This window comes from Chrysemys picta, unplaced genomic scaffold (genome assembly GCF_011386835.1).
Source record: "Chrysemys picta bellii isolate R12L10 unplaced genomic scaffold, ASM1138683v2 scaf83, whole genome shotgun sequence".
Lineage (NCBI taxonomy): Eukaryota > Metazoa > Chordata > Testudines > Emydidae > Chrysemys > Chrysemys picta.
Window position 1 is genome coordinate 1 of NW_027052790.1, and position 142,815 is coordinate 142,815.

The following is a 142,815-nucleotide window of genomic DNA, read 5'->3' on the forward strand; positions in this document are numbered from 1 at the left end:
CCCTAGCACTGCCTAGGACAAATTTAAGCCAGACACTAAAACTGGAGATTTCTTTTTTAAAAGTTTTTAAAAGAAGTGAAACAGCCACTACGTTAAATGTTCCAATAGTATAAAAACAAATTGGGTGTGAATTCTCACAATGATTGTCAATCTCCCTTTAGAGAAAAAACAGGAACATATTCCCCACTGGCAATCCCTTTCATAATGCAACCGAAAATACGGAGTTGCTAATAGGAGCCTCTGAACATTCAAAGTCAACAGATGGCGCCACTGCAGAAGCCTTTGCTTGTCTTTCCTCTGGGGTTCTAAAACAGTTCTGATGTGGGCCTAATCTTACAAAAATTGTTCTATGGACCATTTCCTCACCTCTTCGAGATCAGGTAACGCCTTCGTGGCAGGTACAGCAAATGCTTCCAAAGAAAAGTAGTACTAGGAACATATTGACAGTAATTTCAGTACTAGGAACGTGAGATCTGCCTGCTCACTGAAGACCACCATCAGGTCCTCCATGTGCCACCACCGATACATAAACCTCAACTTGGGACCTGCTGGTTTAGAGGCACGTACAAGGAGTTAACTTTTACAACAAATGCCTATCCTTTCTTATGGTGCAGGTTTTTTTCAGTAGCTGTGCCTATCGGTAGTAGTAGTTCTTTCCTGCTCAAGTCTCTATGCCTTCTTTCATTCCTTAGTGGAGTGGAAACCTACAGGTTATATTGACAAAACACAATTACATTAAAATGAGAGCAGAAAACAAAAACAAAAACAATAGACTGTATAAACAAGTCAAGGATTATAAACAGATTGGTTCACAACCTCCAAGATGTATCCCCCTCTCTGGTGGTACATGGAAGTAACAGAGCATGTGGGAGCCATACACGTTCTTCTTCAAAGTCTAACTAAATCATTACCCCTATGGTGCAGAGGGGAACCTCCCGCCAATCATTCCATCACACTGTTTTTAAGCTGGGCTACATATAACAAATGAATTCATTTCCTTAAGAAGCCATTGGGCGATTTCTATCATCTAGGATTTTAGGCCTTCCTGTGGGAAAGCCAACCTTAGGGGGATAAAAAGGGAGGAATACGCTACTAATAGATCCCCACTTAAGCTCGCCATTATCCTTCCATTGGTAGGCAGGAGGAAATAGTGACAGGTTTGTCTCCAGCTTTCATCATAGAAACAGATGAGGCTCTGGTTTCTGTACAGAACACAAGGTGTTTCCACACAATGTCATTTTTGTGCCACTGATATCGCAAGCTACACCCACTAGAGCTGTACTAGCACTGCCCCAGCCCAATGTGTGCATGCTCGCTAAAGGCCCCCCACGTGGATCACAACTGTACAAGGAACAACCCAAGAGAGAAGTATGTGCAAAAGCATCTTACTCCATGGCACCTCATCTCACTACCATGTGGCACAAGTAAGAGTCCCATGCAGATGGCTCTATCCCTGCACGAATCCTCTGCAGCAGACTCCGAGCAGTTTGTAAGTAACTTTCCTCAAGCAAGAGACTAGCTGTTTGCATATATGCTGCAGGGGAGCTGGAACTAGGGGCAGTGGGGTGCCCAGCATGAAGTAATATTAGCAAGCGAATGCACGGTTTCCATCATACATGGGGTTTACAGTGTTGTTCAATGGCTTTCAGCATCCCCACTATAAAAATTGTTCCAGCACCCCTGAATTGCTGTTACCATAGGTGCCAACCCCCTGGGGGCTCCAGGGCTGGAGCACCCACTGAAAAAAATGCTTAGCACCCACCGGCAGCCAGCTCCCTCCCTCCCTCCTCAGTGCCTCCCATCCACCAGCAGCCCAGCTGATCAATTCCTCCCCCTCCCTCCCAGTGCCTCCCACCCGCCACAATCAGCTGTTCCACGGCGTGCAGGAGGCGCTGGGAGGCAGAAAGAGGAGCAGGGATGAGGCACACTCGGAGGAGGGGACAGAAGGGGGTCAGACGAGGTGAGGAGGGGGTGGGGTGGGGTGGGAAAAGGCAGGGCGGGGGTTGGGGAAGGGGTGAGGGCAGGACCTGGGGAGCAGCGGCGGCGGCAAGAGGCGGGGCGGGGGTGGGAGCTTAGGGGATGGGGGCGGGTGGGGCCGTGGGCAGAGTGGGGGGGGTTGAGTAGCCCTGGAACCCAGAGGAATCCGGCACCTGTGGCTGTTACTGTACAGATTTCCTGAAAAAGATGATTTGGCTCCCCTCCCATTACCCTGTGTTTATTTTGTCACCTTAGCCTGTCCTAGTATTCACACTACTTATTTCCCTCTCTCCTCAACAGCTTCCCCTGAACTTCACCCTGGTGGGGAATACACATCTCCAACACCCACAGAAAGTAACCGGAGAATGGGAAACATTGCAGCCATGGCTATCTGGGGGGTCTGGTAAGTCGGCCACAGTGGTGGAGGTACAGAACGTCACAGCATGAAAACGTTATGTTTCTTCGGGCAGAATTAGACCCTCACTAGCTGAGTACCATCTTTCGGAAACAGGCCATCGGCGGGCGCCCCCCGCTGGCGGCCTGGCGGCCATCGGCGGGCGCCCCCCGCTGGCGGCCTGGCGGCCATCGGCGGGCGCCCCCCGCTGGCGGCCTGGCGGCCATCGGCGGGCGCCCCCCGCTGGCGGCCTGGCGGCCATCGGCGGGCGCCCCCCGCTGGCGGCCTGGCGGCCATCGGCGGGCGCCCCCCGCTGGCGGCCTGGCGGCCATCGGCGGGCGCCCCCCGCTGGCGGCCTGGCGGCCATCGGCGGGCGCCCCCCGCTGGCGGCCTGGCGGCCATCGGCGGGCGCCCCCCGCTGGCGGCCTGGCGGCCATCGGCGGGCGCCCCCCGCTGGCGGCCTGGCGGCCATCGGCGGGCGCCCCCCGCTGGCGGCCTGGCGGCCATCGGCGGGCGCCCCCCGCTGGCGGCCTGGCGGCCATCGGCGGGCGCCCCCCGCTGGCGGCCTGGCGGCCATCGGCGGGCGCCCCCCGCTGGCGGCCTGGCGGCCATCGGCGGGCGCCCCCCGCTGGCCTGGCGGAAAGCCGACCAGAAGCGATATGGCTGCAGCTTTTTAAGGCCCAGTCGCCCTGGCCAGGCGTTCCTTTTCTATGGCTGGAGAGTTCTGCTTCTGGCACAGCAGCTTTCTGCTCACATACCCGATGGGATGTCTCTCCCCCTTTCCGTCAATCTGCATTGGCGCCACACCCAGCCCTCTTCTGAAGCGTCAGTGAACACCAGAAAGAGCTTGTCAAAGTCCTGCTTTACCAGCACCGAGCCCTTGACCAGAGCCTCTTTCAGAGCACAGAGACCCCTCTGCCACTGCGTGGTCCAGACCACCTTATCTGGATTTCCCTTCTTACATACCTTAGTGATTCGGGTGGCTATGAAGCTAAAGTGGGGAACGAATCTCCGGTAGTAGCCCGCCATCCCAATGAAAGCCTGGACTTGCTTTTTCATCTGGGGAACGGGCCCATCTCTGATCACCTCCACCTGAGCCGGCTCTGGCTTTAGGCAGCCGCCCCCCCATTTTGTGGCCCAGGTCTGACATCTCTCACAACTCCCGCCCCCGCCCACCTTTGCACTTCCCAGCTTTTATAGTCAGACCTGTGTTCTGGAGCCAGTTCAGCCCTTGTTTAACCTGGGCCACATGGTCCTCCCAGGTCTGGCTAAAAATGCAGATATCATCACTATATGCCAAGGCAAAATTCTCCCTCTGAATGAGTAACTGGTCCACCAGACGCTGGAAGGTGGCAGGTGCCCCATTTAGGCCCAAAAGGTAGGACCAGGAACTCTTATAACCCCAGAAGGGTGATAAAAGCAGATTTCTGCCCAGCATCCAGATCCAAAAGGTACTTGCCTGTAGCCCTTGGTGAGATCCATAGTAGTGAGATAACGACCCCCACCTCCCCGTCCCGTCTAGAAGATCATCAGGCCTAGGCATGGGGTAGGCATCGAACTTGGTGATGGCATTAAGCCTCCGGTAATCCGCACAAAACCAGATTGACCCGTCCTTCTTGGGGACCAACACTATGGGAGAGGCCCAAGGGCTGGAAGACAGCTGGACCACCCCTATAGCCAGCATGTCCTTGACCTCTCTCTCCAGGTTGGGCTTTTTTCCCAGTGACCTGGAACGGGGAGCATCTTACCGCGGGGTGGGCTCCTGTCGCCACCTGGTGGACAGCCAGGTTACTGAGCCCAGGCTCGTTGGAGAGCAGCGCCTCTCGGATCTCAGCCTACTGGGCAGGGGTTAGCTGATCTGAGAGGGGAATTGATTCCGGCGAAGGGCCGGCCCAGTCTCAGGGAATAGATCCACGAGTGGGTCATCTTCCTGCTCCTCCCGCTGGCCACAGATGGCCAGTACCAAATTCTCCCTGTCAAAGTATGGCTTCAATCACGTTGACATGGTACACCCAGTGGCTGTGAGCCCAGTTAGACAGTTTCACTACATAGTTTACCTCATTCAGCTGTTTGATGACCTTGAAGGACCCATCCCAGGCAGGCTGTAGTTTGTTCTGTGGATATGACGAAGTGGGGTTTTATTTATCTTGTTATGTTGCGTGCGAGTCTTACTGTCCTGTACTAATATTGTGTGTACCTTAGTTTCCCAGTGTAATGCACCAATACTTAGCTGGTGGGAATTGGGAGTGTGATTTTGCGGAGGCCCTCAGGGCAGGTGAGACTGCCCAGCTATTTGCATCTATGTAACCTGAGACCCAGGAGGGGGGTGCGGCCAGGTGACACCTTTGGCCTGCGAAGTGAGACCAAGAAGGAGGAGGGGCATCAAGGGGAGCGTCCCAGGTCAGGTGGCTGGAGGCTGGCAGTCTGCCTCGGGAGACTGGAAAAGGGGAATCCAGGGCGTCTGGCCCAGGATTCCCAAGATGGACTTGGCTGAAAGGCACACATGTTTGTAATAGTTACGTCTGTTCTACGCCGTGTTCCTGTCAACGAATAAACCTTCTGTTGTACGCTGGCTAAGAGTCACCTCTGACTGCAGAGTTGGGGTGCAGGGCCCTCTGGCTTCCTCAGCAGCCTCGCCTGGGCAGACTTGCTGCGGGAAGCGCCTGGTGAGGAAGGGGCTGCTGAATGCTCCAAGGTAAGACCCAGGAAGGTCGAAGCTCTGTAAGCTTCTTGCCCTGGAGACAGTATGCTCAAAGAGAGGAGGCATGCTAGACCAGAGTCCTGCCTGGCTTCGTAGGGAGCAGTTCCAGAGCATCGCCCGGTGACTCCGGGACAGCTGGTGCAGAGGTGGGATCAAACTGCACCCCGTGGACAGAGCATCCTGCAGTAAGTGACTGGGGAGCAATAAAACAAAGGGGGATTAGCGAGAGATGGGCATGCTGGAGGCTCTGAGAGGTGCAATTCCAGGAGGCGGAGGAGCCTCCGGCTTAACCCCCAAGAAAGAGTGGACCCCTGAGAGTGGCTGTCACACTGAAGGGGTTCCTCCCAGGGATTGTGGGGAGCTGAGAGAGTACAGGCCTGTGAGTCCATGACCCCTTGGGAACAGCATGGAGATGGCCTATACCCATGTCCTTAAGAAGGACATTGTAGAGCTGTGCAGAGAGAGAGAGAGGGCCGCGCCTTGGAAAATTCACCAAGACACAGCTGATTGCCCAGTTGGAAGAGAATGATCACTCTAAGGAGCCAGTTCCTGAGAGAGAGGCTGGGAGCAGCCAGGCAGCCCATCTCTCCGACCAGCAGGGGATCTTCCCGACCGAGTTCCCCGTTGGTGGAGCTGAGACAGTTGGAGTTGGAAAAGGGACAGAAACTGAAAGAGCTGGAGGACCATGAGAAGGAATGGGAGGACCGTCAGAGACAGAGGCAGCATGAACTGGCGATGGCAGAGCTGAGAAGCAGAGAGACCCCTACCGTGGTGAGTGCGGACGGGCCCAGGCTAGCTAAGCCCATAGGGAACTCAGATATAAGAGTGCTGCCACAGTTTAAGGAAGGGGATGATAGAGGTGCCTTCTTCACTGCCCTTGAGAAGGTCTGCAATGTGCACCAGGTTGACCCTGCAGACATCTTTGGCATCTCACCCCCTTACTGGGTCCCAAACCCACAGAGATGTTCAGCCAGATGGATGAGGTGGAAGCAAGGGACTATGAACTGTTCAAACAAGTCCTGCTGCGCAAGTTTGAGCTGACCCCCCGAGGCGTACAGGAAAAGGTTCCTGAGTGTGCAGAAGACCCAGGGGGTGACCTATCTGGAACTGGTCACGCTGATTGGGAAATACACCCGCAAGTGGGTGAATGGGGCGGGGCCCAGACCAAGGAGGACGTGATTGAATTATGGAGCTGGAGCAACTGTATGAACTCTGCCCCCCTGACCTGAGGATGTAGTTTGCAGACAAGAGGCCGAAGGACCTGTGCCACGCAGGGCTGCTGGCGGATGAGTTTGTAGTTAGCAGGTCGGGCACTGGAAGGGAATCCCAAGGGGACAGGCCCACGTCAGTGCAGAAGGTGGGGAGGGGGGGGGTCACCCAGGGGCTTCCCTGAAGGAAGTCTTGGAGAAATCCCTCCTGAGAGGCACAGCCAATACCAGAGCTGACCCACCAGCCCCTGGAGACCAACGGGACCTGAGGTGTAATTACTGTGGGCAGGGGGGCCACAGATGGGCCCGGAGCCAAAAGCTCAGGGACAGAATGAGCAAACCGAGCCCTCAAAGGGGCTGGATCCCCAGGCAGGTGGGACTGGCAGTTTAGCAATGGCCCAAGAGGGAGAAGTCTTCCAGGCCAGCTCCTCGGGGAGGCTTGATGCTCAGTGTACAGGGTGGGTGTGGGGCGGCCCCTGAGGAGCGAGTGCCTCATTCCCCTGGAGGTGGATGGGAAGCAGGTCACTGGGACTTGAGGTGACACTGGCCCGGCCCGAGGTGGTGGCCCCAAACCGGCTGGTGTCCAACACCTACCTAACCCTGACGGGTGTCTGCGAGCCCCCATTTAAGGTACCCATGACCAGGGTACATCTGAAATAGGGGGCCAAGGAGGGCCCCAAAGATGTGGGGGTGCATTATCAGTTGCCTACCGAGGTGCTGATGGGGGGGGGGTGACCTGGCAGATTGGCCGGGCAGCTCCCAGAGTGCCCTAGTCATCACCTGTAGCCAGAGCCAGCGAAGGGCATTCTGCCCTGACATGGGGGGCGGTGGCCTGCCGGGGGTGCAGGTTCCTACCCCAGCGGGAAAAGAGTCATTGGGGACAGGACTTGGCGGGGCTGCGGCCTGGGACCCAGCCACTGAGAGGGAGCAGGTCCTCATCCCTTCCCCAGCCGCTGAATTCCAGGCCGAGCTGCGGAAAGATCCCTCTTTAGAGAAACTAAGGGAACTTGCTGGCCACAGCCCGGCAAAACCCCTGGGGGTAGGCTGCCTGGAAAGATTCCTGTGGGAGAAGGGATTCCTGTCTTGGGAATGGGCTCCCCAAGGGGAAGTGGAACTGGGGGAGGGGGGGGGGGAAGGGAGGAGATCAGGAGACAGCCAGTGGTCCCCCAGAAGTACTACCGCAGGCTACTGTACCTGGCCCATGCTGTCCCTCTCTCGGGATACCAGGAAATCCAGCGCACCAGGCAGAAGCTGCTACAGAACTTACACTGGCCTGGGATCTTTGATGCCATCCAGCAGTACTGCAGGTCCTGCAATCCCTGCCAGAGGGTGGGGAAGGCCCAGGACAAGGAGAAAGCAGCTTTGAGGCCCCCGCTCATCATAGAGGAGCCTTTCCAGAAGGTGGCCGTGGACATAGTGGGACCCCTCAGCAAGGCAATTCGGACAGGGGAAAAAAATACATTCTGGGGGTGGTAGATTTCGCTACTCCCTATCTTGAGGAGGTGGCCTTGTCTGTTTTCAGCAGAGTGGGGGGTTCCCCAAGGAGCTCCTTACAGACCAGGGCTCCAATTTCACGTCAACTCTGCTCCGGTGCTTGTGGGAGAAGTGTGGGGTCCGACGCACCTGGGCCTCAGCGTATCACCTTCAGTCCAACGGGCTGGTGAAGAGGTTCAATGGGACCCTAAAGATGCTGCTGAAAACCTTCATGAACCAGCACTCACAGGACTGGGACAAGTTGTGATGTTATTGATATAATCTGGGACCATATAGGTCATTGTTGCAACCAAGGTCCTGTAGTGACACCAAAGCTGGTATAAAGGAGGTCAAATAAGGTCTCTAAGACAAGGTTCTGGTTTGCTGGTTATGTTTATGCTATCTGGATGCATAGATCATTGTTGTATTTAAAGTTAGAAGTATTGGCTCTATACTGTCTGTATTTCATAATTATGCTGTGCTTCTGGGTGACACCCCAGACAGGTTAGTGTCAGCTCTGCCTAGCCTGCTTGATGGCCCCTTAAGGACCACCGGCTATACAACTGACCCATTGAGAGAAGGCAAATATGCCTTGCAACTCAGCAATGTAGGGAGGGACTTGCCCATGTGACTCCAGACTCCATTTTGCTGTAATTTTCCATAGTAAGGACAAAGAGGTGTTCTTACACCTGGAAAAGACTATAAAAGGCTGATGCCTCATCTCCATCTCGTCTTCAATCCTGCTTCTTACCTCTGGAGGGACTTTGTGTAGAGCTGCCGTTTGTAGCAAAGGACTGATGACCCATCCCAGCTGGGGATGTACTCCAGAGACTTGATTTGAACCTGCAGCTTAGTCTATCACGGCTACAAGCCTGAACCAAGAACTTTGCCATTACTGTATGTCATTGATTCCATTTAACCAATTCCCTCTCTCATCTATATCTTTTTTCCTTTTATGAATAAACCTTTAGATTTTAGATTCTGGCAACAGCGTGATTTGTGGGTACGATCTCATTTGTATATTGACATGAGTCTGGGGCTTGGTCCTTTGGGATCCAGAGAACCTTTTTTTCTTTTACTGGGGTATTGGTTTTCATAACGAGTGGCACTGTTGGTGATACTGGGAAACTGGAGTGTTTAAAGGGAACTGCTTGTGTGACTTGTGGTTAGCCAGTGGGGTGAGACCAAAGTCCTGTTTGTGGGGCAGGTTTGGTTTGCCTTAGAGGCGGAAAAACCCCAGCCTTGAGCTGTAACTGCCCTGTTTTAAGCAATTTGTCCTAAATTGGCACTCTCAGTTGGGTCCTGCCAGAACCAGCATCGTTACAGTGGCGTAGTCGTGCTAGGATCCACAGAACCAGGTCAATTAAGCTCTGGGTCAGAACCCCACGCGATCCAAATTTGAATTTTGGGATTGAGAGTTTGGTTGGTTAAAGAGCAGTTGCAACGGGTAAGCAAAGAGCATATGAGGGCCTTGGCAAAGAAGCCCTGGAAGATTTGTGTTCAGAAAAGGGGATAAGCTTTAGAAAGAAAGCTACAAATCAAGAACTGAGAGAGCTGTTAATGGCCAGTGATCCGGGGGCAAGAGCGCAGCCCTTACCGGCGGCTACAGAAGATGCAGAAAAAATGAGAGTACAGAAGGTAACAAATAAACTGTAACTTGAGCATGAAAGGAATCTAGCAGATCTTTGATTGCTGGAAAAAACCAAAAAACAGCTGAATTAGAAAGAGAAGCTGATAAGAGAGAAGAAAGAGCTCGTAAGGGGCGTCTGGAGCTGCTGGCTGCGGAGGAGAAAGCTCCACAGATGGAACAGGAGACGGCCAAACTTCAGCTCCAAGTAATGGAAGAGTGGAGCACCTGGTGCTCCACTTCCCCACCGCCACAAGCAAAACTGGGAAAGGACGTGTCCCATTGACAATGATACTGAGGATAGAGAGGAGTTTTTGTCTACCTTTGAATGCCTCTGCAATCTGTACCAGATCCCTGATGATCAGCGAATGCCTGTCCTGCTGGCCAGACTGACTGGAAAAGCCAGGGAGGTATTTAATGGACTGGGGGAACAAGAAGCCTTGGATTATGAGCGGTTTAAAGATTCTGTGTTAAGGCCGTTCAAGGTTACTCCTGAATCTTACAGAGTTAAGTTTAGAAAGTTTAAAGTGTCTAATGATTGCACTTCTGTAGAATGTGCTCATAAGCCCATGGGCTTTGTTAAAAAGTGGGTTGTGGGAAGCAAAGGCGCATGGGAGTTTTGAAAAACTGCTGGATTTAATAATTTTGGAACAACAGTTCTTGGACATTGTGCCTGACCACGTGAGAGCAGCTGTGTGTGATAGGAACCCTGAGTCAGTCCTACGGGCTGCAGAGATTGCGGGTGCCCATACCCAAAACAGGGCTCGAGGAGGGTATAAACCCCCAGGGAAAACTAATCACCATTCTGCCCAGTTCAAGGGGGTGGGGGGAGGGGAGGAAAAGGATTTAAAAGTAAACCTGGCGCTGACTAGTCTAAAGGAGCTCATGGGGGCCCAGAGGATAGGAACTCTCACCACAAGAATAAACAGGTTAAATGCCATCACTGTGGTGTGCTTGGCCACATGAGACCAGATTGCCCGACCCTGAAGGGCAGCCCAAAACCAGCAACCCCAAATGCCACGGTAAATGCTAATCCTGTTATAAACTCACAGGCAAGCCACACACAGCCCACCGTTGGTGCCCTGTGTGCAAATGCTGTTTCTGTGGTCTCTGAAGAATTTGACCTTAAAACTCATATTAAAGCTAAATATGGGGAAAATAATGCAGAGTTTATTACCAGTGCAGAAGTGAATGGAGTAAGGTGTATGGCATGGAAGGACACCGCAGCCGATATTACTTTGGTTAAAGCAAGTCTTGTCAGGGAGGAAGATTATTGGCCAGATGAAAGTGTAACTGTTGTAGCCTCAGCTGAGTATTTTGTCAGGGCGTCTTTGGCTCAAATCCACCTGAAATGGAAGGGATTTGAGGGCACCATGGTTGCGGGAGTAAAAAACACAATCCCTAAGGATCTTATGATTGGAAATGATATTAGAGCTATGTTCAGTCAAGTTAGCACAAACCAGGCACAGGAGAGGTTGTGTCTAAAGTTGTGTCTTTGGAAGGTTTTTCCAAAGGTTTGTCTTTGGAAAGTAGTAGTTTGGCTGTGAACGAAGTTTCTGAATGTCTGCCTGCCTGCCTAATGTTTCAGAAGTGAATCTGGAATTAGATCAAGCACAGAAAGATCTCATTGGTCAGGAAAATGTTTCTCAGGAGCAGCTTAAAGTGGATGGACAGATGGAAGCCCCAGCTGAGGGAGGAAAGGGTAGATTTTTAAGGGGTAATGAATTGGTGGCTAGTACAGCTTATACAAGTGAACCTGAAAAGGGTAACTCTCATTTGCAGACAGTAGCTCAGGGTAGTGAATAGAGCAGCAGTTTATCTGTTGGGAGTGGAAACGTGTCTGGTAAAGAAAGTTTGGATGAGCCTAGACAGCCTTGTGAGCTGATGGCTTTATCTAGTCAGCAGTTTGGGAAGGCAAGGATAGCGGAAAATGAGGGCCCCTACACCTTACTTGTTTCCTGTGGGGAGAATTGTGACAGTGAAGGAAATGTGCCTGTGTCCGTCAGGGGTATTTTAACTTGCCTACGGAGGAATCTACCTCGGTCTCCAAGCAATTGTCTGTGAACAGCCCTGCGTGCCGGGACAAGGGAAATGAGATCCCAAGCTGCGTGTTTGGAAAAGGAGAATGCGGCTCCGGCTCTTCTTTGTGAAGCAGACAGAAGGTGCCTTTCAGCCTGTGATGGTTGAGGATAGTGCAGTGGTCTCAGAGTTGGTTCTGGATTCAACTAAAGCCCAGGAAGGGAATGGTCCTAAGTTTGTGTCTGCTAGGGAGAATGGCACTGTAACTAGGTTGCATCCAGTTAGCGTCTTAGCAAAATCCCAGAGACCGGACAATTCTGGTGCTTGTATTTTACCTGTTGCTAATGGGTGGTTGGAAAAGGATGTAGCAATTCTGTCTGATCAGGGTGATATCCTAGCCAGGACACCAGGAGAGCAGAAAGGTGATTTGATCATGTTACCTACTGATGGTGTGGAAACTTGTGGCAAGAAGGAAAAACTTCCTGAACTTGTGTGTGGCTAGCTTGTTGGAAAGACACTAGTGTTGGGACAGGAATGTCTCCATGCTAATTCCTTAAATGAGCAGTCTGTGCTTCAGGGTGTGACAGATTTGGTTACTGGTGTTTCAGAGCAGAACAGTTTTATGGCTGAATGCTTGAGGCCGGCCACAGGGGAGAGCAAGCAAACTCTCACCCTCAGCCTCTTGGGATTTGTGTGGTCTCTCTTTAGGACAGAAGTCCAGTCTTAAAATTGGTAGCAGCTAAGAATTTAAAAGCTAGTGTTTGCGTTGATGCAAATTACCTGACTGACTGGGAGAAGACAGACTTGCTAATAGCTGTTAGCACAGACAGCGCACCCAATCAGCCAGGGAATTCTGTTAAGCAAGAGAAATCAGGATTTAAACCTTCAGGACATGGAGGAAAGAGAGTACTTACTTTTGCAAAGGGAAGCCCCACGTTAACCCTAAAATGCCCAAACCCCAATGGTATGGAGCCAAAGGTGTGGCATAACAAACAGGATTGTAAATGGACACTTGCAATGAATTTGTTCTTATTGCTAACGGTAATTTTTGTAACTGATGTGTTGCTATTACCAAGAACTGTAAAAATGTGCAATGTGCCTAATCTGGCGGGGGCGAGAAAAAACAAACAAAACACACCACCTTGAACATGTTAAAAGAATTACATGAGAACATACTTTATGTTAAGGGCCTTGTTAAACTGATAATTCACAGTTGATGCCTGTGAACAGTATTGGAATTTTCAACGGGGGAAAAGACATTCCAAACCTAATGTGCTGTATGAAAAGGGAAACCGAGGCATACTACCACACTGCTGTCACGGCTAAATGCCAGGATTCCTATACTATAGACAACATTAATCTCTACATAGACTTGATGTTAACTGGGTTCCAAACATTGGCCAGAGCTTGTATGGATAAAGTAGCTATGTTCTTTAGCATTTGGCAAAAGAAAATGAAACATACAGAAACCATGCTGCAAGAGCAGATCCAATCCATTATTGTTCTAACCAAGTTTTACCTTGAGTTTGTAAAGAGATTAAATCAGGTTATTGAACGGGACTTGGATAAACCATTTCTGTTTTACACGAATACGGCTTCTAACCCAATACTAGCTGTAGTGAGACGGAACCCAAGGATGGGGGGCTCTTGGGATGTAGTCAGTGATGTTGGTGTCATCCCTTCCTGCATCAGTTTTGCATTGGGGGTGTGACATTATTGATATAATCTGGGACCATACAGATCATTGTTGCAACCACGGTCCTGTAGTGGCACCAAAGCCGGTAGAAAGGAGGTCAAATAAGGGCTCTAAGACAAGGTTTTGGTTATGATTATGCTAGCTGGATGCATATATCATTGTTGTATTTAAAGTATTGGCTCTATACTGTCTGTATTTCAAAATCATGCTGTGCTTCTAGGTGACACCCCAGACAAGTCAGTGTCAGCTCTGCCTAGCCTGCTTGACGGCCCATTAAGGACCATCGGCTATACAACTGACCCATTGAGAGAATGCAAATACGCCTTGTAACTCAGCAAAGTAGGCAGGGACTTGCCCATGTGACTCCAGCCTCCATTTTGCTGTAGTTTTCCATAGTAAGGACAAAGAGGTGTTCTTACACCTGGAAAAGACTATAAAAGGCTGATGCCTCACCTCCATCTTGTCTTCAATCCTGCTTCTTACCTCTGGAGGGACTTTGTGTAGAGCTGCCATTTGTAGCAAAGGACTGATGACCCATCCCAGCTGGGGATGTACTCCAGAGACTTGATTTGAACCTGCAGTTTAGTCTATCACTGCTGAAAGCCTGAACCAATAACCTTGCCCTTACTCCAGTATCAGAGGGGTAGCCGTGGTTGCTGCTTTTTACAGAGTCAGACCGAGGCTCCTGGGGCACCTTTAAGACTAACAGAAGGATTGGGAGCATAAGCTCTCGTGGGTAAGAACCTCACTTCTTCAGATGCAAGATGACTTGCATCTGAAGAAGTGAGGTTCTTACCCACGAAAGCTTACGCTCCCAATCCTTCTGTTAGTCTTAAAGGTGCCCCAGGAGCCTCTGTTGCCATTACTGTATGTCATGGATCCCATTTAACCAATTCTCTCTCATCTATATCTTTTTTCCTTTTATGAAGAAACCTTTAGATTCTAAAGGATTGGCAACAGTGTGATTTGTGGGTAAGATCTGATTTGTATATTGACCTGGGGCTTGGTCCTGTGGGATCAAGAGAACCTTTTTTCTTTTGCTGAGGTATTGGTTTTCATAACCATTTGCCCCCATACCAAGTGGCACGGTTGGTGATACTGGGAAACTGGAGTGTCTAAGGGAACCGCTTGTGTGACTTGTGGTTAAGCCCGTGGGGTAGGACCAAAGTCTTCTTTGTCTGGCCGGTTTGGTTTGGTTTGCGCAGAGGTAGAAAAACCCAGCCTTGGTCTAACTGCCCTGTTTTAAGCCATTTGTCCTGAATTGGCACTCTCACTTGGGTCCCACCCGAACCAGTATTTACCCCAGCTGTTGTTCCCCTACTGGGAAGGGGCCCAGAAATCAACCGTGTTCTCTCCTTTCGAGTGGCTGTATGGGAGGAGAGTAAGGGGACCTGTGGACTTGTTGAGGGACGAAGGAGAGGGGAAGGCCTCCCCTGATGGAAAATCAGAAGTGGAGTATGTACTGACTTTCTGGGAAAAGCTTGCTGAGCTCATGGACTTGGCCGGGGAGAATTTAGCCAGGGCCCAACGTAAGCAAAAGGTCTGGTACAACCGCCCAGCGCGTTCCCGCTCCTATGCTACCGGGGACCAGGTGACAGCTCTCATTCCCATCAGAACGAACAAACTACAGGCTGCCCGGGACAGGCCCTTTAAGGTCCTCAAGCAGCTGAATGAGATCAACTATGTAGGGAAACCCTTGCGGCCAGAGTCAGGCGCCAGCACAGTGAGAGTCCATGAAAAGGTTACATTTCTTCTGGGATGATTAGATCCTCAACAGCTGAACACGTCTTTATGAAACTTATTCAACATAAGAATGGCCATACTGGGTCAGACCAAAGGTCCAGCTAGCCCAGTACCCGGTCTTCCACCAGTGGCCAATGCCAGGTGCCTCACAGGAAATGAAAACAACAAGTCATCATGCGATCCACCCCATCGCCCATGCCCAGTTTTGGGCAAACAGAGGCTAGGGACACCATCCCTCTTTCCAACAGATTTTGCAATTTAAAGCAGATTCACCCAGTCCTTTAACTGCCATCATAAAGACACACGTACATATGCTGGACGTGGACGTTAGAGAAGCAAACTTTTACATTCCTACCTTTCTTGTATGACTCTCCGGGCCAAATGTTTAACAGACCTCCTTAAAGGCTTCAACATTTGTAGGCAGATTTCTTTGCATGGCAAATTGATCAGTTACATGTAGTTTCTGGATTTGCCTAAGGCTTTGTGCAAATGCCAAGGTTTGGCCCTAAAAGATCTGTTAGCTAGCAGTCAACAGGAAACTAAAACCTACTTCTAAAGCAGATAACTAAGTTACCTATGGACTTTGAAATATTGGCCCCACCTCCTCAGTATCTACTGCCTGTCCATTAGTCCTTCCCAGAAGGTCAGTAACAAGAGTAGCCACTTTTATAAAGAAAATATGGGCATGCCAAGAAAAGACACCATCAAGGTGAGTTGTCCTAACCCCCTACAACAAGGTATCATGTGTATGTTAAATTGAGGGGAAGACAGTCCCTAAAGTAACAGATGTTTGTTTGAGACTTCCAGCTATGCACAACAGAAGCAGGAAACAACCCCCCTGCCCATCCCAGATGAAGCCCTGGCTGCAGCAATACATGCCTTTACCTTCCACTCTACTGCCTCCATCAGCCCAATCGAGATGAAGCTTCAATTGGTCCAGCATGCTGGCCAAACTCCTGACAGCATCACCTTGGCAACAGCTTATTAGGCCACGGTCAACGCTCTGGAGTGTCTCCCCAGTGCTGGATTTGCTTTGCGGTCCTAGGCCTAATCTATAAAGCCCCAATAATGTGAGCTAGATCAGGGGCTCTGTGCAACCCTTCAAGAATACACCAAGCCACACAGGAAATATGACTGACAGAGCTTGGGGGGGGGGCGGAAAAACAAAACAACAACAAGCCCAGCACTCACTGCACAAGTTACACTTCCCTCTGGAGCCGAGAGCCCTCGTCTGTGGAGCATCCCTCTGCTGGAGATCAGGAAGAGCCCATATATTTTACAAAATAAAATGTTGGAACATCCTTGAAGGCCTGCCCCAATAGAGGACAATGGGGCAACCGTCTATTTCTCGAATGGGACACATTTTGAAAATAGATCCCAGAGGGCTCCTTTCTATACCGCAATGAACAATTCTTGTTTTAAATAGAATGGTGTTAGCCACCTATATAAAGTACTAGAGCGATGGCTGTTTTACTGTTGGCTAGTGTAGATACATACCCAGCAGCACTTGGCCATGGCACCAGCTGCACTATTACCTAGTGCTTCTATTTTGTGAATTACACTGGGGGGGAGGGAGGGGGAGGGGGATGTGATCCTTTATGTAGGTTTATTTTCTTGTTTGGGGAATCACGGCTTGCTATGCCAGTGAACAAATGAGTCAGGGGATCTCAGGTCTCTTTGCACGTATGGAATAGGCACATGTATGTATGTATGTATGTATGTATGTATACAAATGAACTGATGTCTGCATGAATATGTTCTGCTTCACCCCAACCCCCCTACTCTTTGCAGTCCAGCATCTTGAGAGTGACAAACACACAAGCAATTCTGAACCATGCAGGTTATGACCTCAGACAGTTAGTGAGCTGGTGAAAAAGGAGTATTTAAGAAAGCATATAATTACAGGAAAATTTAAATGCCACAGTTTTTGGCAAGAGTAGTTAAATCGGGGCTAAGGAAACTGAGGCATTTAGACATACATGCATACCTGGTTGGATGGTCTCTACACTATGCTGTTTAAGACCCTTTATCAAGACTTTCCATTGGCATTTATACCTGGGAAGAGGAAGAGTTCTGATCTTAGGTTGAAATAATCCTGGGAAATGTAGTTCAGCAAGGGACTACAATCATTTGCATTCGCTGAATTGCAGCATCAAGTCTGTTCTATTATTCTGAGCTACAATGGCTCAGAACTACTCTACCACAAAAGACCCCACATTCCTTCTGCCTTTGAAGAACATAATTAGGGCACTGACAAACATTTAGCATCAGATTTTCAAAAGGTAGAATGGTGGGAGCTGGCAGGTATGGAGCACTTTTGAAAGTCTGGCCGCTTCACTAAAGCGCCCAAATGGGAACCGAGCTCTTGAAAATGTGGCAACAAGGGATCAATTCTGCTACAGCACATACGTCCGCTGTCTTAGTAGTAAAGTTTCTCACTGGATTCAGGGGATGACTCATGGAATGAAAGTAAAGGAGAGAGGAAGCCAGCCCTTAATGCACAGAATGGGCCTTTTCTAGTGTGGAGTTTATTTATTGTTCCAAGGCAGCACAATTTATGTAGAATTAAAACAAACAAAGACAACCTACAACCAAATTTGGGCTAGGCCAGGAGCTAAGTAAATTCAAAGGTTAGCAGCACAATTATTTATATGACTTACCAGCAATACTTATCCCATCCAAAAAAGAAGAAGTTCCAAGTAGGCAATCTTTGAGTTCATTTTGTATGACATTTCTTCCAAAGGACCTACGGAATAGGGAAGTAAACATTTCAAAAGCACGTGCAACCTGGAGTTGTTCCCCCACCCCCTGAACCGTGTATCCAATATGGACAAAGTAAATCACTTCATGTTAACTTGCTGTTGAAAGAATCCCTTCTGCAGAGAGGGGTCTAGCAGCACATGTACTCACGCAATATAGAAGTGGCCAAGGTCAGTCAGTCAGTCATTTACTGTTCACCAAAGGTGCTGTCATCAGCTGGATGTAGACTAGGGCTGAGATACAGTGCTTGCCGTGAGGGGTAGGAAAAGAGAGAGCAGACAAGGAAAACTACAAAAGTGTAGTTGTTTCAGACACGCTGCAATTAAAGGAATTTAAGAAAAAGCATTGTAACAGGGTTTACTCACCACCCTGCACTGCCTCATGGCCAGGCATGGCATCACGGTATCCTTGTGGGGTAGCAGCCCTTGTCAACAGTCACTCTGGGGCTGTGGTGGTTTCTTTTAGATAACTCACCCCTCCAGCCAGGGCACAGTCTTTAGTGTGGATGGCTGACCCTGAAAGGAACAGACTAAAGTTCTAAACTCTCTTCATAGAAATCAAAAGCTTCCAGCCTCTCCACAGCTCTTCTTCAGCAAGGTCACATTCAGACTGCAGCCCCCTTACTGGGCTCAGCTACCCTTGTACACCACTTGCTGAGGGCTGGTAGGGGAATCCAGTCCCAACCTCAGTCTCAATTCTGGGTTACAGCCCAGGGCCCTGGACTGCACAACCAAGTCAAATCCTCTACCCATAGTGCAGTTTTCCATGCACCATTTCCTTCCTCACCTCTTTCCTTCCCTTCTCGGTCTCCCAATCTGTCCCCTGGGTGCTCACTCAAGCCCCTGCAGGCACCTTTTGACTCTCTGCATTCTCTTTCCTCCAGCCCTTCCTCAGCTGGGCCCACTCAGTAGTTAAACCTGGGATCACCTAATTTCTCTCAGGTGGGGCCCATTCTGTAATCAGGGCTGGCTTAGTCAGAGGCTCTCTATTATTATCTCAGAGCTCTGGATGAGCTCTGAGAGTTGATCTCTCTCTTTCCATATATATATAAAAAAATTATTGTCAGGCTTTGGCTCTGATCCTCTTACACCAATCACTGTAACTGACTTCTACTCTGGGTTATCTGTTTTCTTTTCATGCTATTGGGCCAGCCAATGGTGCCATGCTGCATTCCATGAGCTGAGGATCTGCCCATTGGTCTCATGTTGGGCCAGATTCTCTCCCCCTTATGTTGACTAGTACAACACCCCACAAGCAAGCCCCATTGAAATCAGTAGTTAGTAGAGTGAGGTATTACTCAGTGTGAGTAGGGGTGACAGAATCTTGCCTATTATGTCTAACTAGTCTTTCTACACGTAGCAATATCAATTAAAGGCTGTTTTCTAAAGATTACACTTTTAAAAGTAGATTTTTCTCCCTGCCTAATGCAGCTGCCATCTTGTCCTTAAGATGCAGCATGTTACAGTCACTCTGTTTTCTCGGTCATGGAAAATTTCTCTTTGTTCAGTCTTTGGGCCCAATTCTGAGAAGTGCTCAGCACCCACTAGTTCAGTGGGAGTTCAGGGTGATCAGGACCTTGCAGGAAGTGGTTAGTGTCTCTTAGGGTTAAGCCCTTTCTTTGATGTTTTTCCTTGACCTGAAATGAAAACAAATCTAGACCGAAGAGTATGTTTTACTCTGTGAGTATGAGCATGAAAAACATCCTTCCTGAGACGTGGAATCACCTTTCCCATAGCTTGGCGGTTCTTCACCTTGTGTAAGATTTTGTGTTTAGGTAACAACTATAGCACCTCGGTCTTGTCTATTTATGTCCTTCTGCTTGTACGTCAGTCTGTGTTGTGATTAGGGTGACCAGCTGTCCCGATTTTATAGGGACAGTCCCGAATTTGGGGTCTTTTTCTTATATAGGTTCCTATTACCCCCCCACTCCCTGTCCCGATTTTTCACATTTGCCGTCTGGTCACCCTAGTTGTGATCCTGTGTGTCATATCAGTGCACTTGCATTTCCTCATACATTATACAAAGAAGTATCAGACAGATGTTCAAGGAGCAGATTTATACCACACAGATTTATACCTGGGGAGAACTGATGCATTCTGACTTGCATATTTAGTCTATGTTTTTGAAAGTCAGAAAATGTCAACATAAAAGCTAGTTTAACATTTGATTATTTTCCAAATGTCAGTTGCATTGATGCTGCAATTATCTGCGCATTTGACCATCACCAGCGTGAACCCACAGTCAAGTAACCGAAAACAATCACCCCACTAAATATGAAATTGGTCTTTTGTGAAAGGAGTTGTGCGGAAGGGTTGCCACGTTGTCAGAAGTTCAGACGAATATAGGCCGAGATGAGCTTTTCTTTTAGCCAAAAAGTTCCCCGAGGTTGGAAAGCCCCTCAAGAGAAATTAGGATTAAAGGGGTTTAGTTGATGGCCCTTACTGGTTATCTAACACAGTTTTGGTCTAACAGGGAGATGAAGCTATCCATAAAAGGAAAAGTACAGGCAAGCTTGACAGAGACCGAGAGAGAGAGGAAAAGGAGGAGAAATGATGTGGGAAATAGGCCATGACATTTGTTACGGTGCCATAATTGTTAGATGAACAGTAGGAGTAAGGGAAATATAGAAGATAATTATTTAGACCTAGTGGGAAGATCTGTTATTTTCTAAAAGGTATTTCTAGACTGGACAGCCCAACAGCGTTTGGCATTTTATAAAACCTCTAGCTTGGTGAAACAGTTTTTATATTGGTGTCAGGACAATAAAGAGAACAGTGTCTAGTAGAATGGAGAAAACATCCTCCCCAAAACAGAAATGGTGGAACAGTAAACTGGGTGCCTTGTATAAATATACAGGGATGAACGCGAAGAAAAAAGACACTAAAAATTGTGAAAAGAAACCACCACAGGAAAAATCCGTCTCTCGCTTAGCAAGAAAATGAGGCGAGAAACACAGAACACATGGGACCAAATGGGGCCACCTCTCATCAAAGCTCAACAATCTGGCTTTGGGTGGACTGTTTTGCCCCTCAGCCTGCTGGGTTGCCAAGGAATAGCTGCAGTGGTGCTCTAGTGGTAGAGACAAATGGGGTTCCTATACACCTCATCCATTGGTTGTCACCTACTACAGCACAGAGCCGTCTAGTGGCTACACCCGCAGCCCTCCATTCTGTTGCAAAGAAAGGCACGACAAGAGTTCAAGGGCATAGAGACTTCCCAGCACACACCCTGCTCTCAGCACAGTACCGCTATTCTGCTTGTATTCTGGTCTGGTATATAAACAGAGGATAGGGCAGCATGTGTGACTTAATATAGTGGTTGACTAGTTTCTAAAATGTTTGGCAAAAAAATGTTTGGGAGGTTTCCTACTCTAGGAGGTGCCGGCTTTCATTCTTTTCCACAGCAAAACTGAGCAAAACGGAAGGATGGGTAATCTGATTTCATGAGGTCTTGCCCAAGAAAAGCAAGTATGTCTTAGACCACTTCACCTTTTTACATTGTAGAGACAGTCTCCCTTTGTACAGCTTATAGCCGGTCTACAGTATCTTCTATCCTGAGATGCAGGACTGAAGGAGATAGGCCTGGGAAATACTTGAGTAACCGCAACACATTTTCAGTGTGTATATTTTCCTCTCATAATGCGCTTGAACTGTTTTAAGCATTTTGCTCAATTTTACATAAGGTGGTTACATCTTTACAAAAGGAAATATGATTGTATGTATAATGTACACGTACAATGTAGCATGTGCAATATAAAGTGATGCTCCCTGGCCAATGCAATGTTATAACAAATATATACATGTGGGACTCAGTTATGGCTCTAAGAGTGGGACGGGGGAGCTGCACTGCCTGAGTGGTGGAGGTACAGAACATCACACCATGAAAATGTTACATTTCTTCTGGGAGGATTAGACCCTCAATAGCTGAACACATCTTTATGAAACTTGCGGCCACCGTCGATACCGCCTCTGGCCTTGCAGCCAAGCAAGTCGGTTTGTACAGCTTTCCTCTGGGTGTCTTCTTAGGGAAACGACCCAGACTATCTACACCTACATGCTGAAATGGAACCTCAATTATGGGGAGTGGCTGGAGAGGGGCCTTGACCTGGTCCTATTGCACCTGGGAGCCATACAAACTCTTCCTCAAAGTCTAACGTCTTCATTACGCCTATAGTGCAGAGGAGAACCTCCTGACAATCATTCCATCACACTGTTTTTAAGCTGTGCTATGTGGAAGAATCTTTTCATCTACTTAAGAGCCATTTGAGGTTATCCATCATCTATGACTTTAGGTCTTCCTGTGGGAAAGCCAGCCACAGGTAGATAAAAGGGGAGGAAAACACCACCAATACATCCCCACTTAAGCTCACCTTTATCATCCCACTAGCAGGCTTTCATCATAGAAATAGATGACCCGATGACTTCTGCACGGAACACAAAATCTTTCCACACAAAGCGCCTGAGTGTCCGCATCACTTCTAGGGCTTTGTGAGACCTGCCTTCTGGTCCCGATCAGCGTGGTTCCATTACAGCCACCCTGCCAGGGCTGCCCCAGGCTGGAACAATGGGTGCTGGGGGTGTGAAGCTTTAAGTAATAAGAGCCACCGAAACATGGTCTCATCGTATACTGGGTTTGCAGTTTTGTTCATTTGCTTTCAGTACCCCGCAACATCTTCCCCTGGGATTTCACCCTGGTGTGGAATACAGATGCCCAACACCGCTGGAAAATCATGGGAGAATGGGGAGCATAGCCCAGGACAGTCTGGGGGCTCTGCTAAGTCTGTTTTCTCTGCTTTGCAGTGTGTCTTTCAAAAATTTGAAGCAAAAATCTCAAATTTCTTATAAAAGTGCAGGAAAACTTGGGAGACTCTAACCAAATTAATGTGCAGAAAAATGTTTTCATGGTTTCTTCGTGTGATTTTTCTTTTCTTGTTGAATTAAAACACATTTCTCTGCAATGATGGAAACTCCAGCACAACAGTCTGCGCTAGGGCTTGAGATCCAGAAAATGAAACGTGACCACAGGAAGGGAAGAGAATTAAACAAACCAGAAGAATTCCCCTGCCCAAGCAAAGGGGAAGGCAAATGTTAAAAGAGAAGGAACCAGCAAAAGTGGTGAACACTGAATTTCAATTTTTAAAAAAATATTTGAATTCTTTCATCCCAGGGACACACTTGGTAAAAAAATACCTAATGTGACTTCTCTGCATAACCTCCTTCTGACCACATTGGAAATCATAGTCATCCATGTGGGTACCTCTCTAGCATGTTTTATTATCCTAATTGCTCATCCTGTTTTATGATTTATTCTCAATTTTTCACTACTGTCAGCTACTTGGAGTGATCAACAGGACATGATATTCACACCTTTCAACTACATCTATTCCTCAGCTCCGGTAGGAATATTAAGATCGGGAAATAACAATTAGTTAAGGTTTCATTTTCTCAGAGCACACTCTCTCCTATAGTTTCACAGAAGGAAGAGACCGACGGTTTGTGCTGTCTACATTTTAAATGTGCCGTCTAAATTGGAGGAAATGGTTAAAGTTGAGATTTGCCAATATTTTTGAGGGGCCTAAACCTTTCCTCCAGAGACCCCCCTGTCCCTAATCACCCCTAGGACTCCCACGGCCTATCCAACGCCCCCATTCCCCATCCCCCGACTGCCCCGCCCCCCAGAGCCTCTGAACCATCCAAACCCCCCACTCCCTGTCCCCTGACCCTCTGCCCCTTATCCAACCCCTCGGCCCCGGCCCAGCACCTTTAACACACCGCTCAGAGCAGCGTGTCGAAGCCAGACACGCTGACGCGCCGATCCGCCGGAGCGCGCAGCCCCGCCCCCCAGAGCGCTGCTTTACCGTGTTATATCCGAATTCCTGTTATAACGGGTCGCCTTATATCGGGGTAGAGGTGTACTTCCCCTCCACCCCTAAAGTACTCTGACTTCTACATATGTAGTGTGTTTCTATTATGATCAGGGTTGCTATTCATTCATCTGTCCTCATGAGAACTATTTCTAGTATTTCAAGGTTTGAGAAGCTTCCTAGAGACTTTAAAAAAAAATATGAACATACTAAATGACTTGCGAGCTTATGTGTGGAAGAGATATTTTCATTTAATTTATTGAGATCAATTCAATGAAAATTATATTTTTTCCCTTTGTATTTCAACCATTCCCTATTTCATTTCAGCTCCGGCTGCTGCAACTACTGAGGTTAAAACAGAAGGATGCAGTGGAATCCCTCCTCTCTGCTGATTCTTCCCACGGTGACTTCTAACACTCCAGAACGCTTGACGTGTTATGCGATACATTCACTCTGTCCTCATCATATAGCGGAGCTTGAGAAGTTTCCTAGAGACATTTATAAAATATGTGAACTGAGCATAAGACTTGTAAGATGATGAGGTGTAGAAAGATATTTTCATTTCATGTATTGCCGTTAATAAAGGGAAACATTTATTTTTCCCTTTGTGTTTCAACCAACTCTCATTTCATTCCAGCTGAGGATGCAGTGACTACAGAGCTTAAAACAGTTGGAGGAAATTGTATCGTGCAGTGGATTCCCTCCTCTCTACTGATTTTTCCCACAGTGATTTCTAAGGCTCCAAAATGCTTGACCTTGTATTATGCAATACACTCACTCCACAATGGCAGGTTTCAGAGTAGCAGCCGTGTTAGTCTGTATCTGCAAAAAGAACAGGAGTACTTGTGGCACCTTAGAGACTAACAAATTTATTAGAGCATTCTTAGTCTCTAAGGTGCCACAAGTACTCCTGTTCTTTTCACTCCATAATGAAATTCCAACTGTCCATATTACAATTTATGTGATAATACTCTGTTGATTTACTCAAAGTTTAAATTGCAAAATGAAGGATATCGATGCAAAAAAGTTACAAGAAAATTAAGAAAGGGTTAAACCTTAAACATTGTTGACATAATGTGTTTGCTATATATTTCTGTGGTTCAACTCTTCTCTGATCAAAATCTCATGTCTGAATTGTAACAGGCAGCTTAAGCACAGTATAACAGCATAACAAATATGAACTGGAAAAAACTTTGCAAGAAAAAAGATGTGCATAATTTTCCTCTAATGTCAGAACGAAGGGAGAGATTTCAGGTGGCCCCAAGGGGTTTTCAAGCCTCGAGTGTCTCTGAAGGGGAACGGCAAGGTGGCAATCTGGGAAATCTTCCTGCTGCTTTTGCAAAAATCTCTCTGAAACGACCTGAGGTGAGAGTTCCATTCAGATATTCCAACACAGACTCATCAGCAAGTTGGGCATGCGGAGACATGTTTGGTTGCAGTGATGGAAAATGGGACTCTCTGACCAGGAGGTAAGGACCATAGGCGTGCGCAGCACATTGCATTAGGGTGTGCACCCAGGGATTTTTTTTTTTTTTTTGAAAGGCGAACATCATAAACGGCTGGGTGTGGGAGGGGGTGCTGTGTGCGGGAAGGGGCTCAGGGCAAGGGATTGGGGGGCAGAGGAGGGGGTGTGGGATGTATGAGGGGGCTCAGGGAAGGGGGTTGAGGTGCAAGAGGGGGCGGAGTGCGGCAGGGGGCTCAGGGCAGGGGTTCAGGAGGGGTGCAGTGTGCAGGAAGGGGCTCAGGGCAAGGGATTGGGACAGAGGAGGGTGTGGGATGTATGAGGGGGCTCAGGGAAGGGGCTTGGGGTACAGGAGGGGTGCGGAGTGCAGGAGGGGGCTCAGGGCAAGGGATTGGGGGCCAGGGTGTGGCAGGGGGCTTAGGACAGGGAGTTGGGATGCAGGAGAGGTGCGGCAGGGGGCTCAGGACAGGGAGTTGGGGTGCAGGAGGGGTACAGGGTGCAGGCAGGGGGCTCACGGCAGGGGGTTGGGGGCAGGAGGGGGCTCAGGGCAGGGGGTTGCGGGGCAAGGTGCAGGCAGGGGGCTCAGGGCAGGGAGTTGTGGGGCAGGGGTTGGGGGGCAAGGTGCAGGAAGGGGGCTCTGGACAGGGGGTTGGGAGCTCAGGGCAGGGGGTTGGGGTGAGAGGTGCAGTCAGGGGACTCAGGGCAGGGAGTTGGGATGCAGGAGGGGTACAGGGTGCAGGCAGGGGGTTCAGGGCAGCGGGTTGGGGGCAGGAGGGGGCTCAGGGCAGGGGGTTGCGGGGCAAGGTGCAGGCCGGGGGCTCAGGGCAGGGAGTTGTGGGGCAGGGGTTGGGGGGCAAGGTGCAGGAAGGGGGCTCAGGACAGGGGGTTGGGGAGAGAGATGCAGGCAGGGGGCTCAGGGCAGGGAGTTGGGATGCAGGAGGGGTACAGGGTGCAGGCAGGGGGTTCAGGGCAGGGGGTTGGGGTGAGAGGTGCAGGCAGGGGGCTCAGGGCAGGGGGTTGGGAGCTCAGGGCAGGGGGTTGGGGTGAGAGGTGCAGGCAGGGGGCTCAGGACAAGGGGTTGGGAGCTCAGGGCAGGGGGGTTGGGTGAGAGGTGCAGGCAGGGGGCTCAGGACAGGGAGTTGGGATGCAGGAGGGGTACAGGGTGCAGGCAGGGGGTTCAGGGCAGGGAGTTGGGGTGAGAGGTGCAGGCAGGGGGCTCAGGAGAGGGAGTTGGGGTGCAGGAGGGTAGGCTGTTTGCAGGCAGGCCCGGGGCTGGGGATCTGGGCTCCCCCGCCCTGGCAGGCAGGCTCGAGGGCCGGGCAGAGGGGGCCGGGCTGGGCGCTTGGGGCCAGGCCGGGCAGAGGCAGCCAGGGTGGATCGCAGGGCGCCGGGCTGCTCCCAGGGCTGGACTCAAGCCCGAGGGTGCCGGGCCGGAGTCCCCGAACAGCGCCGGGGAGCGGAGCTCGCAGCCGGGCTGCGGGAGGGGGCCTGTGGGCCGGGCTCGCCCCCTGCCCCGGGCCTGCTGGCTCCCAGGCCCCACTTAAGGTGGGCTGGGCTCAGGGGCGGCCTGACCCCCCGGGTGGTGCCCGGGCCCCTGGCCAGCGCGGGGAGCCGCAGGCGGGTTTGGGACCCTGGGCGCTGGAGGGGGGCAGCTGCCTTGGGGCGGGGAGCTGGGGCAGCACCCCCGCGGGCCACCTTAAGCGGCTGTGTTGGTGCTGCCGGGTGGGAGGCTGCCAGGGAGCACATGGGGCTGTTAAAGCAGCCAGCCCAGCCCTGGGGAGGGGGAGCCCGGCTCAACGGGGTGCAGGCCGGGGGCTCAGGGCAGGGAGAGGGGGTGCAGGAGAGGTTCGGGCTTACCCGCAGCGGCGCGCTCCCTGCCTGCCAGGGCCCCATGCCGGGCCGCTCCCGGGGGAGGGGCGGGGCAGCACAGGGCTCTGCACGCTGCCCTTGCCACGCCTCCAGGTACCTCCCCTGAAGCTCCCATTGGCCGCAGTTCCCCGTTCCCGGCCAATGGGAGCTTCGGGAGGCGGTGCCTAGAGCAACCCCTTACCCCCAGAGACATGCTGCCCTGATGGCTGCTTCGGAAAGCAGCGCGGGGCCTGCGGCACCACGGGGGGCAAATCCCGCGGGCCGGATGCAAAGCCCCGAGGGGCCAGATCCGGATCCGGCCCATGGGCATTAGGGTGTGTGCCCGGGCCCACCCCGTGCGCACGCCCATGGTAAGGACCTATAGTTTCCCAGGCTGAAAGTGAAGAGAGACCAATTTCTTTCATAAGAGACAAGCACTTCAGCCTCAGTGCTAGCAGGAGAATCCATGTGGAATGATGGGGTTTTCAAATCTAGGACAAACTCACAAAGAAGTTTAGAAATTTAAATACCAACATTTTTAGAAGTACTCATCAAAATCAAGTAATATTTTATACAGGATTTAAAATGAGATGCGGTGGAATTTTAAAAGCTGTTACTATTTATTCTATCTGTGCACTGTGACAATCGTTTCAGATCATTTTACGCCATTTGTAACAGGATCTTTAGGTCAGTCATTTATTTATTGTTCCTATTTATGTAATTACTGTAGGCATTTGTTTCTGATCAATAAATAATTATTTTATATAAAATGGCAACCTATAGCAATAATGAGTTGAATTAAATACCTATTGAACCAAAAAGAAAAAAGGAGAAGAGAAAAGCCCTGTAATTGTTCAGCCTTAAAACCCCAATTCCAGAGAGTACTTATGCACGTGACTAACTTAAAGTATGTGAGCCATCCCACTGCTGTTAGTGCTCCAATCAGGAACATGCTTAAATACATTGATGAATCAGTGTCCCAGTTCACAATAATTCCATATTAAAAATCATAGTTACTGAATGATAATTAGCCTTTCCATTCAAACAGACCCCACGCCACACCTGAACTCTGCCACCTTTTCCTATTCTACTTTTTACCAGGTTATTTTTCCCCAGAAAACCTTGGCCATTTGGATGTTTGGTGTAGTAGACGGTTGTATTGGAAGAGGCTAGATTGGTGCCCTTTCCCCCACTAAGCAAGAGTGCATGCATCCCTTAATACATATCAATTGTTAGTTTGTAATTAGCCTGTCCATACCCCATCCATCAGGTTTATGTGCATTCACATACCCTCTCCCCCCACCCAAATCAAATCAGGTTTGTATGTATCCAACACCTACGCACAATACACTTACTAGCACTGCCCCCACTATTAAGTTTGTGCTCGCATGCACTCTTATCAGCTTTGTGCCCCCACCGCCTGATCCCATTACCTTTGTGTGCACCCAGATCCAATTCATTCTTGGGCATACACCACAAACAAAATTACATGTGAATAATGAGAGCAGGAAGAGGCCATTTTGTATTAGGATTATCAAAGTTTCTCTTTGTCACCTCTAAAATGCAGCTCCCCATTTGGTGGAATACATCAATCAGTTACTACTGGAATGGGGATAGGAGAGGCGGAGCAGGGGTGGAGTCGGGCCAGGGCTGGGGGTAGAGGGGGCTTGAGCACCCACCAGCGCCACTAGAGTCTGCGCCTATGGGGGCTACCCCTTTTGCCCTCCCCCTACCGGCCTAAAATCAAGCTTGTGTGCTCATGGACTGCATGTTCCACCAACAGCCAGTTTTATGAGCACAGTGCGTCAAAATTGCAGTTGTAATGTGAATAATGACTAAAAGTTACCCTAAACCCAATAATTTAAAACGATTTGAAAAACAAAACAAAACTAGCCCTTAGACCAGACCTAGTGAGGATCTACCTCTCTACCAAATCTGGATACGTAGACAGTATTCTGAAGAGTTGCTAGCACTGCCTAGGACAAATTTAAGCCAGACACTAAAACTGGAGATTTCTTATTTAAAAGTTTTTAAAAGAAGTCAAACAGCCACTACGTTAAATGTTCCAATAGTATAAAAACAAATTGGGTGTGAGTTCTCACAATGATTGTCAATCTCCCTTTAGAGAAAAAACAGGAACATATTCCCCACTGGCAATCCCTTTCATAATGCAACCGAAAATACGGAGTTGCTAATAGGAGCCTCTGTACATTCAAAGTCAACAGATGGCGCCACTGCAGAAGCCTTTGCTTGTCTTTCCTCTGGGGTTCTAAAACAGTTCTGATGTGGGCCTAATCTTACAAAAATTGTTCTATGGACCATTTCCTCACCTCTTCGAGATCAGGTAACGCCTTCGTGGCAGGTACAGCAAATGCTTCCAAAGAAAAGTAGTACTAGGAACATATTGACAGTAATTTCAGTACTAGGAACGTGAGATCTGCCTGCTCACTGAAGACCACCATCAGGTCCTCCATGTGCCACCACCGATACATAAACCTCAACTTGGGACCTGCTGGTTTAGAGGCACGTACAAGGAGTTAACTCTTACAACAAATGCCTATCCTTTCTTATGGTGCAGGTTTTTTTCAGTAGCTGTGCCTATCGGTAGTAGGAGTTCTTTCCTGCTCAAGTCTCTCTGCCTTCTTTCATTCCTTGGTGGAGTGGAAACCTACAGGTTATATTGACAAAACACAATTACATTAAAATGAGAGCAAAAAACAACAACCAAAAACAATAGACTGTATAAACAAGTCAAGGATTATAAACAGATTGGTTCACAACCTCCAAGATGTATCCCCCTCTCTGGTGGTACATGGCAGTAACAGAGCATGTGGGAGCCATACACGTTCTTCTTCAAAGTCTAACTAAATCATTACCCCTATGGTGCAGAGGGGAACCTCCCGCCAATCATTCCATCACACTGTTTTTAAGCTGGGCTACATATAACAAATGAATTCATTTCCTTAAGAAGCCATTGGGCGATTTCTATCATCTAGGATTTTAGGCCTTCCTGTGGGAAAGCCAACCTTAGGGGAATAAAAAGGGAGGAATACGCTACTACTAGATCCCCACTTAAGCTCGCCTTTATCCTACCATTGGTAGGCAGGAGGAAATAGTGACAGGTTTGTCTCCAGCTTTCATCCTAGAAAGAGATGAGGCTCTGGTTTCTGTACAGAACACAAGGTGTTTCCACACAACGTAATTTTTGTGCCACTGATATTGCAAGCTACGCCCACTAGAGCTGTACTAGCACTGTCCCAGCCCAATGTGTGCATGCTCGCTAAAGGCCCCCCACGTGGATCATAACTGTACGAAGAACAACCCAAGAGAAGTATGTGCAAAAGCATCTTACTCCAGGCACCTCATCTCACTTCCATGTGGCACAAGTAAGAGTCCCGTGCAGATGGCTCTATCCCTGCACGAATCCTCTGCAGCAGGCTCTGAGCAATTTGTAACTAACTTTCCTCAAGCAAGAGACTAGCCGTTTGCATATATGCTGCAGGGGAGCTGGAACTAGGGGCACTGGGGTGCCCAGCATGAAGTGATATTAGCAAGCGAATGCACGGTTTCCATCATACATGGGGTTTACAGTGTTGTTCAATGGCTTTCAGCATCCCCACTATAAAAATTGTTCCAGACCCCTGAATTGCTGTTACCATAGGTGCCAACCCCTTGGGGGCTCCAGGGCTGGAGCGCCAACTGAAAAAAATTAGTGGGTGCTTAGCACCCACCGGCAGCCAGCTCCCTCCCTCCCTCCCAGTGCCTCCCACCCGCCACAATCAGCTGTTCCACGGCGTGCAGGAGGCGCTGGGAGGCAGAAAGAGGAGCAGGGATGAGGCACACTTGGAGGAGGGGACAGAAGGGGGTCAGACGAGGTGAGGAGGGGGTGGGGTGGGAAAAGGCAGGGCGGGGGTTGGGGAAGGGGTGAGGGCAGGACCTGGGGAGCAGCGGGGGCGGCAAGAGGCGGGGCGGGGGTGGGAGCTTAGGGGATGGGGGCGGGTGGGGCCGTGGGCAGAGTGGGGGGGGGTTGAGTAGCTGTTACTGTACAGGTTTCCTGAAAAAGGTGATTTGGCTCCCCTCCCATTACCCTGTGTTTATTTTGTCACCTTAGCCTGTCCTAGTATTCACACTACTTATTTCCCTCTCTCCTCAACAGCTTCCCCTGAACTTCACCCTGGTGGGGAATACACATCTCCAACACCCACAGAAAGTAACCGGAGAATGGGAAACATTGCAGCCATGGCTATCTGGGGGGTCTGGTAAGTCGGCCAGAGTGGTGGAGGTACAGAACGTCACAGCATGAAAATGTTATGTTTCTTCGGGCAGAATTAGACCCTCACTAGCTGAGCACCATCTTTCAGAAACCGGCCATCGGCGGGCACCCCCCTCTGGCCTGGCGGCCATCGGCGGGCGCCCCCCTCTGGCCTGGCGGAAAGCCGCCCAAAGCGATATGGCTGCAGCTTTTTAAGGCCCAGCCGCCCTGGCCAGGCATTCCTTTTCTATGGCTGGAGAGTTCTGCTTCTGGGGCAGCAGCTTTCTGCTCACATACCCGATGGGATGTCTCTCCCCCTTTCCGTCAATCTGCATTGGCACCACCCCCAGCCCTCTTCTGAAGCGTCAGTGAACACCAGAAAGAGCTTGTCAAAGTCCTGCTTTACCAGCACCGAGCCCTTGACCAGAGCCTCTTTCAGAGCACAGAGACCCCTCTGCCACTGCTTGGTCCAGACCACCTTATCTGGATTACCCTTCTTACATACATATCTCATCGCGGCGCTCCAGCCTCTGCTTTGCCCCTCCTGCCAACTCACAACCGGCCACCCGCTCCTCTTTCTCAGGCAGTGCCTGTCGCTGCTTCCCATCCGCCCTCCTCACGGTGCCTGCACCGCTTTTAGCCTCAGCCGCAGTCCCTCTCATGCCGCCATGTGGAAGCCTGGACCGAGCCCCCCGCCTCTGAGGTGCTTGCTTCATCTGGTCCCAACCATTCTGATGTTCCCGGGGTAGCGGGGTTCTACTGGCTGTGGGCAGCTCCTAGTGCCGCTTCTCCCCATTGAGCCCCCCTTTCCCTGAGGGCCTGGAGTAGTGTCAGAATTTCAAAGACCAGGGCCCCCGCCTGGGCATGTGGCCCTCTGCTCCTAAGCCCCGCCCCCGGATCATGCCACCTCAGAGGTTCTCTCGGGCCCACCTCACAGTCGGCGCTCGCCGTCCTCTAACCTGAAGTCTCGCCTCAGTCTTGAGCTGACTCAGCCTCTCTCTCACACCGAACGCCCTCCCTCTTGAACCAATTACCGCCCAGTCTGAGCCCCACCCCCTGGTGGAGCCCCCTGTGGGCTCCGTCCAGCCCTTGTGTCTGCGACTAAGTTTTGGAGTCCTGGTGCCATGGCGGCAGGGCAGCGATGCACAGAGCTGCCTCCAGAGGTGCGAGGGGCGGATCTCACCTGTCAGGCTTCCCATGGCAGCCCCCGCACTGAGCCTGCCCTGGCCTCTTCCTACGGGGCAGGGGGAACCAAACCATCCCCTGCTGTCCCTCAGCAGTGCACAGAGCCTGCCTGCCCCTGCTTCCCCACTGTGCCAAGCTTGGCCCCATCCCTGCTGCTCAGGCTTTAGCACCAAGCCCACCATGGCTTCCCTCGTCCCCAGCAGCGCGGAGCCATCCCAGACTCTTTGGCAGAGCCCACCACCAGCCCAGGGAGGAGTTGGGCCACTCCCAGCCTTAGGCAGTGACTTCCCATTTGCACAGCCCGACTCCATTGACAGGAAAGAGAAACCAGGAGATAGCGACCCACATCCTCAAAGATGTTTGGGCCCTTCACTCCCATAATGGCTATGTACCTTGGAGGAGCTGGGCCAATATAGCCAAAAGATACAGCAAAAGCTTCTAGTGTAAAGAGACATCCCCTGCACAGGCATCAGAAAGGAAATGACCCGCACACTGAAATGTGCTGAGGTGCTATCTACACATCAGTATATTGAGTCCTGGAGGTTCTTCTTTTTATCCATAGAGGTTTAAATTAATCTTCTAGGCAAAGCACTTTCAACCTTGATTTAATTATAGGGATGTGTTTTATAGTACACAAAAATAAAGAGCTTGTAATTTTACAATTCTATCTACAAGAGACCAAAGGTCATAACCCAGTACCTTAAACTTTAAAGCATTCTAGAGTTACATGGAAATTCTGTTCTTTATTCCCCCTGAAGAAACAGAATATATAGGGTTTGTATGTGTGTTTGAATCTTTAGCGATAATAATCCCAGTAGACAGGCACCTCTGACCAAGAAAAGGGCCGCTCAGGAATGCAGCAGGGAAAGATCCTTTTACCCCTGGGGCAACTGTTCCAAACCCCCCAGAGTGAACACACACACACACACACACACACCCCGGAAGAATATAGGAAAGGGAAATATTTCTTTCCACGGAGATGAAAGGAGAAAGATAACAGGGGGAAAGATGGGGGAAGCGGTAAAACAGGGTTGCATTCATTACAAGGCCCCACTAGTACCACGGTCGGAAAGAGCTGGGGGGAGAACGGTAATTCTATTTTATAGAGGATTTTGCTATTTCAAAATCAGATTTCATTCTGATTTGGAATCATATTCAAAAATTTTGAAATTCTGTGTGAAATGGCATTGCTGATCTCCACTGAGCTCTAAAGCAGCCTTGTAGGCTGCCCCAAAGCTGGAGATCCTTGGAGCCTTACAAGACCTAGCTCCACGGTAGCACACCTGGTGGGCTGTCCTGGAGCCATGGACCCTAAGAGCCCTACCTGGCGAGGAGTCACGAGCCTGGCAGCTGGGGCTCCCGCAACTTTCAGGCTCCCAGCTTCCCATCAGCCCACCAGGCAGGCAGCTGAGGAGCTGGGAGCCTGGAAACCCAGGTTCCCCAGCAGCGTGCCACATGGTCTATCAAGGAGCCCGGCAGCTGAGCTGTCAGGAAGCCAAGCAAGTTTCTGATGAAATTCTGCCTGGCCAGCAAAGTTCCATTGGAAACATGCTTGGTTTCTGGTGGATTCTGTCAGAATTGACACAGTCCTGCAGTGTGTTTCAATTTCAACAAAAGAGCAAACTCTGGCAATTGTTTTTTTCTAACAAGCTCCGCTAATTAGCAATGGAGAGCAACACGACACAATAGTTTTAAACAATAAGACCATCATAGAAAAATCAAACAGCAGGGAAGATAATTTTTAAATAGGCAGAAGGTATGGTAATTATTCAGTGGAAATGCAACCTGCACCAACGCAGTCTTTGAGAGGTTTAGCCAACTTTACACCAGGTTAACTAGCAGCAATCTATTCTATTGAATAGTCAGTCCTGACAGATCTTTTGTTTAGCTGTGGAAGCCCTTTCTTTTTCCAGGTACGCATGATGACTCTGGCTGAGGTATGCTAGAATGGTACTTTGCTGAATTAAAGCCCTCATCATCATACCATCAGGTTTCAGGTCTCTCATAGCGTGCCATTCATCCTCTAAGAAGGAAGAAGCCACTGCACCTGCGACTCATCAGCTGCCTCTGAATTGGGTTTAAGTGAAGGGGGAAAGGGGCAAGTCAGAGTACCTGTAAACAGAGAAAAGACGACTATTGAATCTATTGAAGTCATGGAGTTCCCCTAGTGTAACTGCAGCTGCTGCACACTTCTTCACGGGCTTTTTCTACAGCAGGCGAACAATCACCTAATATTGAGTATTTGCTTTCCAAGTTGCCCACTTTTGAATAATAAATCATAGGGCAAGGGTAATAAATAAAAAGCACATCCCCATGCATATTTCAATGGAACAAAAAGCACCTGGTATAGGAGAAATGAATTAACACATGCAAAGAGAGAGAGGCTGTTTCAATTCATTATGCACAAGAGAGTTTTCTTCACAGCATTAGCAAAATTAATGCCTCCATAGTGAATTATATCTTCATGCACCCTACCAAAGTTAATCTCTAGTTCTTTCCCACCCCTATAGAATCTCATTTTTAGTAAAAATTCTGTTTAGTGCTTGTAGATCTCAAAACACTTTACAAATGAGGTCAGTACAATCATCTCCCCTCCCCCACTTTTTTTTTTTAAATGGAGGGGGACACTGGGACAGGGAGGCAAAGTGACCACCAAGTGACCCAGCAGCAGAGGCAGGAATAGAAACCAGGTCGCCTGAATCCCTGGCCAGTGCTCTAAACCACTAGACCACACTATCTCACATGTATTAGCATATTGAAAATTTAGTGCACCGTAAAAGTCAATTTCTGAGAAACTTGAGATTGAATTGAATATAAAAATATTACATTAATCTACTTTTTAAAAAATGTCTGAATGGGAAAGGTGCAGAAACCAGGGGACCTTGCTAGTTTTAGTCCAATCTTATCATAGCCACAATCATATATTGTGCTCAGGAAGTGAGCTTTAGGGCCTGCAGATCTCAAGCAATCTATAAGCCTGGGAACAGTGAAGGAACCAAACAAAGGCCTATTCTTGTGCACCTTAGAAGCTTTAGGAGGGCAACCTTATGCACCTAAGTGGCAGTGCGATCTCCATCCTCAAGATCACACTGCAGTCTGCCCAAAACGTGTGATCCAAGAGAAAAATCAAACTTGCACCACTAAAGGGTAGTTACTTCCAACGGCCGCATTTAAAGGGTAAAAAGATGTTAATTAAATTAAACGTAACAATACCAAAATTCTTCACAAGTTTATCAGATTCCTTTTTGTTTAGCCAAAGAAAGAACTGAGACTATACTTGAATGTATACATTTTATTAATTGAATTACATAAATAGTAACAAATACATTCATAAATAAGGAGTTACAGCAAAGCAATGTGATATGACAATCAAAGTTCAATCCATGCATTTAACATGGGGTCGTTATCACACTTTTATCAAATAGGTATAATCAGAGCTAGATAATTCATTTCACACATCAGAAAGCGGCGATTTTAGCAAAATCATCTTAATACAGAACAGAATTAACTACCCAGTGTAAGTCCTTTAATACAGGTCATTGTTCAACACGGAATTGGCAGAAGTAGAAGTTTCCCACAATTATTACACTTTGAAAAGCTCAATAAGGTTTAAGGGATCCCCTAAAGCTGCAGAAATGCTACCCTCTTGAAAGTCTCTGGAGATATCTTTATTCTGCCTGGTCATCTTCATCCAAGATTTTGGAATTAGGAATGACAGTAAGAACTGAGGTAGCCAGGTGGGTCCTGCATCCTTGTTGAGCTAAAAATTCAAACCTCAGTGCTTTCAAACACCTACCCGAAATTAACTTTCACACCAATTAAATTGCACCAAACAGGCAACCTCAGCTTTGCCCTCTAAATACATCTACTAATGTACGGATACAAAAACATCTAGAATTGCCAACAATTCACACTAAACCAATACCAGAAAAACAGTCATAATCACAAAATACTGCACCTCTACCCAAATACCAAGACTTAACAGAAAAATACCTACCTAAAACATCCACATCATCATCCTTTGAATTCAATAAGCGTAAAGGACTACTAAAACACCACTACTGCCACTTCCACCAATGGACACAACTACTAAAAACACTCTCACTTCTGACACAATAGGTGCAAAGTTAATTTTGAATGTGTGGTACACTTTGGTTGGTGTGACCGTTTAAGTAGAGCAGGTGTTTGAAAGTTGTGAAGTGCGGAGAGTAACTGCCAGTTGCCAAAACATTTAGTTGTGTTTGCTTCCTTTTAGAAATGTGTGAGAAATACACAAGTTAGGCGTTACCTGGAGTAAATGTTAATTTTCTGAACCTTAACTTTATTGGAAGAGTTTTGGGGGGAGAATTGGAGGGGAGTGGAGGATTCAAATGTATACCTTCCCTTAAGTCACATCTTTGCACTTCCAGTAGGAAATGATGATTTCTTAATAATAGGAAGTTATAATTCTATACAACTTGAGTGTTTAAGGTCCATGCATTTCAGATTCACAGTTATGCCATGGTACTGACACTTCCTTCTTTTCCACTTCTGCTTCATGATGCCTGAATCAGAGAGAGGGAGCAAAAGGCGTGTGTAAATGAGAACCGCTTTCGACAACGGTCCAAAACCGCCCCGGACACTCCCTTTCGGATCTTACCACCAGTAGCATGTCAGATCTCCAAGAGTCCAAAAAGTGAGTAGAAAGCAGGAGACTTGGTTGCAGAATTCCAGGCAAGTTGGAAGCGCTGTTTGAAGAGCCGGAACTCTGGACACAGTGTCATGGGGGTGCCATAAATAGTAGCAGATGAGACCTGTACCCTGTTTACAGGGCGCTCATTCAGGGCAGTGGCTGCATTTGGCCAAGTGCCAAGAGACTAGAGGGCAAAGACCAGATCCCTGATTACAGGGCGGTCGTTGGCAGCAGGCTGTGAAGACAGCACGAGGCCAAGAGACCCAGAGGGCCTCGGAGACGCACACCCTAGTTACAGGGAGGTCAAGCTGCCCATGTTATGGACATGATTCTAATCCCCCAGATTTCAAAAGCGAGATGCAACCTGTACCCTGATTACAGGGTGGTCGCTGGCATTAGCCAAATAGGGGAGACCATAACCTGAATTACAGGAAGGTCAAGCTGTCAAAGTACCAAAGAGCTTGATATGTCCCATCCTAGAGAGGCTTGTGACATGGACCCTAATTACAGGTTTGTCACGCTGACTAATGGGGCAGAGCACGGCGTAAAGCCAAATGAGCAAGAGGGCAGAGACCCAGACCCCAGTTACAGGGCGGTCACATTGCTCAGTTGAACAAAGAGCTCAATGCCCCTCCAAAGACAGGGGGAGGTGACTTGCACCCTGATTACAGGGCAGTCACATTCACCAACCTGTTAACGGAGACCCAAAGGGCCTCGGAGACGCAAACCCTAGTTACAGGGAGGTCAAGCTGCCCATGTTATGGTCTAGATTCTAATCCCCCAGATTTCAAAAGCGAGATGCAACCTGTACCCTGATTACAGGGTGGTCGCTGGCATTAGCCAAATAGGGGAGACCATAACCTGATTTACAGGAAGGTCAAGCTGTCAAAGTACCAAAGAGCTCGATATGTCCCATCCTAGAGAGGCTTGTGACATAGACCCTAATTACAGGGTTGTCACGCTGACTAATGGGGCAGAGCACGGCGTAAAGCCAAATGAGCAAGATGGCAGAGACCCGGACCCCAGATACAGGGCGGTCACATTGCTCAGTTTAACAAAGAGCTCAATGCCCCTCCAAAGACAGAGGGAGGTGACTTGCACCCTGATTACAGGGCAGTCACCCTCAATAGCCAGATAACGGAGCAGAATGTCAAAACGACACAATAGCACAGACCGGGACCCAGCTTACAGGGCGGTCACGCTGCTCAAGGTATTAAGAGGCTCGAGATTCCCCTACAGTCTAATTACATGACCTGAGGCCTGATTTGAGGTTGGTTACTGTGCCCAGAGTTCCTTTCCTTTTCCTCCATCTTCTTTTCTCCTCTGTGTGTGGCATTCCTGACACTTCCTTCTTCTCCACTTTTGCTTCATGAGGTCTGAAACAGAGAGAGAGAGCACAAGGCGTGTGTAAGTGAGAACCGACAATGCCATGTCCTGCACGCAAACTCAGTGTAATCTACTGATACACTGTTCCTTTTCGCATCTGCAGACAGTCTGGATATTTAGGTCCAAGACAGTTCTTTGTGGTCCTCAGACATTTCCAGAAGCATTTCCCGCTCCTCCCAAGCTGCACTGGGTGAGAAAACTACTGGGCCCATTCCCCTCTAAAGCCACAATCTCCAGATTTCCCCTTGACAATTATTTCACCAGGCAACCTCCATACAAAATCAGGAGGAATAAAATGATGAAGGGGGGTAAGGAATTAATTGACAAGTATTCCTAAATCAATGTGACAAGGTATACTGCCTGGAATGACTTAGTCCAAAACAGCCCCAGACACTCCCTTTCGGATCTTACCACCAGTAGCATGTCAGATCTCCAAGAGTCCAAAAAGTGAGTAGAAAGCAGAAGACTTGGCTGCAGAATTCCAGGCAAGTTGGAAGCGCTGTTTGAAGGGCCGGAACTCTGGACACAGTGTCATGGGGGTGCCATAAATAGTAGCAGATGAGACCTGTACCCTGTTTACAGGGTGCTCATTCAGGGCAGTGGCTGCATTTGGCCAAATGCCAAGAGACTAGAGGGCAAAGACCAGATCCCTGATTACAGGGCGGTCGTTGGCAGCAGGCTGTGAAGACAGCACGAGGCCAAGAGACCCAGAGGGCCTCGGAGACGCACACCCTAGTTACAGGGAGGTCAAGCTGCCCATGTTATGGACATGATTCTAATCCCCCAGATTTCAAAAGCGAGATGCAACCTGTACCCTGATTACAGGGTGGTCACTGGCATTAGCCAAATAGGGGAGACCATAACCTGAATTACAGGAAGGTCAAGCTGTCAAAGTACCAAAGAGCTCGATATGTCCCATCCTAGAGAGGCTTGTGACATGGACCCTAATTACAGGTTTGTCACGCTGACTAATGGGGCAGAGCACGGCGTAAAGCCAAATCAGCAAGAGGGCAGAGACCCAGACCCCAGTTACAGGGCGGTCACATTCCTCAGTTTAACAAAGAGCTCAATGCCCCTCCAAAGACACGGGGAGGTGACTTGCACCCTGATTACAGGGCAGTCACATTCACCAACCTGTTAACGGAGACCCAAAGGGCCTCGGAGACGCAAACCCTAGTTACAGGGAGGTCAAGCTGCCCATGTTATGGTCATGATTCTAATCCCCCAGATTTCAAAAGCGAGATGCAACCTGTACCCTGATTACAGGGTGGTCGCTGGCATTAGCCAAATAGGGGAGACCATAACCTGATTTACAGGAAGGTCAAGCTGTCAAAGTACCAAAGAGCTCGATATGTCCCATCCTAGAGAGGCTTGTGACATAGACCCTAATTACAGGGTTGTCACGCTGACTAATGGGGCAGAGCACGGCGTAAAGCCAAATGAGCAAGATGGCAGAGACCCGGACCCCAGATACAGGGCGGTCACATTGCTCAGTTTAACAAAGAGCTCAATGCCCCTCCAAAGACAGAGGGAGGTGACTTGCACCCTGATTACAGGGCAGTCACCCTCAATAGCCAGATAACGGAGCAGAATGTCAAAACGACACAATAGCACAGACCGGGACCCAGCTTACAGGGCGGTCACGCTGCTCAAGGTATTAAGAGGCTCGAGATTCCCCTACAGTCTAATTACATGACCTGAGGCCTGATTTGAGGTTGGTTACTGTGCCCAGAGTTCCTTTCCTTTTCCTCCATCTTCTTTTCTCCTCTGTGTGTGGCATTCCTGACACTTCCTTCTTCTCCACTTTTGCTTCATGAGGTCTGAAACAGAGAGAGAGAGCACAAGGCGTGTGTAAGTGAGAACCGACAATGCCATGTCCTGCACGCAAACTCAGTGTAATCTACTGATACACTGTTCCTTTTCGCATCTGCAGACAGTCTGGATATTTAGGTCCAAGACAGTTCTTTGTGGTCCTCAGACATTTCCAGAAGCATTTCCCGCTCCTCCCAAGCTGCACTGGGTGAGAAAACTACTGGGCCCATTCCCCTCTAAAGCCACAATCTCCAGATTTCCCCTTGACAATTATTTCACCAGGCAGCCTCCATACAAAATCAGGAGGAATAAAATGATGAAGGAGGGTAAGGAATTAGTTGACAAGTATTCCTAAATCAATGTGACAAGGTATACTGCCTGGAATGACTTAGTCCAAAACAGCCCCAGACACTCCCTTTCGGATCTTACCACCAGTAGCATGTCAGATCTCCAAGAGTCCAAAAAGTGAGTAGAAAGCAGGAGACTTGGTTGCAGAATTCCAGGCAAGTTGGAAGCGCTGTTTGAAGAGCCGGAACTCTGGACACAGTGTCATGGGGGTGCCATAAATAGTAGCAGATGAGACCTGTACCCTGTTTACAGGGTGCTCATTCAGGGCAGTGGCTGCATTTGGCCAAGTGCCAAGAGACTAGAGGGCAAAGACCAGATCCCTGATTACAGGGCGGTCGTTGGCAGCAGGCTGTGAAGACAGCACGAGGCCAAGAGACCCAGAGGGCCTCGGAGACGCACACCCTAGTTACAGGGAGGTCAAGCTGCCCATGTTATGGACATGATTCTAATCCCCCAGATTTCAAAAGCGAGATGCAACCTGTACCCTGATTACAGGGTGGTCGCTGGCATTAGCCAAATAGGGGAGACCATAACCTGAATTACAGGAAGGTCAAGCTGTCAAAGTACCAAAGAGCTCGATATGTCCCATCCTAGAGAGGCTTGTGACATGGACCCTAATTACAGGTTTGTCACGCTGACTAATGGGGCAGAGCACGGCGTAAAGCCAAATGAGCAAGAGGGCAGAGACCCAGACCCCAGTTACAGGGCGGTCACATTGCTCAGTTGAACAAAGAGCTCAATGCCCCTCCAAAGACAGGGGGAGGTGACTTGCACCCTGATTACAGGGCAGTCACATTCACCAACCTGTTAACGGAGACCCAAAGGGCCTCGGAGACGCAAACCCTAGTTACAGGGAGGTCAAGCTGCCCATGTTATGGTCTAGATTCTAATCCCCCAGATTTCAAAAGCGAGATGCAACCTGTACCCTGATTACAGGGTGGTCGCTGGCATTAGCCAAATAGGGGAGACCATAACCTGATTTACAGGAAGGTCAAGCTGTCAAAGTACCAAAGAGCTCGATATGTCCCATCCTAGAGAGGCTTGTGACATAGACCCTAATTACAGGGTTGTCACGCTGACTAATGGGGCAGAGCACGGCGTAAAGCCAAATGAGCAAGATGGCAGAGACCCGGACCCCAGATACAGGGCGGTCACATTGCTCAGTTTAACAAAGAGCTCAATGCCCCTCCAAAGACAGAGGGAGGTGACTTGCACCCTGATTACAGGGCAGTCACCCTCAATAGCCAGATAACGGAGCAGAATGTCAAAACGACACAATAGCACAGACCGGGACCCAGCTTACAGGGCGGTCACGCTGCTCAAGGTATTAAGAGGCTCGAGATTCCCCTACAGTCTAATTACATGACCTGAGGCCTGATTTGAGGTTGGTTACTGTGCCCAGAGTTCCTTTCCTTTTCCTCCATCTTCTTTTCTCCTCTGTGTGTGGCATTCCTGACACTTCCTTCTTCTCCACTTTTGCTTCATGAGGTCTGAAACAGAGAGAGAGAGCACAAGGCGTGTGTAAGTGAGAACCGACAATGCCATGTCCTGCACGCAAACTCAGTGTAATCTACTGATACACTGTTCCTTTTCGCATCTGCAGACAGTCTGGATATTTAGGTCCAAGACAGTTCTTTGTGGTCCTCAGACATTTCCAGAAGCATTTCCCGCTCCTCCCAAGCTGCACTGGGTGAGAAAACTACTGGGCCCATTCCCCTCTAAAGCCACAATCTCCAGATTTCCCCTTGACAATTATTTCACCAGGCAACCTCCATACAAAATCAGGAGGAATAAAATGATGAAGGGGGGTAAGGAATTAATTGACAAGTATTCCTAAATCAATGTGACAAGGTATACTGCCTGGAATGACTTAGTCCAAAACAGCCCCAGACACTCCCTTTCGGATCTTACCACCAGTTGCATGTCAGATCTCCAAGAGTCCAAAAAGTGAGTAGAAAGCAGAAGACTTGGCTGCAGAATTCCAGGCAAGTTGCAAGCGCTGTTTGAAGGGCCGGAACTCTGGACACAGTGTCATGGGCATGCCATAAATAGTAGCAGATGAGACCTGTACCCTGTTTACAGGGTGCTCATTCAGGGCAGTGGCTGCATTTGGCCAAATGCCAAGAGACTAGAGGGCAAAGACCAGATCCCTGATTACAGGGCGGTCGTTGGCAGCAGGCTGTGAAGACAGCACGAGGCCAAGAGACCCAGAGGGCCTCGGAGACGCACACCCTAGTTACAGGGAGGTCAAGCTGCCCATGTTATGGACATGATTCTAATCCCCCAGATTTCAAAAGCGAGATGCAACCTGTACCCTGATTACAGGGTGGTCGCTGGCATTAGCCAAATAGGGGAGACCATAACCTGAATTACAGGAAGGTCAAGCTGTCAAAGTACCAAAGAGCTCGATATGTCCCATCCTAGAGAGGCTTGTGACATGGACCCTAATTACAGGTTTGTCACGCTGACTAATGGGGCAGAGCACGGCGTAAAGCCAAATCAGCAAGAGGGCAGAGACCCAGACCCCAGTTACAGGGCGGTCACATTCCTCAGTTTAACAAAGAGCTCAATGCCCCTCCAAAGACACGGGGAGGTGACTTGCACCCTGATTACAGGGCAGTCACATTCACCAACCTGTTAACGGAGACCCAAAGGGCCTCTGAGACGCAAACCCTAGTTACAGGGAGGTCAAGCTGCCCATGTTATGGTCTAGATTCTAATCCCCCAGATTTCAAAAGCGAGATGCAACCTGTACCCTGATTACAGGGTGGTCGCTGGCATTAGCCAAATAGGGGAGACCATAACCTGATTTACAGGAAGGTCAAGCTGTCAAAGTACCAAAGAGCTCGATATGTCCCATCCTAGAGAGGCTTGTGACATAGACCCTAATTACAGGGTTGTCACGCTGACTAATGGGGCAGAGCACGGCGTAAAGCCAAATGAGCAAGATGGCAGAGACCCGGACCCCAGATACAGGGCGGTCACATTGCTCAGTTTAACAAAGAGCTCAATGCCCCTCCAAAGACAGAGGGAGGTGACTTGCACCCTGATTACAGGGCAGTCACCCTCAATAGCCAGATAACGGAGCAGAATGTCAAAACGACACAATAGCACAGACCGGGACCCAGCTTACAGGGCGGTCACGCTGCTCAAGGTATTAAGAGGCTCGAGATTCCCCTACAGTCTAATTACATGACCTGAGGCCTGATTTGAGCTTGGTTACTGTGCCCAGAGTTCCTTTCCTTTTCCTCCATCTTCTTTTCTCCTCTGTGTGTGGCATTCCTGACACTTCCTTCTTCTCCACTTTTGCTTCATGAGGTCTGAAACAGAGAGAGAGAGCACAAGGCGTGTGTAAGTGAGAACCGACAATGCCATGTCCTGCACGCAAACTCAGTGTAATCTACTGATACACTGTTCCTTTTCGCATCTGCAGACAGTCTGGATATTTAGGTCCAAGACAGTTCTTTGTGGTCCTCAGACATTTCCAGAAGCATTTCCCGCTCCTCCCAAGCTGCACTGGGTGAGAAAACTACTGGGCCCATTCCCCTCTAAAGCCACAATCTCCAGATTTCCCCTTGACAATTATTTCACCAGGCAACCTCCATACAAAATCAGGAGGAATAAAATGATGAAGGGGGGTAAGGAATTAATTGACAAGTATTCCTAAATCAATGTGACAAGGTATACTGCCTGGAATGACTTAGTCCAAAACAGCCCCAGACACTCCCTTTCGGATCTTACCACCAGTAGCATGTCAGATCTCCAAGAGTCCAAAAAGTGAGTAGAAAGCAGAAGACTTGGCTGCAGAATTCCAGGCAAGTTGGAAGCGCTGTTTGAAGGGCCGGAACTCTGGACACAGTGTCATGGGCATGCCATAAATAGTAGCAGATGAGACCTGTACCCTGTTTACAGGGTGCTCATTCAGGGCAGTGGCTGCATTTGGCCAAGTGCCAAAAGACTAGAGGGCACAGACCCGATCCCTGATTACAGGGCGGTCGTTCGCAACAGGTTGTGAAGACAGCACGAGGCCAAGAGACCCAGAGGGCCTCGGAGACGCACACCCTAGTTACAGGGAGGTCAAACTGCCCACATAACGGAAAAGATTCTAATTACCCAGATTTCAAAAGCGAGATGCAACCTGTACCCTGATTACAGCGTGGTCGCTGGCATTAGCCAAAGAGGAGAGACCATAACCTGAATTACAGGAAGGTCAAGCTGTCAAAGTACCAAAGAGCTCAATATGTCCTATCCTAGAGAGGCTTGTGACATAGACCCTAATTACAGGGTTGTCACGCTGACTAATGGGGCAGAGCACGGCGTAAAGCCAAATGAGCAAGAGGGCAGAGACCCAGACACCAGATACAGGGCGGTCACATTGCTCAGTTTAACAAAGAGCTCAATGCCCCTCCAAAGACAGGGGGAGGTGACTTGCACCCTGATGACAGGGCAGTCACCGTCAATAGCCAGATAACGGAGCAGAATGTCAAAACGACACAATAGCACAAACCGGGACCCAGCTTACAGGGCGGTCACGCTGCTCAAGGTATTAAGAGGCTCGAGATTCCCCTACAGCCTAATTACATGACCTGAGGCCTGATTTGAGGTTGGTTACTGTGCCCAGAGTTCCTTTCCTTGTCCTCCATCTTCTTTTCTCCTCCGTGTATGGCATTCCTGACACTTCCTTCTTCTCCACTTGTGCTTCATGATGTCTGAAACAGAGAGATAGAGCACAAGGCGTGTGTAAGTGAGAACCGACAATGCCACGTCCCGCACGCAAACTCAGTGTAAGCTACTGATACACGGTTCTTTTCCGCATCTGCAGACAGTCTGGATATTTAGGTCCAATACAGTTCTCTGTGGTTTCTTCGGGCAGAATTAGATCCTCACTAGCTGAGCACCATCTTTCGGAAACCGGCCATCGGCGGGCGCCCCCCTCTGGCCTGGCGGCCATCGGCGGGCGCCCCCCTCTGGCCTGGCGGCCATCGGCGGGCGCCCCCCTCTGGCCTGGCGGCCATCGGCGGGCGCCCCCCTCTGGCCTGGCGGCCATCGGCGGGCGCCCCCCTCTGGCCTGGCGGCCATCGGCGGGCGCCCCCCTCTGGCCTGGCGGCCATCGGCGGGCGCCCCCCTCTGGCCTGGCGGCCATCGGCGGGCGCCCCCCTCTGGCCTGGCGGCCATCGGCGGGCGCCCCCCTCTGGCCTGGCGGCCATCGGCGGGCGCCCCCCTCTGGCCTGGCGGCCATCGGCGGGCGCCCCCCTCTGGCCTGGCGGCCATCGGCGGGCGCCCCCCTCTGGCCTGGCGGCCATCGGCGGGCGCCCCCCTCTGGCCTGGCGGCCATCGGCGGGCGCCCCCCTCTGGCCTGGCGGCCATCGGCGGGCGCCCCCCTCTGGCCTGGCGGCCATCGGCGGGCGCCCCCCTCTGGCCTGGCGGCCATCGGCGGGCGCCCCCCTCTGGCCTGGCGGCCATCGGCGGGCGCCCCCCTCTGGCCTGGCGGCCATCGGCGGGCGCCCCCCTCTGGCCTGGCGGCCATCGGCGGGCGCCCCCCTCTGGCCTGGCGGCCATCGGCGGGCGCCCCCCTCTGGCCTGGCGGCCATCGGCGGGCGCCCCCCTCTGGCCTGGCGGCCATCGGCGGGCGCCCCCCTCTGGCCTGGCGGCCATCGGCGGGCGCCCCCCTCTGGCCTGGCGGCCATCGGCGGGCGCCCCCCTCTGGCCTGGCGGCCATCGGCGGGCGCCCCCCTCTGGCCTGGCGGCCATCGGCGGGCGCCCCCCTCTGGCCTGGCGGCCATCGGCGGGCGCCCCCCTCTGGCCTGGCGGCCATCGGCGGGCGCCCCCCTCTGGCCTGGCGGCCATCGGCGGGCGCCCCCCTCTGGCCTGGCGGCCATCGGCGGGCGCCCCCCTCTGGCCTGGCGGCCATCGGCGGGCGCCCCCCTCTGGCCTGGCGGCCATCGGCGGGCGCCCCCCTCTGGCCTGGCGGCCATCGGCGGGCGCCCCCCTCTGGCCTGGCGGCCATCGGCGGGCGCCCCCCTCTGGCCTGGCGGCCATCGGCGGGCGCCCCCCTCTGGCCTGGCGGCCATCGGCGGGCGCCCCCCTCTGGCCTGGCGGCCATCGGCGGGCGCCCCCCTCTGGCCTGGCGGCCATCGGCGGGCGCCCCCCTCTGGCCTGGCGGCCATCGGCGGGCGCCCCCCTCTGGCCTGGCGGCCATCGGCGGGCGCCCCCCTCTGGCCTGGCGGCCATCGGCGGGCGCCCCCCTCTGGCCTGGCGGCCATCGGCGGGCGCCCCCCTCTGGCCTGGCGGCCATCGGCGGGCGCCCCCCTCTGGCCTGGCGGCCATCGGCGGGCGCCCCCCTCTGGCCTGGCGGCCATCGGCGGGCGCCCCCCTCTGGCCTGGCGGCCATCGGCGGGCGCCCCCCTCTGGCCTGGCGGCCATCGGCGGGCGCCCCCCTCTGGCCTGGCGGCCATCGGCGGGCGCCCCCCTCTGGCCTGGCGGCCATCGGCGGGCGCCCCCCTCTGGCCTGGCGGCCATCGGCGGGCGCCCCCCTCTGGCCTGGCGGCCATCGGCGGGCGCCCCCCTCTGGCCTGGCGGCCATCGGCGGGCGCCCCCCTCTGGCCTGGCGGCCATCGGCGGGCGCCCCCCTCTGGCCTGGCGGCCATCGGCGGGCGCCCCCCTCTGGCCTGGCGGCCATCGGCGGGCGCCCCCCTCTGGCCTGGCGGCCATCGGCGGGCGCCCCCCTCTGGCCTGGCGGCCATCGGCGGGCGCCCCCCTCTGGCCTGGCGGCCATCGGCGGGCGCCCCCCTCTGGCCTGGCGGCCATCGGCGGGCGCCCCCCTCTGGCCTGGCGGCCATCGGCGGGCGCCCCCCTCTGGCCCCCCCCTCTGGCCTGGCGGCCATCGGCGGGCGCCCCCCCTCTGGCCTGGCGGCCATCGGCGGGCGCCCCCCCTCTGGCCTGGCGGCCATCGGCGGGCGCCCCCCCTCTGGCCTGGCGGCCATCGGCGGGCGCCCCCCCTCTGGCCTGGCGGCCATCGGCGGGCGCCCCCCCTCTGGCCTGGCGGCCATCGGCGGGCGCCCCCCCTCTGGCCTGGCGGCCATCGGCGGGCGCCCCCCCTCTGGCCTGGCGGCCATCGGCGGGCGCCCCCCCTCTGGCCTGGCGGCCATCGGCGGGCGCCCCCCCTCTGGCCTGGCGGCCATCGGCGGGCGCCCCCCCTCTGGCCTGGCGGCCATCGGCGGGCGCCCCCCCTCTGGCCTGGCGGCCATCGGCGGGCGCCCCCCCTCTGGCCTGGCGGCCATCGGCGGGCGCCCCCCCTCTGGCCTGGCGGCCATCGGCGGGCGCCCCCCCTCTGGCCTGGCGGCCATCGGCGGGCGCCCCCCCTCTGGCCTGGCGGCCATCGGCGGGCGCCCCCCCTCTGGCCTGGCGGCCATCGGCGGGCGCCCCCCCTCTGGCCTGGCGGCCATCGGCGGGCGCCCCCCCTCTGGCCTGGCGGCCATCGGCGGGCGCCCCCCCTCTGGCCTGGCGGCCATCGGCGGGCGCCCCCCCTCTGGCCTGGCGGCCATCGGCGGGCGCCCCCCCTCTGGCCTGGCGGCCATCGGCGGGCGCCCCCCCTCTGGCCTGGCGGCCATCGGCGGGCGCCCCCCCTCTGGCCTGGCGGCCATCGGCGGGCGCCCCCCCTCTGGCCTGGCGGCCATCGGCGGGCGCCCCCCCTCTGGCCTGGCGGCCATCGGCGGGCGCCCCCCCTCTGGCCTGGCGGCCATCGGCGGGCGCCCCCCCTCTGGCCTGGCGGCCATCGGCGGGCGCCCCCCCTCTGGCCTGGCGGCCATCGGCGGGCGCCCCCCCTCTGGCCTGGCGGCCATCGGCGGGCGCCCCCCCTCTGGCCTGGCGGCCATCGGCGGGCGCCCCCCCTCTGGCCTGGCGGCCATCGGCGGGCGCCCCCCCTCTGGCCTGGCGGCCATCGGCGGGCGCCCCCCCTCTGGCCTGGCGGCCATCGGCGGGCGCCCCCCCTCTGGCCTGGCGGCCATCGGCGGGCGCCCCCCCTCTGGCCTGGCGGCCATCGGCGGGCGCCCCCCCTCTGGCCTGGCGGCCATCGGCGGGCGCCCCCCCTCTGGCCTGGCGGCCATCGGCGGGCGCCCCCCCTCTGGCCTGGCGGCCATCGGCGGGCGCCCCCCCTCTGGCCTGGCGGCCATCGGCGGGCGCCCCCCCTCTGGCCTGGCGGCCATCGGCGGGCGCCCCCCCTCTGGCCTGGCGGCCATCGGCGGGCGCCCCCCCTCTGGCCTGGCGGCCATCGGCGGGCGCCCCCCCTCTGGCCTGGCGGCCATCGGCGGGCGCCCCCCCTCTGGCCTGGCGGCCATCGGCGGGCGCCCCCCCTCTGGCCTGGCGGCCATCGGCGGGCGCCCCCCCTCTGGCCTGGCGGCCATCGGCGGGCGCCCCCCCTCTGGCCTGGCGGCCATCGGCGGGCGCCCCCCCTCTGGCCTGGCGGCCATCGGCGGGCGCCCCCCCTCTGGCCTGGCGGCCATCGGCGGGCGCCCCCCCTCTGGCCTGGCGGCCATCGGCGGGCGCCCCCCCTCTGGCCTGGCGGCCATCGGCGGGCGCCCCCCCTCTGGCCTGGCGGCCATCGGCGGGCGCCCCCCCTCTGGCCTGGCGGCCATCGGCGGGCGCCCCCCCTCTGGCCTGGCGGCCATCGGCGGGCGCCCCCCCTCTGGCCTGGCGGCCATCGGCGGGCGCCCCCCCTCTGGCCTGGCGGCCATCGGCGGGCGCCCCCCCTCTGGCCTGGCGGCCATCGGCGGGCGCCCCCCCTCTGGCCTGGCGGCCATCGGCGGGCGCCCCCCCTCTGGCCTGGCGGCCATCGGCGGGCGCCCCCCCTCTGGCCTGGCGGCCATCGGCGGGCGCCCCCCCTCTGGCCTGGCGGCCATCGGCGGGCGCCCCCCCTCTGGCCTGGCGGCCATCGGCGGGCGCCCCCCCTCTGGCCTGGCGGCCATCGGCGGGCGCCCCCCCTCTGGCCTGGCGGCCATCGGCGGGCGCCCCCCCTCTGGCCTGGCGGCCATCGGCGGGCGCCCCCCCTCTGGCCTGGCGGCCATCGGCGGGCGCCCCCCCTCTGGCCTGGCGGCCATCGGCGGGCGCCCCCCCTCTGGCCTGGCGGCCATCGGCGGGCGCCCCCCCTCTGGCCTGGCGGCCATCGGCGGGCGCCCCCCCTCTGGCCTGGCGGCCATCGGCGGGCGCCCCCCCTCTGGCCTGGCGGCCATCGGCGGGCGCCCCCCCTCTGGCCTGGCGGCCATCGGCGGGCGCCCCCCCTCTGGCCTGGCGGCCATCGGCGGGCGCCCCCCCTCTGGCCTGGCGGCCATCGGCGGGCGCCCCCCCTCTGGCCTGGCGGCCATCGGCGGGCGCCCCCCCTCTGGCCTGGCGGCCATCGGCGGGCGCCCCCCCTCTGGCCTGGCGGCCATCGGCGGGCGCCCCCCCTCTGGCCTGGCGGCCATCGGCGGGCGCCCCCCCTCTGGCCTGGCGGCCATCGGCGGGCGCCCCCCCTCTGGCCTGGCGGCCATCGGCGGGCGCCCCCCCTCTGGCCTGGCGGCCATCGGCGGGCGCCCCCCCTCTGGCCTGGCGGCCATCGGCGGGCGCCCCCCCTCTGGCCTGGCGGCCATCGGCGGGCGCCCCCCCTCTGGCCTGGCGGCCATCGGCGGGCGCCCCCCCTCTGGCCTGGCGGCCATCGGCGGGCGCCCCCCCTCTGGCCTGGCGGCCATCGGCGGGCGCCCCCCCTCTGGCCTGGCGGCCATCGGCGGGCGCCCCCCCTCTGGCCTGGCGGCCATCGGCGGGCGCCCCCCTCTGGCCTGGCGGCCATCGGCGGGCGCCCCCCTCTGGCCTGGCGGCCATCGGCGGGCGCCCCCCTCTGGCCTGGCGGCCATCGGCGGGCGCCCCCCTCTGGCCTGGCGGCCATCGGCGGGCGCCCCCCTCTGGCCTGGCGGAAAGCCGACCAGAAGCGATATGGCTGCAGCTTTTTAAGGCCCAGTCGCCCTGGCCAGGCGTTCCTTTTCTATGGCTGGAGAGTTCTGCTTCTGGCACAGCAGCTTTCTGCTCACATACCCGATGGGATGTCTCTCCCCCTTTCCGTCAATCTGCATTGGCGCCACACCCAGCCCTCTTCTGAAGCGTCAGTGAACACCAGAAAGAGCTTGTCAAAGTCCTGCTTTACCAGCACCGAGCCCTTGACCAGAGCCTCTTTCAGAGCACAGAGACCCCTCTGCCACTGCGTGGTCCAGACCACCTTATCTGGATTTCCCTTCTTACATACCTTAGTGATTCGGGTGGCTATGAAGCTAAAGTGGGGAACGAATCTCCGGTAGTAGCCCGCCATCCCAATGAAAGCCTGGACTTGCTTTTTCATCTGGGGAACGGGCCCATCTCTGATCACCTCCACCTGAGCCGGCTCTAGCTTTAGGCAGCCGCCCCCCATTTTGTGGCCCAGGTCTGACATCTCTCACAACTCCCGCCCCCGCCCACCTTTGCACTTCCCAGCTTTTATAGTCAGACCTGTGTTCTGGAGCCAGTTCAGCCCTTGTTTAACCTGGGCCACATGGTCCTCCCAGGTCTGGCTAAAAATGCAGATATCATCACTATATGCCAAGGCAAAATTCTCCCTCTGAATGAGTAACTGGTCCACCAGACGCTGGAAGGTGGCAGGTGCCCCATTTAGGCCCAAAAGGTAGGACCAGGAACTCTTATAACCCCAGAAGGGTGATAAAAGCAGATTTCTGCCCAGCATCCAGATCCAAAAGGTACTTGCCTGTAGCCCTTGGTGAGATCCATAGTAGTGAGATAACGACCCCCACCTCCCCGTCCCGTCTAGAAGATCATCAGGCCTAGGCATGGGGTAGGCATCGAACTTGGTGATGGCATTAAGCCTCCGGTAATCCGCACAAAACCAGATTGACCCGTCCTTCTTGGGGACCAACACTATGGGAGAGGCCCAAGGGCTGGAAGACAGCTGGACCACCCCTATAGCCAGCATGTCCTTGACCTCTCTCTCCAGGTTGGGCTTTTTTCCCAGTGACCTGGAACGGGGAGCATCTTACCGCGGGGTGGGCTCCTGTCGCCACCTGGTGGACAGCCAGGTTACTGAGCCCAGGCTCGTTGGAGAGCAGCGCCTCTCGGATCTCAGCCTACTGGGCAGGGGTTAGCTGATCTGAGAGGGGAATTGATTCCGGCGAAGGGCCGGCCCAGTCTCAGGGAATAGATCCACGAGTGGGTCATCTTCCTGCTCCTCCCGCTGGCCACAGATGGCCAGTACCAAATTCTCCCTGTCAAAGTATGGCTTCAATCACGTTGACATGGTACACCCAGTGGCTGTGAGCCCAGTTAGACAGTTTCACTACATAGTTTACCTCATTCAGCTGTTTGATGACCTTGAAGGACCCATCCCAGGCAGGCTGTAGTTTGTTCTGTGGATATGACGAAGTGGGGTTTTATTTATCTTGTTATGTTGCGTGCGAGTCTTACTGTCCTGTACTAATATTGTGTGTACCTTAGTTTCCCAGTGTAATGCACCAATACTTAGCTGGTGGGAATTGGGAGTGTGATTTTGCGGAGGCCCTCAGGGCAGGTGAGACTGCCCAGCTATTTGCATCTATGTAACCTGAGACCCAGGAGGGGGGTGCGGCCAGGTGACACCTTTGGCCTGCGAAGTGAGACCAAGAAGGAGGAGGGGCATCAAGGGGAGCGTCCCAGGTCAGGTGGCTGGAGGCTGGCAGTCTGCCTCGGGAGACTGGAAAAGGGGAATCCAGGGCGTCTGGCCCAGGATTCCCAAGATGGACTTGGCTGAAAGGCACACATGTTTGTAATAGTTACGTCTGTTCTACGCCGTGTTCCTGTCAACGAATAAACCTTCTGTTGTACGCTGGCTAAGAGTCACCTCTGACTGCAGAGTTGGGGTGCAGGGCCCTCTGGCTTCCTCAGCAGCCTCGCCTGGGCAGACTTGCTGCGGGAAGCGCCTGGTGAGGAAGGGGCTGCTGAATGCTCCAAGGTAAGACCCAGGAAGGTCGAAGCTCTGTAAGCTTCTTGCCCTGGAGACAGTATGCTCAAAGAGAGGAGGCATGCTAGACCAGAGTCCTGCCTGGCTTCGTAGGGAGCAGTTCCAGAGCATCGCCCGGTGACTCCGGGACAGCTGGTGCAGAGGTGGGATCAAACTGCACCCCGTGGACAGAGCATCCTGCAGTAAGTGACTGGGGAGCAATAAAACAAAGGGGGATTAGCGAGAGATGGGCATGCTGGAGGCTCTGAGAGGTGCAATTCCAGGAGGCGGAGGAGCCTCCGGCTTAACCCCCAAGAAAGAGTGGACCCCTGAGAGTGGCTGTCACACTGAAGGGGTTCCTCCCAGGGATTGTGGGGAGCTGAGAGAGTACAGGCCTGTGAGTCCATGACCCCTTGGGAACAGCATGGAGATGGCCTATACCCATGTCCTTAAGAAGGACATTGTAGAGCTGTGCAGAGAGAGAGAGAGGGCCGCGCCTTGGAAAATTCACCAAGACACAGCTGATTGCCCAGTTGGAAGAGAATGATCACTCTAAGGAGCCAGTTCCTGAGAGAGAGGCTGGGAGCAGCCAGGCAGCCCATCTCTCCGACCAGCAGGGGATCTTCCCGACCGAGTTCCCCGTTGGTGGAGCTGAGACAGTTGGAGTTGGAAAAGGGACAGAAACTGAAAGAGCTGGAGGACCATGAGAAGGAATGGGAGGACCGTCAGAGACAGAGGCAGCATGAACTGGCGATGGCAGAGCTGAGAAGCAGAGAGACCCCTACCGTGGTGAGTGCGGACGGGCCCAGGCTAGCTAAGCCCATAGGGAACTCAGATATAAGAGTGCTGCCACAGTTTAAGGAAGGGGATGATAGAGGTGCCTTCTTCACTGCCCTTGAGAAGGTCTGCAATGTGCACCAGGTTGACCCTGCAGACATCTTTGGCATCTCACCCCCTTACTGGGTCCCAAACCCACAGAGATGTTCAGCCAGATGGATGAGGTGGAAGCAAGGGACTATGAACTGTTCAAACAAGTCCTGCTGCGCAAGTTTGAGCTGACCCCCCGAGGCGTACAGGAAAAGGTTCCTGAGTGTGCAGAAGACCCAGGGGGTGACCTATCTGGAACTGGTCACGCTGATTGGGAAATACACCCGCAAGTGGGTGAATGGGGCGGGGCCCAGACCAAGGAGGACGTGATTGAATTATGGAGCTGGAGCAACTGTATGAACTCTGCCCCCCTGACCTGAGGATGTAGTTTGCAGACAAGAGGCCGAAGGACCTGTGCCACGCAGGGCTGCTGGCGGATGAGTTTGTAGTTAGCAGGTCGGGCACTGGAAGGGAATCCCAGGGGGACAGGCCCACGTCAGTGCAGAAGGTGGGGAGGGGGGGGGTCACCCAGGGGCTTCCCTGAAGGAAGTCTTGGAGAAATCCCTCCTGAGAGGCACAGCCAATACCAGAGCTGACCCACCAGCCCCTGGAGACCAACGGGACCTGAGGTGTAATTACTGTGGGCAGGGGGGCCACAGATGGGCCCGGAGCCAAAAGCTCAGGGACAGAATGAGCAAACCGAGCCCTCAAAGGGGCTGGATCCCCAGGCAGGTGGGACTGGCAGTTTAGCAATGGCCCAAGAGGGAGAAGTCTTCCAGGCCAGCTCCTCGGGGAGGCTTGATGCTCAGTGTACAGGGTGGGTGTGGGGCGGCCCCTGAGGAGCGAGTGCCTCATTCCCCTGGAGGTGGATGGGAAGCAGGTCACTGGGACTTGAGGTGACACTGGCCCGGCCCGAGGTGGTGGCCCCAAACCGGCTGGTGTCCAACACCTACCTAACCCTGATGGGTGTCTGCGAGCCCCCATTTAAGGTACCCATGACCAGGGTACATCTGAAATAGGGGGCCAAGGAGGGCCCCAAAGATGTGGGGGTGCATTATCAGTTGCCTACCGAGGTGCTGATGGGGGGGGGTGACCTGGCAGATTGGCCGGGCAGCTCCCAGAGTGCCCTAGTCATCACCTGTAGCCAGAGCCAGCGAAGGGCATTCTGCCCTGACATGGGGGGCGGTGGCCTGCCGGGGGTGCAGGTTCCTACCCCAGCGGGAAAAGAGTCATTGGGGACAGGACTTGGCGGGGCTGCGGCCTGGGACCCAGCCACTGAGAGGGAGCAGGTCCTCATCCCTTCCCCAGCCGCTGAATTCCAGGCCGAGCTGCGGAAAGATCCCTCTTTAGAGAAACTAAGGGAACTTGCTGGCCACAGCCCGGCAAAACCCCTGGGGGTAGGCTGCCTGGAAAGATTCCTGTGGGAGAAGGGATTCCTGTCTTGGGAATGGGCTCCCCAAGGGGAAGTGGAACTGGGGGAGGAGGGGGGGAAGGGAGGAGATCAGGAGACAGCCAGTGGTCCCCCAGAAGTACTACCGCAGGCTACTGTACCTGGCCCATGCTGTCCCTCTCTCGGGATACCAGGAAATCCAGCGCACCAGGCAGAAGCTGCTACAGAACTTACACTGGCCTGGGATCTTTGATGCCATCCAGCAGTACTGCAGGTCCTGCAATCCCTGCCAGAGGGTGGGGAAGGCCCAGGACAAGGAGAAAGCAGCTTTGAGGCCCCCGCTCATCATAGAGGAGCCTTTCCAGAAGGTGGCCGTAGACATAGTGGGACCCCTCAGCAAGGCAATTCGGACAGGGGAAAAAAATACATTCTGGGGGTGGTAGATTTCGCTACTCCCTATCTTGAGGAGGTGGCCTTGTCTGTTTTCAGCAGAGTGGGGGGTTCCCCAAGGAGCTCCTTACAGACCAGGGCTCCAATTTCACGTCAACTCTGCTCCGGTGCTTGTGGGAGAAGTGTGGGGTCCGACGCACCTGGGCCTCAGCGTATCACCTTCAGTCCAACGGGCTGGTGAAGAGGTTCAATGGGACCCTAAAGATGCTGCTGAAAACCTTCATGAACCAGCACTCACAGGACTGGGACAAGTTGTGATGTTATTGATATAATCTGGGACCATATAGGTCATTGTTGCAACCAAGGTCCTGTAGTGACACCAAAGCTGGTATAAAGGAGGTCAAATAAGGTCTCTAAGACAAGGTTCTGGTTTGCTGGTTATGTTTATGCTATCTGGATGCATAGATCATTGTTGTATTTAAAGTTAGAAGTATTGGCTCTATACTGTCTGTATTTCATAATTATGCTGTGCTTCTGGGTGACACCCCAGACAGGTTAGTGTCAGCTCTGCCTAGCCTGCTTGATGGCCCCTTAAGGACCACCGGCTATACAACTGACCCATTGAGAGAAGGCAAATATGCCTTGCAACTCAGCAATGTAGGGAGGGACTTGCCCATGTGACTCCAGACTCCATTTTGCTGTAATTTTCCATAGTAAGGACAAAGAGGTGTTCTTACACCTGGAAAAGACTATAAAAGGCTGATGCCTCATCTCCATCTCGTCTTCAATCCTGCTTCTTACCTCTGGAGGGACTTTGTGTAGAGCTGCCGTTTGTAGCAAAGGACTGATGACCCATCCCAGCTGGGGATGTACTCCAGAGACTTGATTTGAACCTGCAGCTTAGTCTATCACGGCTACAAGCCTGAACCAAGAACTTTGCCATTACTGTATGTCATTGATTCCATTTAACCAATTCCCTCTCTCATCTATATCTTTTTTCCTTTTATGAATAAACCTTTAGATTTTAGATTCTGGCAACAGCGTGATTTGTGGGTACGATCTCATTTGTATATTGACATGAGTCTGGGGCTTGGTCCTTTGGGATCCAGAGAACCTTTTTTTCTTTTACTGGGGTATTGGTTTTCATAACGAGTGGCACTGTTGGTGATACTGGGAAACTGGAGTGTTTAAAGGGAACTGCTTGTGTGACTTGTGGTTAGCCAGTGGGGTGAGACCAAAGTCCTCTTTGTGGGGCAGGTTTGGTTTGCCTTAGAGGCGGAAAAACCCCAGCCTTGGGCTGTAACTGCCCTGTTTTAAGCAATTTGTCCTAAATTGGCACTCTCAGTTGGGTCCTGCCAGAACCAGCATCGTTACAGTGGCGTAGTCGTGCTAGGATCCACAGAACCAGGTCAATTAAGCTCTGGGTCAGAACCCCACGCGATCCAAATTTGAATTTTGGGATTGAGAGTTTGGTTGGTTAAAGAGCAGTTGCAACGGGTAAGCAAAGAGCATATGAGGGCCTTGGCAAAGAAGCCCTGGAAGATTTGTGTTCAGAAAAGGGGATAAGCTTTAGAAAGAAAGCTACAAATCAAGAACTGAGAGAGCTGTTAATGGCCAGTGATCCGGGGGCAAGAGCGCAGCCCTTACCGGCGGCTACAGAAGATGCAGAAAAAATGAGAGTACAGAAGGTAACAAATAAACTGTAACTTGAGCATGAAAGGAATCTAGCAGATCTTTGATTGCTGGAAAAAACCAAAAAACAGCTGAATTAGAAAGAGAAGCTGATAAGAGAGAAGAAAGAGCTCGTAAGGGGCGTCTGGAGCTGCTGGCTGCGGAGGAGAAAGCTCCACAGATGGAACAGGAGACGGCCAAACTTCAGCTCCAAGTAATGGAAGAGTGGAGCACCTGGTGCTCCACTTCCCCACCGCCACAAGCAAAACTGGGAAAGGACGTGTCCCATTGACAATGATACTGAGGATAGAGAGGAGTTTTTGTCTACCTTTGAATGCCTCTGCAATCTGTACCAGATCCCTGATGATCAGCGAATGCCTGTCCTGCTGGCCAGACTGACTGGAAAAGCCAGGGAGGTATTTAATGGACTGGGGGAACAAGAAGCCTTGGATTATGAGCGGTTTAAAGATTCTGTGTTAAGGCCGTTCAAGGTTACTCCTGAATCTTACAGAGTTAAGTTTAGAAAGTTTAAAGTGTCTAATGATTGCACTTCTGTAGAATGTGCTCATAAGCCCATGGGCTTTGTTAAAAAGTGGGTTGTGGGAAGCAAAGGCGCATGGGAGTTTTGAAAAACTGCTGGATTTAATAATTTTGGAACAACAGTTCTTGGACATTGTGCCTGACCACGTGAGAGCAGCTGTGTGTGATAGGAACCCTGAGTCAGTCCTACGGGCTGCAGAGATTGCGGGTGCCCATACCCAAAACAGGGCTCGAGGAGGGTATAAACCCCCAGGGAAAACTAATCACCATTCTGCCCAGTTCAAGGGGGTGGGGGGAGGGGAGGAAAAGGATTTAAAAGTAAACCTGGCGCTGACTAGTCTAAAGGAGCTCATGGGGGCCCAGAGGATAGGAACTCTCACCACAAGAATAAACAGGTTAAATGCCATCACTGTGGTGTGCTTGGCCACATGAGACCAGATTGCCCGACCCTGAAGGGCAGCCCAAAACCAGCAACCCCAAATGCCACGGTAAATGCTAATCCTGTTATAAACTCACAGGCAAGCCACACACAGCCCACCGTTGGTGCCCTGTGTGCAAATGCTGTTTCTGTGGTCTCTGAAGAATTTGACCTTAAAACTCATATTAAAGCTAAATATGGGGAAAATAATGCAGAGTTTATTACCAGTGCAGAAGTGAATGGAGTAAGGTGTATGGCATGGAAGGACACCGCAGCCGATATTACTTTGGTTAAAGCAAGTCTTGTCAGGGAGGAAGATTATTGGCCAGATGAAAGTGTAACTGTTGTAGCCTCAGCTGAGTATTTTGTCAGGGCGTCTTTGGCTCAAATCCACCTGAAATGGAAGGGATTTGAGGGCACCATGGTTGCGGGAGTAAAAAACACAATCCCTAAGGATCTTATGATTGGAAATGATATTAGAGCTATGTTCAGTCAAGTTAGCACAAACCAGGCACAGGAGAGGTTGTGTCTAAAGTTGTGTCTTTGGAAGGTTTTTCCAAAGGTTTGTCTTTGGAAAGTAGTAGTTTGGCTGTGAACGAAGTTTCTGAATGTCTGCCTGCCTGCCTAATGTTTCAGAAGTGAATCTGGAATTAGATCAAGCACAGAAAGATCTCATTGGTCAGGAAAATGTTTCTCAGGAGCAGCTTAAAGTGGATGGACAGATGGAAGCCCCAGCTGAGGGAGGAAAGGGTAGATTTTTAAGGGGTAATGAATTGGTGGCTAGTACAGCTTATACAAGTGAACCTGAAAAGGGTAACTCTCATTTGCAGACAGTAGCTCAGGGTAGTGAATAGAGCAGCAGTTTATCTGTTGGGAGTGGAAACGTGTCTGGTAAAGAAAGTTTGGATGAGCCTAGACAGCCTTGTGAGCTGATGGCTTTATCTAGTCAGCAGTTTGGGAAGGCAAGGATAGCGGAAAATGAGGGCCCCTACACCTTACTTGTTTCCTGTGGGGAGAATTGTGACAGTGAAGGAAATGTGCCTGTGTCCGTCAGGGGTATTTTAACTTGCCTACGGAGGAATCTACCTCGGTCTCCAAGCAATTGTCTGTGAACAGCCCTGCGTGCCGGGACAAGGGAAATGAGATCCCAAGCTGCGTGTTTGGAAAAGGAGAATGCGGCTCCGGCTCTTCTTTGTGAAGCAGACAGAAGGTGCCTTTCAGCCTGTGATGGTTGAGGATAGTGCAGTGGTCTCAGAGTTGGTTCTGGATTCAACTAAAGCCCAGGAAGGGAATGGTCCTAAGTTTGTGTCTGCTAGGGAGAATGGCACTGTAACTAGGTTGCATCCAGTTAGCGTCTTAGCAAAATCCCAGAGACCGGACAATTCTGGTGCTTGTATTTTACCTGTTGCTAATGGGTGGTTGGAAAAGGATGTAGCAATTCTGTCTGATCAGGGTGATATCCTAGCCAGGACACCAGGAGAGCAGAAAGGTGATTTGATCATGTTACCTACTGATGGTGTGGAAACTTGTGGCAAGAAGGAAAAACTTCCTGAACTTGTGTGTGGCTAGCTTGTTGGAAAGACACTAGTGTTGGGACAGGAATGTCTCCATGCTAATTCCTTAAATGAGCAGTCTGTGCTTCAGGGTGTGACAGATTTGGTTACTGGTGTTTCAGAGCAGAACAGTTTTATGGCTGAATGCTTGAGGCCGGCCACAGGGGAGAGCAAGCAAACTCTCACCCTCAGCCTCTTGGGATTTGTGTGGTCTCTCTTTAGGACAGAAGTCCAGTCTTAAAATTGGTAGCAGCTAAGAATTTAAAAGCTAGTGTTTGCGTTGATGCAAATTACCTGACTGACTGGGAGAAGACAGACTTGCTAATAGCTGTTAGCACAGACAGCGCACCCAATCAGCCAGGGAATTCTGTTAAGCAAGAGAAATCAGGATTTAAACCTTCAGGACATGGAGGAAAGAGAGTACTTACTTTTGCAAAGGGAAGCCCCACGTTAACCCTAAAATGCCCAAACCCCAATGGTATGGAGCCAAAGGTGTGGCATAACAAACAGGATTGTAAATGGACACTTGCAATGAATTTGTTCTTATTGCTAACGGTAATTTTTGTAACTGATGTGTTGCTATTACCAAGAACTGTAAAAATGTGCAATGTGCCTAATCTGGCGGGGGCGAGAAAAAACAAACAAAACACACCACCTTGAACATGTTAAAAGAATTACATGAGAACATACTTTATGTTAAGGGCCTTGTTAAACTGATAATTCACAGTTGATGCCTGTGAACAGTATTGGAATTTTCAACGGGGGAAAAGACATTCCAAACCTAATGTGCTGTATGAAAAGGGAAACCGAGGCATACTACCACACTGCTGTCACGGCTAAATGCCAGGATTCCTATACTATAGACAACATTAATCTCTACATAGACTTGATGTTAACTGGGTTCCAAACATTGGCCAGAGCTTGTATGGATAAAGTAGCTATGTTCTTTAGCATTTGGCAAAAGAAAATGAAACATACAGAAACCATGCTGCAAGAGCAGATCCAATCCATTATTGTTCTAACCAAGTTTTACCTTGAGTTTGTAAAGAGATTAAATCAGGTTATTGAACGGGACTTGGATAAACCATTTCTGTTTTACACGAATACGGCTTCTAACCCAATACTAGCTGTAGTGAGACGGAACCCAAGGATGGGGGGCTCTTGGGATGTAGTCAGTGATGTTGGTGTCATCCCTTCCTGCATCAGTTTTGCATTGGGGGTGTGACATTATTGATATAATCTGGGACCATACAGATCATTGTTGCAACCACGGTCCTGTAGTGGCACCAAAGCCGGTAGAAAGGAGGTCAAATAAGGGCTCTAAGACAAGGTTTTGGTTATGATTATGCTAGCTGGATGCATATATCATTGTTGTATTTAAAGTATTGGCTCTATACTGTCTGTATTTCAAAATCATGCTGTGCTTCTAGGTGACACCCCAGACAAGTCAGTGTCAGCTCTGCCTAGCCTGCTTGACGGCCCATTAAGGACCATCGGCTATACAACTGACCCATTGAGAGAATGCAAATACGCCTTGTAACTCAGCAAAGTAGGCAGGGACTTGCCCATGTGACTCCAGCCTCCATTTTGCTGTAGTTTTCCATAGTAAGGACAAAGAGGTGTTCTTACACCTGGAAAAGACTATAAAAGGCTGATGCCTCACCTCCATCTTGTCTTCAATCCTGCTTCTTACCTCTGGAGGGACTTTGTGTAGAGCTGCCATTTGTAGCAAAGGACTGATGACCCATCCCAGCTGGGGATGTACTCCAGAGACTTGATTTGAACCTGCAGTTTAGTCTATCACTGCTGAAAGCCTGAACCAATAACCTTGCCCTTACTCCAGTATCAGAGGGGTAGCCGTGGTTGTTGCTTTTTACAGAGTCAGACCGAGGCTCCTGGGGCACCTTTAAGACTAACAGAAGGATTGGGAGCATAAGCTCTCGTGGGTAAGAACCTCACTTCTTCAGATGCAAGATGACTTGCATCTGAAGAAGTGAGGTTCTTACCCACGAAAGCTTACGCTCCCAATCCTTCTGTTAGTCTTAAAGGTGCCCCAGGAGCCTCTGTTGCCATTACTGTATGTCATGGATCCCATTTAACCAATTCTCTCTCATCTATATCTTTTTTCCTTTTATGAAGAAACCTTTAGATTCTAAAGGATTGGCAACAGTGTGATTTGTGGGTAAGATCTGATTTGTATATTGACCTGGGGCTTGGTCCTGTGGGATCAAGAGAACCTTTTTTCTTTTGCTGAGGTATTGGTTTTCATAACCATTTGCCCCCATACCAAGTGGCACGGTTGGTGATACTGGGAAACTGGAGTGTCTAAGGGAACCGCTTGTGTGACTTGTGGTTAAGCCCGTGGGGTAGGACCAAAGTCTTCTTTGTCTGGCCGGTTTGGTTTGGTTTGCGCAGAGGTAGAAAAACCCAGCCTTGGTCTAACTGCCCTGTTTTAAGCCATTTGTCCTGAATTGGCACTCTCACTTGGGTCCCACCCGAACCAGTATTTACCCCAGCTGTTGTTCCCCTACTGGGAAGGGGCCCAGAAATCAACCGTGTTCTCTCCTTTCGAGTGGCTGTATGGGAGGAGAGTAAGGGGACCTGTGGACTTGTTGAGGGACGAAGGAGAGGGGAAGGCCTCCCCTGATGGAAAATCAGAAGTGGAGTATGTACTGACTTTCTGGGAAAAGCTTGCTGAGCTCATGGACTTGGCCGGGGAGAATTTAGCCAGGGCCCAACGTAAGCAAAAGGTCTGGTACAACCGCCCAGCGCGTTCCCGCTCCTATGCTACCGGGGACCAGGTGACAGCTCTCATTCCCATCAGAACGAGCAAACTACAGGCTGCCCGGGACAGGCCCTTTAAGGTCCTCAAGCAGCTGAATGAGATCAACTATGTAGGGAAACCCTTGCGGCCAGAGTCAGGCGCCAGCACAGTGAGAGTCCATGAAAAGGTTACATTTCTTCTGGGATGATTAGATCCTCAACAGCTGAACACGTCTTTATGAAACTTATTCAACATAAGAATGGCCATACTGGGTCAGACCAAAGGTCCAGCTAGCCCAGTACCCGGTCTTCCACCAGTGGCCAATGCCAGGTGCCTCACAGGAAATGAAAACAACAAGTCATCATGCGATCCACCCCATCGCCCATGCCCAGTTTTGGGCAAACAGAGGCTAGGGACACCATCCCTCTTTCCAACAGATTTTGCAATTTAAAGCAGATTCACCCAGTCCCTTAACTGCCATCATAAAGACACACGTACATATGCTGGACGTGGACGTTAGAGAAGCAAACTTTTACATTCCTACCTTTCTTGTATGACTCTCCGGGCCAAATGTTTAACAGACCTCCTTAAAGGCTTCAACATTTGTAGGCAGATTTCTTTGCATGGCAAATTGATCAGTTACATGTAGTTTCTGGATTTGCCTAAGGCTTTGTGCAAATGCCAAGGTTTGGCCCTAAAAGATCTGTTAGCTAGCAGTCAACAGGAAACTAAAACCTACTTCTAAAGCAGATAACTAAGTTACCTATGGACTTTGAAATATTGGCCCCACCTCCTCAGTATCTACTGCCTGTCCATTAGTCCTTCCCAGAAGGTCAGTAACAAGAGTAGCCACTTTTATAAAGAAAATATGGGCATGCCAAGAAAAGACACCATCAAGGTGAGTTGTCCTAACCCCCTACAACAAGGTATCATGTGTATGTTAAATTGAGGGGAAGACAGTCCCTAAAGTAACAGATGTTTGTTTGAGACTTCCAGCTATGCACAACAGAAGCAGGAAACAACCCCCCTGCCCATCCCAGATGAAGCCCTGGCTGCAGCAATACATGCCTTTACCTTCCACTCTACTGCCTCCATCAGCCCAATCGAGATGAAGCTTCAATTGGTCCAGCATGCTGGCCAAACTCCTGACAGCATCACCTTGGCAACAGCTTATTAGGCCACGGTCAACGCTCTGGAGTGTCTCCCCAGTGCTGGATTTGCTTTGCGGTCCTAGGCCTAATCTATAAAGCCCCAATAATGTGAGCTAGATCAGGGGCTCTGTGCAACCCTTCAAGAATACACCAAGCCACACAGGAAATATGACTGACAGAGCTTGGGGGGGGGGGCGGAAAAACAAAACAACAACAAGCCCAGCACTCACTGCACAAGTTACACTTCCCTCTGGAGCCGAGAGCCCTCGTCTGTGGAGCATCCCTCTGCTGGAGATCAGGAAGAGCCCATATATTTTACAAAATAAAATGTTGGAACATCCTTGAAGGCCTGCCCCAATAGAGGACAATGGGGCAACCGTCTATTTCTCGAATGGGACACATTTTGAAAATAGATCCCAGAGGGCTCCTTTCTATACCGCAATGAACAATTCTTGTTTTAAATAGAATGGTGTTAGCCACCTATATAAAGTACTAGAGCGATGGCTGTTTTACTGTTGGCTAGTGTAGATACATACCCAGCAGCACTTGGCCATGGCACCAGCTGCACTATTACCTAGTGCTTCTATTTTGTGAATTACACTGGGGGGGAGGGAGGGGGAGGGGGATGTGATCCTTTATGTAGGTTTATTTTCTTGTTTGGGGAATCACGGCTTGCTATGCCAGTGAACAAATGAGTCAGGGGATCTCAGGTCTCTTTGCACGTATGGAATAGGCACATGTATGTATGTATGTATGTATGTATGTATACAAATGAACTGATGTCTGCATGAATATGTTCTGCTTCACCCCAACCCCCCTACTTTTTGCAGTCCAGCATCTTGAGAGTGACAAACACACAAGCAATTCTGAACCATGCAGGTTATGACCTCAGACAGTTAGTGAGCTGGTGAAAAAGGAGTATTTAAGAAAGCATATAATTACAGGAAAATTTAAATGCCACAGTTTTTGGCAAGAGTAGTTAAATCGGGGCTAAGGAAACTGAGGCATTTAGACATACATGCATACCTGGTTGGATGGTCTCTACACTATGCTGTTTAAGACCCTTTATCAAGACTTTCCATTGGCATTTATACCTGGGAAGAGGAAGAGTTCTGATCTTAGGTTGAAATAATCCTGGGAAATGTAGTTCAGCAAGGGACTACAATCATTTGCATTCGCTGAATTGCAGCATCAAGTCTGTTCTATTATTCTGAGCTACAATGGCTCAGAACTACTCTACCACAAAAGACCCCACATTCCTTCTGCCTTTGAAGAACATAATTAGGGCACTGACAAACATTTAGCATCAGATTTTCAAAAGGTAGAATGGTGGGAGCTGGCAGGTATGGAGCACTTTTGAAAGTCTGGCCGCTTCACTAAAGCGCCCAAATGGGAACCGAGCTCTTGAAAATGTGGCAACAAGGGATCAATTCTGCTACAGCACATACGTCCGCTGTCTTAGTAGTAAAGTTTCTCACTGGATTCAGGGGATGACTCATGGAATGAAAGTAAAGGAGAGAGGAAGCCAGCCCTTAATGCACAGAATGGGCCTTTTCTAGTGTGGAGTTTATTTATTGTTCCAAGGCAGCACAATTTATGTAGAATTAAAACAAACAAAGACAACCTACAACCAAATTTGGGCTAGGCCAGGAGCTAAGTAAATTCAAAGGTTAGCAGCACAATTATTTATATGACTTACCAGCAATACTTATCCCATCCAAAAAAGAAGAAGTTCCAAGTAGGCAATCTTTGAGTTCATTTTGTATGACATTTCTTCCAAAGGACCTACGGAATAGGGAAGTAAACATTTCAAAAGCACGTGCAACCTGGAGTTGTTCCCCCACCCCCTGAACCGTGTATCCAATATGGACAAAGTAAATCACTTCATGTTAACTTGCTGTTGAAAGAATCCCTTCTGCAGAGAGGGGTCTAGCAGCACATGTACTCACGCAATATAGAAGTGGCCAAGGTCAGTCAGTCAGTCATTTACTGTTCACCAAAGGTGCTGTCATCAGCTGGATGTAGACTAGGGCTGAGATACAGTGCTTGCCGTGAGGGGTAGGAAAAGAGAGAGCAGACAAGGAAAACTACAAAAGTGTAGTTGTTTCAGACACGCTGCAATTAAAGGAATTTAAGAAAAAGCATTGTAACAGGGTTTACTCACCACCCTGCACTGCCTCATGGCCAGGCATGGCATCACGGTATCCTTGTGGGGTAGCAGCCCTTGTCAACAGTCACTCTGGGGCTGTGGTGGTTTCTTTTAGATAACTCACCCCTCCAGCCAGGGCACAGTCTTTAGTGTGGATGGCTGACCCTGGAAGGAACAGACTAAAGTTCTAAACTCTCTTCATAGAAATCAAAAGCTTCCAGCCTCTCCACAGCTCTTCTTCAGCAAGGTCACATTCAGACTGCAGCCCCCTTACTGGGCTCAGCTACCCTTGTACACCACTTGCTGAGGGCTGGTAGGGGAATCCAGTCCCAACCTCAGTCTCAATTCTGGGTTACAGCCCAGGGCCCTGGACTGCACAACCAAGTCAAATCCTCTACCCATAGTGCAGTTTTCCATGCACCATTTCCTTCCTCACCTCTTTCCTTCCCTTCTCGGTCTCCCAATCTGTCCCCTGGGTGCTCACTCAAGCCCCTGCAGGCACCTTTTGACTCTCTGCATTCTCTTTCCTCCAGCCCTTCCTCAGCTGGGCCCACTCAGTAGTTAAACCTGGGATCACCTAATTTCTCTCAGGTGGGGCCCATTCTGTAATCAGGGCTGGCTTAGTCAGAGGCTCTCTATTATTATCTCAGAGCTCTGGATGAGCTCTGAGAGTTGATCTCTCTCTTTCCATATATATATAAAAAAATTATTGTCAGGCTTTGGCTCTGATCCTCTTACACCAATCACTGTAACTGACTTCTACTCTGGGTTATCTGTTTTCTTTTCATGCTATTGGGCCAGCCAATGGTGCCATGCTGCATTCCATGAGCTGAGGATCTGCCCATTGGTCTCATGTTGGGCCAGATTCTCTCCCCCTTATGTTGACTAGTACAATACCCCACAAGCAAGCCCCATTGAAATCAGTAGTTAGTAGAGTGAGGTATTACTCAGTGTGAGTAGGGGTGACAGAATCTTGCCTATTATGTCTAACTAGTCTTTCTACACGTAGCAATATCAATTAAAGGCTGTTTTCTAAAGATTACACTTTTAAAAGTAGATTTTTCTCCCTGCCTAATGCAGCTGCCATCTTGTCCTTAAGATGCAGCATGTTACAGTCACTCTGTTTTCTCGGTCATGGAAAATTTCTCTTTGTTCAGTCTTTGGGCCCAATTCTGAGAAGTGCTCAGCACCCACTAGTTCAGTGGGAGTTCAGGGTGATCAGGACCTTGCAGGAAGTGGTTAGTGTCTCTTAGGGTTAAGCCCTTTCTTTGATGTTTTTCCTTGACCTGAAATGAAAACAAATCTAGACCGAAGAGTATGTTTTACTCTGTGAGTATGAGCATGAAAAACATCCTTCCTGAGACGTGGAATCACCTTTCCCATAGCTTGGCGGTTCTTCACCTTGTGTAAGATTTTGTGTTTAGGTAACAACTATAGCACCTCGGTCTTGTCTATTTATGTCCTTCTGCTTGTACGTCAGTCTGTGTTGTGATTAGGGTGACCAGCTGTCCCGATTTTATAGGGACAGTCCCGAATTTGGGGTCTTTTTCTTATATAGGTTCCTATTACCCCCCCACTCCCTGTCCCGATTTTTCACATTTGCCGTCTGGTCACCCTAGTTGTGATCCTGTGTGTCATATCAGTGCACTTGCATTTCCTCATACATTATACAAAGAAGTATCAGACAGATGTTCAAGGAGCAGATTTATACCACACAGATTTATACCTGGGGAGAACTGATGCATTCTGACTTGCATATTTAGTCTATGTTTTTGAAAGTCAGAAAATGTCAACATAAAAGCTAGTTTAACATTTGATTATTTTCCAAATGTCAGTTGCATTGATGCTGCAATTATCTGCGCATTTGACCATCACCAGCGTGAACCCACAGTCAAGTAACCGAAAACAATCACCCCACTAAATATGAAATTGGTCTTTTGTGAAAGGAGTTGTGCGGAAGGGTTGCCACGTTGTCAGAAGTTCAGACGAATATAGGCCGAGATGAGCTTTTCTTTTAGCCAAAAAGTTCCCCGAGGTTGGAAAGCCCCTCAAGAGAAATTAGGATTAAAGGGGTTTAGTTGATGGCCCTTACTGGTTATCTAACACAGTTTTGGTCTAACAGGGAGATGAAGCTATCCATAAAAGGAAAAGTACAGGCAAGCTTGACAGAGACCGAGAGAGAGAGGAAAAGGAGGAGAAATGATGTGGGAAATAGGCCATGACATTTGTTACGGTGCCATAATTGTTAGATGAACAGTAGGAGTAAGGGAAATATAGAAGATAATTATTTAGACCTAGTGGGAAGATCTGTTATTTTCTAAAAGGTATTTCTAGACTGGACAGCCCAACAGCGTTTGGCATTTTATAAAACCTCTAGCTTGGTGAAACAGTTTTTATATTGGTGTCAGGACAATAAAGAGAACAGTGTCTAGTAGAATGGAGAAAACATCCTCCCCAAAACAGAAATGGTGGAACAGTAAACTGGGTGCCTTGTATAAATATACAGGGATGAACGCGAAGAAAAAAGACACTAAAAATTGTGAAAAGAAACCACCACAGGAAAAATCCGTCTCTCGCTTAGCAAGAAAATGAGGCGAGAAACACAGAACACATGGGACCAAATGGGGCCACCTCTCATCAAAGCTCAACAATCTGGCTTTGGGTGGACTGTTTTGCCCCTCAGCCTGCTGGGTTGCCAAGGAATAGCTGCAGTGGTGCTCTAGTGGTAGAGACAAATGGGGTTCCTATACACCTCATCCATTGGTTGTCACCTACTACAGCACAGAGCCGTCTAGTGGCTACACCCGCAGCCCTCCATTCTGTTGCAAAGAAAGGCACGACAAGAGTTCAAGGGCATAGAGACTTCCCAGCACACACCCTGCTCTCAGCACAGTACCGCTATTCTGCTTGTATTCTGGTCTGGTATATAAACAGAGGATAGGGCAGCATGTGTGACTTAATATAGTGGTTGACTAGTTTCTAAAATGTTTGGCAAAAAAATGTTTGGGAGGTTTCCTACTCTAGGAGGTGCCGGCTTTCATTCTTTTCCACAGCAAAACTGAGCAAAACGGAAGGATGGGTAATCTGATTTCATGAGGTCTTGCCCAAGAAAAGCAAGTATGTCTTAGACCACTTCACCTTTTTACATTGTAGAGACAGTCTCCCTTTGTACAGCTTATAGCCGGTCTACAGTATCTTCTATCCTGAGATGCAGGACTGAAGGAGATAGGCCTGGGAAATACTTGAGTAACCGCAACACATTTTCAGTGTGTATATTTTCCTCTCATAATGCGCTTGAACTGTTTTAAGCATTTTGCTCAATTTTACATAAGGTGGTTACATCTTTACAAAAGGAAATATGATTGTATGTATAATGTACACGTACAATGTAGCATGTGCAATATAAAGTGATGCTCCCTGGCCAATGCAATGTTATAACAAATATATACATGTGGGACTCAGTTATGGCTCTAAGAGTGGGACGGGGGAGCTGCACTGCCTGAGTGGTGGAGGTACAGAACATCACACCATGAAAATGTTACATTTCTTCTGGGAGGATTAGACCCTCAATAGCTGAACACATCTTTATGAAACTTGCGGCCACCGTCGATACCGCCTCTGGCCTTGCAGCCAAGCAAGTCGGTTTGTACAGCTTTCCTCTGGGTGTCTTCTTAGGGAAACGACCCAGACTATCTACACCTACATGCTGAAATGGAACCTCAATTATGGGGAGTGGCTGGAGAGGGGCCTTGACCTGGTCCTATTGCACCTGGGAGCCATACAAACTCTTCCTCAAAGTCTAACGTCTTCATTACGCCTATAGTGCAGAGGAGAACCTCCTGACAATCATTCCATCACACTGTTTTTAAGCTGTGCTATGTGGAAGAATCTTTTCATCTACTTAAGAGCCATTTGAGGTTATCCATCATCTATGACTTTAGGTCTTCCTGTGGGAAAGCCAGCCACAGGTAGATAAAAGGGGAGGAAAACACCACCAATACATCCCCACTTAAGCTCACCTTTATCATCCCACTAGCAGGCTTTCATCATAGAAATAGATGACCCGATGACTTCTGCACGGAACACAAAATCTTTCCACACAAAGCGCCTGAGTGTCCGCATCACTTCTAGGGCTTTGTGAGACCTGCCTTCTGGTCCCGATCAGCGTGGTTCCATTACAGCCACCCTGCCAGGGCTGCCCCAGGCTGGAACAATGGGTGCTGGGGGTGTGAAGCTTTAAGTAATAAGAGCCACCGAAACATGGTCTCATCGTATACTGGGTTTGCAGTTTTGTTCATTTGCTTTCAGTACCCCGCAACATCTTCCCCTGGGATTTCACCCTGGTGTGGAATACAGATGCCCAACACCGCTGGAAAATCATGGGAGAATGGGGAGCATAGCCCAGGACAGTCTGGGGGCTCTGCTAAGTCTGTTTTCTCTGCTTTGCAGTGTGTCTTTCAAAAATTTGAAGCAAAAATCTCAAATTTCTTATAAAAGTGCAGGAAAACTTGGGAGACTCTAACCAAATTAATGTGCAGAAAAATGTTTTCATGGTTTCTTCGTGTGATTTTTCTTTTCTTGTTGAATTAAAACACATTTCTCTGCAATGATGGAAACTCCAGCACAACAGTCTGCGCTAGGGCTTGAGATCCAGAAAATGAAACGTGACCACAGGAAGGGAAGAGAATTAAACAAACCAGAAGAATTCCCCTGCCCAAGCAAAGGGGAAGGCAAATGTTAAAAGAGAAGGAACCAGCAAAAGTGGTGAACACTGAATTTCAATTTTTAAAAAAATATTTGAATTCTTTCATCCCAGGGACACACTTGGTAAAAAAATACCTAATGTGACTTCTCTGCATAACCTCCTTCTGACCACATTGGAAATCATAGTCATCCATGTGGGTACCTCTCTAGCATGTTTTATTATCCTAATTGCTCATCCTGTTTTATGATTTATTCTCAATTTTTCACTACTGTCAGCTACTTGGAGTGATCAACAGGACATGATATTCACACCTTTCAACTACATCTATTCCTCAGCTCCGGTAGGAATATTAAGATCGGGAAATAACAATTAGTTAAGGTTTCATTTTCTCAGAGCACACTCTCTCCTATAGTTTCACAGAAGGAAGAGACCGACGGTTTGTGCTGTCTACATTTTAAATGTGCCGTCTAAATTGGAGGAAATGGTTAAAGTTGAGATTTGCCAATATTTTTGAGGGGCCTAAACCTTTCCTCCAGAGACCCCCCCGTCCCTAATCACCCCTAGGACTCCCACGGCCTATCCAACGCCCCCATTCCCCATCCCCCGACTGCCCCGCCCCCCAGAGCCTCTGAACCATCCAAACCCCCCACTCCCTGTCCCCTGACCCTCTGCCCCTTATCCAACCCCTCGGCCCCGGCCCAGCACCTTTAACACACCGCTCAGAGCAGCGTGTCGAAGCCAGACACGCTGATGCGCCGATCCGCCGGAGCGCGCAGCCCCGCCCCCCAGAGCGCTGCTTTACCGTGTTATATCCGAATTCCTGTTATAACGGGTCGCCTTATATCGGGGTAGAGGTGTACTTCCCCTCCACCCCTAAAGTACTCTGACTTCTACATATGTAGTGTGTTTCTATTATGATCAGGGTTGCTATTCATTCATCTGTCCTCATGAGAACTATTTCTAGTATTTCAAGGTTTGAGAAGCTTCCTAGAGACTTTAAAAAAAAATATGAACATACTAAATGACTTGCGAGCTTATGTGTGGAAGAGATATTTTCATTTAATTTATTGAGATCAATTCAATGAAAATTATATTTTTTCCCTTTGTATTTCAACCATTCCCTATTTCATTTCAGCTCCGGCTGCTGCAACTACTGAGGTTAAAACAGAAGGATGCAGTGGAATCCCTCCTCTCTGCTGATTCTTCCCACGGTGACTTCTAACACTCCAGAACGCTTGACGTGTTATGCGATACATTCACTCTGTCCTCATCATATAGCGGAGCTTGAGAAGTTTCCTAGAGACATTTATAAAATATGTGAACTGAGCATAAGACTTGTAAGATGATGAGGTGTAGAAAGATATTTTCATTTCATGTATTGCCGTTAATAAAGGGAAACATTTATTTTTCCCTTTGTGTTTCAACCAACTCTCATTTCATTCCAGCTGAGGATGCAGTGACTACAGAGCTTAAAACAGTTGGAGGAAATTGTATCGTGCAGTGGATTCCCTCCTCTCTACTGATTTTTCCCACAGTGATTTCTAAGGCTCCAAAATGCTTGACCTTGTATTATGCAATACACTCACTCCACAATGGCAGGTTTCAGAGTAGCAGCCGTGTTAGTCTGTATCTGCAAAAAGAACAGGAGTACTTGTGGCACCTTAGAGACTAACAAATTTATTAGAGCATTCTTAGTCTCTAAGGTGCCACAAGTACTCCTGTTCTTTTCACTCCATAATGAAATTCCAACTGTCCATATTACAATTTATGTGATAATACTCTGTTGATTTACTCAAAGTTTAAATTGCAAAATGAAGGATATCGATGCAAAAAAGTTACAAGAAAATTAAGAAAGGGTTAAACCTTAAACATTGTTGACATAATGTGTTTGCTATATATTTCTGTGGTTCAACTCTTCTCTGATCAAAATCTCATGTCTGAATTGTAACAGGCAGCTTAAGCACAGTATAACAGCATAACAAATATGAACTGGAAAAAACTTTGCAAGAAAAAAGATGTGCATAATTTTCCTCTAATGTCAGAACGAAGGGAGAGATTTCAGGTGGCCCCAAGGGGTTTTCAAGCCTCGAGTGTCTCTGAAGGGGAACGGCAAGGTGGCAATCTGGGAAATCTTCCTGCTGCTTTTGCAAAAATCTCTCTGAAACGACCTGAGGTGAGAGTTCCATTCAGATATTCCAACACAGACTCATCAGCAAGTTGGGCATGCGGAGACATGTTTGGTTGCAGTGATGGAAAATGGGACTCTCTGACCAGGAGGTAAGGACCATAGGCGTGCGCAGCACATTGCATTAGGGTGTGCACCCAGGGAATTTTTTTTTTTTTTTGAAAGGCGAACATCATAAACGGCTGGGTGTGGGAGGGGGTGCTGTGTGCGGGAAGGGGCTCAGGGCAAGGGATTGGGGGGCAGAGGAGGGGGTGTGGGATGTATGAGGGGGCTCAGGGAAGGGGGTTGAGGTGCAAGAGGGGGCGGAGTGCGGCAGGGGGCTCAGGGCAGGGGTTCAGGAGGGGTGCAGTGTGCAGGAAGGGGCTCAGGGCAAGGGATTGGGACAGAGGAGGGTGTGGGATGTATGAGGGGGCTCAGGGAAGGGGCTTGGGGTACAGGAGGGGTGCGGAGTGCAGGAGGGGGCTCAGGGCAAGGGATTGGGGGCCAGGGTGTGGCAGGGGGCTTAGGACAGGGAGTTGGGATGCAGGAGAGGTGCGGCAGGGGGCTCAGGACAGGGAGTTGGGGTGCAGGAGGGGTACAGGGTGCAGGCAGGGGGCTCACGGCAGGGGGTTGGGGGCAGGAGGGGGCTCAGGGCAGGGGGTTGCGGGGCAAGGTGCAGGCAGGGGGCTCAGGGCAGGGAGTTGTGGGGCAGGGGTTGGGGGGCAAGGTGCAGGAAGGGGGCTCTGGACAGGGGGTTGGGAGCTCAGGGCAGGGGGTTGGGGTGAGAGGTGCAGTCAGGGGACTCAGGGCAGGGAGTTGGGATGCAGGAGGGGTACAGGGTGCAGGCAGGGGGTTCAGGGCAGCGGGTTGGGGGCAGGAGGGGGCTCAGGGCAGGGGGTTGCAGGGCAGGGGTTGGGGGGCAAGGTGCAGGAAGGGGGCTCAGGACAGGGGGTTGGGGAGAGAGATGCAGGCAGGGGGCTCAGGGCAGGGAGTTGGGATGCAGGAGGGGTACAGGGTGCAGGCAGGGGGTTCAGGGCAGGGGGTTGGGGTGAGAGGTGCAGGCAGGGGGCTCAGGGCAGGGGGTTGGGAGCTCAGGGCAGGGGGTTGGGGTGAGAGGTGCAGGCAGGGGGCTCAGGACAAGGGGTTGGGAGCTCAGGGCAGGGGGGTTGGGTGAGAGGTGCAGGCAGGGGGCTCAGGACAGGGAGTTGGGATGCAGGAGGGGTACAGGGTGCAGGCAGGGGGTTCAGGGCAGGGAGTTGGGGTGAGAGGTGCAGGCAGGGGGCTCAGGAGAGGGAGTTGGGGTGCAGGAGGGTAGGCTGTTTGCAGGCAGGCCCGGGGCTGGGGATCTGGGCTCCCCCGCCCTGGCAGGCAGGCTCGAGGGCCGGGCAGAGGGGGCCGGGCTGGGCGCTTGGGGCCAGGCCGGGCAGAGGCAGCCAGGGTGGATCGCAGGGCGCCGGGCTGCTCCCAGGGCTGGACTCAAGCCCGAGGGTGCCGGGCCGGAGTCCCCGAACAGCGCCGGGGAGCGGAGCTCGCAGCCGGGCTGCGGGAGGGGGCCTGTGGGCCGGGCTCGCCCCCTGCCCCGGGCCTGCTGGCTCCCAGGCCCCACTTAAGGTGGGCTGGGCTCAGGGGCGGCCTGACCCCCCGGGTGGTGCCCGGGCCCCTGGCCAGCGCGGGGAGCCGCAGGCGGGTTTGGGACCCTGGGCGCTGGAGGGGGGCAGCTGCCTTGGGGCGGGGAGCTGGGGCAGCACCCCCGCGGGCCACCTTAAGCGGCTGTGTTGGTGCTGCCGGGTGGGAGGCTGCCAGGGAGCACATGGGGCTGTTAAAGCAGCCAGCCCAGCCCTGGGGAGGGGGAGCCCGGCTCAACGGGGTGCAGGCCGGGGGCTCAGGGCAGGGAGAGGGGGTGCAGGAGAGGTTCGGGCTTACCCGCAGCGGCGCGCTCCCTGCCTGCCAGGGCCCCATGCCGGGCCGCTCCCGGGGGAGGGGAGGGGAGGGGCGGGGCAGCACAGGGCTCTGCACGCTGCCCTTGCCACGCCTCCAGGTACCTCCCCTGAAGCTCCCATTGGCCGCAGTTCCCCGTTCCCGGCCAATGGGAGCTTCGGGAGGCGGTGCCTAGAGCAACCCCTTACCCCCAGAGACATGCTGCCCTGATGGCTGCTTCGGAAAGCAGCGCGGGGCCTGCGGCACCACGGGGGGCAAATCCCGCGGGCCGGATGCAAAGCCCCGAGGGGCCAGATCCGGATCCGGCCCATGGGCATTAGGGTGTGTGCCCGGGCCCACCCCGTGCGCACGCCCATGGTAAGGACCTATAGTTTCCCAGGCTGAAAGTGAAGAGAGACCAATTTCTTTCATAAGAGACAAGCACTTCAGCCTCAGTGCTAGCAGGAGAATCCATGTGGAATGATGGGGTTTTCAAATCTAGGACAAACTCACAAAGAAGTTTAGAAATTTAAATACCAACATTTTTAGAAGTACTCATCAAAATCAAGTAATATTTTATACAGGATTTAAAATGAGATGCGGTGGAATTTTAAAAGCTGTTACTATTTATTCTATCTGTGCACTGTGACAATCGTTTCAGATCATTTTACGCCATTTGTAACAGGATCTTTAGGTCAGTCATTTATTTATTGTTCCTATTTATGTAATTACTGTAGGCATTTGTTTCTGATCAATAAATAATTATTTTATATAAAATGGCAACCTATAGCAATAATGAGTTGAATTAAATACCTATTGAACCAAAAAGAAAAAAGGAGAAGAGAAAAGCCCTGTAATTGTTCAGCCTTAAAACCCCAATTCCAGAGAGTACTTATGCACGTGACTAACTTAAAGTATGTGAGCCATCCCACTGCTGTTAGTGCTCCAATCAGGAACATGCTTAAATACATTGATGAATCAGTGTCCCAGTTCACAATAATTCCATATTAAAAATCATAGTTACTGAATGATAATTAGCCTTTCCATTCAAACAGACCCCACGCCACACCTGAACTCTGCCACCTTTTCCTATTCTACTTTTTACCAGGTTATTTTTCCCCAGAAAACCTTGGCCATTTGGATGTTTGGTGTAGTAGACGGTTGTATTGGAAGAGGCTAGATTGGTGCCCTTTCCCCCACTAAGCAAGAGTGCATGCATCCCTTAATACATATCAATTGTTAGTTTGTAATTAGCCTGTCCATACCCCATCCATCAGGTTTATGTGCATTCACATACCCTCTCCCCCCACCCAAATCAAATCAGGTTTGTATGTATCCAACACCTACGCACAATACACTTACTAGCACTGCCCCCACTATTAAGTTTGTGCTCGCATGCACTCTTATCAGCTTTGTGCCCCCACCGCCTGATCCCATTACCTTTGTGTGCACCCAGATCCAATTCATTCTTGGGCATACACCACAAACAAAATTACATGTGAATAATGAGAGCAGGAAGAGGCCATTTTGTATTAGGATTATCAAAGTTTCTCTTTGTCACCTCTAAAATGCAGCTCCCCATTTGGTGGAATACATCAATCAGTTACTACTGGAATGGGGATAGGAGAGGCGGAGCAGGGGTGGAGTCGGGCCAGGGCTGGGGGTAGAGGGGGCTTGAGCACCCACCAGCGCCACTAGAGTCTGCGCCTATGGGGGCTACCCCTTTTGCCCTCCCCCTACCGGCCTAAAATCAAGCTTGTGTGCTCATGGACTGCATGTTCCACCAACAGCCAGTTTTATGAGCACAGTGCGTCAAAATTGCAGTTGTAATGTGAATAATGACTAAAAGTTACCCTAAACCCAATAATTTAAAACGATTTGAAAAACAAAACAAAACTAGCCCTTAGACCAGACCTAGTGAGGATCTACCTCTCTACCAAATCTGGGTACGTAGACAGTATTCTGAAGAGTTGCTAGCACTGCCTAGGACAAATTTAAGCCAGACACTAAAACTGGAGATTTCTTATTTAAAAGTTTTTAAAAGAAGTCAAACAGCCACTACGTTAAATGTTCCAATAGTATAAAAACAAATTGGGTGTGAGTTCTCACAATGATTGTCAATCTCCCTTTAGAGAAAAAACAGGAACATATTCCCCACTGGCAATCCCTTTCATAATGCAACCGAAAATACGGAGTTGCTAATAGGAGCCTCTGTACATTCAAAGTCAACAGATGGCGCCACTGCAGAAGCCTTTGCTTGTCTTTCCTCTGGGGTTCTAAAACAGTTCTGATGTGGGCCTAATCTTACAAAAATTGTTCTATGGACCATTTCCTCACCTCTTCGAGATCAGGTAACGCCTTCGTGGCAGGTACAGCAAATGCTTCCAAAGAAAAGTAGTACTAGGAACATATTGACAGTAATTTCAGTACTAGGAACGTGAGATCTGCCTGCTCACTGAAGACCACCATCAGGTCCTCCATGTGCCACCACCGATACATAAACCTCAACTTGGGACCTGCTGGTTTAGAGGCACGTACAAGGAGTTAACTCTTACAACAAATGCCTATCCTTTCTTATGGTGCAGGTTTTTTTCAGTAGCTGTGCCTATCGGTAGTAGGAGTTCTTTCCTGCTCAAGTCTCTCTGCCTTCTTTCATTCCTTGGTGGAGTGGAAACCTACAGGTTATATTGACAAAACACAATTACATTAAAATGAGAGCAAAAAACAACAACCAAAAACAATAGACTGTATAAACAAGTCAAGGATTATAAACAGATTGGTTCACAACCTCCAAGATGTATCCCCCTCTCTGGTGGTACATGGCAGTAACAGAGCATGTGGGAGCCATACACGTTCTTCTTCAAAGTCTAACTAAATCATTACCCCTATGGTGCAGAGGGGAACCTCCCGCCAATCATTCCATCACACTGTTTTTAAGCTGGGCTACATATAACAAATGAATTCATTTCCTTAAGAAGCCATTGGGCGATTTCTATCATCTAGGATTTTAGGCCTTCCTGTGGGAAAGCCAACCTTAGGGGAATAAAAAGGGAGGAATACGCTACTACTAGATCCCCACTTAAGCTCGCCTTTATCCTACCATTGGTAGGCAGGAGGAAATAGTGACAGGTTTGTCTCCAGCTTTCATCCTAGAAAGAGATGAGGCTCTGGTTTCTGTACAGAACACAAGGTGTTTCCACACAACGTAATTTTTGTGCCACTGATATTGCAAGCTACGCCCACTAGAGCTGTACTAGCACTGTCCCAGCCCAATGTGTGCATGCTCGCTAAAGGCCCCCCACGTGGATCATAACTGTACGAAGAACAACCCAAGAGAAGTATGTGCAAAAGCATCTTACTCCAGGCACCTCATCTCACTTCCATGTGGCACAAGTAAGAGTCCCGTGCAGATGGCTCTATCCCTGCACGAATCCTCTGCAGCAGGCTCTGAGCAATTTGTAACTAACTTTCCTCAAGCAAGAGACTAGCCGTTTGCATATATGCTGCAGGGGAGCTGGAACTAGGGGCACTGGGGTGCCCAGCATGAAGTGATATTAGCAAGCGAATGCACGGTTTCCATCATACATGGGGTTTACAGTGTTGTTCAATGGCTTTCAGCATCCCCACTATAAAAATTGTTCCAGACCCCTGAATTGCTGTTACCATAGGTGCCAACCCCTTGGGGGCTCCAGGGCTGGAGCGCCAACTGAAAAAAATTAGTGGGTGCTTAGCACCCACCGGCAGCCAGCTCCCTCCCTCCCTCCCAGTGCCTCCCACCCGCCACAATCAGCTGTTCCACGGCGTGCAGGAGGCGCTGGGAGGCAGAAAGAGGAGCAGGGATGAGGCACACTTGGAGGAGGGGACAGAAGGGGGTCAGACGAGGTGAGGAGGGGGTGGGGTGGGAAAAGGCAGGGCGGGGGTTGGGGAAGGGGTGAGGGCAGGACCTGGGGAGCAGCGGGGGCGGCAAGAGGCGGGGCGGGGGTGGGAGCTTAGGGGATGGGGGCGGGTGGGGCCGTGGGCAGAGTGGGGGGGGGTTGAGTAGCTGTTACTGTACAGGTTTCCTGAAAAAGGTGATTTGGCTCCCCTCCCATTACCCTGTGTTTATTTTGTCACCTTAGCCTGTCCTAGTATTCACACTACTTATTTCCCTCTCTCCTCAACAGCTTCCCCTGAACTTCACCCTGGTGGGGAATACACATCTCCAACACCCACAGAAAGTAACCGGAGAATGGGAAACATTGCAGCCATGGCTATCTGGGGGGTCTGGTAAGTCGGCCAGAGTGGTGGAGGTACAGAACGTCACAGCATGAAAATGTTATGTTTCTTCGGGCAGAATTAGACCCTCACTAGCTGAGCACCATCTTTCGGAAACCGGCCATCGGCGGGCACCCCCCTCTGGCCTGGCGGCCATCGGCGGGCGCCCCCCTCTGGCCTGGCGGCCATCGGCGGGCGCCCCCCTCTGGCCTGGCGGAAAGCCGCCCAAAGCGATATGGCTGCAGCTTTTTAAGGCCCAGCCGCCCTGGCCAGGCATTCCTTTTCTATGGCTGGAGAGTTCTGCTTCTGGGGCAGCAGCTTTCTGCTCACATACCCGATGGGATGTCTCTCCCCCTTTCCGTCAATCTGCATTGGCACCACCCCCAGCCCTCTTCTGAAGCGTCAGTGAACACCAGAAAGAGCTTGTCAAAGTCCTGCTTTACCAGCACCGAGCCCTTGACCAGAGCCTCTTTCAGAGCACAGAGACCCCTCTGCCACTGCTTGGTCCAGACCACCTTATCTGGATTACCCTTCTTACATACATATCTCATCGCGGCGCTCCAGCCTCTGCTTTGCCCCTCCTGCCAACTCACAACCGGCCACCCGCTCCTCTTTCTCAGGCAGTGCCTGTCGCTGCTTCCCATCCGCCCTCCTCACGGTGCCTGCACCGCTTTTAGCCTCAGCCGCAGTCCCTCTCATGCCGCCATGTGGAAGCCTGGACCGAGCCCCCCGCCTCTGAGGTGCTTGCTTCATCTGGTCCCAACCATTCTGATGTTCCCGGGGTAGCGGGGTTCTACTGGCTGTGGGCAGCTCCTAGTGCCGCTTCTCCCCATTGAGCCCCCCTTTCCCTGAGGGCCTGGAGTAGTGTCAGAATTTCAAAGACCAGGGCCCCCGCCTGGGCATGTGGCCCTCTGCTCCTAAGCCCCGCCCCCGGATCATGCCACCTCAGAGGTTCTCTCGGGCCCACCTCACAGTCGGCGCTCGCCGTCCTCTAACCTGAAGTCTCGCCTCAGTCTTGAGCTGACTCAGCCTCTCTCTCACACCGAACGCCCTCCCTCTTGAACCAATTACCGCCCAGTCTGAGCCCCACCCCCTGGTGGAGCCCCCTGTGGGCTCCGTCCAGCCCTTGTGTCTGCGACTAAGTTTTGGAGTCCTGGTGCCATGGCGGCAGGGCAGCGATGCACAGAGCTGCCTCCAGAGGTGCGAGGGGCGGATCTCACCTGTCAGGCTTCCCATGGCAGCCCCCGCACTGAGCCTGCCCTGGCCTCTTCCTACGGGGCAGGGGGAACCAAACCATCCCCTGCTGTCCCTCAGCAGTGCACAGAGCCTGCCTGCCCCTGCTTCCCCACTGTGCCAAGCTTGGCCCCATCCCTGCTGCTCAGGCTTTAGCACCAAGCCCACCATGGCTTCCCTCGTCCCCAGCAGCGCGGAGCCATCCCAGACTCTTTGGCAGAGCCCACCACCAGCCCAGGGAGGAGTTGGGCCACTCCCAGCCTTAGGCAGTGACTTCCCATTTGCACAGCCCGACTCCATTGACAGGAAAGAGAAACCAGGAGATAGCGACCCACATCCTCAAAGATGTTTGGGCCCTTCACTCCCATAATGGCTATGTACCTTGGAGGAGCTGGGCCAATATAGCCAAAAGATACAGCAAAAGCTTCTAGTGTAAAGAGACATCCCCTGCACAGGCATCAGAAAGGAAATGACCCGCACACTGAAATGTGCTGAGGTGCTATCTACACATCAGTATATTGAGTCCTGGAGGTTCTTCTTTTTATCCATAGAGGTTTAAATTAATCTTCTAGGCAAAGCACTTTCAACCTTGATTTAATTATAGGGATGTGTTTTATAGTACACAAAAATAAAGAGCTTGTAATTTTACAATTCTATCTACAAGAGACCAAAGGTCATAACCCAGTACCTTAAACTTTAAAGCATTCTAGAGTTACATGGAAATTCTGTTCTTTATTCCCCCTGAAGAAACAGAATATATAGGGTTTGTATGTGTGTTTGAATCTTTAGCGATAATAATCCCAGTAGACAGGCACCTCTGACCAAGAAAAGGGCCGCTCAGGAATGCAGCAGGGAAAGATCCTTTTACCCCTGGGGCAACTGTTCCAAACCCCCCAGAGTGAACACACACACACACACACACCCCGGAAGAATATAGGAAAGGGAAATATTTCTTTCCACAGAGATGAAAGGAGAAAGATAACAGGGGGAAAGATGGGGGAAGCGGTAAAACAGGGTTGCATTCATTACAAGGCCCCACTAGTACCACGGTCGGAAAGAGCTGGGGGGAGAACGGTAATTCTATTTTATAGAGGATTTTGCTATTTCAAAATCAGATTTCATTCTGATTTGGAATCATATTCAAAAATTTTGAAATTCTGTGTGAAATGGCATTGCTGATCTCCACTGAGCTCTAAAGCAGCCTTGTAGGCTGCCCCAAAGCTGGAGATCCTTGGAGCCTTACAAGACCTAGCTCCACGGTAGCACACCTGGTGGGCTGTCCTGGAGCCATGGACCCTAAGAGCCCTACCTGGCGAGGAGTCACGAGCCTGGCAGCTGGGGCTCCCGCAACTTTCAGGCTCCCAGCTTCCCATCAGCCCACCAGGCAGGCAGCTGAGGAGCTGGGAGCCTGGAAACCCAGGTTCCCCAGCAGCGTGCCACATGGTCTATCAAGGAGCCCGGCAGCTGAGCTGTCAGGAAGCCAAGCAAGTTTCTGATGAAATTCTGCCTGGCCAGCAAAGTTCCATTGGAAACATGCTTGGTTTCTGGTGGATTCTGTCAGAATTGACACAGTCCTGCAGTGTGTTTCAATTTCAACAAAAGAGCAAACTCTGGCAATTGTTTTTTTCTAACAAGCTCCGCTAATTAGCAATGGAGAGCAACACGACACAATAGTTTTAAACAATAAGACCATCATAGAAAAATCAAACAGCAGGGAAGATAATTTTTAAATAGGCAGAAGGTATGGTAATTATTCAGTGGAAATGCAACCTGCACCAACGCAGTCTTTGAGAGGTTTAGCCAACTTTACACCAGGTTAACTAGCAGCAATCTATTCTATTGAATAGTCAGTCCTGACAGATTTTTTGTTTAGCTGTGGAAGCCCTTTCTTTTTCCAGGTACGCATGATGACTCTGGCTGAGGTATGCTAGAATGGTACTTTGCTGAATTAAAGCCCTCATCATCATACCATCAGGTTTCAGGTCTCTCATAGCGTGCCATTCATCCTCTAAGAAGGAAGAAGCCACTGCACCTGCGACTCATCAGCTGCCTCTGAATTGGGTTTAAGTGAAGGGGGAAAGGGGCAAGTCAGAGTACCTGTAAACAGAGAAAAGACGACTATTGAATCTATTGAAGTCATGGAGTTCCCCTAGTGTAACTGCAGCTGCTGCACACTTCTTCACGGGCTTTTTCTACAGCAGGCGAACAATCACCTAATATTGAGTATTTGCTTTCCAAGTTGCCCACTTTTGAATAATAAATCATAGGGCAAGGGTAATAAATAAAAAGCACATCCCCATGCATATTTCAATGGAACAAAAAGCACCTGGTATAGGAGAAATGAATTAACACATGCAAAGAGAGAGAGGCTGTTTCAATTCATTATGCACAAGAGAGTTTTCTTCACAGCATTAGCAAAATTAATGCCTCCATAGTGAATTATATCCTCATGCACCCTACCAAAGTTAATCTCTAGTTCTTTCCCACCCCTATAGAATCTCATTTTTAGTAAAAATTCTGTTTAGTGCTTGTAGATCTCAAAACACTTTACAAATGAGGTCAGTACAATCATCTCCCCTCCCCCACTTTTTTTTTTTAAATGGAGGGGGACACTGGGACAGGGAGGCAAAGTGACCACCAAGTGACCCAGCAGCAGAGGCAGGAATAGAAACCAGGTCGCCTGAATCCCTGGCCAGTGCTCTAAACCACTAGACCACACTATCTCACATGTATTAGCATATTGAAAATTTAGTGCACCGTAAAAGTCAATTTCTGAGAAACTTGAGATTGAATTGAATATAAAAATATTACATTAATCTACTTTTTAAAAAATGTCTGAATGGGAAAGGTGCAGAAACCAGGGGACCTTGCTAGTTTTAGTCCAATCTTATCATAGCCACAATCATATATTGTGCTCAGGAAGTGAGCTTTAGGGCCTGCAGATCTCAAGCAATCTATAAGCCTGGGAACAGTGAAGGAACCAAACAAAGGCCTATTCTTGTGCACCTTAGAAGCTTTAGGAGGGCAACCTTATGCACCTAAGTGGCAGTGCGATCTCCATCCTCAAGATCACACTGCAGTCTGCCCAAAACGTGTGATCCAAGAGAAAAATCAAACTTGCACCACTAAAGGGTAGTTACTTCCAACGGCCGCATTTAAAGGGTAAAAAGATGTTAATTAAATTAAACGTAACAATACCAAAATTCTTCACAAGTTTATCAGATTCCTTTTTGTTTAGCCAAAGAAAGAACTGAGACTATACTTGAATGTATACATTTTATTAATTGAATTACATAAATAGTAACAAATACATTCATAAATAAGGAGTTACAGCAAAGCAATGTGATATGACAATCAAAGTTCAATCCATGCATTTAACATGGGGTCGTTATCACACTTTTATCAAATAGGTATAATCAGAGCTAGATAATTCATTTCACACATCAGAAAGCGGCGATTTTAGCAAAATCATCTTAATACAGAACAGAATTAACTACCCAGTGTAAGTCCTTTAATACAGGTCATTGTTCAACACGGAATTGGCAGAAGTAGAAGTTTCCCACAATTATTACACTTTGAAAAGCTCAATAAGGTTTAAGGGATCCCCTAAAGCTGCAGAAATGCTACCCTCTTGAAAGTCTCTGGAGATATCTTTATTCTGCCTGGTCATCTTCATCCAAGATTTTGGAATTAGGAATGACAGTAAGAACTGAGGTAGCCAGGTGGGTCCTGCATCCTTGTTGAGCTAAAAATTCAAACCTCAGTGCTTTCAAACACCTACCCGAAATTAACTTTCACACCAATTAAATTGCACCAAACAGGCAACCTCAGCTTTGCCCTCTAAATACATCTACTAATGTACGGATACAAAAACATCTAGAATTGCCAACAATTCACACTAAACCAATACCAGAAAAACAGTCATAATCACAAAATACTGCACCTCTACCCAAATACCAAGACTTAACAGAAAAATACCTACCTAAAACATCCACATCATCATCCTTTGAATTCAATAAGCGTAAAGGACTACTAAAACACCACTACTGCCACTTCCACCAATGGACACAACTACTAAAAACACTCTCACTTCTGACACAATAGGTGCAAAGTTAATTTTGAATGTGTGGTACACTTTGGTTGGTGTGACCGTTTAAGTAGAGCAGGTGTTTGAAAGTTGTGAAGTGCGGAGAGTAACTGCCAGTTGCCAAAACATTTATTTGTGTTTGCTTCCTTTTAGAAATGTGTGAGAAATACACAAGTTAGGCGTTACCTGGAGTAAATGTTAATTTTCTGAACCTTAACTTTATTGGAAGAGTTTTGGGGGGAGAATTGGAGGGGAGTGGAGGATTCAAATGTATACCTTCCCTTAAGTCACATCTTTGCACTTCCAGTAGGAAATGATGATTTCTTAATAATAGGAAGTTATAATTCTATACAACTTGAGTGTTTAAGGTCCATGCATTTCAGATTCACAGTTATGCCATGGTACTGACACTTCCTTCTTTTCCACTTCTGCTTCATGATGCCTGAATCAGAGAGAGGGAGCAAAAGGCGTGTGTAAATGAGAACCGCTTTCGACAACGGTCCAAAACCGCCCCGGACACTCCCTTTCGGATCTTACCACCAGTAGCATGTCAGATCTCCAAGAGTCCAAAAAGTGAGTAGAAAGCAGGAGACTTGATTGCAGAATTCCAGGCAAGTTGGAAGCGCTGTTTGAAGAGCCGGAACTCTGGACACAGTGTCATGGGGGTGCCATAAATAGTAGCAGATGAGACCTGTACCCTGTTTACAGGGCGCTCATTCAGGGCAGTGGCTGCATTTGGCCAAGTGCCAAGAGACTAGAGGGCAAAGACCAGATCCCTGATTACAGGGCGGTCGTTGGCAGCAGGCTGTGAAGACAGCATGAGGCCAAGAGACCCAGAGGGCCTCGGAGACGCACACCCTAGTTACAGGGAGGTCAAGCTGCCCATGTTATGGACATGATTCTAATCCCCCAGATTTCAAAAGCGAGATGCAACCTGTACCCTGATTACAGGGTGGTCGCTGGCATTAGCCAAATAGGGGAGACCATAACCTGAATTACAGGAAGGTCAAGCTGTCAAAGTACCAAAGAGCTTGATATGTCCCATCCTAGAGAGGCTTGTGACATGGACCCTAATTACAGGTTTGTCACGCTGACTAATGGGGCAGAGCACGGCGTAAAGCCAAATGAGCAAGAGGGCAGAGACCCAGACCCCAGTTACAGGGCGGTCACATTGCTCAGTTGAACAAAGAGCTCAATGCCCCTCCAAAGACAGGGGGAGGTGACTTGCACCCTGATTACAGGGCAGTCACATTCACTAACCTGTTAACGGAGACCCAAAGGGCCTCGGAGACGCAAACCCTAGTTACAGGGAGGTCAAGCTGCCCATGTTATGGTCTAGATTCTAATCCCCCAGATTTCAAAAGCGAGATGCAAGCTGTACCCTGATTACAGGGTGGTCGCTGGCATTAGCCAAATAGGGGAGACCATAACCTGATTTACAGGAAGGTCAAGCTGTCAAAGTACCAAAGAGCTCGATATGTCCCATCCTAGAGAGGCTTGTGACATAGACCCTAATTACAGGGTTGTCACGCTGACTAATGGGGCAGAGCACGGCGTAAAGCCAAATGAGCAAGATGGCAGAGACCCGGACCCCAGATACAGGGCGGTCACATTGCTCAGTTTAACAAAGAGCTCAATGCCCCTCCAAAGACAGAGGGAGGTGACTTGCACCCTGATTACAGGGCAGTCACCCTCAATAGCCAGATAACGGAGCAGAATGTCAAAACGACACAATAGCACAGACCGGGACCCAGCTTACAGGGCGGTCACGCTGCTCAAGGTATTAAGAGGCTCGAGATTCCCCTACAGTCTAATTACATGACCTGAGGCCTGATTTGAGGTTGGTTACTGTGCCCAGAGTTCCTTTCCTTTTCCTCCATCTTCTTTTCTCCTCTGTGTGTGGCATTCCTGACACTTCCTTCTTCTCCACTTTTGCTTCATGAGGTCTGAAACAGAGAGAGAGAGCACAAGGCGTGTGTAAGTGAGAACCGACAATGCCATGTCCTGCACGCAAACTCAGTGTAATCTACTGATACACTGTTCCTTTTCGCATCTGCAGACAGTCTGGATATTTAGGTCCAAGACAGTTCTTTGTGGTCCTCAGACATTTCCAGAAGCATTTCCCGCTCCTCCCAAGCTGCACTGGGTGAGAAAACTACTGGGCCCATTCCCCTCTAAAGCCACAATCTCCAGATTTCCCCTAGACAATTATTTCACCAGGCAACCTCCATACAAAATCAGGAGGAATAAAATGATGAAGGGGGGTAAGGAATTAATTGACAAGTATTCCTAAATCAATGTGACAAGGTATACTGCCTGGAATGACTTAGTCCAAAACAGCCCCAGACACTCCCTTTCGGACCTTACCACCAGTAGCATGTCAGATCTCCAAGAGTCCAAAAAGTGAGTAGAAAGCAGAAGACTTGGCTGCAGAATTCCAGGCAAGTTGGAAGCGCTGTTTGAAGGGCCGGAACTCTGGACACAGTGTCATGGGCATGCCATAAATAGTAGCAGATGAGACCTGTACCCTGTTTACAGGGTGCTCATTCAGGGCAGTGGCTGCATTTGGCCAAATGCCAAGAGACTAGAGGGCAAAGACCAGATCCCTGATTACAGGGCGGTCGTTGGCAGCAGGCTGTGAAGACAGCACGAGGCCAAGAGACCCAGAGGGCCTCGGAGACGCACACCCTAGTTACAGGGAGGTCAAGCTGCCCATGTTATGGACATGATTCTAATCCCCCAGATTTCAAAAGCGAGATGCAACCTGTACCCTGATTACAGGGTGGTCGCTGGCATTAGCCAAATAGGGGAGACCATAACCTGAATTACAGGAAGGTCAAGCTGTCAAAGTACCAAAGAGCTCGATATGTCCCATCCTAGAGAGGCTTGTGACATGGACCCTAATTACAGGTTTGTCACGCTGACTAATGGGGCAGAGCACGGCGTAAAGCCAAATCAGCAAGAGGGCAGAGACCCAGACCCCAGTTACAGGGCGGTCACATTCCTCAGTTTAACAAAGAGCTCAATGCCCCTCCAAAGACACGGGGAGGTGACTTGCACCCTGATTACAGGGCAGTCACATTCACCAACCTGTTAACGGAGACCCAAAGGGCCTCGGAGACGCAAACCCTAGTTACAGGGAGGTCAAGCTGCCCATGTTATGGTCATGATTCTAATCCCCCAGATTTCAAAAGCGAGATGCAACCTGTACCCTGATTACAGTGTGGTCGCTGGCATTAGCCAAATAGGGGAGACCGGAACCTGAATTACAGAAAGATCAAGCTGTCAAAGTACCAAAGAGCTCAATATGTCCCATCCTAGAGAGGCTTGTGACATAGACCCTAATTACAGGGTTGTCACGCTGACTAATGGGGCAGAGCACGGCGTAAAGCCAAATGAGCAAGAGGGCAGAGACCCGGACCCCAGATACAGGGCGGTCACATTGCTCAGTTTAACAAAGAGCTCAATGCCCCTCCAAAGACAGGGGGAGGTGACTTGCACCCTGATTACAGGGCAGTCACCCTCAATAGCCAGATAACGGAGCAGAATGTCAAAACGACACAATAGCACAGACCGGGACCCAGCTTACAGGGCGGTCACGCTGCTCAAGGTATTAAGAGGCTCGAGATTCCCCTACAGTCTAATTACATGACCTGAGGCCTGATTTGAGGTTGGTTACTGTGCCCAGAGTTCCTTTCCTTTTCCTCCATCTTCTTTTCTCCTCTGTGTGTGGCATTCCTGACACTTCCTTCTTCTCCACTTTTGCTTCATGAGGTCTGAAACAGAGAGAGAGAGCACAAGGCGTGTGTAAGTGAGAACCGACAATGCCATGTCCCGCACGCAAACTCAGTGTAATCTACTGATACACTGTTCCTTTCCGCATCTGCAGACAGTCTGGATATTTAGGTCCAAGACAGTTCTTTGTGGTCCTCAGACACTTCCACAAGCATTTCCTGCTCCTCCCAAGCTGCACTGGGTGAGAAAACTACTGGGCCCATTCCCCTCTAAAGCCACAATCTCCAGATTTCCCCTTGACAATTATTTCACCAGGCAGCCTCCATACAAAATCAGGAGGAATAAAATGATGAAGGAGGGTAAGGAATTAGTTGACAAGTATTCCTAAATCAATGTGACAAGGTATACTGCCTGGAATGACTTAGTCCAAAACAGCCCCAGACACTCCCTTTCGGATCTTACCACCAGTAGCATGTCAGATCTCCAAGAGTCCAAAAAGTGAGTAGAAAGCAGGAGACTTGGTTGCAGAATTCCAGGCAAGTTGGAAGCGCTGTTTGAAGAGCCGGAACTCTGGACACAGTGTCATGGGGGTGCCATAAATAGTAGCAGATGAGACCTGTACCCTGTTTACAGGGTGCTCATTCAGGGCAGTGGCTGCATTTGGCCAAGTGCCAAGAGACTAGAGGGCAAAGACCAGATCCCTGATTACAGGGCGGTCGTTGGCAGCAGGCTGTGAAGACAGCACGAGGCCAAGAGACCCAGAGGGCCTCGGAGACGCACACCCTAGTTACAGGGAGGTCAAGCTGCCCATGTTATGGACATGATTCTAATCCCCCAGATTTCAAAAGCGAGATGCAACCTGTACCCTGATTACAGGGTGGTCGCTGGCATTAGCCAAATAGGGGAGACCATAACCTGAATTACAGGAAGGTCAAGCTGTCAAAGTACCAAAGAGCTCGATATGTCCCATCCTAGAGAGGCTTGTGACATGGACCCTAATTACAGGTTTGTCACGCTGACTAATGGGGCAGAGCACGGCGTAAAGCCAAATGAGCAAGAGGGCAGAGACCCAGACCCCAGTTACAGGGTGGTCACATTGCTCAGTTGAACAAAGAGCTCAATGCCCCTCCAAAGACAGGGGGAGGTGACTTGCACCCTGATTACAGGGCAGTCACATTCACCAACCTGTTAACGGAGACCCAAAGGGCCTCGGAGACGCAAACCCTAGTTACAGGGAGGTCAAGCTGCCCATGTTATGGTCTAGATTCTAATCCCCCAGATTTCAAAAGCGAGATGCAACCTGTACCCTGATTACAGTGTGGTCGCTGGCATTAGCCAAATAGGGGAGACCATAACCTGATTTACAGGAAGGTCAAGCTGTCAAAGTACCAAAGAGCTCGATATGTCCCATCCTAGAGAGGCTTGTGACATAGACCCTAATTACAGGGTTGTCACGCTGACTAATGGGGCAGAGCACGGCGTAAAGCCAAATGAGCAAGATGGCAGAGACCCGGACCCCAGATACAGGGCGGTCACATTGCTCAGTTTAACAAAGAGCTCAATGCCCCTCCAAAGACAGAGGGAGGTGACTTGCACCCTGATTACAGGGCAGTCACCCTCAATAGCCAGATAACGGAGCAGAATGTCAAAACGACACAATAGCACAGACCGGGACCCAGCTTACAGGGCGGTCACGCTGCTCAAGGTATTAAGAGGCTCGAGATTCCCCTACAGTCTAATTACATGACCTGAGGCCTGATTTGAGGTTGGTTACTGTGCCCAGAGTTCCTTTCCTTTTCCTCCATCTTCTTTTCTCCTCTGTGTGTGGCATTCCTGACACTTCCTTCTTCTCCACTTTTGCTTCATGAGGTCTGAAACAGAGAGAGAGAGCACAAGGCGTGTGTAAGTGAGAACCGACAATGCCATGTCCTGCACGCAAACTCAGTGTAATCTACTGATACACTGTTCCTTTTCGCATCTGCAGACAGTCTGGATATTTAGGTCCAAGACAGTTCTTTGTGGTCCTCAGACATTTCCAGAAGCATTTCCCGCTCCTCCCAAGCTGCACTGGGTGAGAAAACTACTGGGCCCATTCCCCTCTAAAGCCACAATCTCCAGATTTCCCCTTGACAATTATTTCACCAGGCAGCCTCCATACAAAATCAGGAGGAATAAAATGATGAAGGAGGGTAAGGAATTAGTTGACAAGTATTCCTAAATCAATGTGACAAGGTATACTGCCTGGAATGACTTAGTCCAAAACAGCCCCAGACACTCCCTTTCGGATCTTACCACCAGTAGCATGTCAGATCTCCAAGAGTCCAAAAAGTGAGTAGAAAGCAGGAGACTTGGTTGCAGAATTCCAGGCAAGTTGGAAGCGCTGTTTGAAGAGCCGGAACTCTGGACACAGTGTCATGGGGGTGCCATAAATAGTAGCAGATGAGACCTGTACCCTGTTTACAGGGTGCTCATTCAGGGCAGTGGCTGCATTTGGCCAAGTGCCAAGAGACTAGAGGGCAAAGACCAGATCCCTGATTACAGGGCGGTCGTTGGCAGCAGGCTGTGAAGACAGCACGAGGCCAAGAGACCCAGAGGGCCTCGGAGACGCACACCCTAGTTACAGGGAGGTCAAGCTGCCCATGTTATGGACATGATTCTAATCCCCCAGATTTCAAAAGCGAGATGCAACCTGTACCCTGATTACAGGGTGGTCGCTGGCATTAGCCAAATAGGGGAGACCATAACCTGAATTACAGGAAGGTCAAGCTGTCAAAGTACCAAAGAGCTCGATATGTCCCATCCTAGAGAGGCTTGTGACATAGACCCTAATTACAGGGTTGTCACGCTGACTAATGGGGCAGAGCACGGCGTAAAGCCAAATGAGCAAGATGGCAGAGACCCGGACCCCAGATACAGGGCGGTCACATTGCTCAGTTTAACAAAGAGCTCAATGCCCCTCCAAAGACAGAGGGAGGTGACTTGCACCCTGATTACAGGGCAGTCACCCTCAATAGCCAGATAACGGAGCAGAATGTCAAAACGACACAATAGCACAGACCGGGACCCAGCTTACAGGGCGGTCACGCTGCTCAAGGTATTAAGAGGCTCGAGATTCCCCTACAGTCTAATTACATGACCTGAGGCCTGATTTGAGGTTGGTTACTGTGCCCAGAGTTCCTTTCCTTTTCCTCCATCTTCTTTTCTCCTCTGTGTGTGGCATTCCTGACACTTCCTTCTTCTCCACTTTTGCTTCATGAGGTCTGAAACAGAGAGAGAGAGCACAAGGCGTGTGTAAGTGAGAACCGACAATGCCATGTCCTGCACGCAAACTCAGTGTAATCTACTGATACACTGTTCCTTTTCGCATCTGCAGACAGTCTGGATATTTAGGTCCAAGACAGTTCTTTGTGGTCCTCAGACATTTCCAGAAGCATTTCCCGCTCCTCCCAAGCTGCACTGGGTGAGAAAACTACTGGGCCCATTCCCCTCTAAAGCCACAATCTCCAGATTTCCCCTTGACAATTATTTCACCAGGCAACCTCCATACAAAATCAGGAGGAATAAAATGATGAAGGGGGGTAAGGAATTAATTGACAAGTATTCCTAAATCAATGTGACAAGGTATACTGCCTGGAATGACTTAGTCCAAAACAGCCCCAGACACTCCCTTTCGGATCTTACCCCCAGTTGCATGTCAGATCTCCAAGAGTCCAAAAAGTGAGTAGAAAGCAGAAGACTTGGCTGCAGAATTCCAGGCAAGTTGGAAGCGCTGTTTGAAGGGCCGGAACTCTGGACACAGTGTCATGGGCATGCCATAAATAGTAGCAGATGAGACCTGTACCCTGTTTACAGGGTGCTCATTCAGGGCAGTGGCTGCATTTGGCCAAATGCCAAGAGACTAGAGGGCAAAGACCAGATCCCTGATTACAGGGCGGTCGTTGGCAGCAGGCTGTGAAGACAGCACGAGGCCAAGAGACCCAGAGGGCCTCGGAGACGCACACCCTAGTTACAGGGAGGTCAAGCTGCCCATGTTATGGACATGATTCTAATCCCCCAGATTTCAAAAGCGAGATGCAACCTGTACCCTGATTACAGGGTGGTCGCTGGCATTAGCCAAATAGGGGAGACCATAACCTGAATTACAGGAAGGTCAAGCTGTCAAAGTACCAAAGAGCTCGATATGTCCCATCCTAGAGAGGCTTGTGACATGGACCCTAATTACAGGTTTGTCACGCTGACTAATGGGGCAGAGCACGGCGTAAAGCCAAATCAGCAAGAGGGCAGAGACCCAGACCCCAGTTACAGGGCGGTCACATTCCTCAGTTTAACAAAGAGCTCAATGCCCCTCCAAAGACACGGGGAGGTGACTTGCACCCTGATTACAGGGCAGTCACATTCACCAACCTGTTAACGGAGACCCAAAGGGCCTCTGAGACGCAAACCCTAGTTACAGGGAGGTCAAGCTGCCCATGTTATGGTCTAGATTCTAATCCCCCAGATTTCAAAAGCGAGATGCAACCTGTACCCTGATTACAGGGTGGTCGCTGGCATTAGCCAAATAGGGGAGACCATAACCTGATTTACAGGAAGGTCAAGCTGTCAAAGTACCAAAGAGCTCGATATGTCCCATCCTAGAGAGGCTTGTGACATAGACCCTAATTACAGGGTTGTCACGCTGACTAATGGGGCAGAGCACGGCGTAAAGCCAAATGAGCAAGATGGCAGAGACCCGGACCCCAGATACAGGGCGGTCACATTGCTCAGTTTAACAAAGAGCTCAATGCCCCTCCAAAGACAGAGGGAGGTGACTTGCACCCTGATTACAGGGCAGTCACCCTCAATAGCCAGATAACGGAGCAGAATGTCAAAACGACACAATAGCACAGACCGGGACCCAGCTTACAGGGCGGTCACGCTGCTCAAGGTATTAAGAGGCTCGAGATTCCCCTACAGTCTAATTACATGACCTGAGGCCTGATTTGAGGTTGGTTACTGTGCCCAGAGTTCCTTTCCTTTTCCTCCATCTTCTTTTCTCCTCTGTGTGTGGCATTCCTGACACTTCCTTCTTCTCCACTTTTGCTTCATGAGGTCTGAAACAGAGAGAGAGAGCACAAGGCGTGTGTAAGTGAGAACCGACAATGCCATGTCCTGCACGCAAACTCAGTGTAATCTACTGATACACTGTTCCTTTTCGCATCTGCAGACAGTCTGGATATTTAGGTCCAAGACAGTTCTTTGTGGTCCTCAGACATTTCCAGAAGCATTTCCCGCTCCTCCCAAGCTGCACTGGGTGAGAAAACTACTGGGCCCATTCCCCTCTAAAGCCACAATCTCCAGATTTCCCCTTGACAATTATTTCACCAGGCAACCTCCATACAAAATCAGGAGGAATAAAATGATGAAGGGGGGTAAGGAATTAATTGACAAGTATTCCTAAATCAATGTGACAAGGTATACTGCCTGGAATGACTTAGTCCAAAACAGCCCCAGACACTCCCTTTCGGATCTTACCCCCAGTTGCATGTCAGATCTCCAAGAGTCCAAAAAGTGAGTAGAAAGCAGAAGACTTGGCTGCAGAATTCCAGGCAAGTTGGAAGCGCTGTTTGAAGGGCCGGAACTCTGGACACAGTGTCATGGGCATGCCATAAATAGTAGCAGATGAGACCTGTACCCTGTTTACAGGGTGCTCATTCAGGGCAGTGGCTGCATTTGGCCAAATGCCAAGAGACTAGAGGGCAAAGACCAGATCCCTGATTACAGGGCGGTCGTTGGCAGCAGGCTGTGAAGACAGCACGAGGCCAAGAGACCCAGAGGGCCTCGGAGACGCACACCCTAGTTACAGGGAGGTCAAGCTGCCCATGTTATGGACATGATTCTAATCCCCCAGATTTCAAAAGCGAGATGCAACCTGTACCCTGATTACAGGGTGGTCGCTGGCATTAGCCAAATAGGGGAGACCATAACCTGAATTACAGGAAGGTCAAGCTGTCAAAGTACCAAAGAGCTCGATATGTCCCATCCTAGAGAGGCTTGTGACATGGACCCTAATTACAGGTTTGTCACGCTGACTAATGGGGCAGAGCACGGCGTAAAGCCAAATCAGCAAGAGGGCAGAGACCCAGACCCCAGTTACAGGGCGGTCACATTCCTCAGTTTAACAAAGAGCTCAATGCCCCTCCAAAGACACGGGGAGGTGACTTGCACCCTGATTACAGGGCAGTCACATTCACCAACCTGTTAACGGAGACCCAAAGGGCCTCTGAGACGCAAACCCTAGTTACAGGGAGGTCAAGCTGCCCATGTTATGGTCTAGATTCTAATCCCCCAGATTTCAAAAGCGAGATGCAACCTGTACCCTGATTACAGGGTGGTCGCTGGCATTAGCCAAATAGGGGAGACCATAACCTGATTTACAGGAAGGTCAAGCTGTCAAAGTACCAAAGAGCTCGATATGTCCCATCCTAGAGAGGCTTGTGACATAGACCCTAATTACAGGGTTGTCACGCTGACTAATGGGGCAGAGCACGGCGTAAAGCCAAATGAGCAAGATGGCAGAGACCCGGACCCCAGATACAGGGCGGTCACATTGCTCAGTTTAACAAAGAGCTCAATGCCCCTCCAAAGACAGAGGGAGGTGACTTGCACCCTGATTACAGGGCAGTCACCCTCAATAGCCAGATAACGGAGCAGAATGTCAAAACGACACAATAGCACAGACCGGGACCCAGCTTACAGGGCGGTCACGCTGCTCAAGGTATTAAGAGGCTCGAGATTCCCCTACAGTCTAATTACATGACCTGAGGCCTGATTTGAGGTTGGTTACTGTGCCCAGAGTTCCTTTCCTTTTCCTCCATCTTCTTTTCTCCTCTGTGTGTGGCATTCCTGACACTTCCTTCTTCTCCACTTTTGCTTCATGAGGTCTGAAACAGAGAGAGAGAGCACAAGGCGTGTGTAAGTGAGAACCGACAATGCCATGTCCTGCACGCAAACTCAGTGTAATCTACTGATACACTGTTCCTTTTCACATCTGCAGACAGTCTGGATATTTAGGTCCAAGACAGTTCTTTGTGGTCCTCAGACATTTCCAGAAGCATTTCCCGCTCCTCCCAAGCTGCACTGGGTGAGAAAACTACTGGGCCCATTCCCCTCTAAAGCCACAATCTCCAGATTTCCCCTTGACAATTATTTCACCAGGCAACCTCCATACAAAATCAGGAGGAATAAAATGATGAAGGGGGGTAAGGAATTAATTGACAAGTATTCCTAAATCAATGTGACAAGGTATACTGCCTGGAATGACTTAGTCCAAAACAGCCCCAGACACTCCCTTTCGGATCTTACCACCAGTAGCATGTCAGATCTCCAAGAGTCCAAAAAGTGAGTAGAAAGCAGAAGACTTGGCTGCAGAATTCCAGGCAAGTTGGAAGCGCTGTTTGAAGGGCCGGAACTCTGGACACAGTGTCATGGGCGTGCCATAAATAGTAGCAGATGAGACCTGTACCCTGTTTACAGGGTGCTCATTCAGGGCAGTGGCTGCATTTGGCCAAATGCCAAGAGACTAGAGGGCAAAGACCAGATCCCTGATTACAGGGCGGTCGTTGGCAGCAGGCTGTGAAGACAGCACGAGGCCAAGAGACGCAGAGGGCCTCGGAGACGCAAACCCTAGTTACAGGGAGGTCAAGCTGCCCATGTTATGGTCATGATTCTAATCCCCCAGATTTCAAAAGCGAGATGCAACCTGTACCCTGATTACAGGGTGGTCGCTGGCATTAGCCAAATAGGGGAGACCATAACCTGAATTACAGGAAGGTCAAGCTGTCAAAGTACCAAAGAGCTCGATATGTCCCATCCTAGAGAGGCTTGTGACATGGACCCTAATTACAGGGATGTCACGCTGACTAATGGGGCAGAGCACGGCGTAAAGCCAAATGAGCAAGAGGGCAGAGACCCAGACCCCAGTTACAGGGCGGTCACATTGCTCAGTTGAACAAAGAGCTCAATGCCCCTCCAAAGACAGGGGGAGGTGACTTGCACCCTGATTACAGGGCAGTCACATTCACCAACCTGTTAACGGAGACCCAAAGGGCCTCGGAGACACAAACCCTAGTTACAGGGAGGTCAAGCTGCCCATGTTATGGTCATGATTCTAATCCCCCAGATTTCAAAAGCGAGATGCAACCTGTACCCTGATTACAGGGTGGTCGCTGGCATTAGCCAAATAGGGGAGACCATAACCTGATTTACAGGAAGGTCAAGCTGTCAAAGTACCAAAGAGCTCGATATGTCCCATCCTAGAGAGGCTTGTGACATGGACCCTAATTACAGGGATGTCACGCTGACTAATGGGGCAGAGCACGGCGTAAAGCCAGAAGAGCAAGAGGGCAGAGACCCAGACCCCAGTTACAGGGCGGTCACATTGCTCAGTTGAACAAAGAGCTCAATGCCCCTCCAAAGACAGTGGGAGGTGACTTGCACCCTGATTACAGGGCAGTCACATTCACCAACCTGTTAACGGAGACCCAAAGGGCCTCGGAGACGCAAACCCTAGTTACAGGGAGGTCAAGCTGCCCATGTTATGGTCTAGATTCTAATCCCCCAGATTTCAAAAGCGAGATGCAACCTGTACCCTGATTACAGGGTGGTCGCTGGCATTAGCCAAATAGGGGAGACCATAACCTGATTTACAGGAAGGTCAAGCTGTCAAAGTACCAAAGAGCTCGATATGTCCCATCCTAGAGAGGCTTGTGACATAGACCCTAATTACAGGGTTGTCACGCTGACTAATGGGGCAGAGCACGGCGTAAAGCCAAATGAGCAAGATGGCAGAGACCCGGACCCCAGATACAGGGCGGTCACATTGCTCAGTTTAACAAAGAGCTCAATGCCCCTCCAAAGACAGAGGGAGGTGACTTGCACCCTGATTACAGGGCAGTCACCCTCAATAGCCAGATAACGGAGCAGAATGTCAAAACGACACAATAGCACAGACCGGGACCCAGCTTACAGGGCGGTCACGCTGCTCAAGGTATTAAGAGGCTCGAGATTCCCCTACAGTCTAATTACATGACCTGAGGCCTGATTTGAGGTTGGTTACTGTGCCCAGAGTTCCTTTCCTTTTCCTCCATCTTCTTTTCTCCTCTGTGTGTGGCATTCCTGACACTTCCTTCTTCTCCACTTTTGCTTCATGATGTCTGAAACAGAGAGAGAGAGCACAAGGCGTGTGTAAGTGAGAACCGACAATGCCATGTCCTGCACGCAAACTCAGTGTAATCTACTGATACACTGTTCCTTTTCACATCTGCAGACAGTCTGGATATTTAGGTCCAAGACAGTTCTTTGTGGTCCTCAGACATTTCCAGAAGCATTTCCCGCTCCTCCCAAGCTGCACTGGGTGAGAAAACTACTGGGCCCATTCCCCTCTAAAGCCACAATCTCCAGATTTCCCCTTGACAATTATTTCACCAGGCAACCTCCATACAAAATCAGGAGGAATAAAATGATGAAGGGGGGTAAGGAATTAATTGACAAGTATTCCTAAATCAATGTGACAAGGTATACTGCCTGGAATGACTTAGTCCAAAACAGCCCCAGACACTCCCTTTCGGATCTTACCACCAGTAGCATGTCAGATCTCCAAGAGTCCAAAAAGTGAGTAGAAAGCAGAAGACTTGGCTGCAGAATTCCAGGCAAGTTGGAAGCGCTGTTTGAAGGGCCGGAACTCTGGACACAGTGTCATGGGCGTGCCATAAATAGTAGCAGATGAGACCTGTACCCTGTTTACAGGGTGCTCATTCAGGGCAGTGGCTGCATTTGGCCAAATGCCAAGAGACTAGAGGGCAAAGACCAGATCCCTGATTACAGGGCGGTCGTTGGCAGCAGGCTGTGAAGACAGCACGAGGCCAAGAGACGCAGAGGGCCTCGGAGACGCAAACCCTAGTTACAGGGAGGTCAAGCTGCCCATGTTATGGTCATGATTCTAATCCCCCAGATTTCAAAAGCGAGATGCAACCTGTACCCTGATTACAGGGTGGTCGCTGGCATTAGCCAAATAGGGGAGACAATAACCTGAATTACAGGAAGGTCAAGCTGTCAAAGTACCAAAGAGCTCGATATGTCCCATCCTAGAGAGGCTTGTGACATGGACCCTAATTACAGGGATGTCACGCTGACTAATGGGGCAGAGCACGGCGTAAAGCCAAATGAGCAAGAGGGCAGAGACCCAGACCCCAGTTACAGGGCGGTCACATTGCTCAGTTGAACAAAGAGCTCAATGCCCCTCCAAAGACAGGGGGAGGTGACTTGCACCCTGATTACAGGGCAGTCACATTCACCAACCTGTTAACGGAGACCCAAAGGGCCTCGGAGACACAAACCCTAGTTACAGGGAGGTCAAGCTGCCCATGTTATGGTCATGATTCTAATCCCCCAGATTTCAAAAGCGAGATGCAACCTGTACCCTGATTACAGGGTGGTCACTGGCATTAGCCAAATAGGGGAGACCATAACCTGATTTACAGGAAGGTCAAGCTGTCAAAGTACCAAAGAGCTCGATATGTCCCATCCTAGAGAGGCTTGTGACATGGACCCTAATTACAGGGATGTCACGCTGACTAATGGGGCAGAGCACGGCGTAAAGCCAGAAGAGCAAGAGGGCAGAGACCCAGACCCCAGTTACAGGGCGGTCACATTGCTCAGTTGAACAAAGAGCTCAATGCCCCTCCAAAGACAGTGGGAGGTGACTTGCACCCTGATTACAGGGCAGTCACATTCACCAACCTGTTAACGGAGACCCAAAGGGCCTCGGAGACGCAAACCCTAGTTACAGGGAGGTCAAGCTGCCCATGTTATGGTCTAGATTCTAATCCCCCAGATTTCAAAAGCGAGATGCAACCTGTACCCTGATTACAGGGTGGTCGCTGGCATTAGCCAAATAGGGGAGACCATAACCTGATTTACAGGAAGGTCAAGCTGTCAAAGTACCAAAGAGCTCGATATGTCCCATCCTAGAGAGGCTTGTGACATAGACCCTAATTACAGGGTTGTCACGCTGACTAATGGGGCAGAGCACGGCGTAAAGCCAAATGAGCAAGATGGCAGAGACCCGGACCCCAGATACAGGGCGGTCACATTGCTCAGTTTAACAAAGAGCTCAATGCCCCTCCAAAGACAGAGGGAGGTGACTTGCACCCTGATTACAGGGCAGTCACCCTCAATAGCCAGATAACGGAGCAGAATGTCAAAACGACACAATAGCACAGACCGGGACCCAGCTTACAGGGCGGTCACGCTGCTCAAGGTATTAAGAGGCTCGAGATTCCCCTACAGTCTAATTACATGACCTGAGGCCTGATTTGAGGTTGGTTACTGTGCCCAGAGTTCCTTTCCTTTTCCTCCATCTTCTTTTCTCCTCTGTGTGTGGCATTCCTGACACTTCCTTCTTCTCCACTTTTGCTTCATGATGTCTGAAACAGAGAGAGAGAGCACAAGGCGTGTGTAAGTGAGAACCGACAATGCCATGTCCTGCACGCAAACTCAGTGTAATCTACTGATACACTGTTCCTTTTCGCATCTGCAGACAGTCTGGATATTTAGGTCCAAGACAGTTCTTTGTGGTCCTCAGACATTTCCAGAAGCATTTCCCGCTCCTCCCAAGCTGCACTGGGTGAGAAAACTACTGGGCCCATTCCCCTCTAAAGCCACAATCTCCAGATTTCCCCTTGACAATTATTTCACCAGGCAACCTCCATACAAAATCAGGAGGAATAAAATGATGAAGGGGGGTAAGGAATTAATTGACAAGTATTCCTAAATCAATGTGACAAGGTATACTGCCTGGAATGACTTAGTCCAAAACAGCCCCAGACACTCCCTTTCGGATCTTACCACCAGTAGCATGTCAGATCTCCAAGAGTCCAAAAAGTGAGTAGAAAGCAGAAGACTTGGCTGCAGAATTCCAGGCAAGTTGGAAGCGCTGTTTGAAGGGCCGGAACTCTGGACACAGTGTCATGGGCGTGCCATAAATAGTAGCAGATGAGACCTGTACCCTGTTTACAGGGTGCTCATTCAGGGCAGTGGCTGCATTTGGCCAAATGCCAAGAGACTAGAGGGCAAAGACCAGATCCCTGATTACAGGGCGGTCGTTGGCAGCAGGCTGTGAAGACAGCACGAGGCCAAGAGACGCAGAGGGCCTCGGAGACGCAAACCCTAGTTACAGGGAGGTCAAGCTACCCATGTTATGGTCATGATTCTAATCCCCCAGATTTCAAAAGCGAGATGCAACCTGTACCCTGATTACAGGGTGGTCGCTGGCATTAGCCAAATAGGGGAGACAATAACCTGAATTACAGGAAGGTCAAGCTGTCAAAGTACCAAAGAGCTCGATATGTCCCATCCTAGAGAGGCTTGTGACATGGACCCTAATTACAGGGATGTCACGCTGACTAATGGGGCAGAGCACGGCGTAAAGCCAAATGAGCAAGAGGGCAGAGACCCAGACCCCAGTTACAGGGCGGTCACATTGCTCAGTTGAACAAAGAGCTCAATGCCCCTCCAAAGACAGGGGGAGGTGACTTGCACCCTGATTACAGGGCAGTCACATTCACCAACCTGTTAACGGAGACCCAAAGGGCCTCGGAGACACAAACCCTAGTTACAGGGAGGTCAAGCTGCCCATGTTATGGTCATGATTCTAATCCCCCAGATTTCAAAAGCGAGATGCAACCTGTACCCTGATTACAGGGTGGTCGCTGGCATTAGCCAAATAGGGGAGACCATAACCTGATTTACAGGAAGGTCAAGCTGTCAAAGTACCAAAGAGCTCGATATGTCCCATCCTAGAGAGGCTTGTGACATGGACCCTAATTACAGGGATGTCACGCTGACTAATGGGGCAGAGCACGGCGTAAAGCCAGAAGAGCAAGAGGGCAGAGACCCAGACCCCAGTTACAGGGCGGTCACATTGCTCAGTTGAACAAAGAGCTCAATGCCCCTCCAAAGACAGTGGGAGGTGACTTGCACCCTGATTACAGGGCAGTCACATTCACCAACCTGTTAACGGAGACCCAAAGGGCCTCGGAGACGCAAACCCTAGTTACAGGGAGGTCAAACTGCCCATGTTATGGTCTAGATTCTAATCCCCCAGATTTCAAAAGCGAGATGCAACCTGTACCCTGATTACAGGGTGGTCGCTGGCATTAGCCAAATAGGGGAGACCATAACCTGATTTACAGGAAGGTCAAGCTGTCAAAGTACCAAAGAGCTCGATATGTCCCATCCTAGAGAGGCTTGTGACATAGACCCTAATTACAGGGTTGTCACGCTGACTAATGGGGCAGAGCACGGCGTAAAGCCAAATGAGCAAGATGGCAGAGACCCGGACCCCAGATACAGGGCGGTCACATTGCTCAGTTTAACAAAGAGCTCAATGCCCCTCCAAAGACAGGGGGAGGTGACTTGCACCCTGATTACAGGGCAGTCACATTCACCAACCTGTTAACGGAGACCCAAAGGGCCTCGGAGACGCAAACCCTAGTTACAGGGAGGTCAAGGTGCCCATGTTATGGTCCAGATTCTAATCCCCCAGATTTCAAAAGCGAGATGCAACCTGTACCCTGATTACAGGGAGGTCGCTGGCATTAGCCAAAGAGGAGAGACCGGAACCTGAATTACAGAAAGATCAAGCTGCCAAAGTACCAAAGAGCTCGATATGTCCCATCCTAGAGAGGCTTGTGACATGGACCCTAATTACAGGGATGTCACGCTGACTAATGGGGCAGAGCACGGCGTAAAGCCAGATGAGCAAGAGGGCAGAGACCCGGACCCCAGTTACAGGGCGGTCACATTGCTCAGTTGAACAAAGAGCTCAATGCCCCTCCAAAGACAGAGGGAGGTGACTTGCACCCGGATTACAGGGCAGTCACCCTCAATAGCCAGATAACGGAGCAGAATGTCAAAACGACACAATAGCACAGACCGGGACCCAGCTTACAGGGCGGTCACGCTGCTCAAGGTATTAAGAGGCTCGAGATTCCCCTACAGTCTAATTACATGACCTGAGGCCTGATTTGAGGTTGGTTACTGTGCCCAGAGTTCCTTTCCTTTTCCTCCATCTTCTTTTCTCCTCTGTGTGTGGCATTCCTGACACTTCCTTCTTCTCCACTTTTGCTTCATGAGGTCTGAAACAGAGAGAGAGAGCACAAGGCGTGTGTAAGTGAGAACCGACAATGCCATGTCCCGCACGCAAACTCAGTGTAATCTACTGAAACACTGTTCCTTTCCGCATCTGCAGACAGTCTGGATATTTAGGTCCAAGACAGTTCTTTGTGGTCCTCAGACATTTCCACAAGCATTTCCCGCTCCTCCCAAGCTGCACTGGGTGAGAAAACTACTGGGCCCATTCCCCTCCAAAGCCACAATCTCCAGATTTCCCCTTGACAATTATTTCACCAGGCAGCCTCCATACAAAATCAGGAGGAATAAAATGATGAAGGGGGGTAAGGAATTAATTGACAAGTATTCCTAAATCAATGTGACAAGGTATACTGCCTGGAATGACTTAGTCCAAAACAGCCCCAGACACTCCCTTTCGGATCTTACCACCAGTAGCATGTCAGATCTGCAAGAGTCCAAAAAGTGAGTAGAAAGCAGGAGACTTGGCTGCAGAATTCCAGGCAAGTTGGAAGCGCTGTTTGAAGGGCCGGAACTCTGGACACAGTGTCATGGGCGTGCCATAAATAGTAGCAGATGAGACCTGTACCCTGTTTACAGGGTGCTCATTCAGGGCAGTGGCTGCATTTGGCCAAGTGCCAAGAGACTAGAGGGCAAAGACCAGATCCCTGATTACAGGGCGGTCGTTGGCAGCAGGCTGTGAAGACAGCACGAGGCCAAGAGACCCAGAGGGCCTCGGAGACGCACACCCTAGTTACAGGGAGGTCAAGCTGCCCACGTAACGGAAATGATTCTAATTACCCAGATTTCAAAAGCAACGTCCAACCTGTACCCTGATTACAGGGTGGTCGCTGGCATTAGCCAAAGAGGAGAGACCATAACCTGAATTACAGGAAGGTCAAGCTGTCAAAGTACCAAAGAGCTCGATATGTCCCATCCTAGAGAGGCTTGTGACATGGACCCTAATTACAGGGATGTCACGCTGACTAATGGGGCAGAGCACGGCGTAAAGCCAGAAGAGCAAGAGGGCAGAGACCCGGACCCCAGTTACAGGGCGGTCACATTGCTCAGTTGAACAAAGAGCTCAATGCCCCTCCAAAGACAGGGGGAGGTGACTTGCACCCTGATTACAGGGCAGTCACATTCACCAACCTGTTAACGGAGACCCAAAGGGCCTCGGAGACGCAAACCCTAGTTACAGGGAGGTCAAGCTGCCCATGTTATGGTCTAGATTCTAATCCCCCAGATTTCAAAAGCGAGATGCAACCTGTTCCCTGATTACAGGGTGGTCACTGGCATTAGCCAAATAGGGGAGACCATAACCTGATTTACAGGAAGGTCAAGCTGTCAAAGTACCAAAGAGCTCAATATGTCCCATCCTAGAGAGGCTTGTGACATAGACCGTAATTACAGGGTTGTCACGCTGACTAATGGGGCAGAGCACGGCGTAAAGCCAAATGAGCAAGAGGGCAGAGACCCGGACCCCAGATACAGGGCGGTCACATTGCTCAGTTTAACAAAGAGCTCAATGCCCCTCCAAAGACAGAGGGAGGTGACTGGCATTCTGATTACAGGGCAGTCACTCACACTAGCCAGATAACCCAGCAGAATGTCAGAAGGACACAATGGCACATACCGGGACCCAGCTTACAGGGCGGTCAGTCTTCGTAGGTTTCCACAGAGATCGATACCCCCCAGAAGAGAGAGAGAGACTCAGTCTCTCCCCTAATTACAAAATGAGGCCTTCCAGCAACCTGCTGATGTGGCATGCTGTCAAAAGAATGAAGGGCAGGTACCAAAATCCTTGATACAGAGTGGTCATGTTGTCCAGGTTCTAGCACATGCTTTACTTCCTTTGACCTAAATCACGCTCATTAAAGGCCATTCATTGCCATCAACCCACTAATAGGAATTCAACCTAAAGAAAGCAGAAGTGGAGAGAGATTCTCCTATGCACTAAAAGATGATATCTGAGCTTTTACTGTTCCCTTTTGTGTGGAGGAGGAGGATAAATATATTAATACACATTCAGCTCTTTTTCCAATTCTGAGGAGAGTAAAGAAAAAGCACTGCAGTGATTTAACTGAAAGAACTCAAAATAAATAAATAAATGCAGATGTTCACACCCATTTGTATCACATGCACTCACATACACATACATACAAAAGAAAGGGGGACTTCCCAGAACAGAAAGAGAGCTCACTGCAGTAGGTCACTTGACCCACAGTGTTAAACTTGACCAATCTTCCTCCCCTCCAAAAAAAAAGGGAAAAGGCATAAGACCTGGATCCTGCTTATTTACAGGGGGGTCATACTATTCAAGGGATTAAAAGGCTTGAGATCCCCATACAGTGTAATAAGATGACTGGAGGCCTGATTACAGGCAGTTTACTGTGCCCAGAGTCCCTTTCCTTTGCCTCCAGCTTCAGTGACTTCTCTTCTTTCTTCCCCTTGGCTTGACATTCCTCAACCTTTCTTCTTGTCCACTTGTGTTTGAAGATGCCTGAAACAGAGAGAGGGAGCACAGAAGCATGTGTTAGTCAGACACCCTTACAACAACTCCACAACTCTCAGATAAGATTTTCCCCTCCTGAGTCAGAAAAGTACCAAATCTTTCGCGCTGAGCTCCTCCTCCTGCATCACCTCAGCCATTCCGGCCCACCCCTTCAGAGACACCTCAGCCTTTCCTGCCCAGGCTCTGACACCCCCCGCAATTCAGAGTCTCCACAGCATTTCCCGCCCAGGCTCCGAACCCTCCCCCCATTAGGGTCACCTCAGTGTTTCCCGCCCAGGCTCTGACCCACCCCATTCAGAGTCACCACAGACTTTCGCGCCCAGGCTCTGACTCCCCTTCCCCAACCACTTCAGATTCACCTCAGTGTTTCCCATCCAGGCTCTCACCCCGCCCCCACCCGCATTTCAGAGTCACCTCAGTGTTTTCTTGCCCAGGCTCTGACACCTCCCACTCTTCAGAATCACCACAACATTTCCCGCCCAGGCTCCAACCTCCCCACCCCTTTAGGGTCACCTCAGCTTTTCCCACCCAAGTGCCGGACTCCTCCTCCCCAGCCACCTCAGACTTTCCTGCCCAGACTCCAGGTTCCTCCTCTGGTGTTACCCAGGCTCCGAACCCACCCCCGTTAAGAGTCACCACAGATTTTCCCATCCAGGCTCTGCAACCCCCCGCAATTCAGAGTCACCACAGCCTTTCCCACCCTGGCTCTGACCCACCCACTTCAGAGTCACCTGAGCCTTTCCCGCCCAGGCTCTGACCCAGCCCGTTCAGAGTCACCTCAGCCTTTCCAGCCCACGATCTGACACCTCCCCCTCTTCAGAATCACCACAGCATTTCTCGCCCAGGCTCCAACCTCTCCACCCTCTTAGGGTCACCTCAGCTTTTCCCACCCAGGCTCTGACCCAGCCCCTTCAGAGTCACCTCAGCCTTTCCAGCCCACGCTCTGACACCTCCCCCTCTTCAGAATCACCACAGCATTTCCCGCCCAGGCTCCCACCTCCCCACCCCCTTAGGGTCACCTCAGCGTTTCCCACCCAAGTGCTGGACTCCTCCTCCTGTGCCACCTCAGACTTTCCTGCCCAGGCTCCGACCCCCGACTCTTTCGGAGTTACCTCAGCCTTTCCCGCCAATGCTCTGACCTCACCCCCTCTTCAGAGTCACCACAGCATTTCCCTCCCAGGCTCCGACCCTCCCCCTCTTAGAGTCACCTCAGCGTTTCCGACCCAGGCTCTGACCCTCACCATTCAGAGTCACCACAGCCTTTCCTGCCCGGCTCCAACCCACCCTTTCAGAGTCACCTGAGCCTTTTCCACCCTGGCTCTGATCCCACCCACTTCAGAGTCACCTCAGCCTTTCCAGCCCATGCTCTGACACCTCTCCCTCTTCAGAATCACCACAGCATTTCCCACCCAGGCTCCCACCTCCCCACCCCATTAGGGTCACCTCAGCTTTTCCCACCCAAGTGCTGGACTCCTACTCCTCTGCCACCTCAGACTTTCCTGCCCAGGCTCCGACCCCAACTCTTTCAGAGTCACCTCAGCTTTTCCCACCCAGGCTCTGACCCAGCCCCTTCAGAGTCACCTCAGCCTTTCCCGCCAATGCTCTGACACAGCCCCTTCAGAGTCACCTCAGCCTTTCCCGCCCAGGCTCTGACCCAGCCCCTTCAGAGTCACCTCAGTGTTTTCTTGCCCAGGCTCTGACACCTCCCACTCTTCAGAATCACCACAGCATTTCCCGCCCAGGCTCCAACCTCTCCACCCTCTTAGGGTCACCTCAGCTTTTCCCACCCAGGCTCTGACCCAGCCCCTTCAGAGTCACCTCAGCCTTTCCAGCCCACGCTCTGACACCTCCCCCTCTTCAGAATCACCACAGCATTTCCCGCCCAGGCTCCCACCTCCCCTCAGCGTTTCCCGCCCAAATGCTGGACTCCTCCTCCTCTGCCACCTCAGACTTTCCTGCCCAGGCTCCGACCTCCGACTCTTTCCGAGTTACCTCAGCCTTTCCCGCCAATGCTCTGACCTCACCCCGCTTCAGAGTCACCACAGACTTTCCCGCCCAGGCTGTGACCCCCACTCCCCAACCACTTCAAATTCACCATAGTGTGCCGGTCTCCTCCTCCTCAGCCACCTCAGACTTTCCTGCCCAGACTCCAGGTTCCTCCTCTGGTGTTACCCAGGCTCTGGCCTCCTCCCTTCAGAGAAACCTCAGACTTTCCCGCCCAGGCTCCGACCCAGCCCCTTCAGAGTCACCTCAGCCTTTCCCGCCCAGGCTCTGACCCAGCCCCTTCAGAGTCACCTCAGCCTTTCCAGCCCACGCTCTGACACCTCCCCCTCTTCAGAATCACCACAGCATTTCTCGCCCAGGCTCCAACCTCTCCACCCTCTTAGGGTCACCTCAGCTTTTCCCACCCAGGCTCTGACCCAGCCCCTTCAGAGTCACCTCAGCCTTTCCAGCCCACGCTCTGACCTCACCCCCTCTTCAGAGTCACCACAGCATTTCCCTCCCAGGCTCCGACCCTCCCCCTCTTAGAGTCACCTCAGCGTTTCCGACCCAGGCTCTGACCCTCACCATTCAGAGTCACCACAGCCTTTCCTGCCCGGCTCCAACCCACCCTTTCAGAGTCACCTGAGCCTTTTCCACCCTGGCTCTGATCCCACCCACTTCAGAGTCACCTCAGCCTTTCCAGCCCATGCTCTGACACCTCTCCCTCTTCAGAATCACCACAGCATTTCCCACCCAGGCTCCCACCTCCCCACCCCATTAGGGTCACCTCAGCTTTTCCCACCCAAGTGCTGGACTCCTACTCCTCTGCCACCTCAGACTTTCCTGCCCAGGCTCCGACCCCAACTCTTTCAGAGTCACCTCAGCTTTTCCCACCCAGGCTCCGACACAGCCCCTTCAGAGTCACCTCAGCCTTTCCCGCCCAGGCTCTGACCCAGCCCCTTCAGAGTCACCACAGCCTTTCCCACCCTGGCTCTGACCCACCCACTTCAGAGTCACCTGAGCCTTTCCCGCCCAGGCTCTGACCCAGCCCGTTCAGAGTCACCTCAGCCTTTCCAGCCCACGATCTGACACCTCCCCCTCTTCAGAATCACCACAGCATTTCTCGCCCAGGCTCCAACCTCTCCACCCTCTTAGGGTCACCTCAGCTTTTCCCACCCAGGCTCTGACCCAGCCCCTTCAGAGTCACCTCAGCCTTTCCAGCCCACGCTCTGACACCTCCCCCTCTTCAGAATCACCACAGCATTTCCCGCCCAGGCTCCCACCTCCCCACCCCCTTAGGGTCACCTCAGCGTTTCCCACCCAAGTGCTGGACTCCTCCTCCTGTGCCACCTCAGACTTTCCTGCCCAGGCTCCGACCCCCGACTCTTTCGGAGTTACCTCAGCCTTTCCCGCCAATGCTCTGACCTCACCCCCTCTTCAGAGTCACCACAGCATTTCCCTCCCAGGCTCCGACCCTCCCCCTCTTAGAGTCACCTCAGCGTTTCCGACCCAGGCTCTGACCCTCACCATTCAGAGTCACCACAGCCTTTCCTGCCCGGCTCCAACCCACCCTTTCAGAGTCACCTGAGCCTTTTCCACCCTGGCTCTGATCCCACCCACTTCAGAGTCACCTCAGCCTTTCCAGCCCATGCTCTGACACCTCTCCCTCTTCAGAATCACCACAGCATTTCCCACCCAGGCTCCCACCTCCCCACCCCATTAGGGTCACCTCAGCTTTTCCCACCCAAGTGCTGGACTCCTACTCCTCTGCCACCTCAGACTTTCCTGCCCAGGCTCCGACCCCAACTCTTTCAGAGTCACCTCAGCTTTTCCCACCCAGGCTCTGACCCAGCCCCTTCAGAGTCACCTCAGCCTTTCCCGCCAATGCTCTGACACAGCCCCTTCAGAGTCACCTCAGCCTTTCCCGCCCAGGCTCTGACCCAGCCCCTTCAGAGTCACCTCAGTGTTTTCTTGCCCAGGCTCTGACACCTCCCACTCTTCAGAATCACCACAGCATTTCCCGCCCAGGCTCCAACCTCTCCACCCTCTTAGGGTCACCTCAGCTTTTCCCACCCAGGCTCTGACCCAGCCCCTTCAGAGTCACCTCAGCCTTTCCAGCCCACGCTCTGACACCTCCCCCTCTTCAGAATCACCACAGCATTTCCCGCCCAGGCTCCCACCTCCCCTCAGCGTTTCCCGCCCAAATGCTGGACTCCTCCTCCTCTGCCACCTCAGACTTTCCTGCCCAGGCTCCGACCTCCGACTCTTTCCGAGTTACCTCAGCCTTTCCCGCCAATGCTCTGACCTCACCCCGCTTCAGAGTCACCACAGACTTTCCCGCCCAGGCTGTGACCCCCACTCCCCAACCACTTCAAATTCACCATAGTGTGCCGGTCTCCTCCTCCTCAGCCACCTCAGACTTTCCTGCCCAGACTCCAGGTTCCTCCTCTGGTGTTACCCAGGCTCTGGCCTCCTCCCTTCAGAGAAACCTCAGACTTTCCCGCCCAGGCTCCGACCCAGCCCCTTCAGAGTCACCTCAGCCTTTCCCGCCCAGGCTCTGACCCAGCCCCTTCAGAGTCACCTCAGCCTTTCCAGCCCACGCTCTGACACCTCCCCCTCTTCAGAATCACCACAGCATTTCTCGCCCAGGCTCCAACCTCTCCACCCTCTTAGGGTCACCTCAGCTTTTCCCACCCAGGCTCTGACCCAGCCCCTTCAGAGTCACCTCAGCCTTTCCAGCCCACGCTCTGACACCTCCCCCTCTTCAGAATCACCACAGCATTTCCTGCCCAGGCTCCCACCTCCCCACCCCCTTAGGGTCACCTCAGCGTTTCCCACCCAAGTGCTGGACTCCTCCTCCTGTGCCACCTCAGACTTTCCTGCCCAGGCTCCGACCCCCGACTCTTTCGGAGTTACCTCAGCCTTTCCCGCCAATGCTCTGACCTCACCCCCTCTTCAGAGTCACCACAGCATTTCCCTCCCAGGCTCCGACCCTCCCCCTCTTAGAGTCACCTCAGCGTTTCCGACCCAGGCTCTGACCCTCACCATTCAGAGTCACCACAGCCTTTCCTGCCCGGCTCCAACCCACCCTTTCAGAGTCACCTGAGCCTTTTCCACCCTGGCTCTGATCCCACCCACTTCAGAGTCACCTCAGCCTTTCCAGCCCATGCTCTGACACCTCTCCCTCTTCAGAATCACCACAGCATTTCCCACCCAGGCTCCCACCTCCCCACCCCATTAGGGTCACCTCAGCTTTTCCCACCCAAGTGCTGGACTCCTACTCCTCTGCCACCTCAGACTTTCCTGCCCAGGCTCCGACCCCAACTCTTTCAGAGTCACCTCAGCTTTTCCCACCCAGGCTCCGACACAGCCCCTTCAGAGTCACCTCAGCCTTTCCCGCCCAGGCTCTGACCCAGCCCCTTCAGAGTCACCTCAGTGTTTTCTTGCCCAGGCTCTGACACCTCCCACTCTTCAGAATCACCACAGCATTTCCCGCCCAGGCTCCAACCTCTCCACCCTCTTAGGGTCACCTCAGCTTTTCCCACCCAGGCTCTGACCCAGCCCCTTCAGAGTCACCTCAGCCTTTCCAGCCCACGCTCTGACACCTCCCCCTCTTCAGAATCACCACAGCATTTCCCGCCCAGGCTCCCACCTCCCCTCAGCGTTTCCCGCCCAAATGCTGGACTCCTCCTCCTCCTCTGCCACCTCAGACTTTCCTGCCCAGGCTCCGACCTCCGACTCTTTCCGAGTTACCTCAGCCTTTCCCGCCAATGCTCTGACCTCACCCCCCTTCAGAGTCACCACAGACTTTCCCGCCCAGGCTGTGACCCCCACTCCCCAACCACTTCAAATTCACCATAGTGTGCCGGTCTCCTCCTCCTCAGTCACCTCAGACTTTCCTGCCCAGACTCCAGGTTCCTCCTCTGGTGTTACCCAGGCTCTGGCCTCCTCCCTTCAGAGACACCTCAGACTTTCCCGCCCAGGCTCCGACCCAACCCCTTCAGAGTCACCTCAGCCTTTCCCGCCCAGGCTCTGACCCAGCCCCTTCAGAGTCACCTCAGCCTTTCCAGCCCACGCTCTGACACCTCCCCCTCTTCAGATTGACCACAGCATTTCCCGCCCAGGCTCCCACCTCCCCATCCCCTTAGGGTCACCTCAGCGTTTCCCGCCCAAGTGCTGGACTTCTCCACCTCTGCCACCTCAGACTTTCCTGCCCAGGCTCCGACCCCAACTCTTTCAGAGTCACCTCAGCTTTTCCCACCCAGGCTCTGACCCACCCACTTCAGAGTCACCTGAGCCTTTCCCGCCCAGGCTCTGACCCAGCCTGTTCAGAGTCACCTCAGCCTTTCCAGCCCACGCTCTGACACCTCCCCCTCTTCAGAATCACCACAGCATTTCTCGCCCAGGCTCCAACCTCTCCACCCTCTTAGGGTCACCTCAGCTTTTCCCACCCAGGCTCTGACCCAGCCCCTTCAGAGTCACCTCAGCCTTTCCAGCCCACGCTCTGACACCTCCCCCTCTTCAGAATCACCACAGCATTTCCTGCCCAGGCTCTCACCTCCCCACCCCCTTAGGGTCACCTCAGCGTTTCCCACCCAAGTGCTGGACTCCTCCTCCTGTGCCACCTCAGACTTTCCTGCCCAGGCTCCGACCCCCGACTCTTTCGGAGTTACCTCAGCCTTTACTGCCAATGCTCCGACCTTACCCCCCTTTAGAGTCACCACAGACTTTCCTGCCCAGGCTGTGACCCCCGCTCCCCAACCACTTCAGATTCACCTCAGTGTTTCCCATCCAGCTCTCACCTCCCCATCCCCAGTTCAGAGTCACCTCAGTGTTTCCCGCCCAGGCTCTGACCCACCCCCTTCAGAGTCACCACAGCCTTTATGTTTATGTTTATGTATCTTTAGCATCCTCATAGCCAAGATGGAGTCTGCTCTGCAGGCAGCTCTGACCAAGAAAAGGGCCACGCGGGAACGCAGCAGGGAAAGATCCTTCTACCCCAGGGGCATCTGTTCCAACCCCGCCAGAGTGAACACACACACACACACACCGGAAGAATATAGGAAAGGGAAATATTTGTTTCCACAGGGATGAAAGGAGAAAAATAACAGGGGGAAAGATGTGGGAAGCAGTAAGACAGGATTTCATTCATTACAAGGCCCCACTAGTATCACAGTCGGAAAGAACTGGGGGGAGAACGGTAATTCTATTTTGTAGAGGAGTTTGCTATTTCAAAATCAGATTTCATTCTGATTTGGAATCATATTCAAAAATTTTGAAATTCTGTGTGAAATGGAATTGCTGATCTCCACTGAGCTCTAAAGCAGCCTTGTAGGCTGCCCCAGAGCTGGAGACCCTTGGAGCCTTACAAGACCTAGCTCCACGGTAGCACACCTGGTGGGCTGTCCTGGAGCCATGGACCCTAAGAGCCCTACCTGGCGAGGAGTCACGAGCCTGGCAGCTGGGGCTCCCGCAACTTTCAGGCTCCCAGCTTCCCATCAGCCCACCAGGCAGGCAGCTGAGGAGCTGGGAGCCTGGAAACCCAGGTTCCCCAGCAGCGTGCCACATGGTCTATCAAGGAGCCCGGCAGCTGAGCTGTCAGGAAGCCAAGCAAGTTTCTGATGGAATTTTGCCTGGCCGGCAAAGTTCCATTGGAAACATGCTTGGTTTCTGGTGGATTCTGTCAGAATTGACACAGTCCTGCAGTGTGTTTCAATTTCAACAAAAGAGCAAACTCTGGCAATTGTTTTTTTCTAACAAGCTCCGCTAATTAGCAGTGGAGAGCAACACGACACAATAGTTTTAACAATAAGGCCATTATAGACAAATCAAACAGCAGGGAAGATAATTTTTAAATAGGCAGAAGGTATGGTAATTATTCAGTGGAAATGCAACCTGCACCAATGCAGTCTTTGAGAGGTTTAACCAACTTTACACCAGGTTAACTAGCAGCAACCTATTCTATTGAATAGTCAGTCCTGACAGATCTTTTGTTTAGCTGTGGAAGCCCTTTCTTTTTCTAGGTACGCATGATGACTCTGGCTGAGGTATGCTAGAATGGTACTTTGCTGAATTAGAGCCCTCATCATCATACCATCGGGTTTCAGGTCTCTCATAGCGTGCCATTCATCCTCTAAGAAGGAAGAAGCCAGTGCACCTGCGACTCATCAGCTGCCTCTGAATTGGGTTTAAGTGAAGGGGGAAAGGGGCATGTCAGAGTACCTGTAAACAGAGAAAAGACGACTATTGAATCTATTGAAGTCATGGAGTTCCCCTAGTGTAACTGCAGCTGCTGCACACTTCTTCACGGGCTTTTTCTACAGCAGGCGAACAATCACCTAATATTGAGTATTTGCTTTCCAAGTTGCCCACTTTTGAATAATAAATCATAGGGCAAGGGTAATAAATAAAAAGCACATCCCCATGCATATTTCAATGGAACAAAAAGCACCTGGTATAGGAGAAATGAATTAACAAATGCAAAGAGAGAGAGGCTGTTTCAATTCATTATGCACAAGAGAGTTTTCTTCACAGCATTAGCAAAATTAATGCCTCCATAGTGAATTATATCTTCATGCACCCAGTAAAAATTCTGTTTAGTGCTTGTAGATCTCAAAACACTTTACAAATGAGGTCAGTACAATCATCTCCCCTCCCCCACTTTTTTTTTTAAATGGAGGGGGACACTGGCACAGGGAGGCAAAGTGACCACCAAGTGACCCAAGGACAGCCAGTGACCCAGCAGCAGAGGCAGGAATAGAAACCAGGTCGCCTGAATCCCAGGCCAGTGCTCTAAACCACTAGACCACACTACCTCACATGTATTAGCATATTGAAAATTGAGTGCACCGTAAAAGTCAATTTCTGAGAAACTTGGGATTGAATTAAATATAAAAATATTACATTAATCTACTTTTTAAAAAATGTCTGAACGGGAAAGGTGCAGAAACCACGGGACCTTGCTAGTTTTAGTCCAATCTTATCATAGCCACAATCATATATTGTGCTCAGGAAGTGAGCTCTAGGGCCTGCAGCTCTCAAGCAATCTATAAGCCTGGGAACAGTGAAGGAACCAAACAAAGGCCTATTCTTGTGCACCTTAGAAGCTTTAGGAGGGCAACCTTATGCACCTAAGTGGCAGTGCGATCTCCATTCTCAAGATCACACTGCAGTCTGCCCAAAACGTGTGATCCAAGAGAAAAATCAAACTTGCACCACTACAGGGTAGTTACTTCCAACGACCGCCTGAAAAGGGTAAAAAGATGTTAATTAAATTAAACGTAACAATACCAAAATTCTTCACAAGTTTATCAGATTCCTTTTTGTTTAGCCAAAGAAAGAACTGAGACTATACTTGAATGTATACATTTTATTAATTGAATTACATAAATAGTAACAAATACATTCATAAATAAGGAGTTACAGAAAGCAAAGCAATGTGATATGACAATCAAAGTTCAATCCATGCATTTAACATGGGGTCGTTATCACACTTTTATCAAATAGGTATAATCAGACCTAGATAATTCATTTCACACATCAGAAAGTGGCGATTTTAGCAAAATCATCTTAATACAGAACAGAATTAACTACCAGTGTAAGTCCTTTAATACAGGTCATTGTTCAACTTCGAATTGGCAGAAGTGGAAGTTTTCCACAATTATTACACTTTGAAACGCTCAATAAGGTTTAAAGGATCCCCTAAAGCTGCAGAAATGCTACCCTCTTGAAAGTCTCTGGAGATATCTTTATTCTGCCTAGTCATCTTCATCCAAGATTTTGGAATTAGGAATGACAGTAAGAACTGAGGTAGCCAGGTGGGTCCTGCATCCCTGTTGAGCTAAAAATTCAAACCTCAGTGCTTTCAAACACCTACCCGAAATTAACTTTCACACCAATCAAATTGCACCAAACAGGCAACCTCAGCTTTCCCCTCTAAAGACATCTACTAATGTACGGATACAAAAACATCTAAAATTGCCAACAATTCACACTAAACCAATACCAGAAAAACAGTCATAATCACAAAATACTGCACCTCTACCCAAATACCAAGACTTAACAGAAAAATACCTACCTAAAACATCCACATCATCATCCTTTGAATTCAATAAGCGTAAAAGACTACTAAAACACCACGACTGCCACTTCCACCAATGGACACAACTACTAAAAACACTCTCACTTCTGACACAATAGGTACAAAGTTAATATTGAATGTGTGGTACACTTTGGTTGGTGTGACCGTTTAAGTAGAGTAGGTGTTTGAAAGTTGTGAAGTGCGGAGAGTAACTGCCAGTTGCCAGAACATTTAGTTGTGTTTGCTTCCTTTTAGAAATGTGTGAGAAATACACAAGTTAGGCCTTCTTCTCCACTTCTGCTTCATGATGGCTGAATCAGAGAGAGGGAGCACAAGGCGTGTGTAAATGAGAACCGCTTTCGACAACGGTCCAAAACCGCCGCGGACACTCACTTTCGGATCGTACCACCAATAGCATGTCAGGTCTCCAAGAGTCCAAGAAGTGAGCAGAAAGCAGGAGACTTGGCTGCAGAATTCCAGGCATGTTGGAAGCGCTGTTGGATGGGCCGGAACTCTGGACACAGTCTCATGGGGGCGCCAGAAATAGTAGTAGATGAGACCTGTACCCTGTTTACAGGGTGCTCATTCAGGGCAGTGGCTGCATTTGGCCAAGTGCCAAAAGACTAGAGGGCACAGACCCGATCCCTGATTACAGGGCGGTCGTTCGCAACAGGTTGTGAAGACAGCACGAGGCCAAGAGACCCAGAGGGCCTCGGAGACGCACACCCTAGTTACAGGGAGGTCAAGCTGCCCACATAACGGAAAAGATTCTAATTACCCAGATTTCAAAAGCGAGATGCAACCTGTACCCTGATTACAGCGTGGTCGCTGGCATTAGCCAAAGAGGAGAGACCATAACCTGAATTACAGGAAGGTCAAGCTGTCAAAGTACCAAAGAGCTCAATATGTCCTATCCTAGAGAGGCTTGTGACATAGACCCTAATTACAGGGTTGTCACGCTGACTAATGGGGCAGAGCACGGCGTAAAGCCAAATGAGCAAGAGGGCAGAGACCCAGACACCAGATACAGGGCGGTCACATTGCTCAGTTTAACAAAGAGCTCAATGCCCCTCCAAAGACAGGGGGAGGTGACTTGCACCCTGATGACAGGGCAGTCACCGTCAATAGCCAGATAACGGAGCAGAATGTCAAAACGACACAATAGCACAAACCGGGACCCAGCTTACAGGGCGGTCACGCTGCTCAAGGTATTAAGAGGCTCGAGATTCCCCTACAGCCTAATTACATGACCTGAGGCCTGATTTGAGGTTGGTTACTGTGCCCAGAGTTCCTTTCCTTGTCCTCCATCTTCTTTTCTCCTCCGTGTATGGCATTCCTGACACTTCCTTCTTCTCCACTTGTGCTTCATGATGTCTGAAACAGAGAGATAGAGCACAAGGCGTGTGTAAGTGAGAACCGACAATGCCACGTCCCGCACGCAAACTCAGTGTAAGCTACTGATACACGGTTCTTTTCCGCATCTGCAGACAGTCTGGATATTTAGGTCCAATACAGTTCTCTGTGGTTTCTTCGGGCAGAATTAGATCCTCACTAGCTGAGCACCATCTTTCGGAAACCGGCCATCGGCGGGCGCCCCCCTCTGGCCTGGCGGGGCGCCCGCCGATGGCCGCCAGGCCAGAGGGGGGGCGCCCGCCGATGACCTTCACCCTGGTGGGGAATACACATCTCCAACACCCACAGAAAGTAACCGGAGAATGGGAAACATTGCAGCCATGGCTATCTGGGGGGTCTGGTAAGTCGGCCAGAGTGGTGGAGGTACAGAACGTCACAGCATGAAAACGTTATGTTTCTTCGGGCAGAATTAGACCCTCACTAGCTGAGCACCATCTTTCGGAAACCGGCCATCGGCGGGCGCCCCCCTCTGGCCTGGCGGCCATCGGCGGGCGCCCCCCTCTGGCCTGGCGGCCATCGGCGGGCGCCCCCCTCTGGCCTGGCGGCCATCGGCGGGCGCCCCCCTCTGGCCTGGCGGCCATCGGCGGGCGCCCCCCTCTGGCCTGGCGGCCATCGGCGGGCGCCCCCCTCTGGCCTGGCGGCCATCGGCGGGCGCCCCCCTCTGGCCTGGCGGCCATCGGCGGGCGCCCCCCTCTGGCCTGGCGGCCATCGGCGGGCGCCCCCCTCTGGCCTGGCGGCCATCGGCGGGCGCCCCCCTCTGGCCTGGCGGCCATCGGCGGGCGCCCCCCTCTGGCCTGGCGGCCATCGGCGGGCGCCCCCCTCTGGCCTGGCGGCCATCGGCGGGCGCCCCCCTCTGGCCTGGCGGCCATCGGCGGGCGCCCCCCTCTGGCCTGGCGGCCATCGGCGGGCGCCCCCCTCTGGCCTGGCGGCCATCGGCGGGCGCCCCCCTCTGGCCTGGCGGCCATCGGCGGGCGCCCCCCTCTGGCCTGGCGGCCATCGGCGGGCGCCCCCCTCTGGCCTGGCGGCCATCGGCGGGCGCCCCCCTCTGGCCTGGCGGCCATCGGCGGGCGCCCCCCTCTGGCCTGGCGGCCATCGGCGGGCGCCCCCCTCTGGCCTGGCGGCCATCGGCGGGCGCCCCCCTCTGGCCTGGCGGCCATCGGCGGGCGCCCCCCTCTGGCCTGGCGGCCATCGGCGGGCGCCCCCCTCTGGCCTGGCGGCCATCGGCGGGCGCCCCCCTCTGGCCTGGCGGCCATCGGCGGGCGCCCCCCTCTGGCCTGGCGGCCATCGGCGGGCGCCCCCCTCTGGCCTGGCGGCCATCGGCGGGCGCCCCCCTCTGGCCTGGCGGCCATCGGCGGGCGCCCCCCTCTGGCCTGGCGGCCATCGGCGGGCGCCCCCCTCTGGCCTGGCGGCCATCGGCGGGCGCCCCCCTCTGGCCTGGCGGCCATCGGCGGGCGCCCCCCTCTGGCCTGGCGGCCATCGGCGGGCGCCCCCCTCTGGCCTGGCGGCCATCGGCGGGCGCCCCCCTCTGGCCTGGCGGCCATCGGCGGGCGCCCCCCTCTGGCCTGGCGGCCATCGGCGGGCGCCCCCCTCTGGCCTGGCGGCCATCGGCGGGCGCCCCCCTCTGGCCTGGCGGCCATCGGCGGGCGCCCCCCTCTGGCCTGGCGGCCATCGGCGGGCGCCCCCCTCTGGCCTGGCGGCCATCGGCGGGCGCCCCCCTCTGGCCTGGCGGCCATCGGCGGGCGCCCCCCTCTGGCCTGGCGGCCATCGGCGGGCGCCCCCCTCTGGCCTGGCGGCCATCGGCGGGCGCCCCCCTCTGGCCTGGCGGCCATCGGCGGGCGCCCCCCTCTGGCCTGGCGGCCATCGGCGGGCGCCCCCCTCTGGCCTGGCGGCCATCGGCGGGCGCCCCCCTCTGGCCTGGCGGCCATCGGCGGGCGCCCCCCTCTGGCCTGGCGGCCATCGGCGGGCGCCCCCCTCTGGCCTGGCGGCCATCGGCGGGCGCCCCCCTCTGGCCTGGCGGCCATCGGCGGGCGCCCCCCTCTGGCCTGGCGGCCATCGGCGGGCGCCCCCCTCTGGCCTGGCGGCCATCGGCGGGCGCCCCCCTCTGGCCTGGCGGCCATCGGCGGGCGCCCCCCTCTGGCCTGGCGGCCATCGGCGGGCGCCCCCCTCTGGCCTGGCGGCCATCGGCGGGCGCCCCCCTCTGGCCTGGCGGCCATCGGCGGGCGCCCCCCTCTGGCCTGGCGGCCATCGGCGGGCGCCCCCCTCTGGCCTGGCGGCCATCGGCGGGCGCCCCCCTCTGGCCTGGCGGCCATCGGCGGGCGCCCCCCTCTGGCCTGGCGGCCATCGGCGGGCGCCCCCCTCTGGCCTGGCGGCCATCGGCGGGCGCCCCCCTCTGGCCTGGCGGCCATCGGCGGGCGCCCCCCTCTGGCCTGGCGGCCATCGGCGGGCGCCCCCCTCTGGCCTGGCGGCCATCGGCGGGCGCCCCCCTCTGGCCTGGCGGCCATCGGCGGGCGCCCCCCTCTGGCCTGGCGGCCATCGGCGGGCGCCCCCCTCTGGCCTGGCGGCCATCGGCGGGCGCCCCCCTCTGGCCTGGCGGCCATCGGCGGGCGCCCCCCTCTGGCCTGGCGGCCATCGGCGGGCGCCCCCCTCTGGCCTGGCGGCCATCGGCGGGCGCCCCCCTCTGGCCTGGCGGCCATCGGCGGGCGCCCCCCTCTGGCCTGGCGGCCATCGGCGGGCGCCCCCCTCTGGCCTGGCGGCCATCGGCGGGCGCCCCCCTCTGGCCTGGCGGCCATCGGCGGGCGCCCCCCTCTGGCCTGGCGGCCATCGGCGGGCGCCCCCCTCTGGCCTGGCGGCCATCGGCGGGCGCCCCCCTCTGGCCTGGCGGAAAGCCGACCAGAAGCGATATGGCTGCAGCTTTTTAAGGCCCAGTCGCCCTGGCCAGGCGTTCCTTTTCTATGGCTGGAGAGTTCTGCTTCTGGCACAGCAGCTTTCTGCTCACATACCCGATGGGATGTCTCTCCCCCTTTCCGTCAATCTGCATTGGCGCCACACCCAGCCCTCTTCTGAAGCGTCAGTGAACACCAGAAAGAGCTTGTCAAAGTCCTGCTTTACCAGCACCGAGCCCTTGACCAGAGCCTCTTTCAGAGCACAGAGACCCCTCTGCCACTGCGTGGTCCAGACCACCTTATCTGGATTTCCCTTCTTACATACCTTAGTGATTCGGGTGGCTATGAAGCTAAAGTGGGGAACGAATCTCCGGTAGTAGCCCGCCATCCCAATGAAAGCCTGGACTTGCTTTTTCATCTGGGGAACGGGCCCATCTCTGATCACCTCCACCTGAGCCGGCTCTAGCTTTAGGCAGCCGCCCCCCATTTTGTGGCCCAGGTCTGACATCTCTCACAACTCCCGCCCCCGCCCACCTTTGCACTTCCCAGCTTTTATAGTCAGACCTGTGTTCTGGAGCCAGTTCAGCCCTTGTTTAACCTGGGCCACATGGTCCTCCCAGGTCTGGCTAAAAATGCAGATATCATCACTATATGCCAAGGCAAAATTCTCCCTCTGAATGAGTAACTGGTCCACCAGACGCTGGAAGGTGGCAGGTGCCCCATTTAGGCCCAAAAGGTAGGACCAGGAACTCTTATAACCCCAGAAGGGTGATAAAAGCAGATTTCTGCCCAGCATCCAGATCCAAAAGGTACTTGCCTGTAGCCCTTGGTGAGAGCCATAGTAGTGAGATAACGACCCCCACCTCCCCGTCCCGTCTAGAAGATCATCAGGCCTAGGCATGGGGTAGGCATCGAACTTGGTGATGGCATTAAGCCTCCGGTAATCCGCACAAAACCAGATTGACCCGTCCTTCTTGGGGACCAACACTATGGGAGAGGCCCAAGGGCTGGAAGACAGCTGGACCACCCCTATAGCCAGCATGTCCTTGACCTCTCTCTCCAGGTTGGGCTTTTTTCCCAGTGACCTGGAACGGGGAGCATCTTACCGCGGGGTGGGCTCCTGTCGCCACCTGGTGGACAGCCAGGTTACTGAGCCCAGGCTCGTTGGAGAGCAGCGCCTCTCGGATCTCAGCCTACTGGGCAGGGGTTAGCTGATCTGAGAGGGGAATTGATTCCGGCGAAGGGCCGGCCCAGTCTCAGGGAATAGATCCACGAGTGGGTCATCTTCCTGCTCCTCCCGCTGGCCACAGATGGCCAGTACCAAATTCTCCCTGTCAAAGTATGGCTTCAATCACGTTGACATGGTACACCCAGTGGCTGTGAGCCCAGTTAGACAGTTTCACTACATAGTTTACCTCATTCAGCTGTTTGATGACCTTGAAGGACCCATCCCAGGCAGGCTGTAGTTTGTTCTGTGGATATGACGAAGTGGGGTTTTATTTATCTTGTTATGTTGCGTGCGAGTCTTACTGTCCTGTACTAATATTGTGTGTACCTTAGTTTCCCAGTGTAATGCACCAATACTTAGCTGGTGGGAATTGGGAGTGTGATTTTGCGGAGGCCCTCAGGGCAGGTGAGACTGCCCAGCTATTTGCATCTATGTAACCTGAGACCCAGGAGGGGGGTGCGGCCAGGTGACACCTTTGGCCTGCGAAGTGAGACCAAGAAGGAGGAGGGGCATCAAGGGGAGCGTCCCAGGTCAGGTGGCTGGAGGCTGGCAGTCTGCCTCGGGAGACTGGAAAAGGGGAATCCAGGGCGTCTGGCCCAGGATTCCCAAGATGGACTTGGCTGAAAGGCACACATGTTTGTAATAGTTACGTCTGTTCTACGCCGTGTTCCTGTCAACGAATAAACCTTCTGTTGTACGCTGGCTAAGAGTCACCTCTGACTGCAGAGTTGGGGTGCAGGGCCCTCTGGCTTCCTCAGCAGCCTCGCCTGGGCAGACTTGCTGCGGGAAGCGCCTGGTGAGGAAGGGGCTGCTTAATGCTCCAAGGTAAGACCCAGGAAGGTCGAAGCTCTGTAAGCTTCTTGCCCTGGAGACAGTATGCTCAAAGAGAGGAGGCATGCTAGACCAGAGTCCTGCCTGGCTTCGTAGGGAGCAGTTCCAGAGCATCGCCCGGTGACTCCGGGACAGCTGGTGCAGAGGTGGGATCAAACTGCACCCCGTGGACAGAGCATCCTGCAGTAAGTGACTGGGGAGCAATAAAACAAAGGGGGATTAGCGAGAGATGGGCATGCTGGAGGCTCTGAGAGGTGCAATTCCAGGAGGCGGAGGAGCCTCCGGCTTAACCCCCAAGAAAGAGTGGACCCCTGAGAGTGGCTGTCACACTGAAGGGGTTCCTCCCAGGGATTGTGGGGAGCTGAGAGAGTACAGGCCTGTGAGTCCATGACCCCTTGGGAACAGCATGGAGATGGCCTATACCCATGTCCTTAAGAAGGACATTGTAGAGCTGTGCAGAGAGAGAGAGAGGGCCGCGCCTTGGAAAATTCACCAAGACACAGCTGATTGCCCAGTTGGAAGAGAATGATCACTCTAAGGAGCCAGTTCCTGAGAGAGAGGCTGGGAGCAGCCAGGCAGCCCATCTCTCCGACCAGCAGGGGATCTTCCCGACCGAGTTCCCCGTTGGTGGAGCTGAGACAGTTGGAGTTGGAAAAGGGACAGAAACTGAAAGAGCTGGAGGACCATGAGAAGGAATGGGAGGACCGTCAGAGACAGAGGCAGCATGAACTGGCGATGGCAGAGCTGAGAAGCAGAGAGACCCCTACCGTGGTGAGTGCGGACGGGCCCAGGCTAGCTAAGCCCATAGGGAACTCAGATATAAGAGTGCTGCCACAGTTTAAGGAAGGGGATGATAGAGGTGCCTTCTTCACTGCCCTTGAGAAGGTCTGCAATGTGCACCAGGTTGACCCTGCAGACATCTTTGGCATCTCACCCCCTTACTGGGTCCCAAACCCACAGAGATGTTCAGCCAGATGGATGAGGTGGAAGCAAGGGACTATGAACTGTTCAAACAAGTCCTGCTGCGCAAGTTTGAGCTGACCCCCCGAGGCGTACAGGAAAAGGTTCCTGAGTGTGCAGAAGACCCAGGGGGTGACCTATCTGGAACTGGTCACGCTGATTGGGAAATACACCCGCAAGTGGGTGAATGGGGCGGGGCCCAGACCAAGGAGGACGTGATTGAATTATGGAGCTGGAGCAACTGTATGAACTCTGCCCCCCTGACCTGAGGATGTAGTTTGCAGACAAGAGGCCGAAGGACCTGTGCCACGCAGGGCTGCTGGCGGATGAGTTTGTAGTTAGCAGGTCGGGCACTGGAAGGGAATCCCAGGGGGACAGGCCCACGTCAGTGCAGAAGGTGGGGAGGGGGGGGGTCACCCAGGGGCTTCCCTGAAGGAAGTCTTGGAGAAATCCCTCCTGAGAGGCACAGCCAATACCAGAGCTGACCCACCAGCCCCTGGAGACCAACGGGACCTGAGGTGTAATTACTGTGGGCAGGGGGGCCACAGATGGGCCCGGAGCCAAAAGCTCAGGGACAGAATGAGCAAACCGAGCCCTCAAAGGGGCTGGATCCCCAGGCAGGTGGGACTGGCAGTTTAGCAATGGCCCAAGAGGGAGAAGTCTTCCAGGCCAGCTCCTCGGGGAGGCTTGATGCTCAGTGTACAGGGTGGGTGTGGGGCGGCCCCTGAGGAGCGAGTGCCTCATTCCCCTGGAGGTGGATGGGAAGCAGGTCACTGGGACTTGAGGTGACACTGGCCCGGCCCGAGGTGGTGGCCCCAAACCGGCTGGTGTCCAACACCTACCTAACCCTGATGGGTGTCTGCGAGCCCCCATTTAAGGTACCCATGACCAGGGTACATCTGAAATAGGGGGCCAAGGAGGGCCCCAAAGATGTGGGGGTGCATTATCAGTTGCCTACCGAGGTGCTGATGGGGGGGGGTGACCTGGCAGATTGGCCGGGCAGCTCCCAGAGTGCCCTAGTCATCACCTGTAGCCAGAGCCAGCGAAGGGCATTCTGCCCTGACATGGGGGGCGGTGGCCTGCCGGGGGTGCAGGTTCCTACCCCAGCGGGAAAAGAGTCATTGGGGACAGGACTTGGCGGGGCTGCGGCCTGGGACCCAGCCACTGAGAGGGAGCAGGTCCTCATCCCTTCCCCAGCCGCTGAATTCCAGGCCGAGCTGCGGAAAGATCCCTCTTTAGAGAAACTAAGGGAACTTGCTGGCCACAGCCCGGCAAAACCCCTGGGGGTAGGCTGCCTGGAAAGATTCCTGTGGGAGAAGGGATTCCTGTCTTGGGAATGGGCTCCCCAAGGGGAAGTGGAACTGGGGGAGGGGGGGGGGAAGGGAGGAGATCAGGAGACAGCCAGTGGTCCCCCAGAAGTACTACCGCAGGCTACTGTACCTGGCCCATGCTGTCCCTCTCTCGGGATACCAGGAAATCCAGCGCACCAGGCAGAAGCTGCTACAGAACTTACACTGGCCTGGGATCTTTGATGCCATCCAGCAGTACTGCAGGTCCTGCAATCCCTGCCAGAGGGTGGGGAAGGCCCAGGACAAGGAGAAAGCAGCTTTGAGGCCCCCGCTCATCATAGAGGAGCCTTTCCAGAAGGTGGCCGTAGACATAGTGGGACCCCTCAGCAAGGCAATTCGGACAGGGGAAAAAAATACATTCTGGGGGTGGTAGATTTCGCTACTCCCTATCTTGAGGAGGTGGCCTTGTCTGTTTTCAGCAGAGTGGGGGGTTCCCCAAGGAGCTCCTTACAGACCAGGGCTCCAATTTCACGTCAACTCTGCTCCGGTGCTTGTGGGAGAAGTGTGGGGTCCGACGCACCTGGGCCTCAGCGTATCACCTTCAGTCCAACGGGCTGGTGAAGAGGTTCAATGGGACCCTAAAGATGCTGCTGAAAACCTTCATGAACCAGCACTCACAGGACTGGGACAAGTTGTGATGTTATTGATATAATCTGGGACCATATAGGTCATTGTTGCAACCAAGGTCCTGTAGTGACACCAAAGCTGGTATAAAGGAGGTCAAATAAGGTCTCTAAGACAAGGTTCTGGTTTGCTGGTTATGTTTATGCTATCTGGATGCATAGATCATTGTTGTATTTAAAGTTAGAAGTATTGGCTCTATACTGTCTGTATTTCATAATTATGCTGTGCTTCTGGGTGACACCCCAGACAGGTTAGTGTCAGCTCTGCCTAGCTTGCTTGATGGCCCCTTAAGGACCACCGGCTATACAACTGACCCATTGAGAGAAGGCAAATATGCCTTGCAACTCAGCAATGTAGGGAGGGACTTGCCCATGTGACTCCAGACTCCATTTTGCTGTAATTTTCCATAGTAAGGACAAAGAGGTGTTCTTACACCTGGAAAAGACTATAAAAGGCTGATGCCTCATCTCCATCTCGTCTTCAATCCTGCTTCTTACCTCTGGAGGGACTTTGTGTAGAGCTGCCGTTTGTAGCAAAGGACTGATGACCCATCCCAGCTGGGGATGTACTCCAGAGACTTGATTTGAACCTGCAGCTTAGTCTATCACGGCTACAAGCCTGAACCAAGAACTTTGCCATTACTGTATGTCATTGATTCCATTTAACCAATTCCCTCTCTCATCTATATCTTTTTTCCTTTTATGAATAAACCTTTAGATTTTAGATTCTGGCAACAGCGTGATTTGTGGGTACGATCTCATTTGTATATTGACATGAGTCTGGGGCTTGGTCCTTTGGGATCCAGAGAACCTTTTTTTTCTTTTACTGGGGTATTGGTTTTCATAACGAGTGGCACTGTTGGTGATACTGGGAAACTGGAGTGTTTAAAGGGAACTGCTTGTGTGACTTGTGGTTAGCCAGTGGGGTGAGACCAAAGTCCTCTTTGTGGGGCAGGTTTGGTTTGCCTTAGAGGCGGAAAAACCCCAGCCTTGGGCTGTAACTGCCCTGTTTTAAGCAATTTGTCCTAAATTGGCACTCTCAGTTGGGTCCTGCCAGAACCAGCATCGTTACAGTGGCGTAGTCGTGCTAGGATCCACAGAACCAGGTCAATTAAGCTCTGGGTCAGAACCCCACGCGATCCAAATTTGAATTTTGGGATTGAGAGTTTGGTTGGTTAAAGAGCAGTTGCAACGGGTAAGCAAAGAGCATATGAGGGCCTTGGCAAAGAAGCCCTGGAAGATTTGTGTTCAGAAAAGGGGATAAGCTTTAGAAAGAAAGCTACAAATCAAGAACTGAGAGAGCTGTTAATGGCCAGTGATCCGGGGGCAAGAGCGCAGCCCTTACCGGCGGCTACAGAAGATGCAGAAAAAATGAGAGTACAGAAGGTAACAAATAAACTGTAACTTGAGCATGAAAGGAATCTAGCAGATCTTTGATTGCTGGAAAAAACCAAAAAACAGCTGAATTAGAAAGAGAAGCTGATAAGAGAGAAGAAAGAGCTCGTAAGGGGCGTCTGGAGCTGCTGGCTGCGGAGGAGAAAGCTCCACAGATGGAACAGGAGACGGCCAAACTTCAGCTCCAAGTAATGGAAGAGTGGAGCACCTGGTGCTCCACTTCCCCACCGCCACAAGCAAAACTGGGAAAGGACGTGTCCCATTGACAATGATACTGAGGATAGAGAGGAGTTTTTGTCTACCTTTGAATGCCTCTGCAATCTGTACCAGATCCCTGATGATCAGCGAATGCCTGTCCTGCTGGCCAGACTGACTGGAAAAGCCAGGGAGGTATTTAATGGACTGGGGGAACAAGAAGCCTTGGATTATGAGCGGTTTAAAGATTCTGTGTTAAGGCCGTTCAAGGTTACTCCTGAATCTTACAGAGTTAAGTTTAGAAAGTTTAAAGTGTCTAATGATTGCACTTCTGTAGAATGTGCTCATAAGCCCATGGGCTTTGTTAAAAAGTGGGTTGTGGGAAGCAAAGGCGCATGGGAGTTTTGAAAAACTGCTGGATTTAATAATTTTGGAACAACAGTTCTTGGACATTGTGCCTGACCACGTGAGAGCAGCTGTGTGTGATAGGAACCCTGAGTCAGTCCTACGGGCTGCAGAGATTGCGGGTGCCCATACCCAAAACAGGGCTCGAGGAGGGTATAAACCCCCAGGGAAAACTAATCACCATTCTGCCCAGTTCAAGGGGGTGGGGGGAGGGGAGGAAAAGGATTTAAAAGTAAACCTGGCGCTGACTAGTCTAAAGGAGCTCATGGGGGCCCAGAGGATAGGAACTCTCACCACAAGAATAAACAGGTTAAATGCCATCACTGTGGTGTGCTTGGCCACATGAGACCAGATTGCCCGACCCTGAAGGGCAGCCCAAAACCAGCAACCCCAAATGCCACGGTAAATGCTAATCCTGTTATAAACTCACAGGCAAGCCACACACAGCCCACCGTTGGTGCCCTGTGTGCAAATGCTGTTTCTGTGGTCTCTGAAGAATTTGACCTTAAAACTCATATTAAAGCTAAATATGGGGAAAATAATGCAGAGTTTATTACCAGTGCAGAAGTGAATGGAGTAAGGTGTATGGCATGGAAGGACACCGCAGCCGATATTACTTTGGTTAAAGCAAGTCTTGTCAGGGAGGAAGATTATTGGCCAGATGAAAGTGTAACTGTTGTAGCCTCAGCTGAGTATTTTGTCAGGGCGTCTTTGGCTCAAATCCACCTGAAATGGAAGGGATTTGAGGGCACCATGGTTGCGGGAGTAAAAAACACAATCCCTAAGGATCTTATGATTGGAAATGATATTAGAGCTATGTTCAGTCAAGTTAGCACAAACCAGGCACAGGAGAGGTTGTGTCTAAAGTTGTGTCTTTGGAAGGTTTTTCCAAAGGTTTGTCTTTGGAAAGTAGTAGTTTGGCTGTGAACGAAGTTTCTGAATGTCTGCCTGCCTGCCTAATGTTTCAGAAGTGAATCTGGAATTAGATCAAGCACAGAAAGATCTCATTGGTCAGGAAAATGTTTCTCAGGAGCAGCTTAAAGTGGATGGACAGATGGAAGCCCCAGCTGAGGGAGGAAAGGGTAGATTTTTAAGGGGTAATGAATTGGTGGCTAGTACAGCTTATACAAGTGAACCTGAAAAGGGTAACTCTCATTTGCAGACAGTAGCTCAGGGTAGTGAATAGAGCAGCAGTTTATCTGTTGGGAGTGGAAACGTGTCTGGTAAAGAAAGTTTGGATGAGCCTAGACAGCCTTGTGAGCTGATGGCTTTATCTAGTCAGCAGTTTGGGAAGGCAAGGATAGCGGAAAATGAGGGCCCCTACACCTTACTTGTTTCCTGTGGGGAGAATTGTGACAGTGAAGGAAATGTGCCTGTGTCCGTCAGGGGTATTTTAACTTGCCTACGGAGGAATCTACCTCGGTCTCCAAGCAATTGTCTGTGAACAGCCCTGCGTGCCGGGACAAGGGAAATGAGATCCCAAGCTGCGTGTTTGGAAAAGGAGAATGCGGCTCCGGCTCTTCTTTGTGAAGCAGACAGAAGGTGCCTTTCAGCCTGTGATGGTTGAGGATAGTGCAGTGGTCTCAGAGTTGGTTCTGGATTCAACTAAAGCCCAGGAAGGGAATGGTCCTAAGTTTGTGTCTGCTAGGGAGAATGGCACTGTAACTAGGTTGCATCCAGTTAGCGTCTTAGCAAAATCCCAGAGACCGGACAATTCTGGTGCTTGTATTTTACCTGTTGCTAATGGGTGGTTGGAAAAGGATGTAGCAATTCTGTCTGATCAGGGTGATATCCTAGCCAGGACACCAGGAGAGCAGAAAGGTGATTTGATCATGTTACCTACTGATGGTGTGGAAACTTGTGGCAAGAAGGAAAAACTTCCTGAACTTGTGTGTGGCTAGCTTGTTGGAAAGACACTAGTGTTGGGACAGGAATGTCTCCATGCTAATTCCTTAAATGAGCAGTCTGTGCTTCAGGGTGTGACAGATTTGGTTACTGGTGTTTCAGAGCAGAACAGTTTTATGGCTGAATGCTTGAGGCCGGCCACAGGGGAGAGCAAGCAAACTCTCACCCTCAGCCTCTTGGGATTTGTGTGGTCTCTCTTTAGGACAGAAGTCCAGTCTTAAAATTGGTAGCAGCTAAGAATTTAAAAGCTAGTGTTTGCGTTGATGCAAATTACCTGACTGACTGGGAGAAGACAGACTTGCTAATAGCTGTTAGCACAGACAGCGCACCCAATCAGCCAGGGAATTCTGTTAAGCAAGAGAAATCAGGATTTAAACCTTCAGGACATGGAGGAAAGAGAGTACTTACTTTTGCAAAGGGAAGCCCCACGTTAACCCTAAAATGCCCAAACCCCAATGGTATGGAGCCAAAGGTGTGGCATAACAAACAGGATTGTAAATGGACACTTGCAATGAATTTGTTCTTATTGCTAACGGTAATTTTTGTAACTGATGTGTTGCTATTACCAAGAACTGTAAAAATGTGCAATGTGCCTAATCTGGCGGGGGCGAGAAAAAACAAACAAAACACACCACCTTGAACATGTTAAAAGAATTACATGAGAACATACTTTATGTTAAGGGCCTTGTTAAACTGATAATTCACAGTTGATGCCTGTGAACAGTATTGGAATTTTCAACGGGGGAAAAGACATTCCAAACCTAATGTGCTGTATGAAAAGGGAAACCGAGGCATACTACCACACTGCTGTCACGGCTAAATGCCAGGATTCCTATACTATAGACAACATTAATCTCTACATAGACTTGATGTTAACTGGGTTCCAAACATTGGCCAGAGCTTGTATGGATAAAGTAGCTATGTTCTTTAGCATTTGGCAAAAGAAAATGAAACATACAGAAACCATGCTGCAAGAGCAGATCCAATCCATTATTGTTCTAACCAAGTTTTACCTTGAGTTTGTAAAGAGATTAAATCAGGTTATTGAACGGGACTTGGATAAACCATTTCTGTTTTACACGAATACGGCTTCTAACCCAATACTAGCTGTAGTGAGACGGAACCCAAGGATGGGGGGCTCTTGGGATGTAGTCAGTGATGTTGGTGTCATCCCTTCCTGCATCAGTTTTGCATTGGGGGTGTGACATTATTGATATAATCTGGGACCATACAGATCATTGTTGCAACCACGGTCCTGTAGTGGCACCAAAGCCGGTAGAAAGGAGGTCAAATAAGGGCTCTAAGACAAGGTTTTGGTTATGATTATGCTAGCTGGATGCATATATCATTGTTGTATTTAAAGTATTGGCTCTATACTGTCTGTATTTCAAAATCATGCTGTGCTTCTAGGTGACACCCCAGACAAGTCAGTGTCAGCTCTGCCTAGCCTGCTTGACGGCCCATTAAGGACCATCGGCTATACAACTGACCCATTGAGAGAATGCAAATACGCCTTGTAACTCAGCAAAGTAGGCAGGGACTTGCCCATGTGACTCCAGCCTCCATTTTGCTGTAGTTTTCCATAGTAAGGACAAAGAGGTGTTCTTACACCTGGAAAAGACTATAAAAGGCTGATGCCTCACCTCCATCTTGTCTTCAATCCTGCTTCTTACCTCTGGAGGGACTTTGTGTAGAGCTGCCATTTGTAGCAAAGGACTGATGACCCATCCCAGCTGGGGATGTACTCCAGAGACTTGATTTGAACCTGCAGTTTAGTCTATCACTGCTGAAAGCCTGAACCAATAACCTTGCCCTTACTCCAGTATCAGAGGGGTAGCCGTGGTTGCTGCTTTTTACAGAGTCAGACCGAGGCTCCTGGGGCACCTTTAAGACTAACAGAAGGATTGGGAGCATAAGCTCTCGTGGGTAAGAACCTCACTTCTTCAGATGCAAGATGACTTGCATCTGAAGAAGTGAGGTTCTTACCCACGAAAGCTTACGCTCCCAATCCTTCTGTTAGTCTTAAAGGTGCCCCAGGAGCCTCTGTTGCCATTACTGTATGTCATGGATCCCATTTAACCAATTCTCTCTCATCTATATCTTTTTTCCTTTTATGAAGAAACCTTTAGATTCTAAAGGATTGGCAACAGTGTGATTTGTGGGTAAGATCTGATTTGTATATTGACCTGGGGCTTGGTCCTGTGGGATCAAGAGAACCTTTTTTCTTTTGCTGAGGTATTGGTTTTCATAACCATTTGCCCCCATACCAAGTGGCACGGTTGGTGATACTGGGAAACTGGAGTGTCTAAGGGAACCGCTTGTGTGACTTGTGGTTAAGCCCGTGGGGTAGGACCAAAGTCTTCTTTGTCTGGCCGGTTTGGTTTGGTTTGCGCAGAGGTAGAAAAACCCAGCCTTGGTCTAACTGCCCTGTTTTAAGCCATTTGTCCTGAATTGGCACTCTCACTTGGGTCCCACCCGAACCAGTATTTACCCCAGCTGTTGTTCCCCTACTGGGAAGGGGCCCAGAAATCAACCGTGTTCTCTCCTTTCGAGTGGCTGTATGGGAGGAGAGTAAGGGGACCTGTGGACTTGTTGAGGGACGAAGGAGAGGGGAAGGCCTCCCCTGATGGAAAATCAGAAGTGGAGTATGTACTGACTTTCTGGGAAAAGCTTGCTGAGCTCATGGACTTGGCCGGGGAGAATTTAGCCAGGGCCCAACGTAAGCAAAAGGTCTGGTACAACCGCCCAGCGCGTTCCCGCTCCTATGCTACCGGGGACCAGGTGACAGCTCTCATTCCCATCAGAACGAACAAACTACAGGCTGCCCGGGACAGGCCCTTTAAGGTCCTCAAGCAGCTGAATGAGATCAACTATGTAGGGAAACCCTTGCGGCCAGAGTCAGGCGCCAGCACAGTGAGAGTCCATGAAAAGGTTACATTTCTTCTGGGATGATTAGATCCTCAACAGCTGAACACGTCTTTATGAAACTTATTCAACATAAGAATGGCCATACTGGGTCAGACCAAAGGTCCAGCTAGCCCAGTACCCGGTCTTCCACCAGTGGCCAATGCCAGGTGCCTCACAGGAAATGAAAACAACAAGTCATCATGCGATCCACCCCATCGCCCATGCCCAGTTTTGGGCAAACAGAGGCTAGGGACACCATCCCTCTTTCCAACAGATTTTGCAATTTAAAGCAGATTCACCCAGTCCCTTAACTGCCATCATAAAGGCACACGTACATATGCTGGACGTGGACGTTAGAGAAGCAAACTTTTACATTCCTACCTTTCTTGTATGACTCTCCGGGCCAAATGTTTAACAGACCTCCTTAAAGGCTTCAACATTTGTAGGCAGATTTCTTTGCATGGCAAATTGATCAGTTACATGTAGTTTCTGGATTTGCCTAAGGCTTTGTGCAAATGCCAAGGTTTGGCCCTAAAAGATCTGTTAGCTAGCAGTCAACAGGAAACTAAAACCTACTTCTAAAGCAGATAACTAAGTTACCTATGGACTTTGAAATATTGGCCCCACCTCCTCAGTATCTACTGCCTGTCCATTAGTCCTTCCCAGAAGGTCAGTAACAAGAGTAGCCACTTTTATAAAGAAAATATGGGCATGCCAAGAAAAGACACCATCAAGGTGAGTTGTCCTAACCCCCTACAACAAGGTATCATGTGTATGTTAAATTGAGGGGAAGACAGTCCCTAAAGTAACAGATGTTTGTTTGAGACTTCCAGCTATGCACAACAGAAGCAGGAAACAACCCCCCTGCCCATCCCAGATGAAGCCCTGGCTGCAGCAATACATGCCTTTACCTTCCACTCTACTGCCTCCATCAGCCCAATCGAGATGAAGCTTCAATTGGTCCAGCATGCTGGCCAAACTCCTGACAGCATCACCTTGGCAACAGCTTATTAGGCCACGGTCAACGCTCTGGAGTGTCTCCCCAGTGCTGGATTTGCTTTGCGGTCCTAGGCCTAATCTATAAAGCCCCAATAATGTGAGCTAGATCAGGGGCTCTGTGCAACCCTTCAAGAATACACCAAGCCACACAGGAAATATGACTGACAGAGCTTGGGGGGGGGGCGGAAAAACAAAACAACAACAAGCCCAGCACTCACTGCACAAGTTACACTTCCCTCTGGAGCCGAGAGCCCTCGTCTGTGGAGCATCCCTCTGCTGGAGATCAGGAAGAGCCCATATATTTTACAAAATAAAATGTTGGAACATCCTTGAAGGCCTGCCCCAATAGAGGACAATGGGGCAACCGTCTATTTCTCGAATGGGACACATTTTGAAAATAGATCCCAGAGGGCTCCTTTCTATACCGCAATGAACAATTCTTGTTTTAAATAGAATGGTGTTAGCCACCTATATAAAGTACTAGAGCGATGGCTGTTTTACTGTTGGCTAGTGTAGATACATACCCAGCAGCACTTGGCCATGGCACCAGCTGCACTATTACCTAGTGCTTCTATTTTGTGAATTACACTGGGGGGGAGGGAGGGGGAGGGGGATGTGATCCTTTATGTAGGTTTATTTTCTTGTTTGGGGAATCACGGCTTGCTATGCCAGTGAACAAATGAGTCAGGGGATCTCAGGTCTCTTTGCACGTATGGAATAGGCACATGTATGTATGTATGTATGTATACAAATGAACTGATGTCTGCATGAATATGTTCTGCTTCACCCCAACCCCCCTACTCTTTGCAGTCCAGCATCTTGAGAGTGACAAACACACAAGCAATTCTGAACCATGCAGGTTATGACCTCAGACAGTTAGTGAGCTGGTGAAAAAGGAGTATTTAAGAAAGCATATAATTACAGGAAAATTTAAATGCCACAGTTTTTGGCAAGAGTAGTTAAATCGGGGCTAAGGAAACTGAGGCATTTAGACATACATGCATACCTGGTTGGATGGTCTCTACACTATGCTGTTTAAGACCCTTTATCAAGACTTTCCATTGGCATTTATACCTGGGAAGAGGAAGAGTTCTGATCTTAGGTTGAAATAATCCTGGGAAATGTAGTTCAGCAAGGGACTACAATCATTTGCATTCGCTGAATTGCAGCATCAAGTCTGTTCTATTATTCTGAGCTACAATGGCTCAGAACTACTCTACCACAAAAGACCCCACATTCCTTCTGCCTTTGAAGAACATAATTAGGGCACTGACAAACATTTAGCATCAGATTTTCAAAAGGTAGAATGGTGGGAGCTGGCAGGTATGGAGCACTTTTGAAAGTCTGGCCGCTTCACTAAAGCGCCCAAATGGGAACCGAGCTCTTGAAAATGTGGCAACAAGGGATCAATTCTGCTACAGCACATACGTCCGCTGTCTTAGTAGTAAAGTTTCTCACTGGATTCAGGGGATGACTCATGGAATGAAAGTAAAGGAGAGAGGAAGCCAGCCCTTAATGCACAGAATGGGCCTTTTCTAGTGTGGAGTTTATTTATTGTTCCAAGGCAGCACAATTTATGTAGAATTAAAACAAACAAAGACAACCTACAACCAAATTTGGGCTAGGCCAGGAGCTAAGTAAATTCAAAGGTTAGCAGCACAATTATTTATATGACTTACCAGCAATACTTATCCCATCCAAAAAAGAAGAAGTTCCAAGTAGGCAATCTTTGAGTTCATTTTGTATGACATTTCTTCCAAAGGACCTACGGAATAGGGAAGTAAACATTTCAAAAGCACGTGCAACCTGGAGTTGTTCCCCCACCCCCTGAACCGTGTATCCAATATGGACAAAGTAAATCACTTCATGTTAACTTGCTGTTGAAAGAATCCCTTCTGCAGAGAGGGGTCTAGCAGCACATGTACTCACGCAATATAGAAGTGGCCAAGGTCAGTCAGTCAGTCATTTACTGTTCACCAAAGGTGCTGTCATCAGCTGGATGTAGACTAGGGCTGAGATACAGTGCTTGCCGTGAGGGGTAGGAAAAGAGAGAGCAGACAAGGAAAACTACAAAAGTGTAGTTGTTTCAGACACGCTGCAATTAAAGGAATTTAAGAAAAAGCATTGTAACAGGGTTTACTCACCACCCTGCACTGCCTCATGGCCAGGCATGGCATCACGGTATCCTTGTGGGGTAGCAGCCCTTGTCAACAGTCACTCTGGGGCTGTGGTGGTTTCTTTTAGATAACTCACCCCTCCAGCCAGGGCACAGTCTTTAGTGTGGATGGCTGACCCTGGAAGGAACAGACTAAAGTTCTAAACTCTCTTCATAGAAATCAAAAGCTTCCAGCCTCTCCACAGCTCTTCTTCAGCAAGGTCACATTCAGACTGCAGCCCCCTTACTGGGCTCAGCTACCCTTGTACACCACTTGCTGAGGGCTGGTAGGGGAATCCAGTCCCAACCTCAGTCTCAATTCTGGGTTACAGCCCAGGGCCCTGGACTGCACAACCAAGTCAAATCCTCTACCCATAGTGCAGTTTTCCATGCACCATTTCCTTCCTCACCTCTTTCCTTCCCTTCTCGGTCTCCCAATCTGTCCCCTGGGTGCTCACTCAAGCCCCTGCAGGCACCTTTTGACTCTCTGCATTCTCTTTCCTCCAGCCCTTCCTCAGCTGGGCCCACTCAGTAGTTAAACCTGGGATCACCTAATTTCTCTCAGGTGGGGCCCATTCTGTAATCAGGGCTGGCTTAGTCAGAGGCTCTCTATTATTATCTCAGAGCTCTGGATGAGCTCTGAGAGTTGATCTCTCTCTTTCCATATATATATAAAAAAATTATTGTCAGGCTTTGGCTCTGATCCTCTTACACCAATCACTGTAACTGACTTCTACTCTGGGTTATCTGTTTTCTTTTCATGCTATTGGGCCAGCCAATGGTGCCATGCTGCATTCCATGAGCTGAGGATCTGCCCATTGGTCTCATGTTGGGCCAGATTCTCTCCCCCTTATGTTGACTAGTACAACACCCCACAAGCAAGCCCCATTGAAATCAGTAGTTAGTAGAGTGAGGTATTACTCAGTGTGAGTAGGGGTGACAGAATCTTGCCTATTATGTCTAACTAGTCTTTCTACACGTAGCAATATCAATTAAAGGCTGTTTTCTAAAGATTACACTTTTAAAAGTAGATTTTTCTCCCTGCCTAATGCAGCTGCCATCTTGTCCTTAAGATGCAGCATGTTACAGTCACTCTGTTTTCTCGGTCATGGAAAATTTCTCTTTGTTCAGTCTTTGGGCCCAATTCTGAGAAGTGCTCAGCACCCACTAGTTCAGTGGGAGTTCAGGGTGATCAGGACCTTGCAGGAAGTGGTTAGTGTCTCTTAGGGTTAAGCCCTTTCTTTGATGTTTTTCCTTGACCTGAAATGAAAACAAATCTAGACCGAAGAGTATGTTTTACTCTGTGAGTATGAGCATGAAAAACATCCTTCCTGAGACGTGGAATCACCTTTCCCATAGCTTGGCGGTTCTTCACCTTGTGTAAGATTTTGTGTTTAGGTAACAACTATAGCACCTCGGTCTTGTCTATTTATGTCCTTCTGCTTGTACGTCAGTCTGTGTTGTGATTAGGGTGACCAGCTGTCCCGATTTTATAGGGACAGTCCCGAATTTGGGGTCTTTTTCTTATATAGGTTCCTATTACCCCCCCACTCCCTGTCCCGATTTTTCACATTTGCCGTCTGGTCACCCTAGTTGTGATCCTGTGTGTCATATCAGTGCACTTGCATTTCCTCATACATTATACAAAGAAGTATCAGACAGATGTTCAAGGAGCAGATTTATACCACACAGATTTATACCTGGGGAGAACTGATGCATTCTGACTTGCATATTTAGTCTATGTTTTTGAAAGTCAGAAAATGTCAACATAAAAGCTAGTTTAACATTTGATTATTTTCCAAATGTCAGTTGCATTGATGCTGCAATTATCTGCGCATTTGACCATCACCAGCGTGAACCCACAGTCAAGTAACCGAAAACAATCACCCCACTAAATATGAAATTGGTCTTTTGTGAAAGGAGTTGTGCGGAAGGGTTGCCACGTTGTCAGAAGTTCAGACGAATATAGGCCGAGATGAGCTTTTCTTTTAGCCAAAAAGTTCCCCGAGGTTGGAAAGCCCCTCAAGAGAAATTAGGATTAAAGGGGTTTAGTTGATGGCCCTTACTGGTTATCTAACACAGTTTTGGTCTAACAGGGAGATGAAGCTATCCATAAAAGGAAAAGTACAGGCAAGCTTGACAGAGACCGAGAGAGAGAGGAAAAGGAGGAGAAATGATGTGGGAAATAGGCCATGACATTTGTTACGGTGCCATAATTGTTAGATGAACAGTAGGAGTAAGGGAAATATAGAAGATAATTATTTAGACCTAGTGGGAAGATCTGTTATTTTCTAAAAGGTATTTCTAGACTGGACAGCCCAACAGCGTTTGGCATTTTATAAAACCTCTAGCTTGGTGAAACAGTTTTTATATTGGTGTCAGGACAATAAAGAGAACAGTGTCTAGTAGAATGGAGAAAACATCCTCCCCAAAACAGAAATGGTGGAACAGTAAACTGGGTGCCTTGTATAAATATACAGGGATGAACGCGAAGAAAAAAGACACTAAAAATTGTGAAAAGAAACCACCACAGGAAAAATCCGTCTCTCGCTTAGCAAGAAAATGAGGCGAGAAACACAGAACACATGGGACCAAATGGGGCCACCTCTCATCAAAGCTCAACAATCTGGCTTTGGGTGGACTGTTTTGCCCCTCAGCCTGCTGGGTTGCCAAGGAATAGCTGCAGTGGTGCTCTAGTGGTAGAGACAAATGGGGTTCCTATACACCTCATCCATTGGTTGTCACCTACTACAGCACAGAGCCGTCTAGTGGCTACACCCGCAGCCCTCCATTCTGTTGCAAAGAAAGGCACGACAAGAGTTCAAGGGCATAGAGACTTCCCAGCACACACCCTGCTCTCAGCACAGTACCGCTATTCTGCTTGTATTCTGGTCTGGTATATAAACAGAGGATAGGGCAGCATGTGTGACTTAATATAGTGGTTGACTAGTTTCTAAAATGTTTGGCAAAAAAATGTTTGGGAGGTTTCCTACTCTAGGAGGTGCCGGCTTTCATTCTTTTCCACAGCAAAACTGAGCAAAACGGAAGGATGGGTAATCTGATTTCATGAGGTCTTGCCCAAGAAAAGCAAGTATGTCTTAGACCACTTCACCTTTTTACATTGTAGAGACAGTCTCCCTTTGTACAGCTTATAGCCGGTCTACAGTATCTTCTATCCTGAGATGCAGGACTGAAGGAGATAGGCCTGGGAAATACTTGAGTAACCGCAACACATTTTCAGTGTGTATATTTTCCTCTCATAATGCGCTTGAACTGTTTTAAGCATTTTGCTCAATTTTACATAAGGTGGTTACATCTTTACAAAAGGAAATATGATTGTATGTATAATGTACACGTACAATGTAGCATGTGCAATATAAAGTGATGCTCCCTGGCCAATGCAATGTTATAACAAATATATACATGTGGGACTCAGTTATGGCTCTAAGAGTGGGACGGGGGAGCTGCACTGCCTGAGTGGTGGAGGTACAGAACATCACACCATGAAAATGTTACATTTCTTCTGGGAGGATTAGACCCTCAATAGCTGAACACATCTTTATGAAACTTGCGGCCACCGTCGATACCGCCTCTGGCCTTGCAGCCAAGCAAGTCGGTTTGTACAGCTTTCCTCTGGGTGTCTTCTTAGGGAAACGACCCAGACTATCTACACCTACATGCTGAAATGGAACCTCAATTATGGGGAGTGGCTGGAGAGGGGCCTTGACCTGGTCCTATTGCACCTGGGAGCCATACAAACTCTTCCTCAAAGTCTAACGTCTTCATTACGCCTATAGTGCAGAGGAGAACCTCCTGACAATCATTCCATCACACTGTTTTTAAGCTGTGCTATGTGGAAGAATCTTTTCATCTACTTAAGAGCCATTTGAGGTTATCCATCATCTATGACTTTAGGTCTTCCTGTGGGAAAGCCAGCCACAGGTAGATAAAAGGGGAGGAAAACACCACCAATACATCCCCACTTAAGCTCACCTTTATCATCCCACTAGCAGGCTTTCATCATAGAAATAGATGACCCGATGACTTCTGCACGGAACACAAAATCTTTCCACACAAAGCGCCTGAGTGTCCGCATCACTTCTAGGGCTTTGTGAGACCTGCCTTCTGGTCCCGATCAGCGTGGTTCCATTACAGCCACCCTGCCAGGGCTGCCCCAGGCTGGAACAATGGGTGCTGGGGGTGTGAAGCTTTAAGTAATAAGAGCCACCGAAACATGGTCTCATCGTATACTGGGTTTGCAGTTTTGTTCATTTGCTTTCAGTACCCCGCAACATCTTCCCCTGGGATTTCACCCTGGTGTGGAATACAGATGCCCAACACCGCTGGAAAATCATGGGAGAATGGGGAGCATAGCCCAGGACAGTCTGGGGGCTCTGCTAAGTCTGTTTTCTCTGCTTTGCAGTGTGTCTTTCAAAAATTTGAAGCAAAAATCTCAAATTTCTTATAAAAGTGCAGGAAAACTTGGGAGACTCTAACCAAATTAATGTGCAGAAAAATGTTTTCATGGTTTCTTCGTGTGATTTTTCTTTTCTTGTTGAATTAAAACACATTTCTCTGCAATGATGGAAACTCCAGCACAACAGTCTGCGCTAGGGCTTGAGATCCAGAAAATGAAACGTGACCACAGGAAGGGAAGAGAATTAAACAAACCAGAAGAATTCCCCTGCCCAAGCAAAGGGGAAGGCAAATGTTAAAAGAGAAGGAACCAGCAAAAGTGGTGAACACTGAATTTCAATTTTTAAAAAAATATTTGAATTCTTTCATCCCAGGGACACACTTGGTAAAAAAATACCTAATGTGACTTCTCTGCATAACCTCCTTCTGACCACATTGGAAATCATAGTCATCCATGTGGGTACCTCTCTAGCATGTTTTATTATCCTAATTGCTCATCCTGTTTTATGATTTATTCTCAATTTTTCACTACTGTCAGCTACTTGGAGTGATCAACAGGACATGATATTCACACCTTTCAACTACATCTATTCCTCAGCTCCGGTAGGAATATTAAGATCGGGAAATAACAATTAGTTAAGGTTTCATTTTCTCAGAGCACACTCTCTCCTATAGTTTCACAGAAGGAAGAGACCGACGGTTTGTGCTGTCTACATTTTAAATGTGCCGTCTAAATTGGAGGAAATGGTTAAAGTTGAGATTTGCCAATATTTTTGAGGGGCCTAAACCTTTCCTCCAGAGACCCCCCGTCCCTAATCACCCCTAGGACTCCCACGGCCTATCCAACGCCCCCATTCCCCATCCCCCGACTGCCCCGCCCCCCAGAGCCTCTGAACCATCCAAACCCCCCACTCCCTGTCCCCTGACCCTCTGCCCCTTATCCAACCCCTCGGCCCCGGCCCAGCACCTTTAACACACCGCTCAGAGCAGCGTGTCGAAGCCAGACACGCTGATGCGCCGATCCGCCGGAGCGCGCAGCCCCGCCCCCCAGAGCGCTGCTTTACCGTGTTATATCCGAATTCCTGTTATAACGGGTCGCCTTATATCGGGGTAGAGGTGTACTTCCCCTCCACCCCTAAAGTACTCTGACTTCTACATATGTAGTGTGTTTCTATTATGATCAGGGTTGCTATTCATTCATCTGTCCTCATGAGAACTATTTCTAGTATTTCAAGGTTTGAGAAGCTTCCTAGAGACTTTAAAAAAAAATATGAACATACTAAATGACTTGCGAGCTTATGTGTGGAAGAGATATTTTCATTTAATTTATTGAGATCAATTCAATGAAAATTATATTTTTTCCCTTTGTATTTCAACCATTCCCTATTTCATTTCAGCTCCGGCTGCTGCAACTACTGAGGTTAAAACAGAAGGATGCAGTGGAATCCCTCCTCTCTGCTGATTCTTCCCACGGTGACTTCTAACACTCCAGAACGCTTGACGTGTTATGCGATACATTCACTCTGTCCTCATCATATAGCGGAGCTTGAGAAGTTTCCTAGAGACATTTATAAAATATGTGAACTGAGCATAAGACTTGTAAGATGATGAGGTGTAGAAAGATATTTTCATTTCATGTATTGCCGTTAATAAAGGGAAACATTTATTTTTCCCTTTGTGTTTCAACCAACTCTCATTTCATTCCAGCTGAGGATGCAGTGACTACAGAGCTTAAAACAGTTGGAGGAAATTGTATCGTGCAGTGGATTCCCTCCTCTCTACTGATTTTTCCCACAGTGATTTCTAAGGCTCCAAAATGCTTGACCTTGTATTATGCAATACACTCACTCCACAATGGCAGGTTTCAGAGTAGCAGCCGTGTTAGTCTGTATCTGCAAAAAGAACAGGAGTACTTGTGGCACCTTAGAGACTAACAAATTTATTAGAGCATTCTTAGTCTCTAAGGTGCCACAAGTACTCCTGTTCTTTTCACTCCATAATGAAATTCCAACTGTCCATATTACAATTTATGTGATAATACTCTGTTGATTTACTCAAAGTTTAAATTGCAAAATGAAGGATATCGATGCAAAAAAGTTACAAGAAAATTAAGAAAGGGTTAAACCTTAAACATTGTTGACATAATGTGTTTGCTATATATTTCTGTGGTTCAACTCTTCTCTGATCAAAATCTCATGTCTGAATTGTAACAGGCAGCTTAAGCACAGTATAACAGCATAACAAATATGAACTGGAAAAAACTTTGCAAGAAAAAAGATGTGCATAATTTTCCTCTAATGTCAGAACGAAGGGAGAGATTTCAGGTGGCCCCAAGGGGTTTTCAAGCCTCGAGTGTCTCTGAAGGGGAACGGCAAGGTGGCAATCTGGGAAATCTTCCTGCTGCTTTTGCAAAAATCTCTCTGAAACGACCTGAGGTGAGAGTTCCATTCAGATATTCCAACACAGACTCATCAGCAAGTTGGGCATGCGGAGACATGTTTGGTTGCAGTGATGGAAAATGGGACTCTCTGACCAGGAGGTAAGGACCATAGGCGTGCGCAGCACATTGCATTAGGGTGTGCACCCAGGGATTTTTTTTTTTTTTTTGAAAGGCGAACATCATAAACGGCTGGGTGTGGGAGGGGGTGCTGTGTGCGGGAAGGGGCTCAGGGCAAGGGATTGGGGGGCAGAGGAGGGGGTGTGGGATGTATGAGGGGGCTCAGGGAAGGGGGTTGAGGTGCAAGAGGGGGCGGAGTGCGGCAGGGGGCTCAGGGCAGGGGTTCAGGAGGGGTGCAGTGTGCAGGAAGGGGCTCAGGGCAAGGGATTGGGACAGAGGAGGGTGTGGGATGTATGAGGGGGCTCAGGGAAGGGGCTTGGGGTACAGGAGGGGTGCGGAGTGCAGGAGGGGGCTCAGGGCAAGGGATTGGGGGCCAGGGTGTGGCAGGGGGCTTAGGACAGGGAGTTGGGATGCAGGAGAGGTGCGGCAGGGGGCTCAGGACAGGGAGTTGGGGTGCAGGAGGGGTACAGGGTGCAGGCAGGGGGCTCACGGCAGGGGGTTGGGGGCAGGAGGGGGCTCAGGGCAGGGGGTTGCGGGGCAAGGTGCAGGCAGGGGGCTCAGGGCAGGGAGTTGTGGGGCAGGGGTTGGGGGGCAAGGTGCAGGAAGGGGGCTCTGGACAGGGGGTTGGGAGCTCAGGGCAGGGGGTTGGGGTGAGAGGTGCAGTCAGGGGACTCAGGGCAGGGAGTTGGGATGCAGGAGGGGTACAGGGTGCAGGCAGGGGGTTCAGGGCAGCGGGTTGGGGGCAGGAGGGGGCTCAGGGCAGGGGGTTGCGGGGCAAGGTGCAGGCTGGGGGCTCAGGGCAGGGAGTTGTGGGGCAGGGGTTGGGGGGCAAGGTGCAGGAAGGGGGCTCAGGACAGGGGGTTGGGGAGAGAGATGCAGGCAGGGGGCTCAGGGCAGGGAGTTGGGATGCAGGAGGGGTACAGGGTGCAGGCAGGGGGTTCAGGGCAGGGGGTTGGGGTGAGAGGTGCAGGCAGGGGGCTCAGGGCAGGGGGTTGGGAGCTCAGGGCAGGGGGTTGGGGTGAGAGGTGCAGGCAGGGGGCTCAGGACAAGGGGTTGGGAGCTCAGGGCAGGGGGGTTGGGTGAGAGGTGCAGGCAGGGGGCTCAGGACAGGGAGTTGGGATGCAGGAGGGGTACAGGGTGCAGGCAGGGGGTTCAGGGCAGGGAGTTGGGGTGAGAGGTGCAGGCAGGGGGCTCAGGAGAGGGAGTTGGGGTGCAGGAGGGTAGGCTGTTTGCAGGCAGGCCCGGGGCTGGGGATCTGGGCTCCCCCGCCCTGGCAGGCAGGCTCGAGGGCCGGGCAGAGGGGGCCGGGCTGGGCGCTTGGGGCCAGGCCGGGCAGAGGCAGCCAGGGTGGATCGCAGGGCGCCGGGCTGCTCCCAGGGCTGGACTCAAGCCCGAGGGTGCCGGGCCGGAGTCCCCGAACAGCGCCGGGGAGCGGAGCTCGCAGCCGGGCTGCGGGAGGGGGCCTGTGGGCCGGGCTCGCCCCCTGCCCCGGGCCTGCTGGCTCCCAGGCCCCACTTAAGGTGGGCTGGGCTCAGGGGCGGCCTGACCCCCCGGGTGGTGCCCGGGCCCCTGGCCAGCGCGGGGAGCCGCAGGCGGGTTTGGGACCCTGGGCGCTGGAGGGGGGCAGCTGCCTTGGGGCGGGGAGCTGGGGCAGCACCCCCGCGGGCCACCTTAAGCGGCTGTGTTGGTGCTGCCGGGTGGGAGGCTGCCAGGGAGCACATGGGGCTGTTAAAGCAGCCAGCCCAGCCCTGGGGAGGGGGAGCCCGGCTCAACGGGGTGCAGGCCGGGGGCTCAGGGCAGGGAGAGGGGGTGCAGGAGAGGTTCGGGCTTACCCGCAGCGGCGCGCTCCCTGCCTGCCAGGGCCCCATGCCGGGCCGCTCCCGGGGGAGGGGAGGGGAGGGGCGGGGCAGCACAGGGCTCTGCACGCTGCCCTTGCCACGCCTCCAGGTACCTCCCCTGAAGCTCCCATTGGCCGCAGTTCCCCGTTCCCGGCCAATGGGAGCTTCGGGAGGCGGTGCCTAGAGCAACCCCTTACCCCCAGAGACATGCTGCCCTGATGGCTGCTTCGGAAAGCAGCGCGGGGCCTGCGGCACCACGGGGGGCAAATCCCGCGGGCCGGATGCAAAGCCCCGAGGGGCCAGATCCGGATCCGGCCCATGGGCATTAGGGTGTGTGCCCGGGCCCACCCCGTGCGCACGCCCATGGTAAGGACCTATAGTTTCCCAGGCTGAAAGTGAAGAGAGACCAATTTCTTTCATAAGAGACAAGCACTTCAGCCTCAGTGCTAGCAGGAGAATCCATGTGGAATGATGGGGTTTTCAAATCTAGGACAAACTCACAAAGAAGTTTAGAAATTTAAATACCAACATTTTTAGAAGTACTCATCAAAATCAAGTAATATTTTATACAGGATTTAAAATGAGATGCGGTGGAATTTTAAAAGCTGTTACT

At 51.4% G+C, this 142,815-nt stretch overlaps 2 protein-coding genes and 3 long non-coding RNA genes across 5 annotated transcripts in view; 3 read left to right on the plus strand and 2 right to left on the minus strand.

Moving 5' to 3' along the window:
• Positions 1–4,419: 4,419 nt before the first annotated feature.
• Positions 4,420–69,295, minus strand: LOC101947955 (uncharacterized). The gene is made up of 9 exons (XR_010595389.1): positions 65,742–69,295; positions 65,321–65,470; positions 64,856–64,941; positions 26,781–29,439; positions 21,968–23,949; positions 17,964–18,113; positions 17,499–17,584; positions 10,558–10,726; positions 4,420–4,485 (listed from the first exon to the last, which is right to left on the minus strand). It is a non-coding gene; the product is annotated as an uncharacterized LOC101947955 (long non-coding RNA).
• LOC135977973 (uncharacterized) lies at positions 27,004–36,898 on the plus strand. Its single transcript, XR_010595392.1, has 3 exons — positions 27,004–27,142; positions 30,928–31,030; positions 36,762–36,898. It is a non-coding gene; the product is annotated as an uncharacterized LOC135977973 (long non-coding RNA).
• Positions 37,604–39,401, minus strand: LOC135977972 (uncharacterized). Its single transcript, XR_010595391.1, has 2 exons — positions 38,678–39,401; positions 37,604–38,256 (listed from the first exon to the last, which is right to left on the minus strand). It is a non-coding gene; the product is annotated as an uncharacterized LOC135977972 (long non-coding RNA).
• Positions 69,296–72,243: 2,948 nt separating the features above from the next.
• On the plus strand, positions 72,244–84,253 carry LOC135977974 (collagen alpha-2(I) chain-like). Its single transcript, XM_065579089.1, has 4 exons — positions 72,244–72,287; positions 73,371–74,469; positions 78,255–78,357; positions 84,117–84,253. The coding sequence occupies exons 1-2, from the start codon at positions 72,244–72,246 to the stop codon at positions 74,320–74,322; spliced, it is 996 nt and encodes a 331-aa protein (XP_065435161.1). The 3' UTR covers positions 74,323–74,469; positions 78,255–78,357; positions 84,117–84,253.
• A 56,049-nt stretch (positions 84,254–140,302) lies between these two features.
• Positions 140,303–142,815, plus strand: part of LOC135977970 (collagen alpha-2(I) chain-like) — an 8,505-nt gene continuing 5,992 nt past the window's right edge. The window contains exons 1-2 of the mRNA XM_065579087.1: positions 140,303–140,346; positions 141,470–142,568. Of these exons, the coding sequence (XP_065435159.1) occupies positions 140,303–140,346; positions 141,470–142,421 (996 nt within the window). The 3' untranslated portion in view covers positions 142,422–142,568. The remainder of the gene's footprint in view (positions 140,347–141,469; positions 142,569–142,815) is intronic.

Excerpts from the sequence above, each read along its gene's own strand:
- LOC135977974 (XM_065579089.1), top strand. The coding sequence starts at position 72,244 with ATGTTTGGTTGCAGTGATGGAAAATGGGACTCTCTGACCAGGAG. Across the intron at positions 72,288-73,370 it reads TGGGACTCTCTGACCAGGAG|GACAGGGAGTTGGGATGCAG; the intron begins GTAAGGACCATA and ends CAGGGGGCTCAG.